The 144179-nt window shown below is 37.6% G+C and overlaps 8 protein-coding genes across 8 annotated transcripts; 3 read left to right on the top strand and 5 right to left on the bottom strand.

Moving 5' to 3' along the window:
• Positions 1–3138: 3138 nt before the first annotated feature.
• On the bottom strand, positions 3139–3678 carry LOC102803486 (uncharacterized). The gene has a single exon (XM_006814478.2). The coding sequence runs from the start codon at positions 3676–3678 to the stop codon at positions 3139–3141; it is 540 nt and encodes a 179-aa protein (XP_006814541.2).
• Positions 3679–7210: 3532 nt separating this feature from the next.
• Positions 7211–9002, bottom strand: LOC146730277 (uncharacterized). The gene is made up of 3 exons (XM_085493690.1): positions 8840–9002; positions 7846–8740; positions 7211–7361 (listed from the first exon to the last, which is right to left on the bottom strand). The coding sequence occupies exons 1-3, from the start codon at positions 9000–9002 to the stop codon at positions 7211–7213; spliced, it is 1209 nt and encodes a 402-aa protein (XP_085349816.1).
• A 38875-nt stretch (positions 9003–47877) lies between these two features.
• On the bottom strand, positions 47878–61945 carry LOC102803252 (uncharacterized). The gene is made up of 9 exons (XM_085493492.1): positions 61768–61945; positions 58672–59321; positions 57800–57884; positions 55459–55552; positions 51991–52073; positions 50206–50366; positions 49220–49351; positions 48903–48994; positions 47878–48465 (listed from the first exon to the last, which is right to left on the bottom strand). Exons 2-9 carry the CDS (start codon positions 59274–59276, stop codon positions 48002–48004), a joined length of 1716 nt encoding a protein of 571 aa, XP_085349618.1. The 5' UTR covers positions 59277–59321; positions 61768–61945; the 3' UTR covers positions 47878–48001.
• Positions 61946–62170: 225 nt separating this feature from the next.
• On the top strand, positions 62171–69747 carry LOC102803145 (mitochondrial import inner membrane translocase subunit Tim23-like). Its single transcript, XM_085493632.1, has 7 exons — positions 62171–62352; positions 63855–63916; positions 64326–64416; positions 67430–67511; positions 68084–68142; positions 68814–68924; positions 69497–69747. The coding sequence occupies exons 1-7, from the start codon at positions 62271–62273 to the stop codon at positions 69613–69615; spliced, it is 606 nt and encodes a 201-aa protein (XP_085349758.1). The 5' UTR covers positions 62171–62270; the 3' UTR covers positions 69616–69747.
• A 9014-nt stretch (positions 69748–78761) lies between these two features.
• Positions 78762–93846, top strand: LOC100367353 (uncharacterized). Its single transcript, XM_002733126.4, has 13 exons — positions 78762–78990; positions 83632–83690; positions 84104–84160; positions 84727–84846; positions 85763–85849; positions 87453–87516; positions 87958–88020; positions 89804–89844; positions 90559–90645; positions 91348–91433; positions 92597–92666; positions 92795–92834; positions 93571–93846. Exons 1-13 carry the CDS (start codon positions 78816–78818, stop codon positions 93597–93599), a joined length of 978 nt encoding a protein of 325 aa, XP_002733172.1. The 5' UTR covers positions 78762–78815; the 3' UTR covers positions 93600–93846.
• A 4086-nt stretch (positions 93847–97932) lies between these two features.
• Positions 97933–104741, bottom strand: LOC144349227 (uncharacterized). Its single transcript, XM_085493691.1, has 8 exons — positions 104721–104741; positions 103980–104560; positions 100637–100692; positions 100071–100166; positions 99594–99770; positions 99341–99477; positions 98929–99163; positions 97933–98089 (listed from the first exon to the last, which is right to left on the bottom strand). The coding sequence occupies exons 1-8, from the start codon at positions 104739–104741 to the stop codon at positions 98064–98066; spliced, it is 1329 nt and encodes a 442-aa protein (XP_085349817.1). The 3' UTR covers positions 97933–98063.
• Positions 104742–112860: 8119 nt separating this feature from the next.
• On the bottom strand, positions 112861–118601 carry LOC100367203 (uncharacterized). Its single transcript, XM_006814471.2, has 9 exons — positions 118541–118601; positions 116471–116520; positions 115745–116319; positions 115149–115204; positions 114650–114745; positions 114161–114337; positions 113916–114052; positions 113503–113737; positions 112861–113040 (listed from the first exon to the last, which is right to left on the bottom strand). The coding sequence occupies exons 1-9, from the start codon at positions 118584–118586 to the stop codon at positions 113015–113017; spliced, it is 1398 nt and encodes a 465-aa protein (XP_006814534.1). The 5' UTR covers positions 118587–118601; the 3' UTR covers positions 112861–113014.
• A 3639-nt stretch (positions 118602–122240) lies between these two features.
• Positions 122241–127472, top strand: LOC102802050 (uncharacterized). The gene is made up of 9 exons (XM_006814470.3): positions 122241–122297; positions 123115–123188; positions 123321–123787; positions 124254–124312; positions 124492–124587; positions 126146–126331; positions 126572–126717; positions 126875–127100; positions 127317–127472. The coding sequence occupies exons 1-9, from the start codon at positions 122255–122257 to the stop codon at positions 127334–127336; spliced, it is 1317 nt and encodes a 438-aa protein (XP_006814533.1). The 5' UTR covers positions 122241–122254; the 3' UTR covers positions 127337–127472.
• Positions 127473–144179: the final 16707 nt, after the last annotated feature.

Consider the following 144179-nt stretch of genomic DNA (forward strand, 5'->3'; position numbering starts at 1 on the left):
ACGAACTACGACAAGAACAAATGGCAGCCAGCTATGATTCTTTGGTTACCAATTTTAGCAAAGAAATGTTATCCTTCTCAGACTTTCCGTTTGCCAAGGAATGGCCGCCGTTCATACCACAGAAAAAAAGGTACATCAATATTTGCACAGCTACACTTCGGGTTGAAATTAGATTTAACCAAGATGTGCTTTCAATAGAAAAAATCGGGCGATGGTAGATTGAATGTTGTCTCAAGCAACAGCGATGGCAAGCTGGTAGAAACATTCGACCATTTGATGCTGTGTACTGGAATGTTCAACATTACAATACAATACAATACATTACCCATCCTACACTGGTTTGGATGAATTTGCAGGAATACAGATGCATTACGGAACACAACCGGATCAACCAATAAACAAAATGTACGTAGGTAACAGGAATTAGATACCGTCGGACGAGGTTCATGCGAGGAAAACGTCGAGTCGTATAGCATCGGACGATGCTCGTATGAAAATCATGTCGTTTATTTTTTGTTTTATTCTCATATAAAAAAGTAGTAAGATGTTGCCTCGAAATCGCAGTGTTGTGATGAATATGTGAGTGTCTCAACAGGTGCAGGTTTCACAGCTGGAGATAAATCATGTGAACTTGATAGGACTGGATCTACTCACTAATTCTTTCAAACCTATACACACAGTTAGGTTCATGTTGAAACAGATTGGTTCATGACGAAAAAAATGGCCAATGCGAAACAGATTGGATCATGTGAAACAAATAATTGGTTAATGTAAAACAGATCAGTTCATGTGAAACAGATTGGTTTTATATTATGTGGAAACGATTGGATTTAATATATGAAACAGATTGGTTTATGTGGAAATACTTAACATCTGGTAAAATTATGCTGCTCTCGCTAAACAAAATTGGATAAATTTAAAAGTACGTATTCATTTAAGTTCATTGCTATAGGGTATAATCTTTTAAACAAACAAACATACCTACAATGTCACTTACCTTTAAGGACAAACACAATCTCATAACTAGGTGCATATTGTTTACAAAGCATAATTTAACTTTAAATCCATATTACTCCGTTAATCATTCACAATCAATGATTAGTACATGTCTGTCAGTTGACGATGTCTCGCATTATAAATGCAACTTGTGTTGTGTAATTATTATTTTGGTGTTTATTAAATGTATTATCTTTGTAAGTTGTAATTGATCCTCTGATTGACACACGCCCAAAAATATTTGTAATTAACATGTCATATCAGTTTAGACTAAAGGAGACGAATACGCTTTGGAAATTGCTTGATTTTGTTGAATATATCGGCTCGAATTATTGGATATATTATTCCGCAGTGTATTCCTATCACTCGCTGGAAGTAAGAGTGCCAAGCACATAGAAATGGGATAACAATACATTATGAACCCCACTGCATAAACATAGTATAATCAAATAAATATTCACTTTAGCGGATGACAAAAGCAAACTGCTGCTGATGATAGGCACGTGATGACGCACGTGCTACCGAAAAAAGCTCCGTTGCGAGTTCACTGCCGAACGATTCACGTCTTATCCAGGCGAGACAGTACAGCAAGAATAATGCGATACTTCCATGATATTCATCATTTAGTAATACATGTAGTATGAATTAGAAGTGTTCGTTTGTCGATATGATGGTTTTACTAATATTCTCGAAACAGGGAACATATTACAAAACGAAATATTCAAACCCACTAGGAACAAATTCATGTCAGTTGAACAAGTATGCAACACTACGGCCATAGGTATATGTGTCTGTATTCACATTCTTACCCATACATGCAACGTCAATATTGTGACATGAAAGTGCAGCCTAAAACGTTATTTTTAACATATTTAATCTCGTCCAGGAGAAATAATATGTATACTAGATAATTTTATAAAATACATATTCATTATTGGTGGAGCATCCCACACTTTTCGACGTTAACGTCTTTGTTCTTGTTCAACGCGAAATGCAGGTTAGATAATTAAGTGGTACGGGGAGTAGCGTTTTTTAGGCCCCTCGTAGGTAACATAATTCCAGTCATGGATTGTGCTTTTGGCAATATATTTCCGGAAAAGGATAAGGTTTCATTTACGTTCTTTCAGGTGTATGAAATATCTTTGGTTGCTATGAAGAGGATTCATTGCAAAAAAATGTTGGTTCTATAAAATAAAAATATTTTCTTTTAATTTGATTTCAACACTGAAACGGATGCATTCCTTTGACCTGCGATAAAAGAAATGTGTAGACATGTATAGAAGAGATTCGGGTGGATAGAGATAACGGAGGCGAGATAACAGTGGCTTGAGGAAGTAACGAGGTTTATTACACTAACATAAAACAGCATCTGACAAGTACAAGGACAAATTCTCAATTTATAGGGGAATGGTGCATTCTTGAATTTAGGCGGGAAGAGGATATATTACATGTTTGTAATAGGTCGATAAGGAAGAGATCTGATTGGCTAAATTATATGCGTTGTGATAGGCTGAATCTTTTGTATGCAGAATCCAAAAGTTGCTTTAAGCTCGAGTGCTTATAATGATTCCCGATATGCTCCGGGCCACGAGATGAAACAATACAAGGCTAAAAATACGAATGTGTACGAATATAAAAGACAATAATTCGATGATTAGAAATTCGAAAATATACGAAATACGATAAAACAAAAAGAAAGATCAAAGTTCAGTAGTATACGAGTTATATAGAGCATTAAATACGAGCATGAAATCAACACACATTAAATAGTTCGGCATATTGTCATATAATAGTTCGATTCAGAAAACGAGTATAACAGTTCACATATCGTCCATGTCCTGAATGCGTAATCGGGCTATAGTCGCGGCTGTTCTGGGTGGACAGCGAGTAACAGTTTCATTAATTCCGGGTAGAACAGACTTCACAGCAGGAGATTTTTCGATAGATAGCGTGGGCGCGTTGTTCCCACATGCTTCTAAGGGATATAGTTTCGTAATCGGTCTGTTTGTAAATCCACTGGTAGTCTTGAGTTCAGCAGAACGTGCAAGTCCATCATTTACGACATTTAATCTTTGAACGGTGGCTAAACGCCAATTTACACGACGAGCGATATCACTATGCATTAACACAACATCACCGACCTTATGTATTGTCCGTTGCACCAACCGTATTGTTGTGTCGTTCTCGCAAAGACGTGAGGTATTCGCTAGTCCAACGTTTCCAAAATTGTTCTAGTAATTTACATATATGAGCGTGGCGTTTCTCGAGATCTAGTCGGTTTCCAAATGTCGGGTCAGATAATTCATCGTCGTCCACGACGAAATGCGGAAGTGGCGTAACCAAGCGACCAATTAATAAATGTGACGGAGTGAGCGGGGTTGCGTCGTCAATGTCCGTAGACACATACGTCAGGGGACGGTCGTTTAGAGTAGATTCGATTTCAGTTATGATAGTATTGAGTTCGTCGTATGTTACGAATGAACGACCCAAGACTTTCTTTATAGCAGTTTTGGCGAGGCCAATCAAACGCTCCCAAAAACCCCCGAACCACGGTGCTCGTTTGGGTATGAATGACCATTGCACGCGTCTGTTCGTAAGATAGGTTTGAATTTCAGGGGAATCCAATAATCGTTTAATTTCATTAGCAGCAGACAGATATGTAGACGCGTTATCTGATATCATTTTATTGGGGAGCGATCTTCACGGTGCTGTCATGAATTTGTTTTTGCGTATCTGTTAACCGACTTAATTAGTTGATTATTAGCGAATTGCTGTGTTATGTCTGTCATCGTTCAGGTCTATTTGAAATTTTGGACGGAACTTGGCTCAGTGATTTGGAACTAATTACGAGATAATCGTCGCCATTCTGACAGTTTATATTCATAGTTATTAATGTAGTGAACGATTAATCAAAAGATATGACGTATTCAGTACTTAGTGTGATTGGCTTTATGATTGAAGGTTACGCCCTAGAGTCTTTTTACTGTTTTGTAATTGGTTAGAGTTTTGAAAATGAATAAAGAGAGTTTGAGTTGGTCTTGGGGAGCACAGCACGATAGACGCAGTAGAGAGAGTGCAGTCGAGAGTCCAGTCCAGGGGCGAGCCTTGAGGCAGTCCAGTCTTGGGCGAGTCTTGGTTCAGCCTTGTGAGAGTCTTGGGGACTTTTCCCCAGGGCGCTGTGTCTTATAGAGTGCTCCAAAAGATCGACTAAGACGAGAGTTGAAACGTATTTCGTTGTGTGTGCCTTATTTGACTGTAAAGTTAAAGTGACTTTCCCGATCCCGTACCTCAAGGGGACGCGATAGAGAGACAAGACGAGACGAGATTCCCCCCTGACAAGTGTGGAGAACCCCGTGGAGAAGAATTACCCCCTGATACGTGGTGTGAGAACCCTGGGCATTGCGTCTTACGCACATTGACATCCTGTGAAGAAAAGTGAAATGGCGAAGATGTGTCTTGTGAACCGAACTCACAGCTCCATGGCAGAGACGACTCAGAAACCGCGCTTGACGACTAACGGCTTTACCAGTATGGCCACCGATGAATGACGCTGAAGAGATGAAGATTTCAGAACCCCTTACGAAGGACGAGTATCGTATAGGACTGTATAATTAAGAATTGAGCGACATTAAAGACAAGAAGATGAAAGAACGACCCGGACTAACGCGACGACAAGAGAAGAGAAGCTTATAGACTTTGACTTTAGCTATCTGTGTATTGCTTAGAGAACCGCTCGCTGGACACTGTAACTGACACTGTGTAACTCAGGACGTTGAACTCTTTTCCACAATCCCAACACTATTGCTTAGTAATGTAATGTATTGCTTGCTTTTTCTATCGTTTTTAGCGTTTTTTTTTTTGTGATGTTGAATTGTATGTATGTAGGCGCCCAGATCTTTGTTTTGAAATGATATTTGGTGACGTGCGAGGTCCTTTATAACGATTTAAGCGCGCCTCAGTGGACAAGTATTTGCAACACAGTGATTTGGAGTTTTGTGAAGTTTTATGGAGTTTTAATGAGTTTATGAGTACGGATTATGATGGGGAAAGTAATGCCCCAATGAGTTTTTCAGAATTTTGAGATTTGTCGATGTACAGAGATATCGACGTTTTAAGAGTTGTTTTTGTTTATGTGTTGTTTCCGGAATACTTCTGATGCTTTTTGAGTTGATAGCACCTTTGTAACGTTTTTTAATGTTTTTTTGAGGTGAGAGTTTGGTGCGCCTATATGCGTATTGTTTGATATCGCATGCTTTTGTTCATTATTGACAGGATTATATGTAACTCAGTAGTTTCTATCATTTCGCTTTTCCCCGTCTTTTTGCCAGAGGAGTAATGTGTTATGAAAGCGACATTGTCTTTGCATTCTGTTTCCACGCCGTATGACTTTTGTTTAGATTAACGACTTGTGAGTTCAGTTGAAGTTTATAAGCGTATATGACAGGAGTTTGATTAATAGCTTTTTACTCATTGTTTATTAGTTACCGCTTTGCAATGCTTTAACCGAGAGACGCATCCCTGGTAATCACGTGATCATGCTGTCGACTGCAGCGATTGGTTGATCGCTTGGTTACACCGCCACGCCTTAGTTTTTTTGACCTTTTGATATAGAGTTTGTAACCTTAGTAACGGAGACAGTGCAGCGAAGGGTTACCTCAGCGAACTGTTTGAGAAAAGTGAGTCGTTTGGTAGCCTTTCCCTTGTTTTTGATTTATAACCGTTGATATTTGTGACTTTATAACCATTGTATTTAGACTTTATAATCATTGCACTTAATTAGTGTGTTTTACTCTTTTTGATTTATACCTTTTCTTAGTATTGTATTTAACACATATGAATCTGAGAACAAGGGCGGATACGCGAAGTAATTTATGGAGGGAACTGAATTTATCGGCATCTATGATGTGTTCAATTCCTATCGGAACATCTGGTTGATAAGATCCACGGGGTTTCGGAATGTCACTAGTAGATTCATTGTCCATAATCGACACGATAGGATCACCTTCCGTTACTGACACATGGTTGATGGCACTGTCAAACAATTCGCAGACGGGCCAGTCACCGTTCTTTAACCAGGGTGGTCCATTCCACCAAATGTCGGAGTTTCTGAAGTTGCGAGCCAAGATTCCACGTGTTACCAAATCTGCGGGATTGTCCCGAGTTGGACAATACTTGACTAAGCATGGAAACGAATTAATTTCCTTGACGCGGTTGGCAACGAAGAGTGGAAGTTTTTCATCACTTTGTATCCAATGTATCACAATTTGACTATCAGACCAGAGCACACAGCGTGTAATGTTTATCTTGTCTTTCAACGCGTTAAATACGTATTTCATTAGTCGGATAGCGATCAAAGCAGCCATTAATTCCAAACGGGGAAGGGTTATATCGCGTTTCAGTGGCGCGACTCTGCTTTTGGTCATGACTAGCGTTGATTTATTATCGTGTCGTAGATAAACAGCTGATTCGTATGCCTTGTCACTGGCATCTCCAAAGACGTGAAGTTCACAATTTTGAATTTTAGTGTCCGAGTCTATGTATCGACGTTTAAACACGGTGTTCGAAGAAATATCCAAGTCGTTAGCGATATCGTTCCATTGATTGGTCATGTCATCATTAAGAGTGTCATCCCAGTCTGACTTTCTTTTGCACAATTGTTGTATGAATATCTTTGCCTTGATATGGACTGGAGATAAATAGCCGAGGGGGTCATATAGACTGGCTGTATCCTGCACGACTTCCCTTTTTGTTATTGGGTTGTCATGGTGACAGGTAGTCATTTTCTTCGTGTACGCTAATTCATCTGAATCAATTTGCCAACGGATTCCCAATACATTGACGTTTGTATTTGAGTTTTGAGTGTTCGTTTTCTTAGCGAGGGTGCGAACTTCGGCATTATTTGACGACCAGCAGGCACGAAGACGAAATCCACTCAACTTCATCAATTCATTGGACTCGTTAAAGTAACTGCTTCAGTGCTATTATCGACTCCGCTCACGACATTGTCCACGTAAATGTTTTCTTTCAGATCGGTTGATGTCGAAATAGATGAATTCGACTCCAAATGCGTTTTGAGTACACCATTGAGAATAAATGGCGAACATACAGCACCAAAGAGCACAACCTTGAACTTGTATACTTTGAACTTACTCTCGGGGTTGGACGGGTCCGACAACCAAAGAAATTTAGTGTATTTGCGGTCTTTTTCTTCAAGTCAAACGTGGAGAAACGCTTTTTCGATGTCGCTCGTTAAACCGACGTGATTGAGACGAAATCTGAGTAATATTGCAGGCAGATCATTCAATAGCGGGGAACCAGTTTGTAGACAGTCGTTTAAGCTTGGAGTTTCGGCCGTTTGTCGACAACTGCAATCATACACAATGCGTATTGGGGTTTTAGGCGAGTCTTTCTTTACTGGTCGGTGAGGTAAATAGTGTCCACGTTTGTTGTCGTCGTTAACAACCTCTTCAATAAAATCGCGTGATTCTTGGTCATTAATGATGTCATCCTATGTTTGTAGTAAGTCTCGAGGTAGATTACGGATCATAGAACGTGTCCATTTCTCAGTGATATGAAAGTTAGTGGGTAGAGAAGGGTGGTCTGGTTTCCATGGTAACGCTGCTGTGTATTGTTCATTTTCTTTCCTCAGATAATTATCGCGATAGTGTTCAAAATCGTTTTGCATAGTTACGGAGGCGTTCGCGGTGTCTTTTATGCCTATTGTCTCGAGTTCCCAGAAGTTTTCTAGTTGAGCGTTATCATCACGTGGGTTGGCAACTATGTGTAGAATAGTCGCGTTCGTAGTGAAGGCACTTTCTCGTGAATGTGATTGCATCTGACAATAAATACCCGAGTTTAGAGGAAACGGCGGTTGGACCAGGTCCGCGTACAATATGGTCACCAACGAAATCCCAGTAATAGTCAGCGCCAATGAGAATTGAAATTTCGAACGAATCAATTCCAGAAATGGGATGAACCAGATTCAAATTATGCAGATAAGGTAACTTCATGATTGACGGTGTGATTAGATTCTTAGTTGGAGTAGAAATCTTAGGAACAATGAGTGCAGAAATGTCTAATCTGTCTCCCATTATAGTATGCAAAGAGACAGTAGAAATGTCAAATCTCCTGGCGCGTGTGTCTTTATCCCCAAATGTTGCCAATTTGATAAATTCCGATTTGACAGGCGCAATGTCGAGTTTGCTAGCGAGGGGCATAGTTATGAATGAGCGCGTGGCACCCTCATCAAATAATATAGTAGCATCGATGGTTTGATGACCGGCGGATACTTGAGTTACAGCAGTCTTCAGTAAGACTGGTCCATTGTGTGTGGAAGTATCTGCCGTTTTCAGAAAGTTTACATGAGTTTGCGTAGAACTTTGTGCGACATTGGACTGAGTTGTCGTATATTTGGAGCTTGTAGTGCTACCAGTGTTTCCCTTGCACAATGATGTGTGATGTTTTCTTTTACAAATACGACAGCTATACTTAGAGTTACAGTCACTAACCTTATGTTTCCCGAAACAATTGAAACACAATCTATCACGTTTGATAATTTGGTGTCGTTTGTCAGCATCGGTGACAACCACGCAGTCGTTGGAGCGATGAGAACCTTTACAATAGGCGCACGTAGATGATTTACATTTCCTCGGTGCGGCCGTCGCGTTTCCCGCGTAAAACGCTGCAGTGACAAGAGGTTCCGGTTCGGCTTCTTCGCGGTCATGGCTGTCAACGGAGAAACCGGCTTAAATGGCTTCAATTTCACGACGAATGGATTTACATAGTTCGGGTAAAGTCCATTCATTGTCCCCATGGTCCCGCGCAATTTGTTTCCGCGTGTTACTTGGTAGTTTGTCCATCACTATGGGTATCAATAAACCGCCGTAGGAATCTTCATCTTTTCCTAGCGATCTGAGACCTCGAACGTAGCTTTCCAACGTGTCATAAAAAATCCTGAGGCTGTTAACATCTCCATTTGGTTTAGAAATACCCCACAGTGCTCGCATGTAGGCACTTACGATTTTGTGTGATTGTCCGTATCTTTGAGTCAGTAGATTGATCGCGTGTCCATAGTTAGCGCTTGTAAGAGTAAGTCCGTCGATTGTTCGTGCGGCTTCACCCGTTAGTTGCGATCGAAGGTAGTTGAATTTTTGTATGTCATCCAGATTAGTATTATCGTGTACCGCCGAGTAGTATGCATCCTTGAAACTCATCCATTTGAGAACATCGCCGTTGAAAGTGGGTAACGAAAGTTTTGGCAAACTGATTGTTTTGGTAGAATGCATGGTAGGAGTAGGTGCCGCACTGGTACTTGGAGTCGGGCTTGGAGTAGTTTGCGTGGGTTGCGGCTGTGTAGTTGTATAAAACGATTTAGCTTGTTTTTCCTGAGATATATCTCGTTGAGATGATCGTCTGACTCGACGATAACAGCTTCCGATTCGTCGTCTGGGGTTCTTTCCTGAATTTCTTTGTCGATATCGACAAGAATTGTGTATTTGGCTTCTACTAAATCATGGATGGACACGAGTGATTGTAGGTCGTCACCACGTTCATGGTGGAATGAAGCGATTACTTCATCGGATCTATTGAATAATTTCGTCATTTGTCCACGATGTCCACTTCGAGAAGCTTTTAACTTTGCCAGTGTTGGTTGAGATGCTTGTGGGGCCGTCATCTTGCTATCCTGGTCTTGGCACCAAAACAATGTGTAGAATTGTATAGAAGAGATTCGGGTGGATAGAGATAACGGAGGCGAGATAACAGTGGCTTGAGGAAGTAACGAGGTTTATTACACTAACATAAAACAGCATCTGACAAGTACAAGGACAATTTCTCAATTTATAGGGGAATGGTGCATTCTTGAATTTAGGCGGGAAGAGGATATATTACATGTTTGTAATAGGCCAATAAGGAAGAGATCTGATTGGCTAAATTATATGCGTTGTGATAGGCTGAATCTTTTGTATGTAGAATCCAAAAGTTGCATTAAGCTCGAGTGCTTATAATGATTCCCGATAAAAAACTTATTTATCTATACTTTATATATGAATGTTAATATAAGTCAGATCAAAGGTACATTACTTGGGGTTTGCAACTACGGTAACATGATACCAAGATTCCGTTACAATCTCGCTCTCGCATAAGCGTTCCAACTCAGAAAAATGCGAATGTGCATGCCCGAGGTAACTCGGATACTGGGATGTCCAGGTGGATCAACATAGCTACGATAACTATATTTTCTGTAAATTTTTGATGTATTACATTTGTTCACTATAAATGTGGTAATACACATTTTATTGTTTTATTACAAACCGCCTATGCCATGTCAGAAGGTCGTAGCATCAGTCTCGCTATCTACGAGATGAGACTTGAATGGGATCTTGACACTATGTCACCATACAGTACTATGCGTGTTGCAAACTCCAAGTAATGTACCTCTGGTCAGATATATTATTACAAAATATTATTCCAATATGTTAGTATCTGATTAATAGAAACGCATGTGGAAATATTATTTATTGTCCTATGATCTGTACGAAGCCATATGCGACACTGTGTTATCTCGTGCATTTAATATGGCGTCACGTGCGCCGTCCCATTTCCCAGGGCCTTGCAAGCGATACATGTAAGATAGTTGGGGCCCATACTGGACGGCCATGGCCAGTTTTGGATCAGAGAGCAGCAGTTTCCAGAATGAAGGTTTCACACCAATGCATTCGGCAATCTCGTCTTCGTATACATATGGGTTTATCTACGAATGAAAAATAATGACAGGAGTTAAAATCGCACGCACTGAAGTTCGCAACATATGAGTATGAGCGTCGTATTTATGCTCGCATCACACGAACGTGAAAATGAAACCCATTTACACACCATTCCTGTTCACATCAAACAAACACAAACATCACACACATTCACGTGTACGTCAGGTAAACACAAACATCACCTACATTCCCATTTACATGAGGCGAATAGCATAGGCATCCATATTCACATCAAATGGAGGGCACGGTTAACATGAAAGACATACATTCACGTACTTCTGATGAAGGTAAATACTATTCACGTTCACATCAGACTAAGGTGAATGTCACTGACGTTATATTCCCCCTCAAACGAAAGGCAAACAAGAAAACCACATTCACATTCGCTAAGACATTCACATTCACATATGACGAAGGTGCACATGAATATCATAGACATTCACGTTGACATCAGACGAACGTGGATAACATAATTATTCACACTCAAATTATTCACACATCAAAATCTTCATTTTCCCATCAGACGAAAGTCATGTTCACATTTTAATATCTCTGACAATCACGTTCATATCATATGAAGGTGAATATCTCTATCATTCCCGTCACATCAGACAAAAGATTAATGCCATTCACATCAGACGAATGTGAATATCATAGATAATCATGTTCACACTAGATAAAAGGTAAACATCAAATATATTTACGTTCACATCGGGATAAAAGGGGCATCACATACATTCTAGTGAACATCATATAAAGATGAACATTTGTTCATTCATTCATTTATTCCTTCCTTCGATCCTCCCTTCCTCTTCCCTCCTTCCTTTCGTGTGCCTTCTTTAAAGGCCATAGCTGTACCACCAATGTAACCAGGCATTGTGGGATCTGTTATTAAGGATTTTGGTTTGACACTCAGTGTTGCATCACATACTATCTGTATCAGTTATAATTTTTTGTTTAGCCACAATACATACCAAACAGTAGCGTCTGCTATATTTTGGCTTAGTTTCAATGTCCGCAAGCATCTCTTCTTTCTTCGGTAAATTCAGCTTCTTAGTAAACACTCTTGTGGCCCACCTGGCTTGGAGTTCCATACATGGCCACACAGTACTAAATGGAGCTATCATGCCAATTACAGCAAGTTTCTCTGGGTTTTCCATACGGACTAGAAATACGTATTTATACAGCTTCATGTCATCGCCGTCTAATAATGGTATGGAAAAATAAAATACATCTTGCGTTTCTCTATTGGTTGAGTCGCAGCGTTAAATTATTCCGTTCAGCAACGCACATGCTTCTAGACCAGACTTAAATGTCCCCAACCAATTTGCAAGGCAGCAATTCACTAAGATATTTTGATGCTGGCAAAACCGTGGTGATTTCATAAATTATCTCACGAAGTCCGACATTGTGAGAAACTCACATGTTTACACTTATTTCAAGATTGAAGTCAGCGCTTTGAATTTTTTAGTTGATTAACCTCGAATTTATTCCACGCATTATTATAATATTGATTATAATTTATTTGGATCTCCTGTAATTAAACAAACCTAGTCTACTTGGTCAATTAGATTTAGGCGAGGGTTCTTCGAACCCGCCTATTCACATAGTTCATACCCACCATAGACTCCGGTCAGTCAAAATGACTATTTTGAACTGTAGGCATTAATCAGCGATTCTGCCGGTGACAGAGAGATAGAATCTAGGTCAGGGGAAGCCCATGACCTCAAGATTCTTTTACCCCTTACGTCACGAACCCACGTGACCGAGGCCACATGGCAACGCCATAGGCAGCCGTCCATCACTCTGGTTCCTTTCTCTCCGCCTCGAGGACTTAGACCAATGCGACGGAAAGAGTGGGGAAGTTGGGGGGACCCGGAGTCTATGGTGAGTATGAACTATGTGAATAGGCGGGTTCGAAGAACCCTCGCCTAAATTCACTACGTTCAATTACCCACCATAGACTCCGGTCAGTCAAAATGACTATTTTGAACTGTAGGCAGAGTCAGACACCGATAGGTGGCGGGTTTTTCCGAGCAAACAGAAAAAAAAGGAATGATGAAAGTCTTTTCCCAGTCCGGGATGAAAACAAACTCAAAAACCTAAGTTAAGACCCAAGAAGGGTGGTGTCCTACCTTGCCTGTGCTGTCCCCGAAGCAAGAAGCCAATGCTGCTGTGGTGACAGGGTTTGGTGCGCCCGAGAAAGCTAGACCCAAGCCGAATTCGGGGGTGATAAGCTTGAAGTAGGACCGAAAAAGTTCGCATGAGGGCGTAGGTCGAAAGAAGCGAAAACCTGAGAGCTTCCAGGGAGTGCTAGTGGTACAGACAATCTGCCCGCAAGAATGCCGAGACTGACTTATCGCCTATGCGCAGGGGCCCCTGCAGTCATACGGGCTGGGTCAGCAAACAAGGCCTGACCCGTTACGACGGGGCCTAACCTGAAGAGACCCTGCTCAATAGATTGGGTGTCTCTTAGGTAGTAGTTGATGAAGACGTTCTGCGTCCTCCAGAAGCCTGCCCTCAAAATGTGTTTGAGGGGGGCGTCTGACGCTAGCGCTAGTGAGTTAGCAATCGCACGGACCTCATGTGCTCGTACTTGGTGTCTCTGCAAGGTCTGTGTTGAGGAGGATAGTGCTCTATAGACCTCCAGTACAGTCGCAGTAATCCACCTGGAGATGGAAGTCGGGGAAGCCGGCTTATCTTGTTTGCCAGGGCCTAACACAAAAACATGTGTTTGGTTCCCTGTCTGGAAAACCTGGTACAGTTCTCGTAGCAACTCAGCGCTCGGACCGGGCAGAGAAGCAATTCTTCCTGGTCCTCCGGACCGACAATATTTGACAGCCGGGGGATGACGATCGGCTGAGGATCGTGCCCTACGATTTGGTTCTTGGCGAGAAACCCGATACGTGTCTTTAGTACAACTTGATCGTCCATAAAGGTGGCACAACCATCCGCAAAGGACAATGCGCCTAGCTCTGACCGGTGCCTACCTGAGGCGAGGGCCAGTAGGAAGACTGTTTTCCACGTCAAAAACTTGAGTGGTGCTGAAAAGAGGGGCTCAAAGGGAGGTCTGCTTAGGGCTGATAAAACAACCGACAGGTTCCAATCGGGCGGTTCCTTTGAACGGGCCCTGGGCCTCTGATTATGAAAAGCAGTAAACAGTCTCCTAATAATGGGACAATCAGCTAAACTTGACCCCAAAGAGTCTTCTATGGCAGGAGACAAGGCTGACCTGTAGCCAACGATCGCTGCGTAGGACAGACCCACTTCGTCAAACAAGTGGACAAAGAAGTCTGCTACCTGGCCGATAGAGGGATGGCATGGATCAATCTCCCTTCCACTACACCAACCGGTGTATGCTCGCCACTTCGAGTTGTAGGCAGCGTTGGTGGAATCCCTGTTCGCCCTGGCCAGGACGTTGGCAGCCCGCTTAGATAGATCTTTCGTCTGCGCGAGTCTACTGAGAGCCACCATGCGTGTAAGTGGTACACTGCTGGGCTTGTTGGTAGTGTGCCGTCCGGCTGGGACAGTAAGTCTGGTATGTCCAGCAGTACTACCGGTGTTTCGACTATCATTTCCAGCAGTAGCGGACACCAGGCCTTGGTCGGCCAATTGGGCGCCACCAGAGTTAATATGCAGGTGGGCTCTTGTCGAAGTTTCTCCAGTACCCGGTGAATTAGCGGGAAGGGAGGAAAGGCGTACGCATCCATGTGGGACCAGGGGATCGATAAGGCGTCCACGGCCCATGCTCCTGGTGTCGGCAGGAGTGTTACGTACGTCGGGAGCTTGGCATTCCGGGGTGCTGCGAACAGGTCTATCTTTGGACCGTCCCATAGCCGAAACAGCCTGGAGGCTACCCACTGGGGGATCTGCCACTCCGTGTTCTGGAGACGGAGTCGCCTCGAAAGGGCGTCTGCCAGACCATTTCTCACCCCTGGAAGGTGGTGTGCAGTTATCTCCACATTGTATTCCAGGCACCAAAGGAGAATTTGCTCCGCTAGGACCGACAACGATGGGGAACGCGTCCCCCCCTCCTTGTTGATGTAGGAGACCACCGCGGGGGCCATATTCCTTGGGCTTGTTTGTCCAATAGATGCGCTCCCCAACCTTGGAGGGAGGCGTCTGTTACCAGAGTCATGGTTGTGACGAGTGTGTCCAAGGGGACCCCTGTCTGAGGTTGGTCAGTGACGACCACCAGGACAGGGTTTCCTTTACTTGGTCCGGAATCGATACCCGTCTGTTTAATTCCCGTAGGTGAGCTCGGTATTCCAATAACAAGCGTTGGACCGGGCGGCTGCATAGTGCGGCCTGGGGAACTACCCTTCGAACGGAGGTCATCATTCTGATGAGCCACATTAGTTCTCGGAGAGACACTGAAGGTACGCTGACTAGGCGTTCTGCTAGGTTGCTTAGCGCTAGGCAACGCGCTAGAGATGGGCGAACCAGGCCTACTTCGGTGTCGAACTCCATGCCCAGAAACACCAACTGTTGCGTCGGGTCGGGATGGGACTTTTTGTGATTTACTAACAAGCCCAACTGGTGAAGTAAATCCTGTGTAAGCCTTACATGTCTGGCTAATAACCCCTTGTCTGGGTTGTGTATCAACCAGTCGTCTAGGTACGGATTGATGTGTACCGACATTTGGTGAAGCAGCAGCACTACCTGATTCATCACTCTGGTGAATACGTAGGGCGCTGTGGATAACCCGAAGGGGAGCACCCGAAATTCGAATACTTGGCCCAGATGAGCGAATCGAAAGAGGGGCAACTCGCTGGGTGCATCGGTATGTGCAGGTAAGCATCGCATAAGTCTAAAGAGGCTAGTCAGTCGAGCCGGTGGATGGAGAGTAGGACACTGGATGGTGTCTCCATGCGGAACCGATCGAGAAGCACATACTGGTTTAGTCTGCTTAGGTCCAGAACCGGATGCCAGCCGCCTGTAGATTTTGGTACTACGAATACATTTGAGTAGAAGCCTGGACTTAGTGCCGGCCGAACTATTCTGTGTATGGCGCCCTTTCTTAGCAAACTGTCTACTTCCAGTCTGATTGCATCCGCCTTGCGGGGGTCCCCTGGCAGTGGGGGGACACTGACAGGGGCGGCGGAGATGTCAGTGGTATTCTGTAACCATGTGTGACCACCTGGAGTGTCCAGGGATCGGTTACCCACTGCCTCCAAGCCGGAATGCACCGGCACAATCTGTGTGCGACAGGGATCTGTGGCCATGGGTTCGGTGGTTGCAAGATGGGGGTTCTCCTCTACCGTGAGGTAAGCCTCCCCGTAGATCACTGGGGTTACTAAGCTGTTGCCTGATCTCTTGCCGAACGCAGGCCCATCCCCCCCCCCCCCATCGCAGAGGTAAGCGTCAAACATGCTTACCCCGCTGCCGGGGATGATGACCGCCCGAGGAGGAGGAGGAGGAGCCACCACCTGGTCCCCTCTTTCCTGGTGGCGCGCCGCTACACTTCCCTCCCGCGGATGGGTATGAGTGCTTGCCTCCTGGCCGACTCTGTTTAGTGGAGCTAGTCCTAGAGCGTTGTGCTTTCTGTGCCTGGGGCGCCCTCAGTTTACCCTTGGCAGCGGCCAACTGGCTAGCGGATTCGACTTGGACCATCTGGTTTGTCCAGTCTGCGTAACTGAGGTGGTGACGTACCCCCTGACTCAGTTCGCCGGCGAAAACACACGCGTCTAAAACCGCGTCTCGCTGCACAGTAGTAGCCCCGGCCAAGAGAGCCATATGACACTGGAGGATATCGCACATAGCCGTACGGTGGCCTACCATTAACTGTGTCACCTGCTCTAGGAGGCGAGTGCGTTCTGCATCTGAGGTCTCAGAGTCCTGGGCGCGCACAAGAATGCGCTCCAGTGTGGCGCCCACAAATTCAAGGACATTTATTGATCGCAACTTTGCTCTCAGAGCATGTTGGATAGTCTCAGAATGAGTCGATGAGAATGACCATGGAACGCGGCCATCCCCCTTCACCCGGCTGGCAAAACAGAAGTTTGTGGTACCGGGGTCCGGGGAAGGAGCCTTGGGGTCCGGTCGGGGACTTCTGGTTTCGTCCCACGAATTGGGGTCCGAATCCGAGATTGCCCCGATGGGGTAGCGTTTAGTCCAGCGAAAGGAGTTATGCAACAGATTACCCCAGCCTAAATATGTGGGCGAGAGCGTGTTCAAGAGTGCGTCTCATGACAGGGTCGGTTCCCTCTGGGAACGCCTGTGGGTCGGCGAGAAGGGAGTCGAAACCCACAGCGGAACTCGGACTTGAGGGTAAATTAACCAGTCCGGCACCGCGTGGTGAACCCTGGCTGGTTGAAAGCGGGGGGGGGGGAGGTGCAAAGTATGTCCTGACCCGAACGCCCTGCCCCGAAAACGGAGTCCTGGCTACCAGCGTCCCTGTTGGTGTTACGTGTCTGAGGTTCCCGTCGAGACCTGCTGCCACTAGCCTGCGCCTCGGCCTCCCCCGAATCAGCGGGGGGGTCACGGCTGGGAACGGGGGGTTCCCTGGAAGAGACGTGTTTAGAATGCGAACGGTGCTTTCTGTGTTTCTTCCTACTTGCCGGCTGAGAGGCCGCAGTGGAGACAGCTCGCTCCGCCTGCAGGTGATCTACTCTGCCTGCCAAGGATGCAATTTGCCCTGACAGTCCTTCGACCAATGCCCTCATTTCAGTGGCAAAACCGGCGCCGTGCGAGGATGGGTCCACAACGGGACCCAGTGGGGGCCCCATAGGAGGAAAGACCTCCAGGGGCACAGCCTCGCTGTTGCCGGTAAAGTTGGGAAACCCACTGCCTGAAAAAACAGACTGTGTAGATGCCCTCCGATCAGCGGGGGGGAGACCGAAAAAAATCTGCACCCCCACTATCGGGCCTTTGCTTGGTATCCCGGTATGAGAACCGGTAACCGAGCGCGAGGACTTGTCATTCATGCCAACGCACAACTCACTCATACCCATGCCGGTAGCACTTGCCACGCGACCTTTTCGCGAACGAGCGACGCAGTCAGTCTCGGCTATTTTGACATGCTGCTGGAACGATTCCCAGGCTTCCGAAACCCAGTGATTACACAAATTCTTTGGGCAAACACCCGAACCCCGAACGCACGTAAAGCAACGGTAACACTTTGAATGCGGGTTCCATTCCTGCAATGGCTGCGTACACTCAGTACAAACTCGCCTCAAAAACTGAGGAGACAAAACCGGCGGTGAGCCTCTGGCTTTGCCAGTGCATCTGTCCATTTCTAAACACATTAAAAATAAAAGACGACAGGCATGAGGGAAAAGAATTACAGTTGTAAAAGGTGCCGCCATGAAATCAACATGTGACTACGTAGTGGCGCCCGGGTTTGATCTCTTTGTTGTGGAAAAGCATAACACACAAAGGGGAAAACGACACGAGGGTAAAACGACAAGAAAAACTTATCCTACAAGCTAGAATGTCGGATGCCGCGGCTGCGGCGACGACCCACGCTAGAAACCCGGACAGGAAAAAGCAACAAAGCCAGGCAGAGCCGCTCAGAATCATTCCCCGACGAGGCGGAGAGAATCAAAGAGTGATGGACGGCTGCCTATGGCGTTGCCATGTGGCCTTGGTCACGTGGGTTCGTGACGTAAGGGGTAAAAGAATCTTGAGGTCATGGGGCTTCCCCTGACCTAGATTCTATCTCTCCGTCACCGGCAGAATCGCTGATTAATGCCTACAGTTCAAAATAGTCATTTTGACTGACCGGAGTCTATGGTGGGTAATTGAACGTAGTGAATTGATTAATTACAAAGACTTCATATGAAAACAAAAGAAAGATACGCTGGAAAAGCGAGACAAATTTTGAGTTATTTTGAACCGGATATTCGTCATTGGCTTTTAGGCTATTACTCATAATTATGCACATTTGCGTATAAGACGCACCTGCCTTTATTAGTATTACGAATTTTGCGCAAAATAGTTTGCAGACCTGGCTGAAAATATTGAAATTTCCAAGCCTATATTTTATGTTGCTGCAATAACATGTGTCATATTTCAACTCACAGTACATGTAATTGTGTTTGCAATCATGTTTTTACTACAACTTATGTCACATTTTCTAATTTGCATAATGAGATGTTATTACAATGAGTTGTTCAGCTCTTGTACCTGCACCCGATGAATTTCTGTCGCTGTTGATTTATATAAATATAATAGTTACAAAAGTGGTTTTGTTCGAATTACCATTGATTAATTAAGCATTCAAAAAAAATGCCTCTGCGTTCATAATCTATCATGATATATACTCACCAAAAACCCAGTCGTGTTTAAGAACTGGCAAAGATATTTCATAACCAGTAGCAAAGATTACAACATCTATGTTTCCTAGGGGTGTTACCATCTTCGAGTGTTACACTAGTCTTTCCAAACTTTTCAATTCCAACCACAGGTACAAGCTTGCCTTGCATTATGAGAACATGGATGTCATCGCTGATCATCATTGATTGTGTGGCTAATATCGGGTCACGATTCTTGAAATATAACAATATTTCGAAATGACGTATGTTTGACAAGTCGTGAACACGAGGCGAAAAGTATGTTGCAGTGAATAGTCTGAAATATTTACTTCGTTCATAGCACTATATTGTCGCCTTTCACGTAAATATTATGTATTCCAAACTTATTCCATGGTGTAATATATTGATTTAAATTAATTAAGGTAGCGAGACTATTATTTGTGTTGAAAAATACGATTTTCACATTTATTTATTAATTGATGAAATGCACTATAAACTTTCATATGATAAAGTCAACATAACATTTTCTGAAGGGAAGCAAAGCAGCCTTAGTAGTGTAGTAGTCTGGCGATTCCAAAAATATATACTTTCCTGGGTCTTTTTGTAGTCATTTAGTCACAATTAGAAGGTGAAAACAAGTATGCAAATAATAGTCTCGCTACCTTAAGCAATATCATTTACATAATGATCACGAATGTATGGTAATTGAACATCATACCAGAACGCCTCACATAATTTAATCTCGCGAAAGATAATAACTTATAATGTGAAATATTATTAACCCAAGTAACAGGGAATCATGTTTTTTTTTTCTGTAAATAAAATTATTAAAATTAGTCATAGTGCTCACCTGCAAACCTAGACGTTTGTAGTCTTGGATATTTTGTCTCACAAGTTTGTCTAATGTCGACGCTACGGTTTGTGTAGAGCCATTCATGGCGGACTTTGAAAACGTTCGCATATCATATGGATAACTATCCGGGCCGGTGCGGGGAATTACCCAAGTGTCATTGCGCATGCTCAGGTATACCTACGGAAGTACAAATAATATGTTGATATATGATAATTTTTATCAATATGACGTAGCAGTAGAGAAGGCTTTTAAAACTGATACATTTATTGATCATTAATTAATGTAAGTTGTGGTATAATTTCTATTCCATTGTAAGATTATGTACATAAAAGTTTATGGTGACCGATTGTACATGATTACCTGAGTAGATCCACTCCTGGCAAGTTCACATGCTATATCTCCAGCTGAGGAACCTGCACCTGTTGAAACATACATATTCATCACTACACTGCCATTGTGGGGCAACATTTTACTACTTTTACTTTATTTGAAAACGGACAAAATTGCGCAACTGTGACTCTCATACAACTTGAAGAAAATATACATGATATACATATGACATGATCGATGTCTGATGCTACGCGACTCGGCATGATTAACTTTCAACGTAACCTTCCTATAACATACGTACCTACAACAACAATTCGTTTGTTAGTTAACCCAGTTGTGTTTCGGTATTTATTTGCATGCATCTGTATTCCGGCAAATTCATTCAATCCAGGGTATGATGGGTAATGTATTTTGTTGAACACTCCAGTACACACCATCAAATGGTCGAATGTTTCTTGCAACTTGCCATCGCTGTTGGTTGAGACAACATTCCATCTACCATCGCCCGATTGTTCTATTGAAAGCACATCTTGGTTAAATCTGATGTATTTCTTCAAACCGTAGTGTTCTGCATAGCTGTGCAAATATTGATGTACCCTTTTATGTGGTATGAACGGCGGCCATTCCTTGGGAAACGGAAAGTCGGAGAAGGATAACATTTCTTTGCTAAAATTGGTAACCAGAGAATCATAGCTGGCTGCCATTTGTCCTTGTCGTAGTTCGTCACTGTAATACCAAATACCACCTATAAAAATACAAGTACATTAGACTAGCATAGAAAATAAACACATGATTATGGTCGGGTATTTTAACCTCTGCAATGGCCACACTGTTCGGACATGAATGTGGGAATAATGTGTATACATTTAAAGAAAGGTACAGGAGTTACGGTGATCTTGAAAAATCATTACATTGCAGCATAATGACTTGTATGGAAAAATCACAATCCAATTTATGGAATAAAACACAAATTAAACTAATCGGCTAAAATTGAAACATGCATATTTTATGAATATTTAGCGTTCACTCATTTAATTTGCCGTTACACTTTCTAGTGGTTGGTTTAAATCTTGACACATGGAGACAGTCACCGTTAGCACAAAACTAAGTTAAGAACAAATATGTTTTTAGTTTACATTTAGTTAAGTTTACATAGTTGTTGCCATCGCCTCACCTCAGAGTTTCTAATGGTCTACCCCTAAACAGTGTGGAGCCCGGAAGATAATCTCTATGTGTACCCCTAGACACGCAGCAAACACACTGACTCTGTAACTGGCCCAGACACGATGGCCTGACGCCCGCGGGAATTGTGCGAATTATAGTACGATGGCCTTGGATGTAGCTGCAGTTCTGTAGCTCGCTTGGTTTCGCTGTCGGTTATTTTGTTCGTCGTGGTGTTAACGCGAAAAACACCACGACGAACAAAATAACCGACAGCGAAACCAAGCGAGCTACAGAACTGCAGCTACCTTGGATGTGGTGTTAACAACATAGCTCTGTGATACAATAGCGCCCTCAATATATTATATGTATATGTACTATATGTTGGAATCTCATGTATCAGGGTCATAAGTCAGAAAAAGTAGTTCTACGCTGCTTTATCTATAACGTCTGATTGTATCATTTCATATTCTAATCTTACACTGGCAACGAGCGTGTAAACAAACTCAAGCGTGTTTCTAAGCAAACAAGACCTATTACTGTAATTTGGGAGAACCTTTCTGTGAAAAAAAAAAAGAAAAAACAACGGAAAAAGGACTTAAAACTTATGATATTCCCGCCACAGCAGAATTTGACAGCATTCCCACGTTTTTTTCTCCATGCATATATTGGATCAACTAGTCTGCGATGGGAAAATATGGGAAGATACTCGAAATTATGTTTTAAGCATTCACTTACACTGAGGATAAACAGAAGCGAGCCATATAACTCTGGGGAAGAAGAGATGGTTGTTTTTGACACAATGTCTGACACTGGCGCAAGCAAACAATTACAGGCAAACTTTTCTCTGAAACGTATTATTGAGTATGAACCATACCACACAAGAAAAAGGGGGAAACTGTTGACATGTTCCAAACAAGATTACAAAAACTTGCTGAACATTGTGAATTCCATGATAAAAATCTGGAAATTTAATCATAAATTATTCGTGGATGTTTGCTCATTTGAGGCGTGCTCATCGTCAACTCACAGAACAGGGACAAAACACCTTTGATTACTGCATGTGTGAACAGTGTACTACTTTCATGTTCATTAATACTGGAGCTACATCCAACATAATGAGTTATGCAACTTATGGGATATGTTACACTTTCACCTGTATCTTTATGGATACCCCAGACCATTCGTCCCGGTGTTATCGCTATCGCCACACGAGACTCCAGCTTGTCTCCTATACAATTTTCCTTCCGCCCACTTAATTTTAATATTCATATGACCTTTGCACTGACATCGATAGCCAATCGCATTCGACCGCGGACGTCACTCTAAATAAACAACTGAATAAATTAATATACCATATTTGGAAGATAGCGGGTAAATTCAACGTTGTTGGTGTGTTCCTTCGGGTTCCGAAGTCGCACGAAACGAGTTCATGTTCCGTTATCTTTCGCAAGTAAAACAGGTCGATATATATTAAACATGGCATTTGTTTTCTTTTTTTAACCCCCTTATTACGCAAGCTTCCGTTGAAGTGGTGTTTTTTTCGACGATTTGTGGCATGTTGCAAAACGAACGAAACATTGCGGCATTCTTAGCGGTGGATAAGGGATCGACTATGTCGTCACATTTATGTCTCGTTTGAAAGAGAATAAACAACCGCTCAGAAAAATATGTTGCTAATATTTAAGTGCGGTGCCTTGAAATCGCCTGCCCGACGTCCAAATTTCAAAAGGATGTTCGATTTGCAATGACGACCGTTCATATGTACTAGGCGACGTTACTAATTACTACTAGGGTCGGTGTTTGCATTAATAATTATAGAACAAAAGATCAGCAAAGCGGTGCTTTTGTCGGCGATTTTGTCAAAGGGAATATTGATAAAATGTTGCAAAACAGAATCGCGAGTTGGGTGAAAAATTGCGCCGGCGGCATTCTCAGCGATGGCGACACCCGAGAAACACCGTGTCACGGTGCATTCGTGCATCAGTACACCGAAGAAATACATACATATTGTTGCGGACGACTATTGTAAACTGTGTTCGTGTAGTCTTCGAGTTTGTGGACAGTTAAAGTCGTGTGTGAATTTATTCAAGCCAGGAAAAGCAGGAGGGATAACTTATGGAAATCGTCTTTCCAATTTGATCCAGTGCGACGTTGTGAAAGGAGCGACTCTGTCGTCTCATCTATGTCTAGTTTGTAAGAGAAAGATTGATAGCGCAGAAAAATCCGCCAATAATGTAAAACAGTGGCGTGAAATTGTCAGTCATTCTAATATCTCCCAACCTGTGAACGAAAGGGTTAAGCGTGCTGCCTTGAAATCGCCTGCCCGACCACGTTCAAGTTCAAAACGACGTTCCATAACTTTCTCACATTCAATTTGCAATGATGACCGCAGTTCAAATGTACTTAGCGACAATTTCCTTAGAAATCATTTTGATTTGATTTATGGATGGCGAGCACCGACACTCCGATCCGATGAACTAATCAAAACTAAAATGGCGCGTGTCACGTGACTTTGTTTACTAAAGATAGCGTGGGCGTTTGATTGACACTCAACTCATTAGTATTCCACCAATCACAGCTACATCTACTTTCTGGATGTGCGCAGTCAAATTGTATAGGAGACAAGCTGGAGTCTCGTGTGGCGATAGCGATAACACCGGGACGAATGGTCTGGGGTACTTTATGGAAGTCAATTTCGAGTAATGACTGGCCACAGGTACCATTATTCAACACGCCTACATCAAAAGCACAAACATGTCAATAGCAGCGCGCCCCCTTACCGAATTTCTGGAATCGCCAGTGAAGACTCCTAGAATACGGCCATAAGGTAGTTTATCTGCCTCGAAGCTGAATATATATGTCAGGTAATTCATTACCATAAAGGCAATCCAGTCCGGAGAAAAGATAGCTGATGAGCACATCAACAGTCATAATTCTACACACATTACCAAAGACAGTGCAGTGCATATTCGAGATGTACAACAAGCAACGGCAAAAGATAACGCCCAACAACTATGCTTCATAGCATTGCATGATGGAAAATTGAGGCAAAACGTGATAAACTCATCACTGACTCCAAAGATAAAGACAATTAGAATCTACATAACAATATACAGCGACAGCAAACCATTTAAACAGGAACACAGTCAGCTGGCACACACGTGATAATAAAATAAGTATGATATTTACTATATGGGGGCCCGCCATATTGAATGCAGCATAAAACTGAATAAGAGACAAGTTGTGAAACGCGTTTTTCAGATTCCTAAAAATCAGAACAAAAATGCCAATCTTTCACAGAAATACGATTCGTTGGGGGTAATATTAAGCCAACCGATAACAAAATTCGGACGAATTCGGCGTTTTTGTGTGGAAAAATCCCTTAAATACGAACACTTAATTACACGAAGAACATAGAACACTTTCCTGGGGTACGTATTTGAAACCAAAAATTGTCATTCCAGCTCAGCAGCCAATCAGCGACAGGCTTACAGTTAGATGACAATTTCGGCAACTGGGGGCGCACAATGCCGATTTCGGAAAATGCGCCGGCGCATTAAGGTGGCGCAAAACACCGATTTCAATCCTCACACATACCTCTCTTCACACACATTCTGTTCATGTGGTGCTGTAAAGACCTGTGTACGCTACGTCACGTTGTGTCACAGCTGCACTGCTATATAAAATGTCAAATAAAGGTTTGTTTTCACACGCTGAACCTTCCCACTGTCATTACAGACGATGATCATTTTCAACTAGGAATGTATCGACTTGTGGTAGTGTTATTAAGTAGTTTTTGAACTTTCTCGTGTGTTTTGTTTCTGTTTGAAAATGGTAGGGGGGTCGTAACCTTTTTGTAGTGAGAATGACCGACTCAACAATCAGGAAAGAAACCCCAGACAACCATGTTGTACTTGTGTTGAAATACATTTTGTATTTCACGTCAGAATATTGTTTAAAATAAAATATTCAGTCCAAGCCAAATCGAGGTCAAAGGGTCAGGTTGCGTGCATATAATTATATATAGTTAAAACAAAAAGTATTTGAACTTTTGTCAGCTGTTCAACATCTATAAAAAACCAGAAAGACAATTATAAGACAATGTGAACCTCGGAAATTATTCTGTTAGTCCGAATTTTAAATGCGCGCGAGCGAGCAGGTGGGCGGTTATATTTCGGGGTTTGCGCGGTCGAAAACAAAGCGGAAATTGTCCGGTCGAATTCAACAAGCGGTCGCAAAAGCGAGAGAAAAAGGTGATTGGAAAGCGGAAGCGGGCGGGAGGTCGTGCAAAAGGAGTACTGTAACTTTGCACAACTTTCTTTTAAATCGTTTTATTTTCCAAGTCAATATTCTATTTTACTAATACATTTTTTTTCTAACGCAATGGCGAAGAAAAGAAAGAAAGCGTTGACAGACGAGGCAAAGAAAAATCTGCCACTCAGTGTCGCACTCTGACACAGCAATTTTTTTTTCAAACATCGGCCATTTTGTTTCACCATGAAAACAGTTTTATTAGATGTCTTATCAGAGACACTTGAAGGATTAGCTTGTTTGTAAACTGTCAGCGTGTACAGTGGGACAGTAATGTTTGTCAGAGGATTATCCCTCGTTGTTCGTTTGCATAACAATGGAAAACCCGAACGTTCCTGGAGTACGGACTCAAATGCCAGCAGTTTTCTTCATTTTTCACGCTCAAGCTTGAAATTATTCATTATCTGACACTCTTTATGAGTTTTATGATATCAGTGGTTAATATGTTTGGCCATTTTTAGTGTATATTTATAATAATGCAGCAAATCTACAGTGTTTTATTAACCAAAACTGTTTTTCGCGTTTTTCTCGAGTTGAAGTTTTGATCGAGAACGACTCATTCGGACCGCCGCCAAATCAAGTGCGTTCGGACTAGGACATTCAAACTCGCAGTTATCGTTCAAAAGATAATGATGGTGCGAAATATGTCTGGGTTTTTAAAGAAAATGCTTTGTCACAGAATAATAGTCTGTTAAAGGTGCCAAGTATGAAATAATTTGGGGACAAAAAAACAAACCTGCATAGAAATCGAAATAATAGGTCTTTTGATTATCGGAGACGCATTTCAATGGACTTGATTACGGACAATGCATGACGTAAATTTCACCAAGAAATTCCGCAGTGTGCTCTCGCAATCGCGGACTTAGTCATTTTTACAAGGTTCGCCATTTTTGATGTCACGTGATAATTATGTAAACAATGTCTGTCCAATTTGTGCGAACTTGCACCTCTATACTTAGTCTTTTGATATATATATAACCTAAATTACTGTTCTGAACGAGACAACAGACAGAGAATGTTTTATTTAAAAACGTCACAAAACCTTCTCGCTACCTTAAAAGCCTCAGACATTTTTACGATCAAATGAAAATACACGTCCGAGGGCTCCAGTCGCTGGGAAAGGAAGAAAGTTCATATGGAGAATTACTCGTCCCTATGATAAGAAATAAGATTCCGCAGAACATTCGTTTACAAATAGCCCGCGGACACGGTAACCCGGCATGGACACTGAAACAGTTACGAACCGCGATTCTGCAGGAAATCAACGCTCTGAGTGCTGGCGACCGCTTACAAAAAGTGTCGTCACATACACTCGAACCGGTCATCACCGCCGCGTTTCACACTTCAACACAGTCGTCTAAACATCGACCGCCACGAACTCACAACGCTATGAGAGCTCAGAAGTTGTGCCCATTCTGTTCGGGAAACCACTTGACTTCGCTTCGACATGTACCATCATCCGAGATACCAATCGAAGACTAGACATTGTGAAACGTGACCGTTTATGCTTCAACTGTCTGGGTAAGCATCGTGTTTCTGATTGCAAATCGAAATCCTCATGTAGACTTTGTAACAAAAGACATCATACAGCGCTTCATTCTGAAACCCCGACAAAGACAATGATCCAACCACCACTGAGGACATTATCCGAGATGTCAACAAGAGACAGTAACACAAGTCAAGTTACTGTCACTCACGCAAAGATTAAGCCAACTCGAGAGAAAATTCAAAGCGGTCCAGTACTACTGAAGACCGCGCTAGTTCCCGTCGCATACGGTGATCGCGCACCTATTAACGCTGTCGTTCTGTTTGATGAAGGAGCGAACCAGTCATTCATTTCCGAAAAGTTCGCACAAGAAATCGCCGCGAAACCTACGAGAAAAGAACACGTCAAATTATCCACGTTCGGGGACACTACCTCTAATGTTCGCGCCATGACGTTCACCAATTTAACTGTTCATGAACTTTCCGGTCACACTTCATCTTTTGAAGCCATGATTATACCAGAGATATCCGCAGAATTGAATAATCATATTTCGCCAGAAGTTCACCAATTGGAACATTTACGCGGTTTGCAGTTCGCGCACCCAATATCGACACATAACTCGTGGCCGATCGACATACTTATCGGAGCCGACTTGTATTGGTCATACGTTGGTTCACAAGTAATTCAAGGCAAGACTGGTCCAACCGCGGTTTCATCAAAATTCGGTTACTTGTTATCAGGCCCGTCTGGTATGAGCCGTGCTGTGGACACTAATGTACGTATTCTACACGTCATGACCACAGAGAATCATATTTCAGAACCTCTAACGTGTTCTCCTATTCCTGATTTCAATCGCAAAACAGAGGACATCATAATTCCTGACATTCACCCCAATATTATTTCGGCCAAAGACGTCCTACATTCAACTGTTGAAACCGTCGAAAATGACCCATTACTACCCATGGAAGGCTTAAGTAGTCATTTCACCCCTGGATTATATTGGGCCAAAGACGCCCTACATTCCGCTGTCGAAACCACCGAAAATGACCCGTTACTACCCATGGAGGGATTAAGTAGTCATTATACCCCTGGATTATATTCAGCCAAAGACGTCCTGTATTCCACTGTTGAAATTGCCGAAAATGACCCGTTACTACCCATGGAGGGATTAAGTAGTCATTTTACCCCTGGATTATATTCAAAGACGTCCTGCATTCCGCTGTTGAAACCACCGAAAATGACCCGGTACTACCCACGGAGGGATTAAGTAGTCATTTTACCCCTGGATTATATTCGCCTTCCCGGAATATTGTTACGTGCGACAATAATACTGGTTCTGACCCAGTTTCGGACGATATTGGCGTACATAACATTGTGGATATAAACAACTATAACAAACTGGATAAATTACTACGAATAACCGCGCACGTACTTCGATTTGTAAACAAATTAAAGAGGTCATCAAACAATAACAACGCTCAACTGTCTCCCGAAGAAATCAATATGGCGGAGAAGAAATGGGTCACTGACCTACAACCCACTAATTATGGGGACGTCGTACATTCTCTCCGAATACGCGTTTGTGCGTGGTTTCGATATTACTTTCATCTGTATTTTGTGACAATATGATTATTACTACAATTTCTAATGGAAGCAGGTGTTTTTCCACGCGTGGGTGATAGATTGTTGGCTCACATACCTATTTGATAAAAATATACGACCCACTGTTTAGCTGTTCATAATACCCGTCAGGGGAAGAGTATATAAAGTGAGTTTCAAAAAGCTCTAAAACTATTATTTAGTTCTGTTTTATTTGTAAGCATTATTTTTGTATAAAATGTGTTATTATTCTTCATCTCTATTCCCACGTCCACTAAAAAAATGCAAATTATCACGATCCACTAACTTGTTTTTATCTTAGCAAGCAATTTAATTTACCACTGAATGTTTTGGTTTGCGCAAAATACGTATGTGCGAACACAACAAGTAACCCGAAAAGTCAACTAGTGGTCGAAATTTGTTCATTGCTATTGCTTGTAGGTAATAATCAGTCAATAAGCACTAACGGACTAAGATGTCATTTCAAACGTCACTGTTACGCGTAGAGAATCCGTGGAATTGTCAGTCTGGTAAAACCAGGCTACAACCAATTGACCGCCCGTGTCTGGCAAACCATTTAGTTGCTTACATCTCAACATAAAGCAATCCGATGTTGTTGTATATTGGGTATGGGATGAACACATGTGGTGACAATGACCATTCCAGTCCAAAATATTCACATTAGCCCAATACACTTTTTTAGCATTCACAATATAGAGTACGACTATTATTACATGATATAAGTACCAAGATTGGGGTGTGGTTAATGTCAAGCCAATTATTTTAGCAATTATTTCAAACTATGTTATCACGCAGAAGAAGTCCCTGTTTTGTTTTGTTTTAATTCCATTATAATGTAGCCTTGACTCCAGTCATTTAGATTGCCCTTCTCAGTGCATCCGAGAATGATCTGCTGAATTGCAACGTTAATACGTAGACGGCACAGAATTCTGTGTCATCACTGATTGGATGTCTCTATGACTTCAGTTCATTCTCATGGAAACTCTCATGCGCTGACCGAGTCGTAAATAAGGACCGCTCACGCCAAGAACGATTTACTAGTCTATTATATAATCAGTGATGTCAATGCCTAAAGAAAACCAAATGAAATGACTCCAGTTCATTTCCCCTTGAAACTTGATATTATATTAATCCGGAATTAAACCACATTTTCTATTTCTTCACGATTTTTATTGGAAATAATTAATGTTATTTGTTTAATAATTGGTAGTTTATATTTGCTATTCTTACAAGCAGGGTATAACTCGTCAAAATAATGACACCGACTGTGGCGTGTTAAAGTTTTGTATTTAATGTTCACCAAGTTACGATGTCGTTTGTTTTTGTTTTTATTTTGATTATCAAAATGTGCAATGATTGGGCATTTTGGCACATTTTTCTAACCATGCAGGCCGGGATGTATTGCCGTTGTTTAGGGGATAGTGGGCTCGCATCACATAAGTGAGATATATGAGTTCCATCCGATCCTTAACCATTCCTTCATGTTGAACATACATCGCTTCAATGCGTAATTACAGCCAGTCCCTGTGAAATTTAATTAAGTCAGGCATATTCGGTTAAACGGATTTCGAATAGATCAAACTTGTGCACTGTGTCAAATTACTAATAATTGTTGGATTATGTATTACCATATTATAGCACACGGGAAGATTACATACATAAACTAATTATTAATTGTTATTTATTTCAGTATCTCAAGAGCTGCATTTTACAGGAAACTCTTCGCTTTAGTGTAGGTTATCAACAGTTAAAATAGTTAAATAATCAATCCAATCATGTTAAATAATTGTGCAAATACTTTGGACCTATTGCATTCGTAGTGCATTATTTTATTTATTGTATACAAAATGAACTCAGTTAAGAATGTACCGTATATTAAATTCTGTTGGCATTGCTAATTAGAGTGACTCTAAATATCTGCACTCTGAAATAATGAGTGATATGAAAAAAAGGTAGAGTTAAATATATTATTAATAAATCCATATTTACTTTGTATAATTGTTAAAAGTTTATCAAAGACAAAACGGTTAATTCAACATATTCAATAATCGTCAATAGTACATACATTTAAACTGTCAAAGGTCAAGGAAACACTATATATTATCACTATTATTTCCATTTCTCTAAAGAAATATACCACATTAACCTGGAGGAACAGGTTACACTGCATATAAAAAATAAAGTTACAAGCGTGACTTTAATCGCCTCAATAAAATAAAATATTATAACTCATCTATTAGAGAACTCACACTAAGAAATTATATCTAATCTGAAAAGCTGTGTATACAAATCTTGCAAGAATTTGGATGATTTCATGGTTATCCTGAGAAAATATATATATAAGTTTACTGATAGGCGAAAGGAGCTCAAATTGTGGTTCAATGCAGTTAATTCAATCAAAAATTGGTTTTAGAATATGGTTATATGCTGGTCCAGAAAATGAGTCTCATCTTCAACAGCATCTGTACATATTTGGCAGGTTCTATTTTCCACTGGAGTTCCATAATATCTACCGATCTCAATGTTATATCTTATTTCTACTGTTTGGGGATTTACGAACATCGTCAAATAAAGCACTTTCCAACTTTTGAAATAACAATCTCTTCCTTTCTTTCCAATTAACAACGTTATTTCATCTCATCAATAAACCTATTCTCCCAAATAGTATGCATATTTTGTTTAATTAATAATTTCTTAATAGCTAAAGCAAAAGATGGCTTTCCTACTAGTGCCAATTTTTCGGACTCTCTATAGGCTTTGTAAACGAGTGGATTAGATGACATTTCTATAATACGTTTCCAAAATTTAATACGGATTATATTTCTGTGGAGATCGTACGAGTTCCCCCATAACTGCATTGCTGGTTGTATTTTGCCCCACACCTAATATATATTTACACCACTTTAACTGAACATCTTCAATTGGTTTACAATACCGATTTCCTATAACTGCCGCTCCATAGTTTAAAATTCGTTTAATTTTAGAGTTAAATATTTGTTGAAGTAATTTTGGAGAAATCTCGTTACCAATTCCTTTCCTGACCACATACGCTGCCTTTGAAGTTTTTCCGGCCAAAATTGCACATGCCAACTTAAATGAATCATTTTCGGCAAAGACAACACCTAGATATGTATAAATTACAACAATATCAATTTGATTTTCAAATAGTTTCAAATCCAAGTTATCGTCATCACAGTCACGAATATACTATTGGAGATAATAATTTCAGTTTTAGTGGTGTTTACAAACATTTTCCACGTATAACAATAAAATTGAAATCTGGCAAGTAACAACTGTAAACGCGAAGCACTATTAGATACAATAACGGTGTCGTCGGCATATATAAGACATGTTAGTGGATAATTCAACCCCATTAAATTGTGCTTTATTCAAAGCCTTTTCTAAATCGTTTAGAAAAAATGCAAATTGGGCTTAATATGCCCTTTGTTGTACCCCAATCTCAGATGTATACGTTTTTGTATAACCATGCGGTAATTTTACACAATATTTAACCACACTGTACATACTCTGCAAAAGATTGACTATTTTACAACTAAAGCTTACTCTAACAAGCTTTAAAAATACACTAGCTCGGTCAACATAGTCAAACGCTTTTTATAGTCTACAAAACAAACGTAAAATCTCTTTCTAGCAACTCTATATTTATCAATTAGCGTTGACAGGGTAAAATATTATCCTCAGTGCTGTGATTTGCCCGGACGCCTGCCTGATTATCACTGAGAATATTATTTGTATCAAGCCATTTGACTATTCTTTAGTTAATAATAATTGTAAAAATCTAACCAAAACAACTCAATAGGGAAATGTCACGGTAATTAGCGAGGTCGTGTATGCTACCTTTCTTTAAAATTGGACAAATCAGTAATCAAATCTTGATTACAATTTTGAATAACTAATTTCTAAAGCCATCAAATCCGGGTTATTTTTTTTTTTCATTTTTAATTTCTTTATTGCAGCTATCACTTCCTCGTACTAATCTCCATATCATATCATGAGTGGGAATTTCAGAGCCCACTGTCTCGGAAACTGGTGCTTTACTCAAACGCTCAACATAATTAAACTAATCTGTGTTCGAAATATATGTATGTATATAAAAATCAAATCCCAAATTATTCTTCCTTGTCATCGCTTCAAATAACGTGATACTGTTGTATTTTCATTTTGCTGGAAGTTTCCCGATGGATGTAGCAGTATCTGTACTGGTTTCAACTCTGAGTGTACTCTAACTAAGCGTGTTTTATAATAATATGTATTAGAAACGCCATGAGCAAGTGTAGGTTTTAGTGAAAATCTCGTAAATGGACAGAGTGTGCTAGCCAAAACTACGGCTGTATTATTTTAAACACAAGCAGTCAGCATCAGTGTATTTTGTATATGTGGTTTAAAGGAAATGTCAGTACATTTATTAATCTTGTTACGCGTTTAGTGTTATGTACTCGCCAGTGCCTCGGTCATTCGAATAGAGTCACGTGACAGTTTAGCATAGAAAAAAATAAATGATTAATTTGATAATTGTTGTATAATAATTTCTCTTTTTTTAGCTCCGCTTACGACTTTGTCGATCGGAGCTTATCATATAAGTGATTGTCCGTCATCGTTCGTGTCAACTTTTTTATTTTCAACTTATTCTTGAAAACTACAATTCTTATTGTTTTGATTCTTGGTGTCGTGTACATTGAGCAGACCTCTCTTAGATTTTTTCATTTCGTGTTGACATCCTTAATTCTCCAATTTTGATGAATATTTTTGTCATTTTTGGTAAAAGTGATATTTTTGACTTGTTGAAAACCGCAGGTCTGATTGCTTTGATATTATATATATAGGTACTACATGTATACCTCTCTCAGATTAATTCATTTCGTGACGATATTTTTAATTCTCAAATTTTGATAAATATTTTTGGTAAAAATTGATATTTTTTAATTCTTGTTGAAAACCAAAGTCCGATTACTTTGATATTATATATTGTTCATTTTCTAATGAAATATTCAGTTCTTTAATTGAAATGGGCATTGCTAACAGCTGAGCGGAGCCGACAATACGTGATATTGAATAGCATACATTAAAGTGATTGTTGTTATTTAAGTTTATTGAGTGAATCTACGTTATTTTGAACGTGGTCCTTCGCTCATATTTATACAATCAACGTAGTCCTTCGCTCATATTTATCACGTAATTGTGGTCCTCGCTCAGATTTATAATATCAACGTGGTCCTTCGCTCATATTTATCACGTAATCAAGGTCCTTCGCTCATATTTATAATATAAACTTGGTCCTTCGCAAATATTTATCACGTAATTGTGGTCCTCGCTCATATTTATAATATCAACGTGGTCCTTCGCTCATATTTATCACGTAATCAAGGTCTTTCGCTCATATTTATAATATAAACTTGGTCCTTCGCAAATATTTATCACGTAATTGTGGTCCTCGCTCATATTTATAATATCAACGTGGTCCTTCGCTCATATTTATAATATAAACGTGGTCCTCGCTCATATTTATAATATAAACGTGGTCCTTCGCTCATATTTATCACGTAATCAAGGTCCTTCGCTCATACTTATAATATAAACGTGGCCCTTCGCTAATATTTATAAGATAAACGTGATTCTTCGCTCGTATTTATCAGGTAATCATGGACCTTCGCTCATATTTATAATATAAACGTGGCCCTTCGCTAATATGTATAAGATTAACGTGATTGTTCGCTGGCCTCATATTTATCACGTAATCATGGTCCTTCGCTCATATTTATAATATAAACGTAGTCCTTCGCTAATATTTATCACGTAATCATGGTCTTTCGCTCATATCACGTAATCAAGGTCTTTCGCTCATATTTATAATATAAACGTGGTCCTTCGCTCATATTTATCACGTAATCAAGGTCTTTCGCTAATATTTATAATATAAACGTGGTCCTTCGCTCATATTTATAATATAAACGTGGTCCTTCGCTCATATTTATCACGTAATCAAGGTCTTTCGCTCATATTTATAATATAAATGTGGCCCTTCAATAATATTTATAATATAAACGTGGTCCTTCGCTCATATTTATAATATCAACGTGGTCCTTCGCTCATTATTATAATATAAACGTGGTCCTTCGCTCATATTTGTCACGTAATCACGGTCCTTCGCTCATATTTATCACGTAATCGTGGTCCTTCCCTCATATTTATAATATAATCGTGGTCCTTCGCTCATATTAGCCACGTAATAACGGTCATTCGCTCATATTTACAATAAAAACGTGGTCCTTCGCTCATTTTTATCACGTAATCATGGTCCTTCGCTCATATTTTTAATAAAAACATGGTCCTTCACTCATATTTATAATATAAACGTGGTCCTTCGCTCATATTTATCACATAATCGTGGTCCTTCGCTCTTATTTATAATATAAAACGTGGCCCTTCGCTCATATTTATCACGTGATCGTGGTCATTCGCTCTTAATTTTAATATAATCGTGGTCCATCGCTCATATTTTAATAAAAAGTGGTCCTTCGCTCATATTTATAATATAAACGTGGTCCTTCGCTCATATTTATCACGTGATCGTGGTCATTCGCTCTTATTTTTAATATAATCGTCGTCCTTCGCTCATATTTTTAATAAAAAGTGGTCCTTCGCTCATATTTATAATATAAACGTGGTCCTTCGCTCATATTTATCACGTAAACATGGTCCTTCGCTCATATTTATCACGTAATCGTGGTCCTTCGCTCATATTTATCACGTGATCGTGGTCATTCGCTCTTATTTTTAATATAATCGTGGTCCTTCGCTCATATTTTTAATAAAAAGTGGTCCTTCGCTCATATTTATAATATAATCGTGGCCCTTCGCTCTTATTTATAATATAATCGTGGTCCTTCGCTCATATTTATAATATAATCGTGATTCTTCGCTCATATTTATCACGTAATCGTGGTCATTCGCTCTTATTTTTAATATAATCGTGGTCCTTCGCTCATATTTTTAATAAAAAGTGGTCCTTCGCTCATATTTATAATATAAACGTGGTCCTTCGCTCATATTTATAATATAAACGTGGTCCTTCGCTCTTATTTATAATATAAACGTGGTCCTTCGCTCATATTTATAATATAAACGTGGTCCTTCGCTCTTATTTATAATATAAACGTGGTCCTTCGCTCATACTTATAATATAAACGTGGTCCTTCGCTCATATTTATCACGTAATCGTGGTCCTTCGCTCATATTTATAATATAAACGTGGTCCTTCGCTCTTATTTATAATATAAACGTGGTCCTTCGCTCATATTTATAATATAAACGTGGTCCTTCGCTCATATTTATCACGTAATCGTGGTCCTTCGCTCATATTTATAATATAATCGTGGTCCTTCGCTCATATTTATAATATAATCGTGGTCCTTCGCTCATATTTGTCCCGTAATCATGGTCCTTCGCTCATATTTATAATATAATCGTGGTCCTTCGCTCATTTTTATAATATAAACGTCGACCTTCGCTCATTTTTATTACGTAATCATGGTCCTTCGCTCATATTTAAAATATAATCGTGGTCCTTCGCTCATATTTATAATATAATCGTGGTCCTTCGCTCATATTTATAATATAATCGTGGTCCTTCGCTCATAGTTATAAAATAATCGTGGTCCTTCGCTCATTTTTATCACGTAATCATGGTCATTCGCTCATATTTACAATAAAAACGAGGTCCTTCGCTCATATTTATAATATAATTGTGGTCCTTCGCTTTTTTATTATTTTTGTAAATTTTATCGCTACTGCATAATTTGTGAACAAATGCAACGTATAACAACGTAATTCGTATCAGCGTTTTATAGTCATTACACCCGTTTAAGTCCTTCGGTCTTTCGGTTAGGTCCTTCGGTCCTTCGCGGTCCTTCGTTTTAGTGAGTACCGGGGAATTAATACACAGTTGATCGTGACACGGCTGACACGGTCAATAACCGGCCTTTCAGCGGACTTGGTAGTGCCATCACGGTTCTTTTTTTTTAGTAAAAGTTGAACCATGTATCATTCTGATTCTCACTCCCCGGCCTCTCTTATCTCATGTACTTATTGACAGACATATTCCTGTTATGGGCGTGATTTGTTTTACGTTCACTCCGTTATTGTCAAGATGCCGATATACTTGTACGGCTGATTTGTAGCGCGCCATCTATTTCATGGCGCTACGAAATCGGATGTCTTCGTTGGTAACAACTGCATTGGCAAATGAATGAATTTGTGGGTTTCATTGCCAATATCAATCACGTCAGTGTCACGACAGTTTTTTGCCAGCCATGCCTCGCATCTGCAGTAATCATAATTATGCTGTCTTCGAGGTTTTCGTAAATGTCGACTTCCGCTCGCAAAGCAGTTTCACAGTTTCAATTTTGTTTTGATTCGATTGCTGTGAATGTCTCCTCCGTCAAATTCCCCCATATATTACTGGCCAAAGTAGCTTATTCCGACGGTTGACAAAACCCAATTCTGTAGTTGACTAGTAATTTGCTATTTAGTAGACGGGGTGCTGAATTCCATCGAAATGCGTGTCCCGGTTGCAACGGGTTTTCATAAGTTGCGCCGTGAACTACTGTAAATAAACTGGGTTGCAGCTGTAACTGTGAAATTTCGCTTGCTGCACAAGGTTCTCGATAGATGACACTGTGGTTATAAACCTTTGCTGTTCAGTATCACCACACAATGTATTTACGTAATTTCCAGAAATATCAGTATGTGTGGGCGGGATTCATTCGTTTTATGGATCTTTATATATAACCTTTGACGGTTTATAGAATAATGTATGTTTGTGTTTATTCATATCACATTTATTGACAGTATACTTCTTAGCATCATCATTTCATAACCATATGTTTTCTCCGTATTTCATTTTATGCATGTAATCCTACAGGAAACTACTAGTAAGCACACCGAGCATTAATTTGGCCAATATTTAATCGAACATCGGAGTAAACACCGTATTTATATTAGGTCAATGAGAACGACTCCGCCCTAAAAATAGTTACTCGACGAGATCTATGGCAACGTTGTACGTTTTTGGCACATCTGTAATTCAGATGGGGCGGCACGAAATTTTACATCGGGGGCGAGATCTGCTCACAACCTCTAGGGGGTCCGGGGGCATGCAAAAATTTTAAATCTAGACAATCTAAAACGCTATTTCCTGCATTTATTGGAAATTTTGCTGACACAAAGGGTTTCCGCTTGATTTTGGAGAGGCGACGCCCCCAACATTTCCTTCGTGGGGCGACCGCTGCCGCTGCCACTGTGTTTGTATGCTATTGAAGAATAAATCGAGATTGAGTTGTAATTTTCACGTGCCCGTTTCAGTTTCACTGTTAAGAAGATCGACCCCCACCCTCCCACACACACATACGCGGGTCATAGATTCATATCGTTTAAATACATAATTTAATTATATTCACACAGAAGTAATAAACTGTCACACATACTCGCCACGACTGACAAATTACGTTGTATGGAGTATAAACAAGCACAAAATATTTCTGCGTGTTTTTTCCGTGTCCCTAAACCTTTTGAATGAAATAAAACAAAAAAAAAAAACTGATGCACGCATGTCAATGCGTCTATAGTAGTCTGAGATGTTATGACTTAAGGTTAGGAGTACTTTAGGGTCAACTACTAGTATCTTATTCCGGGATCGCAAAGGCTAATTCGTATACAGTAAAATACTATATTTTAGCTGGAAATAATTTTCGCTGTTATTTCCCCCAATCACTCACGCAAACGCACACACATATGCTATTTCCATATGTTGAATACGTTGGCAACGGAAAGGACAAGTTTAAATCATATTTGTATTAACACAACTTGAAAGCAACAGTCTCACAATGAATATATGTTCATCAATTATCAAACTAAACATTCAATGAAGCGGACTGTGACGGTTAAAACGAAAAGACAAGGCTAAGACGAACACATGTGACAGTACGATTATTCTCGTCTACTACACGCCCGGGGACTACACGTTCAAGTATCCAACTTCCCAGCTTGCAAAACATGATTAGTATGAGCAATAGTTTCTAGAACTGCCTGGATAATTGCGTATTATTAGTTGACATCAGACATAAACCTGTACAGGATCGTTTGAACAATGTCTCAAATTCCCGAAAGGATATATTCAAATAAGTTGGGATGAATATGAATTGAATATCCATAAGATCTTTTGAAAAATCAGCTAAACAGTTCACCCCACGATTATGGTGAATTGGCGAGTCTTCAACGAAGACGACTGGACGTCTCCGTTCATGAGCTGGCTGGTTCGAATTTATTTATCCACTTCTACAGTGATGAATATTGCATTCGAGTTGAGTTACTAGTAATTACAAGCCTGATTTACATTTTTCTTGTTGTGTTTTTGTCAAGGTATTAAGAGCAAATGTCTGTAAGGATCAAACAATGGTGGCAGGGGTCAAAAAATCGATTTGGCCCATATTTTACACAGTGGTAGTACTTGGTCCACAACCCCTCAACAAATCTTCTCTTAGATCAAAACTTCTTGTTGCCATGGTAACGGGCAAACAACGGTTTCTGGCCATTTTCCCCAATTTTTGCATCTCAAAAACACGGAAATCAGCATAATTCGCGGCATTGTCTCTGCCACACCTCTGAACTTATCATCAAAACAAAACAAGATCCTAATAGACCAACATCTTGGCTTTTTGAAAATTGTTGTGGAAGTTTGAAAGAGATAGACTTCAGTTCCTTGGTAGCCTGAAAACAATGCAATGTTTCGAGCTTCTAAAAAATGTAATTTTTTGCCCAACTTTGTAATGCTATAAGTGCCGCTCTGGTATTTTTTTTACTTGAAATTTGGACCATACATAGATAATTAAAATATCGTTCAAATAATATCTTCCAAGATTTGGTAACTCGTTTGGTTCATATGTGGTCGTCCCAAGAAGTAGGTCATTTTTTGCGTTTGACCAAAATTGTGGATGTAAGCCATCTTCAAAGGACTCTACATGACAAAGTAAAATAGAATTCTAACTCAACTTCTTTTCAAATGTAGATCTATGAATTACTTATCAAATAATTGCTTGTAGAGTGTCGGGTCATAATGTTTAGTCACGTGGTTTTCCCTGAAAGTAGGCCATTTTTTGCACTAGGCAGAATTTTGGAATTTTAGCCATGTTCAAAGTACTAGACTGGACAAAGTGAATTAGAACGTTAACTCAACTTCTGGTCAAATGTAGGTCTACGTATTGTCTATCAAATAAATGCTTGTGGAATTTTGGGTCTAATGTTTAGTCACGTGGCTGTCCATGAAAGTAGGCCATTTTTTTGCATTTGCCAAAAAAATGAAATTTTAGCCATCTTCAAAGTACTCTACGGAACAAAGTGTAATCAAAATGACGCATGGCATGTACTTCTGAATAACCTGGATAATACAAGTGTGCTTCTGGTAATGGACTGGGCCATGAAGTTCCTGCCAAGGAAGTACAGGGAAAGCCAAACAGACTGGTTTAGAAAGCGGGGCATACCATGGCACATCACGGTAGCATACCAGCAAGGGATCTATCCAAGTCCTTATACCTTCGAAGTGACTATGCTGGGTGTTATCACAACACACTCATACTTCAAGCAGCTAGGCATATCAACGAAACGGCAGGAGTCACCATCAGACGACTGGACTATTGCGACCCACAAAGGGGGAAAGGGTCATGTGACAGACAGGCCATAACAATGAAGTCCCACATAAGACCTGGATCAATGAGGGCCACAATGTTGAGACGGCCGAGGAGTTTAAGATTGCCATTGAGTCTTGTGGTAGAATCCCGGGAGTAAAGTCTTTCTGTGTGAAGTGGTTGCAGATGTTGCAGCGACATCCATGAAACTGGATGGAATCACCAAACTCTTTGAGTTTAGTGATGCAGGTCTACGTGTCTGGCGAGCATACAACATAGGGGAAGGGAATATTGTCTCTTGGCTGCGATTGCCTGCCATAGAACCACCGCTGCTGAAGATTGTCAGTCAGCCGTCAAATTCTGGTTCTGCATTTCGACCCATCAGGTCCAGGCAGATGAAGGTGCAAGCTCAACAAGAAATCAGATTCTGATGAAGATGCGGCAAGTCATGAGACTGTGCAACCCAGCCAGTGGTAGCCTTTTCCCTTGTCCAGAAGAGAGCTGCGTCAAGATTTATAAAACATGCAAAGGTCTGGAGGCTCATGTAGCTGTCGGAAAGCACAAACGTCGCCTTGAAAGAGAGACTTTGCTGGACAAGACAAAGTTGAAGTACACAGAAATGCTTGCACAGAGCCTGTCAGAAGTGCAACATGTAGAGCCTTCCTTAGAAATAAATAGAACAACACCTTTCCCACAGCAAGGATGGACAATGCGCAGTCCGAAGAAGACTGTCAGGTTTAGCCACAAGCAAAAAAAGGACCTTGATAAGCAGTTTCGGCTTGGACAAGCTACTGGACTGGCTATTCCAGGTGCAGGACATTTTGACTGGCCAGCAAATCTCTAGCTATTTCTCCCGACTGGCAGCTAAATGCCGTAAAGCTTCAGAAGACTCTGAGGAGGAGGAGGAGCAACAGGACCCTGCTGTAATCGAATCCTCCAACAGTCGCATACAGGAGGAAATCATCACCAACGTCGAACTATGTCACCCTGTCCTGTACGATACATTCAACCTTTGTGACTTGGCAAAGAGGGGAGGCCTGTATGAGATTCGCATAGTACTATTAAGGTCCATTTGCGAGCACTTTGATGTCGACGTATCCTCCATCACTGACCGTCGTCGCAAGTCGGCATTTGTTGCAAAACTTCGAGAGTACTTGAGTTTCTGCCTGGTTTGTGTAAAACTAGAGTGTACTAAGACGTAGAGGTTTGTGTGTTCTTATGTAGGCTTAGTTAGATAAATGCTGTTAGGATGTTCCGTTACTTTGGAGAAGATGCCTCTTGAACAGTTTGTTTCTTTTAACATTGTCAATGTTCAATGTATATTATGTTGGTACTACAATGACTGATAATGCACTTACAGTATTAACTTAAAGTTTAGTTAAGCGCCGTGTAAATATCAATTTGTAATAAAGAAACTAAGATATTGTTTTAAATTCAGCTATGTTCTATAATGCATATCATGATGATGTTCTATAATGCATATCAAAAAAACACTAACACAGGAACAAAAGTTCCTAACATTCAGGTGATACACAATTTCTAAATATGGCCTATGTTCAGAGACCTTCCGGGACTAAACGTCACTCCCTAAAACTCTACGAGCATTTACTTGATAGGCAACACATAGATGACTGGCTTAAGAAGAAGTTGAGTTAGTCCTGATTTGTCAGGTACAGTAGCATACTTTGAACATAGCTAAAATTCACAATTTTCGTTGAGCACAAAAAGTGACCTGCTTTCAGGGACAACCATGTGATTAAATGTCATGACCCGAAGCTCTACAAGCATTTATTCAGTAAAAAATACAAAAATGTACATTTAATCAGAAGTGAAATCAGAATTCTTCTTCATTTCTTCACGTAGCATACTTCTAAAATTCACAATGCAAAAAGTGGCCTACTTTCAGGGACAACCACGTGATTTAACGTCATGACCCAAAACTCTACAAGCATTTATTTGATAGACAATACATAGATGTACATTTGACCAGAAGTTGAATTAGAATTATTGTTCACTTCGTCACGGAGTGTACGCTAAACAAAGCTAAAATTCACAATTTGCATCAAATGCAAAACATGGCCTACTTTCAGGGACAACCACGTGACCGAACCTCATGACCCAAAACTCTGCAAGCATTTATTTGATAGACGATACATAGATGTACATTTGACCAGAAGTTGAATTAGAATTATTGTTCACTTCGTCACGGAGTGTAAGCTGAACAAAACTAAAATTCACAATTTGCATCAAATGCAAAAAATGGCCTACTTTCAGGGACAACCACGTGACTGAACGTCATGACCCGAAACTCTACAAGCATTTATGTGATAGACAATACATAGATGTACATTTGACCAGAAGTTGAATCAGAATTATTGTTCACTTCGTCACGGAGTGTACGCTGAACAAAGCTAAAATTCACAATTTGCGTCAAATGCAAAAAATTGCCTACTTTCAGGGACAACCACGTGACTGAACCTCATGACCCGAAACTCTGCAAGCATTCATTTGATAGGCAATACATAGATTCACCTTTGATAATAAGTTGAATTAGAAATATATTTTACTTCGTCATGTAGCGCACTTTGAACATGGCTAAAGTTCACAATTTTCGCAACACACAAAAAGTGGTCTAATTTAAGGGACAGTCACGTGACAACCAAACAAGGTACCAAATTTTGCAAAAATGCTTTTGACAGATGTTCCAATTATCTATATATGGTACAAGTTTAAAGCCAAAAAAATACCAGAGCGGCACTTATAGCGTTACAAATTTGGGCCAATTTTTTTTTTTGTTGAAACTTGAAACATCTAATTGTTTTCAGGCTGCCTAAGAACTAAAATGTTTGTCTTTGGACATTGCACAACAATTTTGAAAAAGCCAAAATGTTGGTCTATTCAGATCTTGTTTTGTTTTTATGGTAGGTTTGAAGTTGTTGCCGAGACAGTGCCGTAAAATATGCTGATTTCCGTGTTTTTGAGATGCGAAAATTGGGGAAAATGGCCAGAAAACTTTGTTTGCCCGTTACCATGGCAACAAGGAGTTTTGATCTAAAAGAAAACTATTTTGAGGGGTTGTGGACCAAGTACTATCACTGTGCAAAATATGAGCCAAATCTATTTTTTGACCCCTGCCACCATTGTTTGATCCTTACAGACATTTGCTCTTAAATATAAGTGCGTTGGGAAATGGCATAATTATATTGCCTGAGTGAAAGAGGCTGGTGAGACTGTGTCACAATGTGCAATATTTATTTCCAACGCGCGTGGTCGACGCCTCTGATTGAGTTTATTTTGTATTTTTATTTTCGAAATGTATCACTGGCTGCGTTTTTTTGTTATGTCTCGCAACTGAACGTCCAAGCTGACCTTGTTTTGGCTGTAAGTATCCTATCCACTAAAAAAAAGTTCCCCTGTCCATTTTTTTAAGAAATCTGCCCTGCCCACTGGGGGGGGGGGGTACTGATATTTCCCGCCCCCTACAAAAAATAGATAAAATCCTCTGCTCTCAACAAAAATCCCTTGGACCAGCTTTTCCGATGAACAGCTCCATTGGCTGCACCTGATTGTAACACAGTCTTGCATGATTGTGATACATTAGTAATGCCGGCGCCAGTTCCAACAAGCTGTCTCGTCACCAGAAACGAATTGTTAATTTCACTTTTCACAGCTTAGACCACAGGGAGCCCAGGAACTATAATAAACTGTACGCGGTACCTATGGGCGAGGGGAGGGGCGTTATCGGCTAGTATCTAGGGTATTAGAAATAGACAAGGGATAAAGGCTCCAGTCAGCTCACATTTTTAAACTGGAAAAATAGGCAAAAAAGAATGAAAAATAATATCTATAAAAAATACCAGCTTGAAGAATATTAGTTGCTCTTTCAAATTTTGCGAGTTCACGACACGATAACGAGTCTTGTGAACGGTTCTTAGCACATTCTGGTCATCATATAATGATAAAGTCGGACCATCTCTCGCGAATTTCACTAGGAGCGCGTCGTGTCAACAACAAGTTTTGCGGCATTTGATATTTCGTCACGACAGGCTCTGACGACCTCAGTCAGTTCCTTGGATGTTGATGAAACGGCCATCATTCAGAAATTCCCGCTAACTTTTACAAAGGCTACATTGCCATCATGAGCAACGCTTTATCGGAGGCGGCCCGGGACTATGGATTGAATATTACATGTATAGCAAGGGTCAGCTAATGTAGGTCAGGTAATCGAATGTTGAGGTAATCGCAAGTCAAGCGAACCGAATGTTGAGGTAATCGCAAGTCAAACGAACCGAATGTCAAGACATTTAGACGTGAAAATAACCGAATCTTATGACAATTGAATGTCAAGATAATGTCTAAATAACGACACAGTTGTAATAGAATGAAACAATGACAAAATAATATTGTAATAATTACACAATACTGAAATAATTAAGAAATAAAGTTGGAATAATGAAACAATGGCAATACGATGCTGCAGTAATAACACACTTAATGGAATAAGCACAAAATAATCTTTAAATAAAGACCAAATAACCGAATAATGACCAAATAATAACCAAACAAGTTTCCAAATAAAGATCAAACAACTAAACAATGTTCAAATAATGACACCAAGTTAATTTTGGCGGTATTCTCACCCCATAACTTTCTAGCGCCCTTTGTGTAAATGTGACACTAAATAGAAGTATGGAGTTTAGTAAACGTTTGGAGAAATCTCCATAACTGTACAGGACTTGAATTATAGCGTGTAAATAAAGAAAATATAAAATTTTGTCGGAATATAAAAATTGTAAATTAAATTTGCATTTGTAAGCAAAGACCTGCACCAATAGGATTTTGAATATAATATTTTGAGATGTTTCATTTTACTGAATCGATAGAAGGCCTTCCGGGTATTTGCACATTTTCAGACTCCGGCAAAAACAACAACAAACGACAACAGATCAAGTACTATAAGCACAAACTACAAGCTTTTGATTGATTCAGTTCTGTTTTTTGATAGGACTGTTTCCCGGGACCTTACAGTTCTAAAACAATTCATCATGGCGTTGCTAGTGGACAATGTTGACCTTGGGTATATCAGCGTTTCTGTCAAACAGGAAGACTTCTCACAGCGAGATCAACTGTTGGCCGCTCAAAACATGATCACTATCGGAATTTCTTAAATAAGATTATGATGATTGTGTAATCACCCCTAATAACTTTGAAGTGACATTGTAAATGTTTATGAACTTGTACCAAATTAAGGAACTAAAGCGGATACACGATTCAAGGCCAACAGCAAAATAAAATACTTCTCAATATATCCAAGCACTGAAGTGCGATTTTGAAAAGGGGATAACACTTTTGAATAATAATGACAGTGAACAAAGTTTTAATAAATATATGGCTGGAATATAGCCTCGTGGTGACCAAGCGACAGGTTGATTAATGACCGAATGATTCGTCGCGTGTGAACAGCGACATTGCTTTGTATTCCTTACTTGTATCTAATTATACAAACATTCAGTATGGTATTACAAATTATTTCCCATGTAATGCAGGCGTAAGACAAGGGTGTATTGTAGCACCTTTTTGTTCTCACTTTTTATAAATGAACTAAATAGTATGCTGGAAGATTCAGGGTATCGGGGAATACAAATTACACAAGAGTTGATTAATTTATTATTACTCTTGTATGCTAACGATATTTAGTGACAATATTAGACTCTTGTTGGCAGAAAGTTGAAACACTTTGGGCAAAAGCAGTAACAACGCTTACACAACAAGCGCGAAGGGTCATGTACACCATTTATCGTATGATAAGAAAAACTGGGAGATTGCCTTACCAAGATTATTTTAAATCATTTGATAGTATGGTTTTGCAGGTTTTAAGCTACGGGTCTGAAATATGGGGGCATAGTAAATACCAGATGATGAAAATTGTAAAGCATTTTTGGGGTGAAATCAACATCTGATGAAGTAGTTTTGGGAGAATGTGGCAGGTTTCCAATTTTCTTGCTAATTGTATACCTTTAAGAAATGTCTCAAATACTGGTTTAAAGTACTAAAAATGTCTCAAAATCGAGTCGCTAGACAAGCATATAATTTGGCTATTTCACTTGATAATAATAAGGAATCTTGGGCATCAAAAGTAAAATATTTATTATCTGTGCATGGGTTCGGGGAGGTATGGCTATGGCAGGGACCAAGTGACCTTGATGCATTTTTACATCTATTTGTGACCAGAGCATCTTATATATTTAAGCATGATTGGGGGTGTTGTCTCAAAGGGAAAGCTGTGGACATATCGAAATATAAAAACTTCATTTCACCCAGAAGTATATTTGTATTCGTTGATAAATTAAAAAGGGTTCTTGCTTCCATCAGGTGCTCTAGTCATAGGCTAGAAATAGAACAGGGTAGATTTGTGGGACTAGAGGTAGAACAAAAAGTAAAATATGTGAATCCCTTGAAATAGAGGATGAATTCCACTTCGTTTTAAAATACCTCATGTATGAAAGCATTAGAACAAAATGTTTAACAGTAATGAAACGGTTAAAAATTAGCTAATTGTCATGTAAATTAGGTAATTAATATGCATGGATTTTTACCAAAACCTAATCAAATCTGCGCATCAGCCCAAAGCATCTATGCACCAAGTTTCATCAAAAACTGATGTATGGTTCTTGAGATAGCAGTGGAACAGTCGAACACATAGACACACTAACTGCAAAGACTCCCATTATGTGCTTCGCACGGGAGTCAAAAATTCAACGAATTTAGTTTTTGTACGTTATTATAATCATTACTGAATAATAATCAACAATTGCAATACTTTGAAAACAAGTAAGTTATTCGCTTGCGAAACACAGAATGACCGGATTGTGTTACCATGATCAGCCTGCCGTGATCATTTTCCACCGGTACTAACCACTAAGAAATGTATTTGTGTTTGTATTTATTCGAAACACACACACAATTAAATATTTTTGACACAAGTGTCAAAGTTTAAATGCTCCAATCACTTAAGTGATTAAAAAGGAAATTATTGATATAACCATAGAACCTTAGATGCCTTCAGGCAAGGGGATATAGTCGCATTTTGTATATTTAAATTAATGTCCCAGCTAATGGAACAAATAAGCCAATTGTTTTTTCCCACTTAGGCAGTGTAATCTTTTACTGAATTGCAAAATAAAAGTTTAATGCAATTGTATTTTTTTAAACATCACAACAGGAAGAACATATTTTTTAATGTACATAATGCAAATAGTTATTTATGGAAGGGAAGGGACATTTAAGAAATTATGATATTCTGTGCAGAAGTTTTCAAGTATCAGTCATCATGCCGAACTGTGTTTAAATTGCATTAGCTATACAACACATGTTGTTTAAAATAAAATGCACAGGAGAATGACTGTATACATCATCTCATTTTAATATGAAAAGAAATCTACATATTTATACATAGTACTAAACTTTATTAGCACAAAAAGAAAATATAAACCATTTTATATATACCGGTACATGATACTGGTTCACTGGAATGGTGGGATTTGGTGCATTGTGAGGTTGCCAAAGTTTACCGGCGGAGCTGGTGGCAGTGGAGGAGGGGATGATGTTGGTGGGGGTGGAGGGGGTGGTGGCAATAACCCCACTTGAAATGGATTGATCAACAGATGTGGGTTGTTGAGCAAAGGACGTGGCATCAGGAAATGTTGAGGTGGAAAACTGTGCATTGGTACGCCAGACGGTGGAGGTGAAAGGGGCAGTCTTTGCTGAGTGGGTGGCGGGCATGGCAGAAAGTGAGGGTGCATTACTTGATTTTCGAACCGAGGTGGACCACAATTTGGGGGAAACATTGGCCTTCCTGGTGAGAAAGTTGATACAGACCCTTGGCATGGACCTTGAAATTGAGCTGGGCATGCAACTGGCCAGCAATTTTGAACTTGTGCTTGTGGAGGACGAACAAATCTATTCCATGCTTTTCTGGGTTGTGTATCTGAAATGAGAAATGATTGACATCATATCATATGTGCACTTGCAATGCTGACTCTCAATTTTATTGTTTTTTTCATGGTACAAGTCTGAAAGACTAGCTAATGCCCTCACGCAATATACACAACTCTGACCAAAACTGTGGGTTTATATCTGTAAACCAACACTATTTTGTGGTGTTTTTATTACATTTTATTACAAATTATTGTCAACTATAAACTTGCATTGGGCACCAAACTTTTAAATAGCCAATTTAGCAAACACCCAATTTAGCAAAGATTCAAGAAATTTCTGTATCAATACGTGTTAGCCATGGCCTATATTGTACCAAAAAAGAGACATTGCTCAAAATTTTGTACAACAATTATCAAATATTTAATATACATTATATTTATAGGTCCAAGCAGCTTTTATCTATTTACGAAAAGTACACACATGTACCTTGTTGGTGCTGTTGTGATTGAAAACTGCGATGAGTTGATTGTTGTGATTGGTGTGTTACATTTCCCTCAACAGCATTGTTTTGAAAAGATCTGGAAAAAAAATAATAATGAAAAACTGATTAGATTACAAATTCTTGTTTAATAATTATCAACTGGAGCCAGTGTGACCTTTAAGTATATATAACGTGTCGCTGACGCACAAAAATTTGCTGTGACACAACTAGTTGAGTTGATTGACTGGCACATCATTGACAACAAAATGCCTTTTCATCGCAAATTAATTCGAGCTAAAATTTCACAATACTAGTATATTACCGCTGAGATCTTTTTCGTCTATTGCCTTTGAGTTTGCCTTTAGCTTCAACTTCCTTCTCGTCATCGCTGTAATCAAGAAACTCAACTGGAGGCTCTTCATCATTCTTCCAAGAAGCATCAGATCCTTTCATTCTGCAGTGAGCCAAGTATTGTAAGACATTCCATGCATCGTTACTTTACAGATGTATAAGTATGACATGACAACATTTCTGTAGCTTTATTTTGATCTTGGGACAATGTGAATTGGTATGAAATATTTGTTTAAATTGTGAGAATTATTTGTTCAGCACAATTATAATATGATTTGGAAGAAAAAAATCAAAAATCAACCCTTTCGGCACCTAAGTCAACTTTTGTCACTATTCCAAAAATAATTTGAGTAAGACATGTAGCCAGTAGAAAATTAAGTCAATTTTCTCCAAAATACTCACAATTATACATAAATAGTGGTTAATTACTGAAATTAATAATATCAAAACAAGTTATACTGATCAAAACATGGCGCCTTGTATCATTTATCGACTATTAAAGTTATTTATTGTCATCACAATAAATCCCATCATGCATTGCTTTTCGAATTCTGTTCTGGCAGCATGCACACTAACCTAGGAAGTACATAAAATGGACATTCACTCAGACTATGTGGTAGAATAGGTACATAGATAAATAGGCATAATGGTTATTCAGGAAACGCCACAAAAAGTTACTGAAAACTCAATCAACAACCGAAGCAACGGGACAGCTTTGCGATGTTTGACTATTAAATAGGAAAGGCAAATTTGCAAATTCCATAGCTTTTGTATTTATTAAAGTATACATATTACTGAAAGTCAAAGGCTTAAAACTAAATTTTTTCTAACAATACAACTTTAACAGTCATACATGGACGTGCATGACCAGTATCGATCAGGTGTTGCAATGTATTGTGATCCAACAGGTGTCCCATACGTAACATAATATTTGTATTATAGTGACTAAATACTTACTTTCTTAATTGTTCCATTAATACAAAAGATGTGAATTCTGGAGAGTCCAGTGCATAGAACACTTTCATCTTCAAATCGACACCTGTACTTTTGATATGTTCAGTGGAATTGAATCTGATGGCGTAGAGAGGACAAATCACTGGTCCAAAAACTTCAAATATCTGTCAAGAAGAAAGTACATATGTTGACATGTTGCCACATGGATTTAAGGTAGCGAGATTATTATTTGTGTTGAAAATTACGATTTTCACATTTATTTATTAATTGATGAAATGCACCATAAACTTTCATATGATAAAGTCAATATAACATAGAATGTCATGTAAGTTGGTTAAAATATAGATTTTCTGAAGGGAAGCAAGGCAGCCTCAGTAGTGTTTTCCAAAATCAACAACACAGGTTTAATCTGTGTGCCTATAAGTTTCAAAGATAAACTCAAGACAAAGCAATGTTAGGATGTGTTATCAGTAGCTATCTGACACACAATGAGTGTTTCCAAACATTTGAGTGGTTTGTCTCTGCCCCTGTTTGTTTCACAGATTAGTCATTTGCATATGAATGTGTCAGACACAAGGTCACACAGCCACTGAAAAAAAATCATTGATTTTGGTGTTTTCATATGCCGAATTTATCCAATTATAGCTATCCCATTCCTTTATTTTTTTGGTTTCCAATAGCCTTACACATTTGGATGTCCCTACACATGGTAAAACAGACCTTGATGGGAAAACAAATTGATTGTGCCGATAAACAAGCTTGAAAATCTTTGCTGTTACTTCATGGACGTTTTCTAGGAGTTTATGTTTTTCAAAATACAAGGTCTTTAACAAAAAATAACGTATACTTATTGCCGTCGGATTAACACCAAATTTTCACAGCTTTAAGGTGACAATGAGAGGAACTTGAATGTGTCCAGACAAACTATTTCATCGATTATTTACCAACGAGTTGTGGTTTGAGTTGGGGGCAATGCGACTAAAACAGTAATTGAAATTCAGGACACTATTTTTTAAAACGCGTTGCTTGAATAAAACTAACCAGACACATTCAATTTACCAGACTATTGAACAACTAGGAAAAGTGAAAAAAATACTTCTTCAAGTTATCACCAGCATAAATGCGTAATTATTTTTTTTACAGAAAAAGTAATTTTTCACCTTTGATTGAGTAACGCATCGTAGATTGCAGATACGAGCATGCAAAATACACTTGTGAAAAGCTTGAAGTCTGGCGATTCTAAAATTATATACTTTCCCGGGTCTATTTGTAGTCATTTAGTCACAATTAGAAGATGAAAACAAGTATGCAAATAATAGTCCCGCTACCTTAAGGCAAAAGCAGACTGATAATTTATTGGAAAATTGGTTATAATTGGCATGAAAATATTCCGCTTTATTATGTATAACCATGAAGCTATAGTTTCATGGTGACATGAAAAGGATTTCTTCTAACCTTTATGGGCCGGATACAGCTTTTGTGGCCTCAGGTCATGTGGCAGGAGAACCCAAGCTTGCGAGGTGTAATTTAAAATGACACGTTTTGTTTTTATTGATGAAAGTGTGATACGAGAACATAGCATCACAAGGCCATGCTGTACCAGGTATATGATAATGTGTAATTTGATGACCCAAAGTGAATCAACATTAATTCCCCCCCCCCAACCTCCCTCTTTTGCATACACGGTAACTAAGAAACTAGGAAACCTGAAACTCATCTATTGTATTTGGTTCAATCACTGTGAATGTATTTTATATATATTTGCTGGTCATGAAATAATACTCTCACCTTTCCAACATATTGTCTATCTTCTTTGAACAGCAATGTATCCAGATTTAATGCCGGATTGTTTGGGTTAGACTGAATCACCACTGACATGTAGTAAAACACAAATTCAAAATTACGTACATGTACATGTAAATATAAAAAATAAATGGAAAGCCAATGAAGAAAATAATTACCACACCATATTAGCGCTATTAAAAGCACATCTCAAATAGAAGAACAAGGGAACACAAAAAATGTTGATTGTATTGAATTAGACTGAAATACTGTATTTTAGGCAATTTAGATAATGCATAATTAAAGATGTCGCTAATTTAAAACAAAGTATATTTTCACAATGTTTTTAGCAATTTAGCTAGATTAAAATTATATTAATTTGACTTGAAAAAAAGATTCTTTCTCAACTATTGATAACCCACAACATCAACCACAGCAGGTAGAACTTAAGACTGAGCTATGTTGATTCTGTATTATAGTTCCCAGCAAATACACACATTAGAATGATCATTTCCAATGTCATATGGTATGAATGAACAGCAGGGCATACAATAAACCTGTTGTATTTAAGGTAGAGATGCAGTTTATTTGTGAATTTCAATCAAAAATAGTTTTTTTCGTTTTTTATGTAGATTTTTATCTAAAGAACATTCTGTGAAAATTTGACCAATGAATTCTTATTGGAACACCGTTAAAATTGCTGTTTATTTTCTGGTTAAAAATAAAAAACACTCACACATGGCAATGTTTATGTCCAATTGCCTAATTTGCATGAGTAACCAAATAACAGGACCTTTGATTGACAATATGCAAATCGAGATTGTACGGGTCATAGTTCATTCAATTACGCGCATGTGCAATTATTCTCAAATCAGTTCTCGCTCGCTAGCCCCGGGTCGCTAGCAAACCAAACATTATATTTCCTCAGCGTTTTTTCCTAATTTTTATAATTACATTATGCCTGGTGTGAAAAGAAAGAGGTAGAAAGAAGATTCAGATGATTTCTATGTCGGAAGAGGCAAAAGCTACACTGAAGGCATCAGCCCACCGAACGAAAAACAAAATCGATGTGAGCGTCCAAACATGACTTTCCCTGAAGGCATGAATCCGAGTTTCTGATTGACTGAGAGATTTTATTTTTAAATAATTGTTCTCAAAAAATAAACTGAGCATGTGAAGAATAATTTAACATTGTTTACAGTGATAACTGCTCATTGTCGAAACGAAGCTTACCCATTCACGCTAGTCACAATAAACATCATACTCTTGAATAGGCGTCAATTACTACGGTAAAACTTAGAAAATGACGCCAAAATACACCTTAAAAGTCCCATTTTATTTTTTTTCTAAATCCCATCCCGAATTTACGGCAGAATCTGGTCCCTCAAATAAGGGGCACGTGAGCTTTGATTCTAACCGGATATATTGCACTGGGTCGGGGAGATACAAACTTTTGTGTATCTTTTGTCCAATGGGTACCTGTACTTCGATCATTCGCAAGTTTTGCTAGGTGGTGTGAGACAGCTTTGTTTGCAACCGGACGAACTCCGTTTAATTCAATGAAGCAAACAACTGACAATGCTAAAATAAATTGCAGAGGTACGCTAAAATTAATTGAAAACAACCAAATAATTTCAACTCTGCCACGACCTTTGCTTTTTCCGTGAAAAATGGGGAAGTTTACGTCAATTTGACGGACATTCCATTTTTTTTAAACTAACGAAGCACACTGTTTAGCACTCCTATTTTTTTCATTTGCCGATTTCTATTCAGAAAAATTCGACCGCCCAAAAATGCACCTTAATTTTGCACTCTTAAAACATGTCAGATTTCCAACACTAATTATTTAAAATCGGTCAAAATTTTAAAACTTTTACATTAGAAGCTGGAGCTCTCTTCTTGCAGGCGACCATCACCGGTAGTACAACAGCATGTTTTGTACGTACATCCATGCGCTGATTGTCTGCGACTGTCTTAGAAAATCCCTGAATAAGGTGTTGCCAAAATCGGAAAAAATATAAAAATGCCTCCTTAAAAAACGAACAGAATTCAAATATTTCTTTTAACAAATATGTTGCAGTGGGAAAAATGGGATTGGAAACGATGAACAAAACTTCTGTGCCTCGCGTTTCGATTCTAGGATTACGCGATTATTCATTATTGTGCGTTCGCTTCCTGGAGTTGGTTCTCAATACTACATAAAAATCATCAAGGATAAATAATTTAATATCCCACTTTGTACTCTTCACGGTAAACCATAGGCTCTGAAATACTCGTAAATTTTTTTATTGAAAATACATCGAAGAGAAGCCATGATGTTTTGATCGTGATAAAAGGTCACCTTCCTAGGACCACCCCCTGTTTAATAATTCATGAGATAACGTCATATTTACTGGGCATTGCCACGTGTTTTTACCGACCCCATCAAAACACTGGTATGAATGACGTGTTTCTGATTTATATATTCAAGAGTAGTTGTTCTGGTCCAACGATTTTACATAAAATGTCTATGTCTATACGTTAACTTTCAACTTCAATAGTCTAGAAAGTATGACAAAGCAGTAATTCCCGGTTTAACGCGCAAATATGCAAATTAGCCTTTTTCTAGTCTTCTATTTTTGGTGAATTCTTGGGTTTTAAATTAAAATAGCTGATAGACGCTTAGGCCATTTGCCTCGAAATTTTCACACATTATTGACAAGGTGTTCCCCCTTCAAAATGCGTCCGGACAGTTTATTACGGCGAGTGAAACAAAAATAACAAGTCCGCAATTAACATGGATATATAAATTATGCAAAAATAGAAAAGAGTGAACTTTGAGGTCATGCTGTGCGACTTTGAAAGCCGTTAGAGAGATGAGTGGACGCATTTGAATTAGTAGTATACCAAGGTATCCAGTGATGTAATTTTACCCACAAACGAACTTGAAGTTTTTAAGCTATTTTTTTTAAAACCACTTTTGTCCAAAAAAGCATATTTTTGACCCAAAATCAAAAACGCATTCTGGATATTTAAAATAAAGACAAGTTTTACAAAGTTTGTATAATAAGCTTTCAGAAAATATATAACATGTTGGATATATAATACCATCTTCATTGTCTAATTACTCAATTAAAAAGCAAGCCAAATAAACTGCATCTCTACCTTAATATGTAAATTAACTTAGATGCTCACTGTACAGTATGCTGGCCATGTACTAGTTTCGAGAATCGTTATCATAGAAACATGCTCGCTCTGGTTTTAAAACGTTCCAATTTCGTCTGCACAGAGGAGGGCTGATTTGGTCGCTTAATTGTTTGTTTGCTCATTAGAATGCAGGCAACGCAGGAAACCAGCAAACAGATTGCACACACGAGAAATCACCCCCCCTTCTCACACGGAAACCGACTGATAGACCTACAACTTACTTGCTTGCTGTCTATCTTATGATAAGTTCTCAAACTCACTCATTCATACTAAAAAGCATTTACTTACCTAACTGTCCTATAATGCTGGATACAAAACCAACCTCACTTATCTTTACATCATCAGGCAGTTTAGGAATTGGTTCTTCAACTTGAGGTAATTCCTGATACAAATAACAAATATTAACCTTTAAATGTAAGTTTATTAACATAATTTTTTGATTTTCGCATTGTCTGGAAACTTTGTCGGGGTCAGAAACTAAAAAGTTTAACATCATTTTTGTTCTTCCTAATTATTTACTATCTTTAATCATTTGCAGTTAGAAAATCCACACTAAAATAAAAGAAGCTACCCAATGATAATATCACAAAAAGAACTATTATCTGATGGAGCATACATAAGATGCACATACATGTACATGTATATCCAGTATCAAAGCAATTTGAGACAAAAATATTAGTTGAAAATAAAGAATTAAAGATATAATGGCAAAATGAACAAATCTGACAGAGGTGCACCCAAGCTATTGAGATGGCAGTTTTTAAGAAGAAGTTGAAAATAGAATTGTTGGTGGACAACGATGGACAATCACATATATGAACAGCTCTACTCTGTCATCTATGATAACAGTGAAGCTAAAAAAATGTTCACCAATTATCTTAGGGATCTATACAAGCATTTGCATCATATTTTATTTTTATATTCAAATATGATATCATAAATAACCAAATATGATGCAGATAAGATACAAATATCAAGTTTGACAACGAATATTATTAAACTTCTACATATATCTTGTCTGACAACACAATTATTGTATTAGTTTCATGTCCTTATCAGCAACAGTACTTAAAATATTACAGTTATGCATAATATTGAGGTAACATGACCATATAGTCATCTCATTAGTCGTATTTCATGCCCAATGCTTTCAATATAGCACCGAATGCACATCCCTAACTGCAACATTAGATATTAGTTATGAATATTAATGAGGTCACATGATATATTAGTCATATCTCTTGTCAAATGCCTCCATCTTAGTTGAATGTTCTTACTTCAACAGATCTTAGTATTACATTTGTGCATATTAATGAGGTCACATGATATATTAGTCATATCTCTTGTCAAATGCCTCCATCTTAGTTGAATGTTCTTACTTCAACAGAGCTTAGTATTACATTTGTGCATATTAATGAGGTCACATGATATATTAGTCATATCTCTTGTCAAATGCCTCCATCTTAGTTGAATGTTCTTACTTCAACAGAGCTTAGTATTACATTTGTGCATATTAATGAGGTCACATGATATATTAGTCGTATCTCTTGTCAAATGCCTCCATCTTAGTTGAATGTTCTTACTTCAACAGAGCTTAGTATTACATTTGTGCATATTAATGAGGTCACATGATATATTAGTCGTATCTCTTGTCAAATGCCTCCATCTTAGTTGAATGTTCTTACTTCAACAGAGCTTAGTATTACATTTGTGCATATTAATGAGGTCACATGATATATTAGTCGTATCTCTTGTCAAATGCCTCCATCTTAGTTGAATGTTCTTACTTCAACAGAGCTTAGTATTACATTTGTGCATATTAATGAGGTCACATGATATATTAGTCGTATCTCTTGTCAAATGCCTCCATCTTAGTTGAATGTTCTTACTTCAACAGAGCTTAGTCTTACATTTGTGCATATTAATGAGGTCACATGATATATTAGTCATATCTCTTGTCAAATGCCTCCATCTTAGTTGAATGTTCTTACTTCAACAGAGCTTAGTATTACATTTGTGCATATTAATGAGGTCACATGATATATTAGTCGTATCTCTTGTCAAATGCCTCCATCTTAGTTGAATGTTCTTACTTCAACAGAGCTTAGTATTACATTTGTGCATATTAATGAGATCATATGAACCTATTCACATTAATTAATGAGTTGACATGAAAATATTTATACAAATTAGGCAATAATAAACATGGATTTCAATCTTGAACTTATCAGATCTGTGGGTTATCCAAAAACACCAGTGACCTAAATACCAAGTTCTATCATTATCTAATTAAGCAATAACCCCCCGCAAAAGGCGGGTATACCACGAGATATTGCACAATTCACGACATATATGCACGCGCCGCAAGCCAATCAAGGTTCACAGAAACTTTAATAATTACATTTACATAATTGTACCTTGTGAGTAAATATTAACACAGAAAGCATATGATCATATTTTCTTATGTCCTATATCCCAGCTTTCTGAAATGTATGTTGTCATAGTTAAATGCTTAGTAACTGGTATGGAATGTCATGAATGATTTCAATCGCTACCTAAAGGACATTCAGGAACAATTTTTTTCTTATTAGTCAGCAGAACCAGCAAAGAGATACAAAACTAAACTTACCTCAAGTGTTTTTTCTGTAGCTGTTCTTGGTGGTGGTGGGATCTTTTCATCCTGGCATTTACTAACAGCTACAGGGTTTTTTTCCCTTGGAGGAAAACAACAATTGTTAAATGAGCACAACAGAACATATACAATAATAGAGAATCAATAGTGTTCTACATTTTTCCTTGGACAGGCTTGTGAAAATCAACCAGAATACAGGTTTTTTTTGGTTTTTTTGTTGTCTCCTCAAAAACCTTCATTTAATTATGCTAGACATTGTAACATTTATTCCCATGATTCAATTTATTAATCGAATACATGTACCCCGGTATGCATTACATATTCAAGGTGTAATGTGAATACAGGAATTAAAATAATTTCAGATAAGCAATTTCATCAATTATATGAATGGCTGACTTTCTTGTTTCGCATTATGTTAAAACGTCCAAGAATTCATGGAAAGTTCACTATACAATACCATACATGTAATACATTTATTAAATTGTTCAATTCTTGAATTTTTACAGTATTTAGTTCAACCTTAACAATGCAAACTTAATACAGTAAATTTCATGAGGCTGTGAATGCAAATGACTATTGAAAACAACTTGACCAATCAAAATGTTTAATGTTTTATAAATATTCTGTAAATTTTCATAAACAATCATGCCTTCATGAAGTTCACTGTATCTAACTAATTTCCATTAAGGCCAACAACAAAAATGAGATCTGTTTCTGGTTGCACATGCAGCAAGTGCATCAGTTCCTAAAGGTCATGCTTCGAGGTTATTTTTTTCATTTTAAACAAAGTAATAAAAAAAAAAGATGTTTCATTAAAAAAAAATGCACAACAATTATTCATAATAAAAAAAAGTTTTTAGTTAACTTACTTTTTAATATCAACCTCAACATCAGAAGATGAACATGACACTACGTCATCAGAGGAGCTGGACGAGTCGTCACTTGAATCAATTTCATATTTCACTAGCGCAACGCAGTTATCCACTTTACACACATCTTCGGCATTTCTATCGATATCTCCTTTAATCTCTAACTTGATTGGACTTATCTTTACATCCTCATCCATTTGCATCGACTGCTGTTCAATCTTCAAGTTAGGTGGTTTAATATTCAAATTTGTATCCATTTTGACCGACTCAGTTGGCCTAATATCAACATTTCCATCAAATTTATCCAACACTACTCCGATTGTAGATGTATTTGATTGGTTCAGTTCAACATTTGTGTCAGATTTCCCTGAAGTACCCAAAGTGTTTAGTGGAATAACATCACTCTCTACTGTTTCTACATTACCAGTCACTATTACAGCACTGGTGTGATTTTCTAGCAGAGCACCTGTGCTATTCAGTTTATTTACATCAAAACACTCATCTGTAATCTTCATTTGTGAGTCAGTTTCATCAATAGCGAGATTACAATCTTTTTCTTGGTGTTTCATAATGTTGATATCCTCCATGTCTTGTTCTGGGTCCATAATTTTTGTACACTATAGTCGACAGTGATTAATTCTCTTGAAAAACTGCAAAGAGACAAAACCTTATACAAATGTATAATATATAGTATTAGACTTTCCTATCCCAGTTTCAATATCATACATACCCGGTACATAGTTTATAACAACCCTGGTTAGTATACATTTGTGAGAAAAAATTTCAGCATTATTAATTGGTATATGTGAATTAATTATTCATTATTTTGTTCATGAAAGAAGAGAACTTTCATTTTGGTCTCCAGCACGAAATGTTCTACATGATATTATGTATAAAGGAAATCGCCAAAAAGTCATCCGCAATGTCATCTATTTTCTTAAATGTTTGTGTTTTGTGTGAAAATTAAGGAGCGTCGGCAAGGGGTATTTCGTAAGCTGTAATCAATTGTTTTTATTTTTGTAATAATGTAATTTAAATAAATAAAAAAGGTAAAATTTGTAAACATAGGCAAACTGTAAAATGTAATCAGCTATTTTATTTGTCCCCCATTTGTACAAGGATCTTATTTTTTGTAAGCGTATAAAGCATTTCCCACATTAAATGTTGTAATTTGTATCATGCAATTTCAAATTTTTATCCATAAACATAAATTATCAAATATATTATAAAAAAGTAATTTGGAATTTACTTTATCTGTAAAGTGTAGAAACCTATTTTTTACTGTAAATGGAACTTTCATTTTGTTTCCTGTAAAAACGTAAAATGCTTTTTTGTTTCCTGTAACCTGCTATCAACTCCCATGACCAAATATTACACATACATGTATCAATCATCCCATTTATTTTGCTACAAAACTAGAAAGTCCAGGCATTCCAATGAAGCAATTAATCATCTCAAGAATAAGTTGCACCAGACCAGAATATGTTGGGTCCTTTTTCTGTATCAACAAATAGATTACTTGAAACTGGTACATCTTAGTGTTATTTTATTTGGAACATACACAAAAACAATACTTGAATAAAGTCCAAGATAAGAAACATAAAGTAACAACTAATCTAAAATAATTTTAGAATCTGAAATACAAAATTAGCTAAAATACTACAAACATATTTGTCTCCATTTGAGAAAACATTGATTAACAATTCTCCATTTGGCAAGATTTGATAATCAAGTGAGTATATAAATAGTGCATAGAGGATTTTTCCCTGTGTTCTGAAAAACTGTTATGTTCACAATGAAAAAAGTAATGTTTTTCATCGCCCACATCATTAGAGTCACACTTGTTACAAACCCTGTCAATTTTATTTATTCCCCTGTGTCGGCCTGTTTCAATTGACAAGAAGTGGGCTGAAATACAGAATTTGGTTAATGCTACTTAATGTGTTTTTCATTTTTTATATCATCCAGATATTTTTCAAATTTATAATTATTTTTGAATGTTTTATATGTACTTAATTTATTATGACCAGTTTTGTTCAAATGACTTTCCACATTTGTTGAGTAAATTTGGTTTAACCTTTCTTTAAACAGATTTCAAAAATTTGCCTGATTAGTATCCGTGTTTGTCATATTTGTAGAAGTTTTTGGATAAATTTATACCAAGGATCGTATTTAAACCCACTACTTTCTTTGAATGCAGCTTTTATAATTATGTCGTTTGTTTTCTTACAAGACAACCATTGATAACATTTTATGACAGTAGTACAAACATCAATTACAAGTGGGAAACGACCAAGATCACCTCTACAAGCAATATTTGATGCATTCCTGTGTACTCCCAAAACTCTCTTACAAAACTTTATATGAAGTTTTTCTGGTGATATTTTGTCAGAGAATAGCTTTGATACAAAAACAGTATTATCAATCTCTGATTTGCTATTGCCAGTTCCGCTAAATACATGTAGATTAGTCAGAAAACTATCCCAAACCTCTGACCCATAAAGAATAACTGGTTTAATAACAGAATCAAACAGTTTACAGACGAGTCTCACTGTTTTGTGAATTTTTTCATACGACCTTGCAGTGGCTGCACTAAATTTCCCATATGATTGAAAAGTGATGCCAAGGTAGTTATAAAAATTCACACATTAAAGTTGTGTTCCATTAATGTAGAATTGAAATTTGTCTTCAAGGTTCAATTTTGGTGTATTTTTGTGTATTTTCTCGTTTCAACTTGCATCCCTTATAATAATAGTATAATAGTAATATTAAAATGGTATGATCCGACGCGTTGAAAACTGACACCAAATTTAATTTAAAATTCATACACTGACACAGCCAGCTATTAAAACAGTTACATGCAGTTGGTTTGCCAACTGTTTTGCAATGTAAGTTTACGAAGTGGCACCCAGTGTATTGTACACACTATACAGAATGGGGATGTACCTGGAACACACACGGACACTATAAACCAGCTCCAACATATGTTACTTCATATATTACGACGTACACTTGCGGTAAACCGAAGTTGTAAACTACAAATACAAAATGTATTACGTAAGACTCGAACGTACAACTTATATTGGGTTATCTTACCGTGTCCAGCGAGTCACGAGAAGCTTGTGTTTGCTTACTCAACTAGTTCTTGGATACATGTCACAGACTGTTATTCAACATGTATTCTAAATAACACAAATTCAGTGATAATTTTAGTGAAGTTTGTCAGTAGTTCCACTTTAGCTTTACACGTGCGTTTATTTAATTATTGGCATTTGACCTCGGGGTCAAAGTTGACGAACCTCATTCTGGATGTAATTTACCATAACTTGTTTAATTTAATATAAAAATTTAAAATGTGTTATATTATTCAAATTTGAACATAGATATTTCAATTATAAAAACGATGGGATAACATTATTTGTCAAAATTCACTTTAAAGAACAATATTTGTTTTCTACAATTGAGGACATTTGTGATCGAGACTGAAAATTCTGTTGCATTATGGGTTTCACGCATGCGTTTTGCAGAACTGTTTCGTATTTCTCTAGTGCCGGCGTAATTTGACTATTTTCGCGAAATACTGGCGTTTTTTTCGTGAGATGGACAACCAGTCATATTCGGCATATGGCTCCGGATTGCTTGGAAGTTATGGAGCGTCCGATCCATCGCTGAACGTTCCAGGTTAGTACAGTTGTCTCGAGTCATCTCATCCGATCTGGAAAACCATCGTGACCAAGACTGAACCAAATCTGCGTCACGTACACAGTGCTGCGGCATGACAATGCCACGGTCACTTGAAACTGTGTTTACAAGTTTTAAAATTCCCACTTGCTGTTGTTTGGTCCGATGTCATTGTCATTTTCGCAGCATATCCTTTGAAATATGTTACACCTTTTTCCGTCCTTTGCACCACAGGCTAGATATGACGAATTGAGGGACCGTGATTGCTCATTCACTTGAGAGCTAAATCGATCAGCACTACATATTATTAAATTTTTCATGATTTTTCATCGATACTCGGCATGAAAAATCAAGGCAAATTTAAAATTAAATATTACTGTAAGAGTATTAATTATTCACTGGGTTTCAATTTCTTCATTTTCGCTGATAAGTAAAATCTGCTAAATGAAACCTACATGTACATGTCATATAAGAATAAAACTCATTGTTTTCTTGACAAATTCGTGAAATTAAAACACAGTGAATATGCTCGGAATAGTGAAATTAAATGCCAGTGAAAATAAATAATTTAACAGTATAGTTTTATTTTGATTTTCAGCCCGCAGTGACTGTGTTTTTTTTACCAGTTGACCAGTCTCTTTTTAGCACATGATCCCGTCAGTCGGCATGTTACAACTTTCCAACATTACAAGAGTGAGCCATGCAATAATTTTTTGAATCCAATACAAATATCCCAGTACAACTTTGTCTGGACAATTGTGCATGTGTTGAAATAGATCATTGTATCCTTGTCTTCTACCTTGTTTTGGTCAACAAATGAGGGCGTGATTTTGGCATGAGCCAAGTGTGTCCGTAAATGCAACTGTTGTAATCCCTCTCCAAACATAAATGATTGAAAAATGTGGCATGTGCCAAGATCCTGTAATGTGAATGTAGTAATGCACTTTCTGACTGGTTGCAGCTACAGTTTACAGATGAATGGAGTCTTTGATTACAAGCTGAAATGAGACATTGTAATCAGGGCAAAAACACAAGTTTTTATTGTGATACCACAAATGCAAATGTACTGGTCTGGACTGTAATCGTCTGAAACTGCAAAAATTTATATAGCATATTTGCTCTGCTAAAAGCGCATCTGTAAATAGAAGCACAAATAAACCAACATGCACATGTTAAAGATGACTTATTTTGACCATAGACATAAGTGCATTTGCTGTGGATTGTGCAACTACAGTGTGTGTATTATTCAAATCAAGTCAACAATTTCATGGACATTAGAGCCACAAGACTTATTTTCTCACCTCCTATCACATCCACTGATCCTAAGACCTGCATAACTACGGTGATTGCAATGGTGGGTGTGATGACAAGAGAATGTAATCCTGTTTAAGGGACAACAACCAGATTTCTTGTCATTCAAATCCAAGGTTTTAGAATCTATCATCCAATCACAATCTAATTGTTACCACACCTCTCTAAGCATATTCTTTTTGCATTTCTAGTTACTGCTGGATCAAGTACTTTTTCACCCTACCTCAATATAGACCCAAGATTCATCAATCAGGTAAGAAGGCCTAAAATCTGATAAAAATCATATCTTATATAATTGGGCTTTTTTTTAAACATTTTCATGATTGTGAAAGCCCAAAGATCTGAACAGCTTCCAAACTCAGATAACCAATTACGGAAGGCAATATATATCCACAAACAACAGAATCACTGTATACAAGGCCTTCTCTGATTGGTTGACTAAGCTAGTTATTTTAGATCTGGCAAACAAAATCTTATTATGGGGGTTGTTTGATTTTTGGGCTTTCACAAGCAGAAAATAAAAAAAAAATTTTGGCTTAAATAAAATAAATTAATTGGAATAAAAGCCTCAAAAGATATGATTTTAATCAGATTAGATGACCAAATGTGATCCATGTCATTATACAATTTCACATATCAGACAATAACTTTTCATTTTGTAGGGATCTGAATTTATTTTACCTGAAGGACAAAAACAACAGAGAGGAAGATTCGAATTAGCTTTTTCACAAATAGGAAGTTCAGTAATGCTCGGTAAGTACTGTGTATTAGTCTATTTGTAAGTTCACGTACACAGGATTACTCATCATACACTTTCATTCAAATACTAGTATATGATTAATAATGAGAGCTCCACTCGTTCTATGACCATAATGCAGGTGCAAGCTTTCAAGTCAAATAGCAAATGCATATAACATAATAAGGGCATGTTGATTGAATAATGTTGAACATTAATTAGAACACGCCATTATATTATTTCTTGATTGATCAATTTGAATTTTGATTCATTAAAATTTATATTTATAAAACATTTATAACTTCCCCAGCTTTATGCCTTTTACTGTAAGATTACAATTGTAAAATCTTGTAAATCATCAAACAAACTTGGGGTTTTCTGAAAAAATTGCCAGCAATCAGTCACAAACAATACCGTACACTGTTTTGCTTCTCTTTCTCTCACACTCGCGCTGTTGAATCTCAAGATAAACTCTAGAGGGCATGTTTGCCTTGCTGACAATGTCTTTTAAAGTGGGGGAGTCATCACTTGCGCATGCGTCAGATGGCCATAGCGTGTCATTGTTTACAAACAAGCGTCTACCCATGAGCCTTTGCATTTTTAGCATGTGTTGTTATCGTCGCTTGGAACTCAATTCCCGCATGTGCGCAGGTGACACCCCTCTCGCACATGTCAAAATAGACGCATTCTATGTTTTATTCGCTTGTCCCGGACAAAAACTTTAAACTTGTACATCTTGTCACCACCATTCTGACATACATGTACATTTTCTGTCATAAAATAACTGAATTATGGAAATATAATCTACCAGGGCATAGTTTCAAAAAACAGAGCAAAGGTGATTGCGATATAACATCTCTTGGTTAAATAATTTGGGATAATGACACACATTTTTTTATTTTATGCATTAATGCATTCTGTGTGCATTTTTATAAGACAAAGCACCGTACATATTTTTCTGCTCATTTCAATACATAACTAGGGCTCTGAACATTACAATCTGCTCCTGTTTTTTTGTTTCCCTATATCAAAAAATAGGTTGTATGTAGCAATTCTGGAATTTGCATTTCTTCAATTTTGAAGTTGCTTCCTGACGTTATTCCTGTGCTTCTATGCTATTATATGTACCGGTATCTGAAATTTTTGATAATTGAATGTGTGCAAATTTGTGTCAAATATTTAAGAATTCACTTGGATTTCTTCTTCTTCAAAATTACTGCAACACTAATTTGTATTGGATGAGATCCTTTTAAATTCATGCATGAGTGAATTCTATACAAAAAACCCTTAACAAATAATTATAACAAACAACCATCTAAAAAAACGAAATGATCAATGAAATTTGAATGTGCTGAAAATGGTTAGTTACATACATGTATTTTCTGGAATGTGCAATACTGTAAAACACTTTATTTTTTGCTTGGAATTAATTTTTACTTTTTTCACTGTAGTAGGGTTGATTCAGTGAAAATAAAATCCAGCAAATATACCTTTTCTCCTGTATTTTACACTCGTCAAAAATCAGTGAAAAATTAATTCTATACAAAACACCCAAAAAGTCTTTTCAGCGAAAATTAATTCCAGCTAAAATAAAGTATTTTACAGTAATTCATACCATTAAAATATTTCATACAATACCGTTAAAATCCTATTATAAACCGCATACCTAATAGTAACCGCACCCCCGATTTCGGCTTCTGTGTTAAAGAGTTCTCAACAAAAATTGAAAACATGAAAAGTACCTATTACTAACCGCACCCCCAATTCAACAAGACCGTGACTGACTTTGTTTCAACCAGCTGGTACATTGTTCCTAATCCTATTCATTTGTTTCGACAACGTGCCTAAAAATATTCACACCTCTTTATTGTTCAATAGTGTTAGGATTTCAAACACGCAGTGAAACTGCTTTTGTTCTTGCAACAACTTTTGTCAATACTCCTTATGAATACGTCCGTGTGTCGTAAGTTTTCGACAATGAGCTGTTATCACCGAAAAACTGTTAAATTCTTTTTTAATGCTCAGTTTATCTTTCGAAAACAACTAATTTCTTGATTTAAAAAAAAGTCATGTCGTTTTCCCATGGAAATCAAAGCCAAAAGATCGCACTACATTATCGGTAAATCGCTTCCGCGTTTTGTTCACCATGAAGCCGGTGACCTTTCATTAACATATTTAAATGAGCTAAGGTAATTTGAACACGTGGGCACCATCCAGCATTTTGATTGGTTAATTAGCGACTTGACCTATCCGGTCAAGTAATGTTTCGTGTGCATTCAAACTACATGGCGGATGTCTTATCACATCGATCGTTTACATGTGACCGAAATAATTCGCTTACGGTTAAACTAAGTTGAATTTTCCTTGTATTTGATAACAATTCAACAAATTTATTTTTGTGCGTTATTATAATCACTACTGAGTAATAATCAACAATTTCCACACTTCGAAAACAAGTAAGTTATTCACTTGTGAGCCGAAGCATGGCCGGATTGCGTTACCGTACCAACGGTACCATACTTTTTTAGTGCCGTACTATGATCATTTTCTACTAAGCAATGCATTAATGTTTGTTTTCATTTGAAACTCCTGTCAGAATATACTTTTCGTTACGAAGAAAATTAAAAAAATAAATGCATATTACATTAAATATACTGAGTATATTTTTTTTCATGTGAACAGTTTTTTTTGTGGCGTGACGCTTATCACTCTTCCCTGACATCTAAATTGGAGTTAGCTTATATTCAAAAGATTGTACGGTGTATTGTTTGTTTTGTGCAAGTGATGTGCAAAAAAAATGACCACGCCCATTTAGTGATTGCAATATGTACATAATAGAAACCGCACCCCGAACTTGAGCTGTTGATCCCAATTTTTTATTTGATACATTGTAATATAAACCGCAGTTTATAATAGGATTTTAACGGTAGTCCCAAAACACCAGTAAAGCTTTAGGAATGATCTCAGAATGCATATTCTGACGAGAGCAAATTTCTCCATCATACTTATTGTTAACATTCATACATGTAGGTGCTCTTTATGGAGGTTTAAATGGTATTAGAGTTGGAAGGACGGCAACAGCAGAACTAACAGGAAAAGTTAAAATGTCACAGTAAGTATCCTACCTAGCATTAAAAAAGGCAGACACGCGTATGTGAAAAGATCACAAAATTGTCCTTAGGGTCATTTCAAAATGTATTTTATTTTCTGTTAGTCTGGTTATCTTCTGATGTCTCATTAAATGTAGGACATGGTTGAATTCATCGGTTGCTTACTTCACAGAAACTTATTGTAACTATTTAAAGTGTTTACATTTACGGAAATTGTGGGAAATATATCCTTAAAATATTCAAATTTTGATTATTTTCACCATGTTTGGATGTTTGCATTCAATTAGGCTTCCAATTTGCATCGCCTGTTCGAATGTCATTGGCAAATGGTTATTAAACGGTGTTCCAACATGCATGGATTTGCTAACCAGTAATTTAAAACAAGAACCAATCCTAAAATATTTCTTGTAACTTATTCATAGTTTCCTGAACGCATTTTGTTTGTTCCCAGCATTTATAGTTCAGTTAATATTCTCTTTAGCTATGATTAGGGACGATGTATTACCGTAGATGTCCTGTTTTAAAAATAAATCGGCTATCTGGCAGTTCTCATTTTCCTCTTATCTTGTTGCAGAATGTTGAATATTGTCACAAAACAAGGAGCTGCCTCAGCAAATGCCATCGGTGTAATAGGTAAGTTATTCAGGCGAGTGATTACATGTCACGATTGCATTATATCATTAACCAATTTGCAATGTTGTCCTTACCTGTGCTGCTAAATTTCACTCTGAATGAATTCTAAATGAATTACTTCTGATTGTTTTTTGAGGAGTTTCAGCCAAACACATTTTTGGAGTTATGGGTAATATTGCAGTGTTAACATAATGGTACATGTAGCTATAGCCTCAGGGTTAATTCTTGCATGTTTTCAATGTATTTGTCACAATCGTGTCAATACAACCAACAATGTTGGTACATTCACATTGGTTTATAAGTTTTTGTAAAACTAGAGAGGTCACAGTTCTGTAGTATTGTAGACAAACCATAGACCTGGGATTGCTCAGGCGACACAACGCCAACACATTTTTTTTTACACCCAGTTTTGCATTGTATAATAGTGGGGAAATATTAAAATAATGTCGAACACATGGCTAGACAAATAATCTAAGTCCACAAGTATAGCATGAGTGACTTGAACCACAGTTATGTGTTCAACACAAAATTGAATGTTTAATAACCAAACTGGCTTGCCAATCTGGCTGTACAAATGTGACAGTGCACCGCATGCAACAGTAAATTTTACCGAGAAATAATTGTAAACTTAGAAATAATAGATGTAATTTTTTTTTTATTTCTGTTCTTAGCACTTATGTATAGTATATTTGGATTCACATTTGAAAAAATTCGAGGTACAGAAGACGAAGCCAACACAGTAGGAGCCGGCACTTTGACAGGAATTTTGTATGGCTCAGCGGGTATGTAAACCATTTAATTTATTTTCAATTTTCATGATTTCATCTTATAGCATTCGTAAGAACAAAAATTCTCAAAAGTCAGTGCTACACTGGTTTCCTGACTTTTGAAAATATTTTTCTCACAAAATTTTAACGAGCATCGCAGCATTTCTATGTCTCATCATTGAAGTCCGAAAATGTCGGACCTTTTCCGTTTTCTGTGTATCTGAAAGTATTTCATTATTACACAAAGGCAATACAATTTGGGTATAATTTGCAAAATAAAAAATTATAAAATATGGCCCACTATCACCTATGAATACCGCTGCGAGTTGTACAATGATGATATACATTATTATACGTATATGGGTGGCCATTTGGCGGCCATTCATTTATTGTGGGTGAAGATACAAAAATAACCAAATCTTTAGAAAAATTATATATAATTTCATGGACAAGTTTCTCAAGGTTGATCAGAGTAAAAAAAAAAGTGTTTTAGAGGATTATTGTAATTGAACGACCGCTTATGCGGATTAGCCTGGGCTTTTACTCATCTTGTTATTCTTACACATGCAAATTAAATTGATTTTCAGGGGGTCTACAAAGGATGGCAAGAGGTGGTACGATTGGTTTAATATTATCAAGTTCCTGGTGTCTTTATCAAAACAAAGACAGACTCAGAAGTTATTTTGGTGGGCAGCCTATGTACTGAAGGAATCAAAATCTGCTTTCTTAACTTTGATGTTTATTTATTTTCATATCAGTAATTACATTTGTATAATTTAGGAGCTGTAAAATTGTTGTTGCTTGACAATAACAATTTAACATGATTGGTTTTGCACCAGTTTTGTTTTTTCCAAATTCTATTGTAATTTTGACGCTATTGTTTGATTTTGTGAACATCATCTTTTGCAGATAACCTTGTCACCACTGCTCTAGGTTCTCATAAATTAGATCCCATTGCACATCATTTTTTGCCACCCGATGATTTGAGGCTGTTCCTGTGAATGAAATCTTACATTATAAATACAATAGAATCATTTTTGGTTAAATGACCGCTGATGAATTTTGCCACTGAAACTGTATTTTATGTTTTGAACTGTGTGTGCTCTTTCCAATCATAATGGCAATTTATTCCTGCGTCTAGCAGGATTCTCCCACAGTTTCATTTATTACTGTATGAACCTGTGGGTTTGGTCTCTCCTCCATTGAGACTGTTTAACCTAAGGTAGGATGCTCTTGATCCACCAATCGTATATCAGAAACTAGGCTCCAAAGGTACTAGTAAAATAATTGTCTGATTTACCTCAATGTAAACCCGAAACTGAAAATATCATCCCAGTGTGAGGTTTGGATACAACGATAGAAAGTGTCATTTTTAAGGTCATTTGTTGGTATAAATACGAAAGAAAATTACCAAATTCTTTTGTTATAAATGTGTTTACATGTTGTTTCAGTTATATGTTATCAACCTTAGAGTTTTTTACACACAGTACGAAATATTTTGTTGAAAAAAAAAATGGCTGAAAACATGCATAAATGGATTATTTTTGAAAATGTTTTCTAAGGAATTCATGTTTAAAAAATATTAGCACATGTGCTTGTGTAAATTCACAGTATACACTGTACATGTACAACAAGTACCCTTTGTGGTTTATGTCTGCTTCTATAAAAGGATGAGCTTCTAATAGAACAAATACAGCAGCATTATTTGTTGGAATACTACTGGTACTACCGTAGTATTTAGGTATGTGTAACACATCTTTTAAGTATGTGCATATTTTTCACAATGTATACCAAACAAAAACCATTTTACCATAACCAATGCTAAATGGCTACAAAAATTACAATTTTCATGATAGTTTTTGGATGTGACATAAAATAAAGCGACATACTGTAGAATACTTTATTTACGCTTGGAATTTATTTTTGCTGAAAGGATGCTTAAGTGAAAATAAAATCCAGCAAATATACCTTTTTTTAATATTTCACATTCAACACATCAAAAATCAATGAAAATAAATTCCATACATAACACCCAAAAAGCTTTATCAGCGAAACTTAATTCCAACTAAAATTGAGTATTTTACAATAATCAAAGTCAAGGTAATCTTGCAGCAAGTTTCATTGCTTGCAGACTACCTTAATTATATATTGTCTGTAAGCAATATTTAGCGGACAGTTGAAACATTTAGTATTGTTTCTGAATACTATTGGATTGTAAAGAAGAAAAAAATAGCACAAATTGTTACTATCGATGCCAGATTTGTTAATCTAAAATATTATCAATGTAATGCAATGTTAATTTTTGAACAAGACAGAATCAGACAATGCATAATTTTTTGAAACTTTGAAGTCTTCAGAAATCTGTGGAACTACCCCTCCTGCATGTTACAAAAATTGACTTGGTAATGAAATGGTTCATTAAAATATTCCATCCATCATTTCCTTGTTTAGATAATCATGCAGGTCTGTTCAAAAGTACTGATGGATAATATTCTTGTTTAATGTCTTTCAAAAAATGGATCTTTTGTTGTATACAAATACTCTGAAGATGACCTTTACTAAGTTACTGTTCGAACAGTATGTTTTTTTGTTTTTTTTTCCAAATTATTTCAGTTACAAAAAGAAGGGGTTGATTATCAATCTTTATTTGTAATTTATTTTTTGTTCAAATTTTGTCTTGGTTTGTTTCATGGAGTTGTTAAAATTGCCTTGGGCTACTTTTAAGCCTGCATGCAACCTCAACAATTTATTCACTTATTATGTCTTAAGGTTTATTGTCACATTTTACAAGTGATTTAAAGATTCATTCTTGTACTACAACTTGAGACATGTTTTCATGATTTGCGTAATTAGTACATGATGAACACTGATCACTTGATTCCATAATGGTGTACCAGAACTATGTAAAGAAAATGTTAGAAGGAGCATCATACTTGTGCATTCTTCAGATATTTGCTGTAGATTACAAGTTACTGTAAAAGACTTTATTTTAGTTGGAATTAATTTTCAAAGAGTTTTTGGGTCTTTTGTATGGAATTTATTTTCACTGATTTTTGACTAGTTGAATGTAAAATATGGGAAAAAAAGGTATATTCGTTAGATTTTATTTTCACTGAATCATTTCTTTAGCAAAAATAGTGAAAATTAAATTAAAGCAAAAATGAAGTATTTTACAGTACTGCAATCGCATAATTTATTCAAAGCTACACAAGTGTGGGTAACGCATGTTTACTTTGGTCTCCTGGATTATGTTCAGCTCTTGTACATTTAGATATTTGCTGTATACGTAGATTACATTTATCTGTATATAAACTTAATATCTATTGATGGGAATTACTGTACTTTATATTAAGCATAGATAAATGCTTTCCAATTTTTACAGAATGTTTATTAATTTGTATTGCTTCTTTGGAATGTATGTGAAAAATCGAATGAAGCAGATATAGCTCATTTACAAACACAAAAAGTCATCCGATTGAAGGGCGGTGGTTGTCATGCCACGTATGCACGAGATATGGGTCTTGTATAAACAAAGATGGCGACTATTGTGCAGACGAGCGAGTACAAACTGAGACAACAGGGACTACTCCTACCCATGATTCATTGTGTTCATTGGGTTTGTCTCGTTTTTTATTGCACTTCCATTTTTTTTTTTGCTCTTAGCTGTCTGCTCCTTGCTTTCTTTGTGTCTGTAATTGCAGTTGTTAAACTAAACAGTCTTATTTGAAAGACTATCTATTTGGTTCAAAATTAAAGCTGAAAAAAAAGACTATTTTTATAACATTTGGGGGGAAACCTGCATCAGAGAGGTGTGATTGGGTGTGTGTGATTCTAAATAGCAGCCATTCTGGTGCTAAAAAATCATCAAAAATCTAGCATTTTTGGCATTCCCAAACTGGATCTTGATGTTTATGGATAGATTTTTCAGATCGGATTTAAAATGGCTGACTGGTGGTCATTTTGTTCTAATGAATGCTGTTCCAGAAGAATATTTCTCAATATAGACAAGTACTTGTTTGACGATTAGATACAAGATTTTCAAACATTTTAATGTTAAAAAAATCATCATAATCAACCATTATCTTCTGGATCCATACTTCTGGCATGTTTATGTTCCAACTATATTAGTTTACTATAAACAAATCTATATATCTCAAATTTGATAACTAACGGGAACTGTGCAATGCATGGCTTGTTTTCTATCGATTCCCAGATTCTGTTCTGAATCGTATAAATGTTATGGCCTTTACATCAATTCTCACATGTATTAGGACAGCCATTAAACTACAAACCATGTTGTTCAATGCGCCTGCAAACGGGCTCCCTAACTCGCTGATAACTTTGCTTTGTAATTGCCTATATAATACCATTAGTACCGGTACAGAGGAAAGCTAGTGTACGAGGGCTCTTTCGGTATATAAAGTGCGACCCCGTGATAAAAAAATCGAGGCCCAACAATCCATCTATAATATGTATATTGGGGTTTGTCTTCTATTGGTGTATGTACTAGCATGGATGTACTAGAGATTGGCGCTGCACGGTGTTTACTCGTTTTGATGTATGTGCGTTGCCGCCACCAGATTACTGTTAATCCAGATCGTGTCTGCATAATTTCCTGCGTCCTGTCTTGTGCGTCCATGGTCAAACTAAGTATATCACATGACCCATGTAAAAGCCCTATAGGGCGTTTATATAACAAAAGATATGGATAAAAACCCAAGGGCATTATCGAATTAACGGCCTGGAACTTAAAACTATTTCGCACGGCATTTCATGTAGTTATTGCCTTGAAATATAGCATTTTGATTGGTTGAGAATTTCTGGGCAGGTTTTAATATCAGTTACCAGCCAACCACAAGCGAGTGTAGTACAGGTGTAGTACGGGAGTACAGGTGATCCAGATTACACTAAAATATGTAATAAATGACATTAAATTATGTAAATAGTAAAAATGTAATACGTGACATAAAAACACGTATTATAGGTAGGAGCTTTTTTAGAATGTTGCGTAGTATGTCTCTACATGAGTCAGAAAACGGAATCAAATTTGGAAACATGTGACGAGGACCCTTGGAATCTATGGTGTCATCTTATATGGCTGAAATATGTAAATCCGCACCAGTGCTGTTTAATGTCAGCAACTTGAGGCATTCAAAATAAGCTACAAGTGAGCATTCACTAAACGTATTTCAAGCAGTCGTAATCGGGATAGTGTGCTTTCGTGTAACGGGAGCGCATCCGCTTACAGCGGGAGGGTCGTCACCTGCGCACGCGCGGGAATTCAGTCCCAAGCGACGATAACAAAACACGCTAAAAACGCAAAGGCTCATGGGTAGATGCTTGTTTGTAAACAATGACACGCTATGGCCACCTAACGCATGCGCAGGTGACGATTCCCCCGCTTTAAAGTGACGAGGGGAATTGCTGAATTGCGAGTTTGAATATAGTGCTTCACGTTTGTATGCTCGTATATGTGCCTGTAATTTCGACAACATATTCTAAACCTGCTACTGATTTGAATCAAATGAATAACGATATCAAGAAAGGAGAGGAGAGAATTTATTATTTTAGAAGTTATAACAATATTGGCAAGATATTTACATATATTTCTGTATGGATTTGTAACTTGGGCATATATTCATTCTATTGCAATGCGTATTTTGTAACTTGTATTTATAGGTTCTGGGGAATTTATCAGATTGCCCTTGTTAAATAATTATATTAAATTTGAAAAAAATCTAAGCCTAAGAAGCGCATAAATTTAAACAAATTGTGCGAGGTTTTGGTTAAAAGTATTTCAACAATTTAAATCCCTTGACCAATGATCATAGCAATCATGTATATTTTGTCAGACAGTTAGTTATTTTACAAAATGCTCATTCAAAAGTAAGAGATACTGCAGGTTTCCGGTTTGTGCGAACTTCCGTCCCAGTACGTCAAGAACTCGGAGACCCATTCAAAATTTGCTCTGGAGTGTATCGTTGCTTACGCATACGAAATACTGACTATATTAAAAGAGCATGAACACGTTGACGCTGTAGGTCGGCGTCCTTTTTTTACACTGTATTGGGATAGCGCTTTCTGTGACAACACAACGGCATGAACAAGGACGAATAAAAAACATGTGAACTTTCAGATGACGTCATTTGCTAATGTAATCGGATTTGTCCGTATTTTATAAAAGCTGATTATTTGGTTCATCCATTTGTAGTCCATAACAACACTATACATGTATTCTCGTTTGATAGTCGCTTTGTGACTATTCTATAAGAACACAGTGCTTAAGATTTACGGAAGCAATCCAGATTGAGTGTTTCGCCTGATTTCTTATTAGTTCCATGTCAATATAAGGTAAAATACAATAACCCCGAGAAAAGAAATGCGATCACTTTCACGTGGACACCATGATGAATGTGTGTCTATTAAATAATCACTCATTGTGTGAGACTCACAATAAAAATATGAAACATACCAGCTGCGTCAAAATTAAATCTATTATAACACAATAGTGCCACGCAATACAAAAGAGTGTAATACACTGCTCTACACAGTTTATAAATGGGCGGTTTTGTTTTTCTTGACTCGATTATTATTCTTGATAATAAATTGGTAGTAATAACCTGGGGAGCCAGATTCAACAGATGTTAAAAACTATCAATCCATGTTTTAGGAATATTATATTATATGTGTAATTTGCAACAGTGTATTCGATTCGTAAACAAAAATTCTGACCCTAGACGGATATGTTCTCGGTTGTAAACACATTCGTCGCGATTATTTCTATACATCGGCCTTTCTCCTTGAAAAAAAATGTTTGGTTACCAGCCTATTTATCGAGAAAAAAATGTTATATGCGTATTAAAATTGATGAATGTATGGCGGCCATGTTGTATATATTTAAACGTTTTTCTTTAACAGTGGTTCCTTCGCCCTGCAATCATCACAGGTGTCGCAAGAAGGCGTCGACAAGGGTCACACGTTCCTTGTTTGTTTGTTTTCGCGGTAACCCGATTTTCGATTGGTCTCAAAGAGGGTTTAACTGAGAGCTTTAAATCAACAGTTGGAGTCAGACAAGGGTGCAATCTTAGCCCTACTCTTTTTAACATTTTCTTAAATGATCTACCTGACTGTTTCAACTCTGAAAACTGTGACTCCCCGGTTCTTGATAATTTAAAAGTAAGTTGTCTCCTATATGCAGATGATGTTGTCATTTTATCTAAATCTGCTAGGGGGCTACAAAACTGTTTAGACAACTTAAAAATATATACGTCAAAATGGCGCCTGGCTGTTAATACAGAGAAAACAAAGGTTGTTGTATTCAATAAATCAAACAGAGCCCTGAGCAATAATATATTCTTCTTCGCTGAAAAAGAAATTGCCATAGTTAAGCAAATTAATTACCTGGGTATAACTATAAGTGCTAATGGCAAACATAAAGAGGGTATCAATAATTTAAAAAATAAAGGGATGAAAGCTCTCTTTGCTTTGAAATGCAAACTCGGTTATGACAACTCACTAAACATACCCCTCCAACTATCTTTATTTGACAAACTGATAAGACCAATTATTGTATATGGTAGTGATGTTTGGGGTGATGAAAGCACAACTAAGTCTGCAATTGAGGATGTCCATCTTTCATTTTGTCGGTTCATTCTTGGTCTCTCAAAATTCACACCAAAAATGGCTGTTTATGGTGAGCTAGGAAGGTACCCCATTGACTGTTTTATCAAGAAACAACAACTTAAATATTTCAACCGGGTAACAAACTCTGATAACACATTACTAAGAGAAGCCTACTTAGTAAATAAGAATGTAAAAAGTAAATGGTTTACAAGTGTAGAAACCCTCATGCAAGATATAGATGTTGTCACCATTGTAAACTCAAGTGAAAAAATAATTAAGAAAAATTTAGACTTTATTCATAAAAAAATAAACAAATCATTTGAGAACCAATGGATCTTAGACATGCATAATGATAATAGAAAACAAACCTTGGCTAAAAACAAACTAAGAACATACAGACTTTTCAAACAAGATTTAAAAATTGAAAATTACCTAATTAATATGCAGAACCATGGTCTTAGAAGGTTAATTGCAAAATTCAGGACAAGCAACCATGACCTTAAAATTAAGAAAGTCAGACATAATAATGTGCCGCTGGATAAAAGAACATGTGATATGTGCAGCCAAAATATAGTTGAGGATGAGCAACATTTTGTAATGAAATGTCCAGCTTACAGTCACCATAGGGACAAATTATTCCTGACTGCAAAAAAAAAAAATTCCAAATTTTTATAAAGAAAATAGTCAGAATAAATTCATTTTTATTATGGCAAACCATACTCTAGCACCAGCCTTAGCTGTCTTCTTAAAAAACAGCTATGGAACAAAACAGCAACAACTATCAGTGTATTAGGCCACATTTTGTGTTCATTCCATATTCTGTATTCACCATTGGCTGCAAATTGTCTTTATTGTTTTTGACTTGTTTAATTTTTTTTAGAAAAGTTTTTATTTTTTGTTTTATTTTTTAGATTGTAGTTTTTTTTTTAATTTCTTTCTGTAAGACCCTTTTTATCCTTTCCTAAGGATTTTATGCGTCTAATAAAAAAATATAATAAATAAAAAAAAAAAAATAAAAAAATATAAACAAAGATGGCGACTTTTACTGTTGGGCAGATCAACGAGTACAAACTGAGACGTTACCAAGCTTTAATTAGGTATTTTTTAGTGATTGTAAGGTACCGAATGAGTCGCCGGCGGTAATAATTAGTGCAAGTCGTGTCTAGGTCAAACCTCATACGTGTGTCCTCATAAGAGAGCATTGAATTGTGGGAAAATCAATGTTTATCAACACAATTTCGCACATGCGCAGCGCGACGACTACCGCCCTTTAAAGTAAAATGACGTTTTTTATAACTTATTTAAAAGAAAAATAATTCAGGATAATAAAATGTACCCCTGATATGCAATTTGTTCACACTATGAGAGACATGGTACAAACTGTACGTGTATATCATTCACCTCTTCCTCAATTCTGGTCCTCAATGACGTTCTTTTGTTTTTAATCCACCTATGGGCAATTTCCGTTTCTTCATTTGTTTTTTTAGTTTCATTTACCTGCCACTTAAACATAATAAGTTTACAGTATTGTTGTTGCATACTGCGCCTTTGCAAAATTCAGACTAAAAAAGTATTCAAATGCTTGTATTTAACCTTGGCGAGGTCGCTGCTACTAGTATTTAAATCTGCTGTTTAACTCAAAACCTTTTTCACAAGTTAAATTAGTTTTTATTAATATTACTTTCAACACATATCGCCTAAGAATCACGCCTCTAGGACCAACAGCACCCAAATTCAGCTGAACAGAAGAATAAAAAACGAGTATTAATTAAGTGTTATAACAATAATCGCTACTATTAACTCGTGCGTTGTACCACAGTCCTTCTATCTAGAGGCACTGTGTGCCAAGTCATGACAAAGGTCCATACTAGGACCCGCGAGCCGAGAGGACTGCGCACAACTGTGAACTCGCACACACGTCTGAACACACACGTTTGCAACATATGAGCATGCCGCTCCCGTGACACTTTGCGAGAACTGGAGTATCAGGCAATATTTGTCACGGATGTCGTGATTGGTCATTCGTTTTTTCTACATGTTTCCATTTATCACTATACTCATTTTTAAATCACAAATGAAATTTAAAAAAAAAATATTGCGTTAATTTGCCATGTTTACCTAAGCAGTATTTATAATGCGGGATACTGCTTTCGTGGTCTCTGCGAATGTTCCGTCGGCGCAAGGTCATTATATCGAAAGGTCGCAGTCGACCAATTACAATACGCGTTATTACTGAACAGATTTCGTATCAGCAGCCGGTGTTCATTCATAATCAGTGTCCGCATGTTGAGTGTCGCACAGCTGTCCCGTACAGTATTCAGTCAACTGGTTGTTAGAGCGCAGACATTTTCGTCGCTACGAGCCTTCGCAGTTTGCAGTCCGATTAAACAAGCCATAATGTCGTACACAATCGTTGAGAGGGGAGCGCCGAATTCACTCGATTACCGAATTTTCTTCAGTAAGTAATAATATTTATTGGTTTCACGACAGTGTCCGTGCCCGGTGCGTACGTGTCAATGCCCGTCATGACCATCGCTGTAATACATGACCTATAACAGAGAAATATAATATTATACTGTGCAAAGCTGTCGAGCTCATTTTGTCCACAATATAACAGGAATACACCGATCGCATATACGCGATCAAGGATCAGTGCAGGGGTGAACGAACTTGAAAATTGAAGGTTGGCGTGAGATATTTGGGGGGAGGGGGGGTAGGTGTATCAATATCTCCACAAGTCACCATGCATGACTTTTGAAAATCGCCTGGGAGCTTAACACTGATGTCCTGAACACAGTAATGCGAGTGATTAGAGAAACTGTGCTGTTAAAATCTGTTCAAAATGATATGGATTGGGAGGAATACTTAGCATTATCTGGATCATGCCTTGGGTGAGGGATAGGTTCAAGTAAAGTGACCGCTGTCCTTAGAAAGTAAGGTTTACACACAGTCCCTCTATCATATGATAAAGGGACTGTAGTTTGCAGGGTCTTCTACTTGCATGGTAAAATCACTGAGCCCAGAAACATCAAGGTACCCTCCTCCCTGCCCAATAATTTATTGGTGTGTGTGGGGGTGGGGGGTGGGGCTTATTACTTTGATTTATGGGGGTACCAATTCATTTTCAACCAATTAAATAATTCAATTAAACAAGCAACTTTGTTATACACATTAAGTAGATTCATAACTCCATGAAATTGTTTATTTTAATTCTGTGCCACATAGCTGTGCTCTGTCTATAAGCAGTTATATTGCTTGAGAAGTTTATATCTGTTCCATTCACACTTCAAAAGATTTGTCATTGTCTGCTTTTTAGGTCAACAAATGTTAAGCACACTATGACACGCGAGTAGACTATCGTAATTGGACGAGACTTAATTCTCCATTTCGTCTTTATGATTATTGAGAGGCCTGCTGCTTGATACAAAATGATTTTCAGAGAACTGATGACTAAGGCAGTTTCACTTTCACTTTTTTTTATTTTGTCTAAAAGCTGATCTGCATGCAAGTGTATGAAAGAAAGGTTAATGAACTGTTGACACAAATATAATTATACCCATGTGCATTCATTGTAGTACAGTAATATTACATCAGTGCCTTAAATACTACATTATTGTGATTGGACAGGACCCCGTTTTAATTGATGCAAGTCATAGTTGAGTATAGCATAAACTGTTTTATTATAAGACGGCAACAATTCTTAAACTAAGCCAGTAACACATTACTTGTATACAAATTATTATAATTTTTTTAGACGAATTGCATTATTTGCAACTGTAGTTTCAATATTTTTTTTTTTTTATTTTTTTTTTCAGTAATGTTTTTTTTTATGTAGTTGTTTTTCTAACACCTGATTTGTAACCCTTTTCATCCCCTCGAGGGACGTTATGTCTAAATAAATAAAAAAATAAATAAATGAATAAATAAATGAATAAATAAATAACTAAATAAATAATGCACTGTTTTCTTAAATTTGGTTCTATTAAAGCAAATATGGATACTAATAAATATACATAGGAAATTGGTTGAATTCAATGTTATAGCGTGAAATTAAAAATTCCTATCAAAAATGATATACTAGTTGCTGGTCTGTGGCAAGAGACTTGAGTCTATTTTTGGTAATTATTTATAGCTATTTTGTTAATCAATTTCTAGAAATTTAGCTTATCAAATAAATTTTTGTGCTTGTTTAAAATGTGAAGGTCCCGTCTAAAATGACCAACAGACAGACAGACAGGCAGGTGGCTGGCGAAAAGCCTGTTTTGAATTGATTTATACTGAGAAAGCAGACCTGGTATGAAATGGTCAACACCTAAAATGTGTGCTATTTATATGCTGCTCTGGGTTATTTTCTCCCAAGGGAGTTAGGTTGGTTTAAAGTTTGACCTGTATATGACCCAATTAACCAGGGTACTGTGACATGTGGGAATTCAGGTATTTTGTTATCATTGTACTTGTCCCCGTACCCCAGAGTCCCCGGCAATGGACAATTTTGGTAGTTTTATACCATGAACTCATTTCATCAGAGTATGATTTATTTGTAAAGTTTTTTTTTTTTTGAATCTTTGTGCTAATTGTACTTCTTGTTACTGGGCAACTGGTTCACTACCTGTTGGAATGTCAAATGGAAAACTGTGACATAATTTAATGGCGTTTTCCAAACACTTGAATCTGTGTTGTAACTTCTTTCTAAATCACCAAATTTCAAAATGTTGATACCAAAGCATTTTTCAGTCTGTGTAGCTGGATATCTGCTGTAGCATGGGTGTAGTTTTGAAACCATATACATTTTTTTCCTGCTCAAATTGGGGTAAATTTTTTTTCAGTTTCTATATGTAATTTTCACTGAATTGAATCTAAATTTTGAACCAAACCAACAAAATGTGATGCAAATGTGATTTGATCCAAAAGTTTGAAATTTTATGTGGAAAAGACTATCAGTACGTGTATAAACTTGGCTTTGGTGTGCAAAGGGTCAAATTTATCCATTTCTGATTTTTGAATTTGTCATGTTTTTCATATAAACATATAAACCAAAATTCACAATTCTTATATATGAAATCATTAAATACAACTTATTTCGACCATAAACACGTACACCTCTTGTATTTATGTAAGTGTATGCACTACTAATAGAGCAATTACAATAATTTTAATAAAAATCCAACATTTTTTTTAAATACTTAAAGTCAATACATTGTTTCGTGTTCAAAATGGCTAGTGTGTGTACAGTGTGTAAAGAATGGTCATTATGCTTAGCTGCACTTTTGCTAACCCTTAGCCAGTCACCCAATGCAAAATATATTAAGATTTGTCTGCAGCAAAACATATTGCTAATTATACAATGTATGTTTACAGTATCATAATTCAATTTACTACATAATAAACAAAACTTAAATAAGTAACACATTCCAGACATGATAAAATTTTGATTTCAACGAAAAAACAATTCTGTTTAATATTGACTATTCTGTTGGAAGCAGAAGTGAAACCTAAATGAGCTAGTCATGCTATAGGAGTTATGTAATTTGAAACTTGCATCACATTCATCATGTCTGTGTGTCCTTACATAACCACCAGCACCAAACATTAGACAGATGTCCCCACTAAGGGGCCTTCAGTGGTTAATTCTCATCATACTAAGCAGTCACATTTTTCAGTTTAATGTCATGTTATGGTTTTAGTACTGCACTTGTAGCAGTGTTTATGTAGCACTGGGAAATTTTCTTTTTTTTAATTATACTAAAAAAAAAAAGCAAACATTTTTGTGAAAATTTGACAGTTGACAATGTTCTACAACTACCGTAGATGCAAGAATTGAAATTCAGAGTTTAGAGGGCAGCCATTTTCAAAGCATAAAATTGTCTTGTCATTATAGGACTAACATAGAAGTATTAAAAGGACAAAAAGGCAAATTCACTGGTCATCAAGGCAATTTTATTTGATGTCTCCTTGAAGTTTTAGTCTATCTCAGGGCACCAAAAGACTCACACTCCACCCCACCCATACTCAATTTATTATTTTGCATATTTATAACACAAATTTTGTAATTTTTTGTTTGCCTGATCCAATTCCATAGTACGTACATACAGTTGTATCACAGATAGTACACTGTACATAAATAAGTGAGGACTATCTAGGTTTTGGTACATCAGTGTCATCAAAACCATATAGTCATGTGACCATAGTTTTTATGAGTCATTGTTCCGATATCATGAGAAATCTCGCAAAAGATAAAAAAAAAATTCAATGATGTGTGTACCCAAGTCTAGTGAGTTCAAAGTACTTTGAAATTTTATAAAATGGGTAAAAAAATGGTAATATGTACTTCGCTTAGCAAATGTCGAGATCCAATCGTTAGGCTTTAAAGTAATGCTCCATGGAGTAAGGTACAGGCCTCTTTGTCAAGCTCTCTGTGTAGAGACAACAAAAAACTGATTACGGTAACATCAGTATTTTAGTAAAGGGGAAAATAAACAAATGCTGGAAGATCTGAGTAATATAAAACTGGCTTGATGAATATGCTGAAAAAACCACACTGGTATAAATATCAGCAATACTGGCCTCACAACATGTGCTGGTACCAAGAGAAATGTACATAAAATAAAAGCTGTTTTGACAGTAAACCTTTCAGTATTTGTCCGATGTAAAAGCTTGTTCATTTGCACTTGATTTTGTAAAAAATAAATGCGCATGTCTATTTACTGCTATCACTGCATTTCTATTTTACAATAAATCCTACAATCTGTTACGATATCCAACAAAATTATTAACATTTTCAAAGATAATCTTATCAATGCTCAGTCTTTGTCCAATGATAATTATATATTTTTTTGTCCTGCAGATATTTTGATGCAATAATTTGCACATTTTTGTATGTTTTTGTAATTCATTTGTTTATTTTGAACCACATGAACATAATTTCTTATTGGTATTCGTCAAAATTGTTAAAAAAAATATGAAAAAAAAAAAACATGAAAAAAAACCTACGTGGCAAATAGTGTTCAATGCTCCAAAATTGGCACCAAGATAATCCTTCTGTTCTGTGTACATTTTCCTGATGCTAGCTTCTTTTAATTCACTATGCATCTACTTTCAGAGGGTCCTAACGGCATTGTGTCTCCTTTCCATGATATTCCATTGCATGCTGACGCTGAGGTGAGTAATCCTCCATTTATAAGAAAATAAATGAAAAATTCTGTATTCCTGCAATAACAGGGTGTAAATAATTGCATTCACTTTGCATTTTCGCCATTGTGGCTAATATTTGTTGAGCTTTTTAGCCACATGGCTAATTACAAGAAGATAACAGTCAAGACATTTTCAGATTTACGTAACCAATTAAAATGTGTTAATGATAATATAAATTTATTATTAAGTATTTTATCCTGATTTTTAATTTACCTTTTTGTGGATGATGTATTCAAATGATGACGATTCTTTCAAAATAATTTATATTTTGAAATTTGTTGTAGCCAAGGTGTTGAATGTTACATTATTAGTCTATTGTGGGTGCGTATGCTAAAAAGTAACATTTTCATGCACTTTAATTTGTTTTGTATTCTTTTCAGAAAACCACTTTCAATATGGTTGTAGAAGTGCCACGTTGGAGCAATGCCAAAATGGAGGTGAGAGTATTTTAGTTTTTTTTACACAAGACAACAGTCAGCCAGACTTGCATGAGCCCAAAGTCTTTGATTCAATGCCATATCAGAGCCTGCATGCATGCTACCACTTCAGTGACTTGGATATCTATTAACCCACTGGCTTGATGCACTCATATAACTAGCCATGCAGTCAATCAGAAAAAAAACACACCACAATCTTGTGTACAAATGACTATGCACACATACATAGTCAAAGCATATATAAAACACAGAATTTGATAAATCAAAAAAAACTCTGTTGACAAACATGCTCCTCTTTGATTTATCTGACTGTTATCTGTCAGAGAGCACTCATGACTTGTTTTCTGGATTTTTCAATGGTAGTATAGAAGGACGAAACACAAAATGTTTTTTGATAATGAAACAGTTTGTGTCGCCTTATTAGGAGGTGAAATTTTCAAAAGGTATACTTAAGATGCATGCTTTGCATTTATAGTGTCATTATAGAAATACAACTATAGATGAAAAAATTTATATTGCTGGAGATGAAATTTCTGAAAGGTTATTATGTTCATTTGTAATTCTAGATTGCTACCACAGCAAAGATGAACCCGATTAAACAAGATATCAAAAAAGGAAAACTACGCTATGTAAAGAATTGTTTCCCACATCACGGCTATATATGGAATTATGGTGCTTTTCCTCAGGTAAGTCATTTGTTTACAGAATTGAACTTTGACATTGAGGGAAAAACTGGCCTATAGGACAATATCATCAATTCTGTAATTTTAGCAAATATTTTTGTAATTTTTGGTCAAAATGCTATTTGTCTTCTCGATGACTGTCAGTTTGATTGATTGATATTTGGTACATACATGTACCTTGAGTGGACACCTTTTAGATTAGATCATTTCGTGGCGTAACACTCTCAATTCCCTCTGCATGTCTTAAACTTCAGTGTTTTGAGGGTATCCAACTTCAAGCCAAAATTTCTAAAAATGCCTTAATATTGTTAAAAAATCAAGATATTCAATGTGAGGCATCGACATGTAAGGCACTCATTTTCATGGTCTCCATAATTGGCAAGTCTATGATTGTAGTGCAAACTTATTATTGTATATTTCCCCTCCTTGTAAAAATAATTTAGGAAAAAATGTTGATTTGCGTCTGTGCGAACTTTTTGCGTTTAATAACTTTGCATCACATGCTATAGCCTTGGTGCGTAAATGTAAATGAACATGTTTGAATCTGGCATAAATAATCTGGAACTTAACCATTTTACACCAATCCCCTCTTTTCATCACAAATTCACAAAATAATCTGCACTTCTCTTCAGAAGATTGAGAGAAAAAGAGCCAAAAATTTTGAGTAAAAACTGAAAATTGACTCAAATTTTGTCTGTTGGCTCCAAAAATTTCGATTCTTTTCCATAAATATAAGAATATGAGAAAAAAGTACAGACAAATTTAAGTGAGAAAATCTGGTGATGAAAAGGTTAAGGCGATGTTGGGGGCGAGTACAAATACATTATGAGTCAAAGCAAACATACCATTTTATGGAATGTTAATGTAGAAGCTGATTGTGTTTGATGTATAATAATAATTTTTATTTTTGTTATTGTAGACATGGGAGGACCCGAACCATGTCGACGCCCATACATCATGTAAGGGAGATAATGACCCACTTGATGTTTGTGAAATTGGACATAGGGTAAGGATATTGTAATCTCTTGTATTCTAGTATGCCATGCTTATTGGAAGAGAACCAAGGGATTTACTCACATTATAACCTCTGTTTACAGTGACAATCCATTCTAATTTTGCAATATTTCTAATATTATGAAAGTCCAAGAAATACCGACATATTTCGCAAACCATATCACAATGACAATCAGAAAAAAATCACAATATTTGACTGTAATCGCTTGTAACACACTAAAAATGAAGCATGCAATTTAAATATGTAAACCACCATGCAACTAGGTCAACAGCAGGGTCAGTACATGTTACATGACATTCAAAATGAAAAAGGATAAATATCTCCTATTATCATAAAATCTGTATTAGAAACCGCATCCCTATTAGAAGTCACACCCAGTCTTTTAGAATAATTGAGAACCAAAAATTCGTCATTTCTCATATGTGTAGGTGCTCTAACAGAAGCCGCATCCCTTCTAATGCATTGTACCATTTTAATAAAAGCCGCATTTTTTAATACAGATTTTACAGTACTGTACTATCGTCTTTGGACTATTGAATCAGGCTGCATCACACTGCGCTGCAGTATAGATTGCCACCAAGATCACGAACATTAAAATCACTTAAACAATTTTTAACTGTAAGCTTCGTGGTATATAAAGATTTGTTTTCACAATTATTCACCTACGTCAAAGTATATATCCCTTATGGAAATGAAATACTGAAATAATGAAATACAAGTGCAGTGCTACCTATTGACACATGTGCTATCATAAATGTAATGCACAATTCTTTGGTTCACATGAATCTATAGTGACTGCTTTCTGACTAACTGTTGGATTATAATCCAAAGCTTACAGTTCATATTTTATTACTGTAAGATGACTAATTTTTACTGGGTTTAAATTTCACTGATTTACCATTTCAGGCATATTCAGTGGGATTTAAATTCAGTTTTGTCATTTAGATAATGTGTTCTATGCTAAATTTTAATATTCACTGGGTTTTAATTTAGCGCATTTTCCAGTCAGCGAAATAAGCAAAATTAAAACCCAGTGAATAAATGATCCTTTTACAGTTTTACATTATGATATGTTTAACATCATTACTCTACAAAATCAGACCGTTCCATTGGTCGAGAACATTGTAGTTTTCATTATATACATGCATGTATAATACTTGCACGCCTAAGATGTATTACTGGTATATCACAATGCTGTATCCAGTACTGCAAACCACATTGGTTATAGGTAAATGCCATTTTAGAAAATTTGACTCATGCTAAAAATAATCAGAATTTTAATTAGCTAAAATAATGTTGGTTTGTTCCAAAATAATCCAAAATGTACAAAATACCTAAAAATAGGCAAACTGATGCACCAAAATTTTAATAAAAAGTGTGCTCTAATTGTTAAAATTCAGATATTTGCTACACTCACAATGTTTAATAGGCAATTCTCAAATTAAAAGAAAATTTGATCCAAATATCTGATTTCGTCTATCATGAAATCTATTAAAAAATGAACACAAATTTAAAGGGTTTGTGATCTTTGAGGGAAAGAAGTGCATCATTTAGAAAAGTTTGGTTTCACTCGGAATGTATGATTTTTATGTAGGTTGCCAATCGTGGTGATGTTGTACAAGTCAAACTACTCGGAACCATGGCGATGATTGATGAAGGTTAGTGTTCAAATGTGATTTTCTAATCCATTACTATGGTGACTGTATTTCATCATAATTTAGAAAATTGTCTCAGTAACATAAACAAACAATTTCAGTGTCTGTGTAAGAATAAAAAATGTCCATGTTTTACAAACATTTGTAAATTTTGTCACTGCTATGTGCAACATGCAGGAGTACCATTCTGCCTGAAATGTACATCTTGAATATATTGTTTTTAAGGGAATAAGCACCAAATTTGCACTGATTTATTGATGTCAGCATTTTCTGGAGTTCATTTACGCATACACATGCGCTTCTATAACAAAGCAGTGCACATAAAATCGTATATTTCATTAATATCACCTCGTCAGTGTACTGGAAAACTGGACACATTTCTAGTGAAATTCTTTGCAAACATCTTTTTATAAATCCAAGATTCATTTACTGTGTTATTAATAGGCGAGACAGACTGGAAGATGCTTGCCATTGATGTAAATGATCCACTTGCCTCCCAGCTCAATGGTAAGTGTGGAACAACTCTATTTCTCTATCTTTAAAGGCCATCACAAAACTGAGATTCGCAATCTGTGATTCAATTCAAATTTTGTGTTAGGGTTATAGAAAGGGGTATGGTATTACAAAACATTATGAGGGATATTATGTGATAATTCCTAAAAATGAGTAAAATGTTGCGCCAAAATTGTGGCATTCAAAAAAGTGTTTCTGAACCACAAAATAACATTGCTTACTGATGCACATCTTTTTAGTCCCCGTTCGGACGCAGTCCGAAAACGGGGACTTATGTTTTGCCCTGTGTGCGTCCGTCCGTCCGTCCGTCCGTGCGTCCGTGCGTCCGTGCGTCCGTGATCACCTGTATCTTGAACATGCATGGACCGATTAAGTTCAAACTTCACTCATACATCACACCTTATATGGGACATATGCACATGCATTTTTTTCATGATCCGATTAACGATAGCCGAATAGCGGCCATTTTAAGGCCGAAAATGCATCAAAATCGCACATTTTCACCATTCCGGACCCGGATCTCAGTTATGCATGGACGGATTTTGTTCAAATTTGGTACATACATTAAACATAATAGGACCTTGATGCACGTCATTTTTTTTTTTGGATCGGGTTCGAAATGGCCGACTGGCGGCCATTTTGTTTTAAAGAATTCAGTTCTGGATCCGTATCCGAGACATGTCTGGATTGATCAAGTTCAAACTTCACACACACAAGGTACATCATATCACAAATATGTATGTGCATTTGTTTCATGATCTCATTAACGATAGCCAAATAGCGGCCATTTTAAGGCCGAAAATGCATCAAAATCGCACATTTTCACCATTCCGGACCCGGATCTCAGTTATGCATGGACGGATTTTGTTCAAATTTGGTACATACATTAAACATAATAGGACCTTGATGCACGTCATTTTTTTTTTTGGATCGGGTTCGAAATGGCCGACTGGCGGCCATTTTGTTTTAAAGAATTCAGTTCTGGATCCGTATCTGAGACATGCTTGGATTGATCGAGTTCAAACTTCACACACACAAGGTACATCATGTCACAAATATGTATGTGCATTTGTTTCATGATCTCATTAACGATAGCCAAATGGCGGTCGCTTTAAGGCCGAAAATGCATTGAAATCGCACATTTTCACCATTCCGGACCCGGATCTCAGTTATGCATGGACGGATTTCATTCAAATTTGGTACATACATTAAACATAATAGGACCTTGATGCACGTCATTTTTTTTTCGGATCAAGTTCGAAATAGCCGACTGGCGGCCATTTTGTTTTAAAGAATTCAGTTCTGGATCCGTATCCGAGACATGTCTGGATTGATCAAGTTCAAACTTCACACACACATGGTACATCATGTCACAAATAGATATGTGCATTTGTTTCATGATCTGCTTAACAATAGCGGAATGATGGCCATTTTAAGGCCGAAAATGCATCAAAATCACATATTTTCACAATTCCAGAACCGGATCTCAGTCATGCATGGATGGATTTTGTTCAGATTTAGCACAATGTGTTGTACATATGCAGGTGCATTTCGGTCATGATCTGCTTTGAGTGTATATGTCACTCAAATATGAACGGAACGGGGACGTGTCATTGACAATGACTTGTTGTTTCATGATTTGATCTAAAATGGCCAACAGGTGGCCATTTTTTTTCACGTGTTTCTCCTATAGTCTCAGAGTTTGCTTTAATTTGCTTCAAAAGCCAGATATATTGTGTTTTGTTACTATGACGCTGACTTGTATACTCTTTTACAGATATTGATGATATTAAAAAATACATGCCTGGATTTATTGAGGTAAGATGGAGTTATGATTGTATGATTAAATAATCCAAACTAAAAAAATGTTAATGTGGTTACTATCAAATACTTTATTGTTAGATTAATACTATTTTTTCATTGCTTTACATGAACAAAATCAGTCACAAAAAAATCCAAGTAAAATCAAACAATCCAGTCTGAGAGAAGCCATTATAAAAATAGAGTTTAAATATTTGCTGGGTTTTCTTTCATCTTATTTTGCTAGCAGATAATTGTGTTAATTTATAAAACACTGGGAGTATTAATTAATTAATTAACAATAAAATGTATTGTTTTTCTTCATAATTCAGTGAATTTAAAACCTAGTGAATACAAAAGCAAACAACAGCAGTAACATCAAATCCACTAAGCCCAGTTAATGCATCCTCTTCTACAGTAATATTCCTTAGTCTTTCTCTACTTTGTTTTGCAACTTTCCTCCACTTGTACAAACGCTAGGACCATATAGGTTGAATTTGACGATATTTACATTTTTTAAACTTCGTATTTTAAAATCTTGTTTATGCATTTTTATCATTGTTACATCATGGATCTAGTTTTATTGACACATTGATCGTCACCCCCCTCCCATAATTTAAATCTAGCATTTTGAGCATTTTTAGGTATTTTTTCTATATTTTCATTACTTGCACCAAGATTGCATAATTTCTTATGGCTCTAGGTCTTGATCAATTTCTTCATTTATTTCAGGCTACTCGTGAATGGTTTAAAATATACAAGATACCCGATGGTAAACCAGAAAATCAATTTGCTTTTGATGGCGAGGCGAAAGATAAGGTATATTGCAGTGAAATTATTACCACTCAATGCCATTACCACTCAATGCCATTACCACTCAACATCATTACCATCACCAGCCATTAGCATACTACTCAATACTATTACCATTCAATTCCATTACCACTCAATGCCATTACCACTCAACATCATCATTACCATCACCAGCCATTAGCATACCACTCAATACTATTACCAGTCAATGCCATTACCACTCAATGCCATTACCAGTCAATGCCATTACCAGTCAATGCCATTACCACTCAATGCCATTACCACTCAATGCCATTACCACTCAACATCATCATTACCATCACCAGCCATTAGCATACTACTCAATACTATTACCACTCAATGCCATTACCACTCAATGCCATTACCAGTCAATGCCATTACCACTCAATGCCATTACCACTCAATGCCATTACCACTCAACATCATTACCATAACCAGCCATTAGCATACTACTCAATACTATTACTACTCAATGCCATTACCACTCAACATCATTACCATTTAATATTATTACTTTACCATGCATTACTATTACCACCCAATAACATTATCACGCCAATACCATTAGCACCACTGTACATTGCTTATAGTGTGCCTCTTTTGATCTGTGAAGTTTGAGAAAGCAAATTAAGAAACACCATATTTTTTCCGCAGTCATTTACTAACTCGTAATTTTTTTCTCATCAGGAATTTGCTTTACAGATCGTGAATCAAACCCACGAACAGTGGAAAAATCTTGTATCAAAAAAAACAGAGAAAGGAGGGCTGGCTTGGTAAGATTCTTTCAGTCAAGTTCATGTGTGGGATTTATGTATATATGTTTCATCAGCTAACGAGAGCCTCAGAGGGTGCATTCTACATTCTGAAGTACTAGTACATGTATCACAGAGTGATAATCTACTTAGAAATAATGAGGTTATTGTTTTTATTATTAGAGGACGCTCACACATATTTGAAATTCGCATTTCCTAATATGATAGGATGAAAATACTCTGTAAAATGACGCTGTAACTTATGGTACTGCGATGACAGATGTATAATAATGAGTTTTAAACAGTAAGATTGACTGTAAAGTTATGGTTACAAAATGGGGTTTCCAAAGAAAAAAGCCTAAAACTTATTTTTTAAGAATTTATTTACATTATAATTTAAACAAAGTTGATTCTGAATGAAACATCAATTTTAGATCAACTGTAGTTAAAATATTCTTCTTGCTGTAAATTTATTTAAAACCAGTTACTTCCAAAATTTAGTAAAAAAAAGCTGTTTGCAACGTGATTAAGAAATTTCTAAACTCTCTGTACTAAAGATCTTATCAAAATCTGGAAATTCTGTATTGAAGTTTGATGCTCTACAGTATGGTGAGTGTGCAGTGTGTTCAGACACTTAAAATTGGGGACATACTGATCCAGGCTGGATTTTTTCTGGCATGTCTCAGTTCAGCAGATATTTTGGCATGTCAATTAAATGCTTGTAATATGTGAAAAGTTATGCAACGGCAATGACATTTCTGTATCCATTTTTAAAATAACTAATTTACAAAAAAAAATATTTGCATGCTGGCTTCATAACATTCAGTGCATTATTCAATTTGACATATTATATTAATTGGATGCACGCTCATCTAAGGAAATAGAAAATCTGCGATGCGAAATTGTGATTATGATACTCGTTTTACTGCATTTCTGTGAGTGTATGTGTATGTTCTACTGATATATTAAAAGCCAATGAAACTTGGTACATGTATTATGTGTGGTTAGCATATGTTATGAGCTAAAATTTATGCATAATTACCAAGTATTAGCATATCTATACATTTGAAGAACTACCTAATGTATTTAATAAAATTTGGTACTTCAGGAACTCACTAGAGTGCATGAGCATGATTATCAACAAATAGTTAGAGATTTGTCTCTATTTTTTCTTTTATCAACAGTGAAAACATTTCAGTGGCAGGAAGTCCATTTATTACCAGTGGTGAAGATGCACAGTCAGCGGTTGATCAGGTAACGCATTCTACTGCAAAGTTCTAAATTGCTCATCTGTTTTATTTTTGGAATGGCTACCGTACTCTTTCCCTCAAACTGTAAGACACTATTAAATATTTTTGAATTTTGTTTGTTTCTTGTGATAGAGTGCTCCACCAGCTGAAGCTGAGCCAATAAGTTCAGAAGGTATGTAACTGTATTCTTTGGAGCAGGTTTACAATTACCGTAAAACCTCACTATAGTGGGTATAACCTCGTAAATGTCATGAGGCAGAAAGTATACTATTATAAATTTATGTCTTGAGAAACCGGATAAAACGAGAAATTCTATCCATACTGCAATTATAAAAAACAAACAAACAAAAAACAGTGCAGTTTTACAATTCATATATGTAACCTAATAGAGAATGCTTGATTCTAAGTGTTGGCAAAAAGAGGAGTGTCTATTTGTGAAAATAAACATATGGCCAGCACAATCAGTCACATGTCAATGGGGATATACTGTGGAATACTTTATTTTCGCTGGAATTAATTTTTGCTGAAAAGGCTTTTTGGGCGTTTTGTATGGAATTTATTTTCACTGATTTTTGATGAGTTTAATGTGAAATATAGAAAAAAAAGTATATTTGCTGGATTTTATTTTCACAGAATCATCCCTTTAGCGAAAATAGCGAAAATAAATTCCAAGCGAAAATAAAGTATTCTACAGTAGTTGATGTTGTACTAGCATGTGGTGTGCACCACTATTACCTTATCCTTAATCTTTACTTTCCTGTATTGTCGCTTACAACTTCCTATATATTGGTTTTCTATTACCTGTTTCCGATTCTCCACTTCCTGCATCTTCAATCATTACTTCCTGTATCAATCTTTCTCTTGTATCTATAAAAATATTCGTTTTACCCTTATTTGTTTTTTTCCAGTTGACAAGTGGCACTACGTAAAGCTCTAAGAAGTCGTCCTCGCCACCGTACACATATCAAAATCAACAAGAAGTCATTATTGTAAACTTAACACGTGTAGGGGCGACCTCTAGTGGTGGACAATATTGCAAACTGGGTATAAATTATGTATTTGGGGATTAATGGTCTGCTTAAGTGAATCACCTTTTGTAATTTCTCATCCACACTTACCCATCACCGAATATTAGTTAATTTTAGACTAAATACAAGAATAAAAATATCAGTTTCTCTGAAAAACTGATGCAGTGATTTTTTTAAATGAAACATTACAAATGTCTGTCAAGTCCATCTGCAAAGTTTATGTGTGAACAAAATATTGCGGCACTAACAGGAGACATATTCCTAACCATATTTTCTTTGTTTCAAATGACACAAAAACACTTTTCAGCTCTTCCTTTAAAACTAACAGGCACGCCGACCAGAATCTGATCAAACTATGCTAGAGATAAGTACTCAGAAGCGAGGTAGCTGGAAGTTAAAATATTAGAATAATTGGTTTTCCATGCTTTGTTCTCATGGATAAAGTATTATTTCAAAGATGTATTTCATTTATTGGAAGGATAGACACTTTAATGTAAAGGCAAGTTTAAAAAAAAACAACGGCATTAACATCACAGTAAGTTGATACACTTAAAATCTCATCAAACGAATCACGGTTTCAATGTGGTTAAATGCGTTGTTTTGTTTGAGACTTGTAGAGTTAAACTCAAACTTTAGGATACAGGAGAAGATTTAGGTTTGTTTGTTTGCTTGGTCTCTACATTGTTTTTAGGTCACACTGACAAGTTGTAAATTATGAATACAAATTGAGTAATAAATATTTGAAAAAAACAACAACTTTTTTTCTAGCTTGTATGTAGTGATGAATGTGGATTGTCAGTTTGTTGAACTAACTTGAGTGGTTAAAGTGATAATACCACTGAAATCGATTTAGATTTCAATCACTCAAATCGGTTCTTTTCTTGCCCACAAAAGATGACCATAGTGTCACAATCTGTATATAATCATTACTGTGGACGCGTGAATGAAAGGAACATCTAATTACCAACGAATCGCCTGTGTTGATGTCTGGAGATCACTATTGTTTAAAACACTTTGGACCACCTCATTCTCAAAAGGAGGCAATGGTATTTACTGAGAGGGGCGCACTCTCAAGTCGTGAGTTTATGCTCAATTTTTGTATTTTTTCTTGTTTTGCACTATGTTAAATGTAATAAATTATAAAATGCAATTAAAACAACGATAAAAATTATTATGGAAAAGCAGTATACCGATCATGCCCCTCTCTAAAAGTACCTTGGTCTCCTTTTGAAAGTGGGATGGTCTGATAATGATCTTCAGACGCTAATTTGAATTGGCACAGGCGATTGGTTAGCAAGTTTTGCTGATGATGTTCCTTTCATTCACTCGTACACAGTAACAAGACCCCAAATGAAATTGGATTATTTGTAATGGAACAGAACTAGATATGTTTGGGATGAGTGTGCTGGGATATAAAAATAAGCCATACTTTCCTGACACCCGATTGATAGGAAGATATCAACTGACACTCATGAGCCTGAATTTGGAAATGTAACCTTTGATTCGCTGAATTGTCATGTAAAACTGATTGATTGGCCAAGGATTCTTTTGAAAGCAAAATATTAAAACTTGAGGGAGTTGTAATTGACCAAGACCAACTGAATCAGTTGTACCTATTGTAGATTATTACCGATCAAATACTCCAGCTCAGGTGCACTGATACGTACACTTGGGGAATTGCATTGCTGGATGATCAAAATGCATATCTACACAATACAGACTCGCCTAGAAAATCAGTGAAAAACGTTATTTAGGTTAGGTTACCAGGCGGTGTTCGCAATGTTACAAAGTACCAGTTCATACCAGACTCTAATGAGTTTTGGAGAAATGACATTTTACAGCGAATTGTTCAATTGGGTTACTGAGTGCACACTATTCAGGTGCTAGAATTACTAAAGTCACTGTTTTGCTGATGTATAACATGGATCCATTTTTATACTAAACAATGCCAGCATTGGCCAAGGATTAGATCCATAGATAATGTCTTTGTTCATGCTTTATACTAAACTGAGCCAGCATTGACCAAGGATTAGATTCATAGATAGTGTCTTTGTTCATGTTTTATACTAAACAGTACCAGCATTGACCAAGGATTAGATTCATAGATAGTGTCTGTGTTCATGTTTTATACTAAACAGTACCAGCATTGACCAAGGATTAGATTCATAGATAGTGTCTTTGTTCATGTTTTATACTAAACAGTACCAGCATTGACCAAGGATTAGATTCATAGATAGTGTCTTTGTTCCTGTTTTATACTAAACAGTACCAGCATTGACCAAGGATTAGATTAATAGATAGTGTCTTTGTTCCTGTTTTATACTAAACAGTACCAGCATTGGCCAAGGATTAGGTTCATAGATAGTGTCTGTGTTCATGTTTTATACTAAACAGTACCAGCATTGACCAAGGATTAGATTCATAGATAGTGTCTTTGTTCATGCTTTATACTAAACAATACCAGCATTGACCAAGGATTAGATTCATAGATAGTGTCTTTGTTCATGTTTTATACTAAACAGTACCAGCATTGACCAAGGATTAGATTCATAGATAGTGTCTTTGTTCATGTTTTATACTAAACAGTACCAGCATTGACCAAGGATTAGATTCATAGATAGTGTCTTTGTTCATGTTTTATACTAAACAGTACCAGCATTGACCAAGGATTAGATTCATAGATAGTGTCTTTGTTCCTGTTTTATACTAAACAGTACCAGCATTGACCAAGGATTAGATTCATAGATAGTGTCTTTGCTTTACGATTTAATTCAAATTTTTTCTCATCCAACATAACACAGGAATTTTTTGTTTGTTTACACTCAATCCTATCATGGGCAACGTCATTAAACCATACATATCACTGCGATAATGACTATTCATTTTCGACATTGAGAAATTCTGGAGGTCTTAACAATAGCAATAACATTCAGAGATAAATTAGGAAATATTCATAACGGAATCTTTATGAAATTAGATTAAACAAGAATATTACAGAAACAAAATTATTATCTTCTTTGTATTTGTCTTGAAATTGTAACTGAAAGAAGCTGAATGAAATTGTGCAACTGTGTAGTGTGTTCAGAAACTGGTACCAATAACTTTAATAAATATGATTTTTTTGAAATGATTTATTTTTCTGCATAGAAACGAAACAATTTTACAATGTCGAAAACGGAGTCATTATCTAGTTTTAAATGTCAAAGACTATGTTTGTAGAGTACTTAATATGATTACATCTATTAATTTAATGTGTCTGGAACTAAGATGAAATGAACGATGAAATGAAAATTCATAGTGTATGATGTTGATAATTACTGATCTGAAATGCATCCCCCCCCGGCCATGTATTAGATTTCTTGTTTTCCAGTTGTCACTTTGTTCAGTACACTTATAATTGAGTATTTTTATTATGTAATTGTCATTTACGATAACTTGTACATTAAAGCAGATATTACAAATTCCATTACTTTTCAATCACCATGCCAAATTTTGGCATTGAAACATATCTTGGGGAATTTTAAAACATTGTGTTATTTAAATGCGTGGATGATATCAATGCTTTCCAGGCATGCTTACTAAGTTCGTCTGAGTGACTACTCTTTAAAAGAAAGTTTCTCTCCGTGTACTTAAGTGGGTGAGTGAACAAAACGTGTCTACCTTAAAGTTGCACCCTAAGATTTTTCTTAAAGCTTTATTGCGGGATCTTGGAACTGCTGAATGAATTGCGAGACATAATTAAGAATTTTCCGGTATCTTCGTTTCCCTCATTTAACGTGGGTCACTGTGATTCCAGGCGAATTCCTAAACATTGGGAGTCGATCCAAAAGTGTTGACAAAGGAAATCTGAACAAACAATATGAATGGGAAGCCGAAAAGGTCGAACGTTTTGTATATATCGTCCGCAGTTTGCGCAAATACTGATTATAAGGTACTTGACCTAATATTCATTGGAGCGATTCTTGTCAATAGCTAAACATCGTTGACTATTATAGTGTAGATTATATATAATTTAGTAACATTATCTCTACAAATAATTAAAACTGAACAGGCACAATTTACCGCCGTAATTTCGCCGAGAGCGACTGCGTAACAAAAGTATTCCGGTATTTCGTCCACAGTCCCAAATATTGAGATTGCATAAATCAGGATCAGGGGGACAGTGAACGTGAGTGAGTGGGGCGTGGGACACCGAACACACAGACACACATACGTACGTACACAAAGATCAATTTGAGGCAATTATATGATTACAATCTTTTATTTAATATTGGAATTGCACACAAGCTTAATTATGATTTAAGAATTTAATGAACCTGGACTGCTGTGTTAAAGATGCGCATTTGTAATAATGTTTAATACAATATCGGCGTCTAATCGATGCAGCTTAATGTCCGATCTGGAAATAAAAAACAGAAGCTTCAAGTTCATCAATTGATGAATGGTGGTACTAAAATAAGAATGGCCGCCGAGGTGTTGCTAAAAGTGAGACAGTACGAAATTTACTTTTGCCCCTAAAATATTGTTTCATTTTCTTTCGTCATCGTGTCCACTGTTCAACTGACCCATATAACCATGTTATTTGGAACAGAGAACGCAGTGACAAGAAAGAACAGAACAATGTTTGAAGGACAAAAAATCATGTGACTCTTTCGTTCACAACGAGGTCTTGGCGGCCATTTGCCTTCAAAGTCAATTAGCAGTTTCCATGTACGCTGGTTTTGAAATTAGTACAGACGTCATTATACGACATTCATTTTATGAAATGTGAAAACCATGGTAACATACTGACAACAGGTTAATAGTTTCTTTGTACCGACCTATCATTTATGTATTGTACGTAAAATATGTATGTTTTGATTCTACATGTAAATGAATACATCTGATTCTGATTTATCATGAACTTAATGCATTGTCCTTGTGGCACATAACTAAATATTCGTTCGACGAAATATTTGTCTAACACTTATGTGCATTGATTTGTTTGTGGTATCTACAACAATCACTGCATATGTGTAGTAATGTTTCTCATTGTTCATAAAACTAACATTGTTGTATGTGCTTAAAAAGAAACATTTTCAGTTTATGATAAATCATAATCCAATGAAAAAAAATTATGAAATAAAGTATACTACAATATTGTTGCATGATGTTTGTTGTGACAAATCAAAGTCCTGCACAGCTGCGCATGCATATCAATAACGTGGTATGTTGTAACATTAATGAGAGAAGTCTTACCAGTTGTTTGTTGAAGATCACGGCACAATTTGTAATATTTGCCACTTTCTTTGATAGTATGGAATGCTTTGTTCCACCATTCCGGTACGTCACTTCCTTTACGAGTCATAACATGCATATGGGTTTCTCCAGTAAGTGGGTGTGTTGCACACGCCAATGGATCTCCTACCTTCTCAAGCCCACCGGCCTCGTTGATTCTGTCCATTATAAACTCATTGGCGAAACCAGCATCGACCTGAAAACAAATAACAAAATCGTTCTAAGAATTCAACAAGTTGTTAACTTACTAGTATATTCAAATATTTGATAACCGTGTCCAATGGATGGGTTCACTAAGATGAAAATTTAAGAAATCTACATAGAACGAACACAAGCGTGATATCTCTAATATATAAAATGCAACATCTCTCACCTCACCAGCAACTATCATGCGACGCAGTTCCATTTTTGTGCTCGCCATCTTGATTTTATCTCTCGTCATATCGTGGAATTGGTCTGGATTGCTACTTCGCAGGCAGACGAAATTATGAGCCCATGCAGTGAGGATGCCTAATAATAATTATAATGATTGTAAATAAACAATGATTATAATAATGATGTAAAATACCATATTACTTAGAATTATTACTTTATTACTGTCTGTACGCATGTGGTTTTTTACTTACCCAGGGTAGCATCTTGAATATTCACTGGATCAAAGCCATTTGGGTTACCTTCAGCAACATAAAACCGTGCTTCAGACGCTCTGACATCCAAATATGGTTCGGTGAAGTCTACTGTTAAGAGACGGAAAGGTGAGTCTGCCCATGCCAAGCAGCCGTCGAACCAGCCATTAAGCAACCCTAGTTTACGAGAAGAAGGGGTAGTTAAAGTAAAAGATGATTCCACTCTGTAGGAACATAGATTGAATATGATGTTTATTTCTACTTAAAAAAGGGCCAATAAGTTCAATATAACAACACCTCTTTCAATTGACCATAGATGCAAATCGGAGCAAGGATGTCCATGAGAGTGATTGTATATATTCCTGAGTACTTCGTACACAACTCATGACATTTTCAGCTCAGAATTTCAAAAAATGTATTCTTCTACTGCTCAGTGGGAGTTTATGGAGTTTTTAGTTGAATAAATAATGAACTCACCTGGTCCTGGATGCGGTCCGGCCTCTGTACCATGTGAGAAGCAGTTTTCAGCTGCATCGTAAAATCCAACACATTTCTTATTCGCCGCTTTACATACTGTTAATATTAAAATGAGACCAACATGTTGTGCAATACAATGATGAAAAAAGTGGCAAACTAATCTATGGAAGTACTTATTTTACTAATTATAAATCTGATTTTAAGAGACGAGAATAATTACCGTTTTTATAAATGACGCCCGCTAGGGACAATGCTTACGTGATGAAAGAAAGGCCGTTTACATCGTCGACATTGTTGCAATCGTCACCCGTCCATTATACAAAATATTTGACTATAGGTCAAAATACTACAGAATCAAATACATTAAATTTCACTGTATTTCTATTGTATGGAATAAAAGATAGTTAAACCAAAAAAAAAAGAAAAAAATTCACTGTATTCGTTCATTAATGTCAATTTGACGTCACAGATTTATGTCGTCGCTAGAGGGCGGTAGTCGTGGAAATGGAAATATGTACTGGAACTGTTTTTTTTTTATTATCTATAGTGTTTTAAGAACATTTTACCTTCTTGGACCAAATCCTTGTGGAATCCCATAACAATTTTACCTTCATTCGGGTCACTGATGAAAAACAATAACTGAATATCAACATCAACTCTATAGAAAATATTTGCTATAAGTTAAATTGTCTGGAAAAATGTTGTCTGAAACCTTTGGCATGTTAAGTTTTATTTGTAACTTGATAAATACAACTGCTATGGTGTTCGCAAGATACCCGCCTTGCCAATTACCAAGCTTCGCCGAGCAGTTCCGTAGCTTCATTGAGATTGGGTTTTCAGCATCTTTCGATATGATCAAGTCACTAAATCGCTGGCGGGATTCCCTGTTCTACGAAGAAATCCATATTAGATGTGTAGTATTTTTCACTGAGACTGAGATACACACCACACCATTAAGCGAATTTATATGACGACTATTTTACTAATGTAACCATTCGAGCAAACTTTCAGTAGTACGAACTTCCCAGGTGTGTTTAGCCCGCTGCGGAAGTAGAATTTCTAAAACAAAATGTATGACTGGATGTATTGTACTACAGACAAATAAGTCTTTAATAGACTCACCACATCCGATAATACTTATATACAACACACTTACATAAGGTAAGGTCAGGTCATGCCAGGTGTGGCCACGTATGTGCAGTCAGTCCGGCGAAACCGTTTATTTAAACCAATACTCTGATAAGCCGACTAAAAAAACGGCTGCTGTTACATGGTTTTGTAGCGCTCAAGTGAAGTGATTGAAAATACAAAAACAAACAATTCTATTCAATTCAAAAAACTAATTGGAAAAAAAATATAACTTAAATTAGCATTCGAAAAACTTAAGGTCGACATTGGCTGCTTAACACCATCGAATGTTGTGCTTGGTAAATGCCACTTACATTGAACAGATCAAAGAACACATTAAACATAACTGAACAAATCGCACCCCGTTACTGGCACGCCGACCGCCCAGGAAAAACCAGGAATAAAAAACCCTTTCCTATAGGAAATTGGATAAAAAATCCCTGGAAACCTGTACCCGCCGCACTGTCGAGCGTGCCCAGGGGAAAGTGGCGGGCGTCACCCAGTGTGATACAAAAATCAATAAACAAATGAAAAAAATGAATAACTTAATAAATAAATCAATTTAAAAAAAACAAAACTGAAGAAACTGCACAGTGGCGTGACTGGCCTAGAGTGGCATTCCACAGCCTGTCTTGCCTTTACATACCCCTAGTCATGTGACCCCACATACCATACCCGTCTGTTTGTCATCCCAAACAGACAATAGTTACCCGCTATACTACGAAATGCGTTTAACAATATGTCTTTACTAGACTCACCACATCCGATAATACTAATATACAACACACTTACATAAGGTAAGGTCATGCCAGGTGTGGCCACTTAGATAACAAAAAAAAGCACGGGCGCGCGCAGCTACAGACCTAAGTTTTGAGAAACTGACAAGATAATCTGAAGACGTGAGTGTGATAGATGCAGCTTCGATATATCTACCTAACCTGTCTACCGGGCATGCGACTGAATCGAGGCTAGAAATAAGGACAGTGTTACCCTGTCTGTACTGATCAGTTTTACTATGCGAAATGAAGAGTGACATGTGGTTGTCGTGAATAGTAACATCGCGACAGGCTAGAGAACTGACTTCAGCAAACTTCAGAAAACCTGAAAAACTTAACAAAATCATAGCTAAATCTTTTAAAATTAACAAATCTGTACATGAATAGTATTTAACACAAAGCGATTTCAACATTTCGGCGGATATAGGATCCTTCCTAGATTTAATACGATTGTGATGAGAATGCTTAGCGGTCTCCGAAAGACTAACAAAGAATGAATGGTGGGATCCGCGTACCCCGCTGTAACATGTGCCCACTTGATAGCATAAACGTGACTGGAGAAGACTCATGAAGACACTTTACATTCTAACAAATGAGTGAGAAAAAGAGCCACGTGAACTGAGTTGGCTGGCAAAGCCGACTCCCCTTTGCTGAGAATAAAGTGTTCCCATTTCTTGAATTACGTGAAGTAATTGTTGATCGTATTTTCGCTACGCCACCCAACGAGATAATAAGGCAGCTTAGTGGAAAGTCTTTGCAGCTCTGGGTTGGCCGAACTACTGCCTGCCGCCTCTTTAATGGCTTTCGCTAAACTTAAACCTGAAAACCCCCAAAAATGTTCCATTAATAACTCTAACAATTTGCAATTCTGGTCCCGGACATTCAAAAACGAATGCGTAACGCTACCAGATAGAAACTGAGCTCGTCATTAAACACGCCGTTCCGGCTTTTTTGTACCAGGTACTGTATTTACATGCGATAGTTTTCTGCTTTCTAGAACCCATTCTGCATATTTCCCCTGAGTTAGGCATACCACCGGCTAAAATGGGGCCGACCGCCACTTAGGAATGATTAATGTACCTCTAGCTCGGTCACATCTCATCTTGGAGATAACTTTGTTAACTAGTTTTGGCGGGAGGAACTAACCAATTATTTTACCCATCCCAGCTTTGGGAGAAGGCATCAATTGCCTCAGTATTGGGACAATTCCATCTAGAATTGAACGCTGCACATTTATTGTTGCTGTCAGAGGCAAACCTGTCCACAGAATGCGGACCCCACAGGGCATCAATCTCCTGGAAAGTATCAAACGCGATACTCCAATCGTCGCAATCGACATATTTACTCAGCCTATCGGCTATAACATTCTGCCTATGAGGCACCCATCTTGGGTATATTGAGGTATCTATACTCTCGCATGATTCAATTATGTGTCACGCCACGTCTTGTAACTCGGGTGTTCTACTACCCACATTCAAAATCCTCACCACATTCTGGTTATCTGTGCACCACTGCACGTTCAAGCCTTAAAAGCTTTTGCTGTTGCATAGTAACATACGATGAACTACCACTAGTTCCCTCCAGGTTGAGCTCTTAACTTGTTCAGATTTGGACCACTTACCCACACACGTACACTCATTACCTTCTTGGTTAACAATATAGCCACCATAGCCAATTGAAGATGCGTCGGTATAAACGCACACGGTGCAAGATCCATCATGTACTAAATGAATCCCATTCAAACGTGTCAATTCACTTAATGTACAAGCATCTATTTCTACAATGGAATTCCAACTAGCACGCTTGATCAAACAAGCATACATACAACTGTGTCGCTAAACGGCGGAGTTGCATCCACCTGCGCTGATCTGAATAACCCGCGAGCGCTGTGACTTTCAAATTCAATTTGGCCAAGTTACTTAAAATAGAAAAAGCCCCTTAAAGTTCTTTATTTGACCTACGATACATGCTGCTTAGAGTGAATAGTAAAATAAATGGTACGTACAAAGTCTCAACGCTGGCACCGTGTATTACAAAAGTGTATGTAGAGGATCTCTCTTGTGACGCTCTTCTGATTTCGCTAGCATCTTGATTGTGAACAATAATCTGTGAGCGCCCACCACAGTCACTCCCAGGAGCACAAACAACAGGTGGTCCTCGTCTTGCTCTAAGAACTTTGGCTTCACCAAGTTCTCTTTCCCATATACCGCCCATGGGTTTGGGGTTCAGGTACACATGGTAATTAACATGAACACCGCAATTTTCTGAACCTGGATGACAAAAGATGGGAGCTTTGTCAATCATGTTTCGCATTGGTCCACCTTGAAACTGTGGGCGTCCATCTCCACCGACGAAGACTTGTTCAGTCATGCTTCTACCGCATTCGTATGTTCCATCCTCACATTCCATTGATGGCAGTTCTATTCCACCAGCAGCTCCACCAGCAAATGAGCCATATCCAGACTGGCCAGAGAGTCTACTAGCGACAGCAGCCTTGATAATTGGGGGCAGATCAGTAAGACCCCCACTAGGACCACCAAACAAACCGTCTCCATGTCCATGTCCATCATGTGAGCTATGCTGAGCCTGTTAAAACACAATTCAGTATTATAGCGTAAACACTTTGACACAGTATATATTTTCGTGTTGGAATTGAACTGTCACCTTTCGTTCTAAATTCACGATGAAACTATATAAATGGCAAAAACACTTTCAATTGACCCAAATGAATGAAAATAATACTTACACCTTGACCAAACAAGGCCATAGCCAATGGATTGGGCATGCATCGTACACCTAGAATGGGATAACCAAAAACAGAGATTTCTTTTGAAATAGCAATATACTGAAGTCAGGAAAAGTATGTTTATATTTATAATTATATTATATAAACACAAAATAAATAATTTTTTAATTTGTGTTATTGAAATCGAAAGGTGGTCGAATACAGTAGGCATTCGGCGAAACAGTAAGTTAAGTGGGCACACATCCATGCAATGAGTAAATCCGTTTACAAATATTTAGGGTTATAAATTATTCATAATACATATATGCTGATTTCGGTGTTACTCGTCACATATCGCACAGTGTGATTATCGTTTGTTTTCAGTTAACCACTCATATTGAGCGTACAATTATTTCGATGCATATATACAAAGCATATATACAAACCTCCTCTCTGATTGGCCTGAATGTTAGATGTAAAGGTAAAGATGATAAGTGGCTTCAAAAATTTGATAGACAAAAGTTATTGATTTGCATACAGCTTGTTCTGTCATCGAACTACCATACAAACGCACGGTTTGCAGATGATACATTTACCACAGAAACGTACATATCTAGTTCTGTGTCGCATAGTTCACGATGCTGTCTGAGATTTATCGTTACAGTTATTGACTTATCATGGCAACCTTTGTATGATAGTTGCAGATTAGCATTTCACCAACATGAGTTGATACATCGCTAAAAATAGATTCAAGGGTATTGACGTGGCCGACCCCATATAAAAGTACATGGCAGCCGATATATTTAAAATAATGTCGTCGGCAATACATGGAAATTCTTTCAATTAAAATTATGAATTTGTTCATCGAACCAGATGTTGTAAGTTATGTTTATTTTCATTAGACTATCAGAAACAATTTTATTTTTACAATTTTACTGGAAGAAATATATTCGCATACCGCGTATTCGGACGCACCTTAAAGCTTCGGATATCCGATGGACATGCACTCATATACACACTACATATATAACATGAGTAGAACGCTTTTAGCGATGCGGGGTTGAGCGAGATGAACATTTTGAAAGAAAAATTGACAGGTACCGTTACAAACAATATGTTTATAAACAAAATCAACACATATTTGATTTGGAAAAGCAAATCATTTCATCTCCTAAAAAAAACAGTACAATTGTTCACTTCCGAATATGCAACCTTTACACATCTATATTCAGGATTTGGAGGTTGTGTATACCATTTTGTATTTCAGGTCTGCTATTGTTCAACTTAAAATTCTGGTTTTATGAAATATTTGTATCATAATAACGAAATATCATCCCGACACTCATACATATATGCTAATTATGTAACATAGTATAGATCTTGAAAAACACACATATATTATAGGAACTCACCACAAAGGGAGACAGCAAGGAGCAAAATAGTAAGACGACCTTTCATCTTCAGGTGTAGAGTGACTGTGAATTAGTCAATTGTTAATTGTGACAATCACCTTACTTTTTTATCTTGCGTAATTGATAGCTACGAGTATGCGCACAGATATAATAACGTGCTGTCCAATCATGTTATGGTGGGATAATTCAGGTGATGTCGTTTTTGACCAACCACAACCATCGCCTCGATAACAAATGCTCTATTATGTTTTGGAACATCATAGCTTTGAACTGCACTTTTCTGATGAACAAAAATTGCCACTATATAAGGTTGATAAGGGCACAATCTATAGATATGTAATACGTGTCCTGTCAATAAAACAACATCCACACAAACTTGACACTGTTTGGCGTGACATCCTTAGTCTGCCTGAAAATGCTAAACCCAACTACAAGGATTGCTATAAAACACCAGTCATTGACAAACATGGGGATTTTCTATGATTGTCCATCAAATAGCGCCTTACTCCATTATTTTAATAACATCACGTCGCGACTACTTCAACCAGACTTTCGCATTCCGATTTGGTGGTTCACTATTTTACCACCCCATCGCTCAAAACACTTTATGTCTAGCAAGGCACAAGGTATATTCTGTTTCTTAGCGTGCATGGCTAAGGTTGCAATTCATGTCAGCCGTCGTAAAAAAATGCAAAACAAAGGCTCGAGTTAGCCTCTGGAATTTCGTATTCAAAGTTATTATTAAGTCGAGGCTTGAAACAGAATATGAATGTTCCCGGATCATGAACCAACTGCCTGAATTTGAGATTATGTGGACGGTAGAGAGTGCACTAAGTAAAATCGAGGATAACACACTTCGCATTCTACAGTAATTGTGGCAGGTATGATCTATTTTCAAACAAGAAGTTGTCTTGTCTTGTAAAACATCGATACAAACGAACACCATTGCTTTAGCAAACTTAGCACAAGCACAGAAACCAAGAGTTTTGTCTTCTTGGTGGGCTATCTTTGCATACACTTGCACAAGCGCGTATATGTTTTATGTTACTTGTTCTGTGTTTTAAATGTTTTAATTTTCCCTTGGAATTTGGCAGGGGGGTTTATACCCCCTTAAGTGCGAACCGGTGTCACCGGCCTGCCTACGGGGTTCCAAGGTATTTTTGTACAGTTAAGTGATCGTCTTTTATTTTATTTTACCCGTGAACCAAAAAGCATAATATAATATAATATAATATAATATAATATAATATAATATAATATAAGCTCGTTTATAGTATCGAATAACGAGTTGCGTTGTCGGGACATCCGACCTATTGTTCAATTAACCTGTCGGCAAGATAACGTTTTATGATCACATTCTTTCTCTTCATGTATCAACTTGTTAAATTATCGATCATTATCTTCATTTGTCCAAATTTGTCTAGACATGTCATGCATTTTATGTGTAACACTACCAATACACTATATATACATGATGAAAAAGGCTATTTTTTTAAGTTTTTAAAATAAAATAGTGAACAGTATCAATGTCAACATTTTGGTGCAACATTTTTAAAAACAATTTTTTTAATTTTTTGTTAATTTGTTTATTTAAATATGCACAATATAGGCACAATATTAGATAAATTTTCATAACAGTTTATTTTGTCGAAGGTGTATTAACCATACCATAATAGAAAAGTTATCGAGCTAAAATATCCATTTAGATTCATTGTTTATCACCAAAACACACGCGAAACGTCGGGAAATCACATGCAGTCCGGGATCCAGCAACCCAAAACTCATTTCTGATTACACTGCAACTGGCAAAGGTTTGATGGTGCGAAGTCGTAGTTTGGACCCAGTACATTAATATACAGGTGGCAGTATATAACTGTTCAAGTGGGCATTTTAAACCTACCAAGGACAGACTGTAGAGGTATATATACCGATTGAAATAAACATAATATTGTCGTTACCATGGTAACAAACTACGCCTATGGTGTAAAAACAAATTTTAATAACTGCAATTCCATTTTGTATATATCAGTAATTGTTCCTAGCATAATCACGCAAAATACTCATAAAGCCCTGTCACATACACACAATTTTATTCCATTTATGATTATGCTTTTCAGGAATAACATTTTTTCTTCAGATTAGGTCAAAATTAAACGCCTCGTGCATAGAATATGGTAATTTGTTTGCCAACACTTGAAGATACATGTAACGTTACTTTCCTCTCCATAGTCTGAAAATGTGTGATGATAGCAAGATTATGCTATAAAAAATACGAAACATTTACCATTTATAACTAATGTCATTGTTTTTATCCTATCAACTAATGTACACAAGTGACTGATAACCAAATACTGTATCACTGCTATGTTACTGTGCTAGTTTTTATTAACAGCTTAAGTGGTAGTAATTTGCATATAATGCTAAATTAAACACGGCTAGGGGTTTTATTGAGTAAATACGGTGTAAAATAATCATTCATGCTTTCCACTAAATGAATACATACCGTAGTCAAAACAATCACATTTTGCAAGTTGTTGATTGCAGCGGTCAGACGCATAAATTTTGAATGATTTCATTGATCATCATTGGGAATGTTTTTGTTTTTAGACGACACAATTTCCTTGATTGGTCCATTGTAATCATCGAACAAAACCGCTATATTGCGAAATTTTGTAATGGAAGTAATGGAAACATTTAGCAGCTATTCAGGTGAATTTACGTTAGTTAACATGCAATTTTTATGTTATAATTGATTGTTTTCAGGTGAACATGATTTCTCTATTTGCTGTCTGGTGCAATTATCGAAAAAAGCTAAATATTCATAAAGCTAAATAAGTTTTTTTGAATGGTAAAACCTAGCAGACAAACACATTGTTGTGATTACAAATTCTTTATAAGATTACTTGTATTAATGTTTTTGCAGATTGAGTAGGTTCAAGTAAGTTATAAGTAGGTGTATAGTCAGCTTTAGAGCGGAACAAGAGTAGGTAAGATGGATCTGGATATTACAACAATTCCAGGAATAAAACTAAAGGCATAACGAAGTTGATTAGGAATGATGAAATATTTCAACATATTGAACCAGAGAGTTTCAATAAATTATTCTCAGCTTGCTATGCTAGTTATATAAGCAGTAGAAATGTCTCTCATTTACGTGTAGCTATTTCAGAAGTCCAGACTGAACCTTGTGAATGTGTAGGGTTGTAAACTAGAAGTTCATATACTGTGACAAATTGGTCATTGCGTCCAATTTGTCAACATGTTCCATCGAGGATGCTATCAAAGATGTACAGTGCATGCTTGGAATATGATGCTACGTTTTAAGGTTTAATTGACGAGGTCGAACCAAAGCTCATCCATAAAAGCAGAGCTTTTATGATAAACCCCTTTCTATAAATGTTTAAAAAGCACCTGAGGAGTGAACAAAAAGAAACAGCCCAGCAATACATGACGCAGAATCCTCAATCCTCGAGTCCAGAAAAATAGGAGTGAACTTGTTTGTAGCTCCTCTTCAGAAATTTCAGAACGTGTTAACATTCTTGCATAATTGAAGAAAATGTCATCTGAAGTGTCATCCACTGACAGGGAGAGTGTTAGAATGGATACTGTTACACAAGTCTTGTACCATACAGCTGCCATTTTACAAGATGAAATGAGATACACATCTGGAAATGAAATACAGTCTCTGAATAACTTTGTCTCATCAAAATGATGACACAGGCCAGGATTTGCTTTGAACCACTACTCATGTAAAGCAATGCAAGGCAAAGAACTCAAAAACCACAAAGTTGTATGACTACAGGTTGTAGAAAATAATTCCCGAATTGAATAGTAGCCTTGAAATATTACGCTAGAGTTGAGCTTTTGGGTGCCATTGACCAAATCGAGTGTCGAAATATTTGCAAGCTTGAAAAAACCCATTAAACACGCCAACGAGAAACAAGCACCAAAACGTTGTGTCTGAGCAGAAGAATATTGATCTGCAAGAGATTCACTCCTATAAACTGGCTCCAGTTCCACTCTCATTGGCCAATTTGAATGTCAAATTGTGGAAGACTACCCTTATGAAAGAACCCCAAATTGAATGTGATACACAGATGACATTTAGTATATAGCTATAGATATGCAAATGAAGTCCATGTCGATATAACGCACTACATAAAAGCTGATGAGAAGAACAGACGAAGTTAATCTAAAACTGTAATATGCCAGCAATTCCGAAAGAGTTTTTTTTTCTAGTACCAAGAATCAAATAAACTTCCTGAACTTCCTAGTAAAATATTGTGATGATGGAAAATCAATAAACAATACCGGATATGAGATGATCTCATCACTGAATTCTTACCATGAAAACGGTGACTGTAGAATCTTTGTACACGTTTTTGATTGAAGAAAAACGTGCGATAAACCTTTGTCAAGATGTTGCAGTGATATGTTGCCATCATGTTGTTCATGGTAAATAAATTGTGGTTCCAAACAGATGTTGGTAGGCAGGCGGTTTATCCACATCCACATCGCTGCAGCTAGTCTTGGTCCCAGATTATGTGATATACTGCCAGTGATACATGCATTATCCGAATGTGACCCCACGAGTAGCATAGTGGGCATATGAAAGAAAAAGATTAGTGTTTAGATGCAGCCAAACAGTTGGTTATTTCATGGCGAGAAATCTTCAAATTTGAAGTAAGTGCCACATTTGGAAATTTGCTACGAGGGTAGTTTAGTACCAAAGCTGATGTGCCATCAACAACCAGTACCAGAGTCTATTGTGATACCTGTTATTTTAAGTTGTGTCAAAGGTCGTGAAGGATACTGTAGTTGTAGACATTGCCATGCACAACACCATGCAAATCTTGAGAGGTTTTCAGGTTGTTTCCAAATTAAGTACGTAAATTTACATTTGAAAACTAAAGTTAAAAAATTTTCATTGACGTTTTGTTGGAAGCTACCTGCATTATTTTATTTGAATGTGCATAGGATTTCTTAATGTAAGAATAGCTGTTGTTATTTTATTTTGCATTATATTTGGGATCCAGTATAAACTACAAATATTGTGCAAATTCTGGAATAACTAAGAATACAACATGATCACATGATAAAACAAAGCACGCATACATGAAACCACCTGATGCCACAGACTAAACAAGTATCGGCTCCTTCGTATTTTGTATAATATATTGTCGTTTCTCTTGCCCACAGAATACTATTATGACTAGTGTCAAAAAATGTGCTTAATTTTGACTGATATGAAAACTTCGGTATCGTTCACGATGCTATCCAGATAACAAGGCTTGTCTAGATTGATTGAATGTTTCCATGGCAATGGTATTTTAAATGCATTTTCTAACTGCACTCATAATAACGCAGGAAGTTAGTGGATTGTTCTGAATTTTTGGAACATTACATCACCTGATATAAATAGCGTCTTCCCGAAGTTAATAGCGACCCAGTTTTCACAAAATGCGGTTTTGGGGGAAACACTATGGCGCGGGGCGAAAATACTGTTACTATATTTCTGAGAAGCCTTGACATCCCAGTCCACTGTGTGTCATCTAGTCACCTGGGTCCAGTAAGTACACTGTTTTTTTTCAATCAACGGGTATCAGTAGTTTATTGTATTCCATCCAGTCGATAGGATCTACTATACCCCTACCCCTGAGTTTACCCAAAAGTCCAATACATACACTGTGTTTGTTACCTGTAGCCACAAAGGTCCAGAATGTTTACTGTGTTACTTGTAGCCACCGGGGTAAAATATGTTCACTATGTTTCCCACAACAACCGTTGCCCAATATATCCACTGCGATTCCTCTCATCATTAGGTCCATGTATTCCATTGTGTTACCTGTAACCACCACGGTTCAGTAGATCCACTTTCACATAGACAGAATGGGAACCTAAGCGATTCAGGAAGCTTTGCTTTAGAGATCAGTATCCAGTGTGATATATGGAGACACAAGTACACTCTATTTATCAGTGCCAGGTAACAGTAAGTCTACTGTATATCACAACGTAGACGCTTGTTCAGCTGCTGCGATGTAGTGTGTACACTGTAATCAGCTTCTAGGATCCAGCAGTCTTAGTCCCAGTGTGTTGAGGAACCTTTTCTATACGAGAGGAGGGTTTCATTGCTGAAGATATCGTGATTTTAAAATTTGCATTTAAAATGATTTAATTAGACGGGTGAAAGATTAATTAGGTGAAATCTTTATACCTTAATGAACGAACGTGTTATGGCGACGTGTTCCCTTAAAAAAACATTTGACAGTATATATGTAATAAAAAGTCGAACTAGGCAGTTAATTTCTTCTTTGTATGTATATTTCACGTATTTTTAGTTATATTTTAATGACTATTATATTGTTGATTATATTTAATTCGGTAACGTCGTCAAATAATTAAAACTGATTTGGCACAATTCAATTGGTCGTCGTCATCTCGCCAAGAGCCGGTTCGTTACAAAATGTGTTTTTGTTCCGCCATCCATACTGAGTATTCCGGTATTGCGTCCACAGTCCCACATACTAGGATTACATGAATCACGGGGTCAGTGGACGCGAGCGAGTGGGACGTTATTAGATAGGTGCAAACAAGTCTTGTGGCCCTGTTTGTCTCAACGAGATTTCGATGACCACTTGCATCTAAGGTCTATAACATACATACGCTATTATTTTAAATGTACTTGAGAAGCAGATAGAATACTCCTAACACACTTACATACGCACGTACACAACATAAATTTGAGGCAATTATAAGATAACAATCTTTTATTAAATAATAGAATTACACACAAACTTAATTATGATGTAAGCATTTAATGAACGCTGTAAAAAAAATCGCAAACTGTACTGTTGTGTTTTAAAAGATGTACATTTGTACTAAAGTTAAAAACAATACCGGAGTCTAATCGACGCAGCCTGGTATCCGGCCTGAAAAAAAAAAACACAAGAACATCATTAGCCATTTCTGCTGCAAATTCATCAATTTTGACGAATGGTGATACTACAATAAGAATGGCCGCCGAGATTTCGATGAGAGTGAAGAGTTGCGAGACTTGCTTGTGCCCCTAAAAATTTGTTAAACTTTGTTCCGTCATCGTGTCATTCAACTGATCATATAACCATATCATTTTGGAACAGTGAACACAATGACAAGAAAGAATTGAACAATGATTGAAGGGCCAAAACAAATCGAACTTTCGACTCACTCGATCTCAACGAGATCTCGGCGTCCATTTGCTTTTATGGTCAATTAGCAGTTTCAATTTACGGATGCTTTGAAATTAGTACAGACGTCATATTAGAGACAACAGGCTAATTACTCTGTATTGACTTTTGTTATTTTTTCTGCATTGAATGTTGAAGAGAACGTGTGAATGTTTTGATTCTTACCAGTTCTTTGTTGAATATCACGGCACAATTTGTAATATTTTCCATTTTCTTTGATAGTATGGAATGCTTTGTTCCACCATTCTGGTACGTCACTTCCTTTACGAGTCATAACATGCATAGTGGTTTTTCCGGTAAGTGGATTTGATGCACACGCGAATGGATCTCCAACCTTCTCAAGCCCACCTGCCTCGTTGATTCTGTCCATTATAACCTCATTGGCAAAACCAGCATCGACCTGAAAACAAATAACAAAATCGTTCTAAGAATTCAACAAATTGTTAACATACTAGTATATTCAAATATTTGATAACCGTGTCAAATGGATGAGTTTACTAAGATGGAAATTTAAGAAATCTACATAATACGAACACAAGCGTGATATTTGTAATATATAAAATGCAACATCGCCTCACCTCACCAGCAACTATCATGCGACGCAGTTCCATTTTTGTGCTCGCCATCTTGATGTGCTCTCTCGTCATATCGTGGAAGATTCCTGGATGGCTAGTTCGCAAGCAGCGATATTCATGAGCCCATGCAGTGAGAATACCTAATAATAATTATAATGATTTTAAATAAACAATGATTATAATAATAATGTAAAATAACATATTACTGAGAATTATTACTGTCTGCACGCATATGTATTTGTACTTACCCAGGCTAGCATCTTTAAAATTTGTGGGATCAAAGCTTTTTGGATTACCTTCGGCGACATAAAACCGTGCTTCAGTCGCTCTGACATCGAAATATGGTTCGGTGAAGTCTACTGTTAAGTTACGGAAAGGTGTGTCGGCCCATGCCAAGCAGCCGTCGAACCAGCCATTAAGCAACCCTAGTTTAGGAGAAGAGGAGATAATTAGGTAAGGATTATTATATGTAAGAACGTAGATTGAGTATGATGTTTATTTCTCTTTCAAAGAGAACCAATCAGATTAATATAGCACCACTTCTTTCAATTGACCTTAGATGCAAATGGCCGCAAAGATTTCGATGAGAATGACTTGAAATATTCCCGAGTGCTTGTATGGAATTATGTACTTTGTACACAAATCATGACATTTTTAGCTTAGCATTTTAAAAATTATATTCTTCTTCTGCTTAGTGTTTGTTATGGAGTTATTAGATGAATAATTAATGAACTCACCTGGTCCTGGATGCGGTCCGGCCTCTGTACCATGTGAGAAGCAGTTTTCAGCTGCATCGTAAAATCCAACACATTTCTTATTCGCGGCTTTACAGACTGTTAATATTAAAATGAGACCAACATGTTGTGCAATACATTGAAAAAAATGGCAAACTTATTTCACTCATTATAAATCTGATTCTGTGAGAGACCAACATAATAGACCGTTTCTATAAATGACGCCTTCCAGCGATAAAGCGTTTCAGTTACGTGATTGAAAGAAAGGCCGTTCACATCGTCGATATTATTCCAATCTTTTCCCGTCCGTTATACAAAATATTTGAGATTTACTATAGGTCAAAATACTACAGAATCAAATACATTAAATTTCACTGTATTCGCTCATTAATGTCAATTTTACGTCACACATGTATGCCGTCGCTAGAGGGCGTTAGGCGTGGAAAAGGAAATATGTACTGGGACCGGTTTTTATTATCTATAATATTTTAAGAGATATTACCTTCATCGACCAAATCTTTGTGAAATCCCATATCAATTTTACCTTCAATCGGGTCACTGATGAAAAACAATACCTGAATATCAACATAAACTCCATAGAAATTGATGTACGCTGTAAATTAAAATTTATTGTCGGGAAAAATTTTGTCTGAAAACTTTGGCATGTTAAGATTAATGTGTAACTTAATAAATACAAGATACCGGCATTGCCAATAGCCAAACTTCGCCGCTCAGTTACGTAGCTTCATTGAGAATGAATTTTTTTAGAATCTTAGGATGTCATCAAGTTACCAAATCGCAGGCGGGATCCCTGTTCTAAGATCAAATCAATATTTGATGTGAAGTATTTTTCACTGAGACTGGTATACACACCACACCCATTTGGCCTAATAGAAAAGACCCCTCAAATATTCTTCCACTCTCTATCCTCACATTTTTTGTTGCACATACCATAGATACATAGGCGAAATTAATGATGGACAATATTTGAGGGGTAAAGAACAGTTTCGTGGCTCTCTCACTCTCATCCATACATGGCGGATATTAGACCTACGGTACATTCTGCTTAGAGTGAATAGTAAAATAAATGGTACATACAAAGTCTCAACGCTGGCACCGTGTATTACAAAAGTGTATGTAGAGGATCTCTCTTGTGACGCTCTTCTGATTTCGCTAGCATCTTGATTGTGAACAATAATCTGTGAGCGCCCGCCACAGTCACTACCAGGAGCACAAACAACAGGTGGTCCTCGTCTTGCTCTAAGAACTTTGGCTTCACCAAGCTCTCTTTCCCAGATACCGCCCATGGGTTTTGGGTTCAGGTACACATGGTAATTAACGTGAACACCGCAATTTTCTGAACCCGGATGACAAAAGATGGGAGCTTTGTCAATCATGTTTCGCATTGGTCCACCTTGAAACTGTGGGCGTCCATCTCCACCGACGAAGACTTGTTCAGTCATGCTTCTACCGCATTCGTATGTTCCATCCTCACACTCCATTGATGGCAGTTCTATTCCACCAGCAGCTCCACCAGCAAATGAGCCATATCCAGACTGACCAGAGAGTCTACTAGCGACAGCAGCCTTGATAATTGGGGGCAGATTAGCAAGACCCCCACTAGGACCACCAAACAAACCGTCTCCATGTCCATCAGGTGAGCTTTGCTGAGCCTGTTAAAACACAATTCAGTTTTATAGTGTAAGCACTTTGACACAGTATATATTTTCGTGTTGGAATTGAACTGTCACCTTTCGTTCTAAATTCAAATTGTATAAAAGGTAAAACACTATTAACTGACCGAGATGAATGAAAAGTACTTACACCTTGGCCAAACAAGGCCATAGCCAATGGATTGGGCATGCATTGTACACCTAGATAGAGATAAACAGAGATAAAATAGTGATTTCATTTAAAAATAGCAATATACTGAAGTCAGCAAAAGTATGTTTATTTTTAAAATTATACTCATAAACACTTACAAACTAAACTATTTTTTAATTCGTCTTATCAAATCTAAACAAAGTGGTTGGATTAGCCTCTATTCTGCGAAACATCTGCTGATCAATTAAACAGTGGTAAACCAGCTTACAGTGGACACACATCCATGCAATGAGTAAATTCCTTTACAAATATTTAGGGTTATGCATTATTTGTAAAACGTATTTGCTGATTTCGGTGTTACTCGTCACATATCGCACAATGCAATTATCGTTTGCTTCAAGTGAACCACTTATATTGAGCGTACAATTAATTCGAAGCATCTATACAAAAAAGCTCCTCTGTGATTGGTCTGAATGTTAGATGTAAGAATTAGGCAGCCAATCAGCCACAATCATGTAAGCAGCTTCTACAGCGGGTGCAAACAAATTCGATAGACAAAAGGTTAGTGATTCACACACAGCTAATTTGCATACACCTGATTTGCATACAGCCTGTCGTGTCGTCGAACTATCATATAAACGCGCAGGTTTTGCAGAAGGGTACACTCGCCACTGAAATCTACATACCTGTATCGCTTAGTTCACGATGCGGTCTGAGAATTATCGTTAAAGTTATTGACTTATCGTGGCGAACTACAAAGTACAACCATTGGCACGTATAATAGTTGTAAATTGGCATTCACCAACATGCTACAACAAAATACCCTGGCAGCGTTGATACATCGCTAAAAATAAATACAAGGGTATTGACGTTGCTGACCCCATGGCAGCTGATATATTTAGAATAAAGTCACCGGCAGAACATAGATATACAAACTTCTGAACTGCTTCAAATAAAAATGATAAATTCGTTCATCGAGCTGGATGTTGTATCTGTAAAGATTTTTTTTCATTAGACTATCAAAAACAATTTTAATATCACAATTTTACTCGAACAAATGCTTCCGCAAATCCCGTATTCTTGCTAAACACATCCAGTCATTAACTAGAATGTCACCTCCGCTAAACTCGCGTGATTGGTGTTATGTATATTCCGTCTACCTTGAATTAAATATTTGTTTTAACAGTTGAAAATATTGTTTAACAGCGCAGGCCTGATATTCAGACGGGGGAACGGATTAAGTGGAGGACGGTCGACGAAAAGATGATGAGTTACGTCGAGTGGTGTTCGATGACACGGCCATACGTATGAAAGCGGATTATTAAAATAACCATTTCACCTTAGTTGTATATTAATTAAATATTTTCTCTGGATCAAATAACGTGGATTCATGTATCAGTTTTTAAACAGACACAAGCGTTTTCTTTCCAAGCAGCACTCATATACACACTACATATACAACACGAGCAGACAGTTTTCATCGACGTGGGGTTGAGCGAGATGGTAAATTTTGAAAGAACATTCTACAGGGAACGTAACCAAAAGTATGTTTATAAACAAAATCCACACATATTGAAAAAGAAAACAAATCTTTACATCTTCAAAAAAACTAGAACAATTTTTCTACCGTCTTCACTCCCGAAGATGCAACCCCTTACACATTTTTAACTGAGAATATGAAGTTTCGTATATCCTTACCACTCTGTATTTTAGGTCTGGTACTGTTCACCTTTCCGGTTTTATGGTATATTTGTATTGTAATAACGAAATATCATCTCCACAATCATACAATATTTATATGCTATTTCTCGTAACATAAAATAAAGCTTGAAAAACACGCATATACTGTAAAGGGCTTAATTATTCACTGGGTTTTAATTTGGCTTATTTCGCTGACTGGAAAATGCGCTAAATTAAAACCCAGTGAATATGTAAAATTTAGCATAGAACACATTATCTAAATGATAAAACCGTGAATTTAAAACCCACTGAATATGCCTGAAATGGCAAATCAGTGAAATTTAAACCCAGTGAAAATTAGTCATTTTACAGTATATTATAAGTACTCACCACATAGGGTGACAGCGATGAGCAAAATAGAAAGACAACCTTCCATCTTCAGCGTCAGAGTGACTGTGAAATGGTCATTGAGAGGACGCTTATTTCAATTGTTAACAATCACTTTATCTCTTGTTTTGATCTTGTGACGGGAAATGGACTGTCTTCGTGTAACTGACAGCTATGAGTACGCCTACCGATATACTTAATGCTAACGTGCTGTCCAATCATGTTTTCGTGAGATAATTCAGGTGAGATCGTTCTCGACCAACCACAAGCATCTCGTCGTTAACAAATGCGTTATCGTGTTTTTTTTTGGGGGGGGGGGGTGTAGAAGGTACAATGTGTATTGTTGTTTTACCCCAGGCAGCATATAATTAAATATGGTACTTTAATACACAGGATAACCAGAACTATAGCTCCACATTGTACATAACATATGACTACCTTTTTTTGTCATTAAGAGTAGGTTTCTAATTGATTTTATCAATTTCCAGCATTAACTGTCCTACGGGTGTATGCTGACTATGCACGTTTTAAATGTTTATATGCCAAAGTCTGTGACCTTTCTCCTATCATAGCTGATACAGCAATCACGCCATGTACTTGTTCCAGACAAAACAAGCCATGCATGGCACAGTCCCCGTTATTTATCAAATTTAAGATATATATTTTTGTTTATAGTAATATAGTTGCAACATAAACATGTCAGCGATATGGACCCATAAGCTGATGCTTGATTATGATGATTTTTTTAACATTAAAATGATTGACATTCAGTCAACTTGTATCTAATCATCAAACGAGTACTTGTCCATAATGAATCAGATCGTGAAACAAATTGATGTGTATATTTATAATATTATGTATGATGTATATGTGAAGTTTGAATGTAATTGATCAAGGCATGTCTAAGATCGTTTACAATATCGGAGAATGAGTCGCGTTGTCGAGACACTCGACCTATTGTTCAATTAACCTGTTTCGGTCGATAAGATAACGCTTTATGATCACATCCTTCCTCTTCATGTATCAACTTGTTAAATTATCGATCACTATCCTCATAGGTTATCGATGCATGACTAGTAAAAGCTCCAAATTTGTCTAGACATGATTTTAGTTGTAAAAACACTACCAAATCAAATAGTAAAGATAATCAACGCCAACATTTTGGTGCAATATATTTTTTTTTATTTTCTGTTAATTTGTTTAATTAATTATGCACCATATAGGCATAATCTCTTATTGGCATAATCTTTTATCTTTTAGGGGTAAACAGACTTTGACGATCGAATACTTAACTTGCCTTTCAATTGTAACTAGGTCAAGCACACCATAATAGAACAGTTGTCAAGTAAAAACATCGCTGTAGATTTGCTGTTTATCACCAAAACACTCGCAAAATGTCGGGGAATCACACAGGTGTGTGTCTAAAGAACCTTACGCTTTGTTGCAATTGTAATAGTGGTGTGAGACCTAAACAACCTTACCCTGATGAAGGATAGTAATAAATTAGACAATTGAACGTACATATTTTCCATGACATCATCACGTGATAAACTTGCATATTTCCATATACTTATTTTATTACTTACTCGGGACCTAATTTAGCTAAATTACTCAGGCTGTGTCAACTATAAATCAACAGTCAATATAATCTGGGTCATTACAGTTGAGTTCGAAATAATGCACACTGGACAAACTTTGGACTAGTCACCAGACTAATATTATCAAGTTCTTGTGCGGTCAAGGACAGAGATATAATGTAATAAACAAAGTACTTGAAATGAATATGATCGCTGTCAAAAGTAACGGTGAGTCATGCGACATCAAAAAATAACGTGAATGCCCTGTTTTTTGCTGAAAATCTGTTTAATTCATCCGGCTGGTAAGAATGCGTAAAAGTTGTTTGGCGTAGGTATTTTGGAAATGACATCAAATCAGTTTTTGAGATTAGTTCATAGTGCCTTTTTTCATTGAATTTAAATAGTTTTTGTGATTCAATATGATCTTGTTCGGGTAAAATTGCACATATTATGTACAACAACTACTGTTTTTCAATCTTGTGCGATTCATTAAAGCTCGGCAGTCGTCGCGCTGCGCATGTGTGACATTTGTGTTGATAAACATTGATTTTCCTATAATCCAATGCGCTCCTCTAATGGAAATCACGAGTTTGAGGTTTGACCTGGGGGTGACATGCACTAATTACCGCCGGTGACTCCTTCGATACCTTCCAATCACCTAAAAAATACCTAAATAAAGCTTCGTAACGTCTCAGTTTGTCCTCGTTTATCTGCGCAATAGTCAAAGTCGCCATCTTTGTTTATATGAGACCCACATATCTCACGCATGTCTGGCGCGATGACTACCGCCCTTTAAGTTGAATTGCATAAGTGATTGCCAACCATAATTCGTTTTAACGTGTTAGTTTGCGTGTTATTTGTTTATGTTTAGTATTCCGCGTTCCACAATTTTTACTCAGGCATTTTAAATGACCAATGACAACATTATCTAATGTAATACAAATATGATAGAAATACAACACAATCATACTATAAAACGGAGAACGCATGCGTGGAACCACACGACGCCGCGGTGATCACGCGACCAAACAAGTATTGGTTCCTTCGCGTTTTGTATAACATATATTGTAGTTTTTTTTGTCCATAACATACCATCATATCCAGCGTCAAAACATGTGCTTCATTTTGACTAATATGAAAACATTGGTATCGTTCACAGTACTATCCAGATAGCAAGGCTTGTCTAGATTGGTTGATTGTTGCCATGACAATGGTTTTAAATGTATGTCCTAATTGCACTCGGATGGTTCTGAATTACATTGCATGATCTTATATATAAATAGTGTCTCTCCAAAATTAATAGCGCCCCAGTTTTCACAAAATGCGGTTTTAGGAAAATAACTCTGTGGCCCGGGCGAAATTCCTGAGTAGCCTTCCTATCTAAAACCCACATATTATATCATATGACTTAACACTATTTTAAATGTATAGAACGATGTTTGTAGCTGAATCACATGGATACAGTTGGAATTTCTGACAAAATTCCCATATGAGAGTCGAAGAAACCACACGGGCTCATTTAGTCACAACGAACGATGCGTGATTCAGTGACGTCACGCACAACTTAGCAACAGCAGTTCGTCTTCAATAATAATAAATAATAATAATAACAATCTACCACATGAACAAGTTAACACCAGAAGTTCATTTTATCCAAGGCGACATGGATCAAAACTAGGGAATATATGAAAAAGAGCAAAAAATTTGTTCAATTACATTCTCCGTGAGTTGATTCAGTTCTTGCATTTGCTGCATTACTACGCGCGGAATTACAGATATTAGGTGTCTACTTATACACCACCTCTAGCCCACATTCTGAGGAAATATCGGTCAGTGGACTGATTGCTGAGTACCGGACAAGGTTCATGAGATTGATGGTATCCGGCGATGGGAGAAGTGGATAAGATAAACATAGTATATTTTAAGATACGTGATGACTCGGCTGGCCCCAAGATGGAAAAATGATAACAGGGCATGCATCCTCTTAGTATGGGCGTGGTATTCCGGCTATTAACGATATGTTAATTTAATAACGGGCTCAATTTGCATACAATATCTGAATTTATGTGTAACACGCCCACATTTTTTTCTATAACAGTGGAGATTCTCAGTACCAACTCACTCATCGTTTCAAACAATCATGGATGCACGTCTGATTCTTGCCTTTGTGGCATGTATAGTCGGTAAGTACGTCTCAACGCAATTCATCCTTCAGTTTAAAGAATTTTCAAGAAGACAATGTTGCAAACAAACCCTATTCAGGATTCCTAGCTGAATAATACCAATTCACTCTCTAACTTTTTGACATAGTTGCTATTTAGTTTGAATACTATTATTTCCGCTTTATTTACTGACTTCATGTTCATCCCATGCCATTTTAAGTGTAGTATTTCTAATTAGAAAAGTTAATGAGCACGTATTTAATTGTATCGATGTCATCTAGTCAGGTAAGTCACAGAGCAGAGATCATCAGTTTCAGTCTGGTATATTTATCATAGATAATCTATAAACAATGTTCAGACAGGCACTTTACAAATAGCACATCAAGGTGATAACGTTCGATCGACTGACCCAGTTTGAACCATTAAAGGTTAGATTTGTGATGACAAACATCGTCCACTCTGTGCGGATTATTATCATTATGCCAGGTTTACGCGATATATCCCCACATTGCCAATACGTTGAAGTACGAGGAAACGACGATGCTTACACAGATAGATAGATAGATAGATAGATACAAAACGAAACTTTTCTTGAATTTTCAAGATATAGTATTCGAAGCTTACTGTCTACACATAATGAAGAGAAGGAATGACGGACGCAAACAAGCGGGCGGTGACCGAAATGCAAATTGTGTCCTACTAATTACGATTAAAACATGTGAAATAAGCTCCCGATGAGTCAAAAGATAAGCATCATTTTGCTGCTATGTCAATAGGGGGCGTCATTATTATACTAATACTGTTAAATTTATTAACGTGTCAATTATTGTTATTTCAGGAGCAAATGCTCAGGAGATGACTGGGCAATTTGGAAGCCCTGTTTTAGAAAAACTTCGACAAAACCTGGAAAAGGTAAATTTATTAAAATATTTTGTAATTTTACGAATATTCACATTTCGCAGAAATATAACAACCATTTAAACGTGCCCTGTTTCTTAAGCAATGAGAAAAATAAAATGTTGTATTTATCATTATATTCTATAGGGTGCTGGCGATTTCCCAATACTGCAGAATCTGTACAGAGAACTTGGGGCCGATAGTGACACACCAATTCTTGACAAGATTCGAGAGACAGGCCCGTCTAGAGGATTCCCCGTCCTCCGCCGTATCGCACAGCATTTTCCCGGTCTGATCCCAACGCTTATGGGCGCTGGTATTCATTGCCGCGCAGGTTCTGTCAAGTGTGGTAAGTCGATCACCCGCCATGTGTATCTTGGACCTGGAGCATTTGGCCTGCTTCCCACCCTCGAGGACAAAGCCATGCAGATTCGCGACAGACAGTTCGGACCAGTTGTATGTGCACCTGGAGCCGATGCTTGTGGCGTGAGCCTTACATATAACGTGCACCCAGGCAAGATCACTAGGTCCAATGTAGGTGTTGGTAACGACGACCGTACATATGTCTTCGCCATGCATCTTAGTGCTTTGGACACTAAAGGTATGGACTCAATGTAAGTACATCCCATAATATTTATCTAGAGAGGCAGTTTGGGTAAAAAGTCGTTTTGCTGTAAGCACGGCAGTACTCGCGTGCCCATTTACTTTATACTTCATTTCATCGCGTGATTTGTTAATTTCAACTGAACTAAGCAATAAGGTATATTTTTTTACGTTTTGAGCGTCTTCCCTGTCATTTAATTTATCATTTAATTATCCAATTTACCTCATATGTCAGATAATTGCTAATTACTCGTTATATTATGGATTAGCATACTCAAATCTCATGTTTCATCACATCGAATCAATCATGTATCTGACAAGTCGTGGCGTCATGGATAAATAATTTAAGAACTAATTTAGTTAATTAGAATAAATAAAATGGCGAGTTGGTTGACGCACTCAGCCAACGTATCACGTGACACATACATGGTCTACGCGATGATATCTAAGTCATTGTTGTATTGTTTCCATTTTCAGCGATGATCTATACGATCATTATCAGGAAGGACATTTCCACAAGGAATTCATCCTAGCAGGTGAGTTACGTGATAACATTTTCTAACTGCATTCAAGTTCTCAAAAGAGTATTAGGACAACCATAACCTTTTATGAATATCACTCACGGTGTAAGCTGAAGTCAAACAACGATCAATTATCGCAGCTTTCTATACAGATGTGTAAATTGATGTTAATGCTATTTGATTTGATTTTTCAGTTTGTGCGGAGGCCGGCAAGAAGTGCAAAGGCATCTATGACGACTCGTTCAATTGCTTCAAATCTGGTGAAGGAAGTGGCCCAGTTGCCGGCGTCGGTAAGTGCTTTCGCCATCGGCTTTAGGCCATTAGATTATAATCACTTTTTTTAGCTCCGCTGTCGACTTTGTCGAGCGAAGCTTATCATATGAGTGATTGTCCGTCGTCGTCCGTCGTCCGTGCCAATGTTTTACTTTTTCGACTTCTTCTTGAAAACTACAAGCCTGAATGCTTTGATACTTGGTGTATATGTACCTTGGGTAGACCTCTCTCAGATTTGTTCATTTCATGATGATATCTTTAATTCTCTAATTTTGGTGAATATTTTTGTAATTTTTGGTAAAAAGTGATATTTTCGACTTCTTGTTGAAAACCGCAAGTCCAATTGCTTTGATATTACATATATAGGTACTACATGTGGACCTCTCTCAGATTTGTTCATTTTGTAATGATATCTTTAATTCTCTAATTTTGGTGAATATTTTTGTCATTTTTAATAAAAAGTGATATTTTCGACTTCTTGTTGAAAACCGCAAGTCCAATTGCTTTGATATTACATATATAGGTACTACATGTGGACCTCTCTCAGATTTGTTCATTTTGTAATGATATCTTTAATTCTCTAATTTTGGTGAATATTTTTGTAATTTTTGGTAAAAATTGATATTTTCGACTTCTTGTTGAAAAACGCAAGTCCAATTGCTTTGATATTACATATATAGGTACTACATGTGGACCTCTCTCAGATTTGTTCATTTCATGATGATATCTTTAATTCTCTAATTTTGATGAATATTTTTGTAATTTTTGGTAAAAAGTGATATTTTCGACTTCTTGTTGAAAACCGCAAGTCCAATTGCTTTGATATATTATACATATAGGTACTACATGTGGACCTCTCTCAGATTTGTTCATTTTCTAATGATATCTTCTGTTCTTTAATTGCCATGCGCATTGCTAACAGCGGAGCTATCTCAGCCGACAGGCTGCTTGTTTCATTATATGAAACTAACCGCTTAAAACGGGAGAGTCGTCACCCGCGCATGCGTCAGATGGCCATAGCGTGTCATTGTTTACAAACAAGCGTCTGCCCATGAGCCTTTACGTTTTTAGCGTGCGTTGTTATCGTCGCTTGGGACTCGATTCCCACGCGTACACAAGTGACGACCCTCCCGCTTTAATACTAAACAGATTTCGATGGATATTGCGACTCCACCTGACAGGTGCTGTGTGGGTCTGCCAGGTGTGTGGCTCAGCCAGGCAACGGTACGACAACGTTGTTAGTATCCCCACCTGAGCTACATAACATTGAATCGTCAACCCACGCTCTTTAGTAAGGGGTAGCTACGACTGTGACATAGACATGGTGCAGAAGAACGAACACAATATCGTACACAAGGCAGTTTTCGATGTGAAGTCTTTCTTTTATTTTGGCTATAGCAAATGTCTCAAAAAGCAATAGTTTTAATGTATGGTCTTTACAGATAGAGACCAAAGCAAATCCGTGAACCGCGCTTCGTCCGGTAAAGGCGCGACCAACAGGAAAGCTTTGTTAATTAATTTGTTAATTAACATAGCGTATAGATAAATAACAAATATTTATTTTTTATTGTTTAGGTTTATTGGCACGTAACTATGACGCCTGCGTCTCTTGGGCTAAAACGCCACATCGCGAATCGATAGTAGGATTCACAGAACCCCACTTCAGACTGAAGGCCCCCAATACAGAAGGCAAATTCTACGTAAAGGAAGGCAACCCAAGTGCGTTTGATCCCACTGATATGGCCACTGCCACCAAGATAGGTGAGTGTACAACTGACTTCCGTAGTGTGCACATAATACTGAATAATGAGTGTGTTATAGCTGCCTCTGAATTTAGAAGATTTACCTCAGGTGCCTCGAAAGTTCACACATTGCGTCATATATCTAAAACTCAATATTATCTTACACCACGAAACGCTAAAAATATTGTTAAAGTGCAATGTGATGTAGTGTAGAGCAGTTCAGTTTCTCATCTATAACACGTGTATCTTTGTTGTTTAGGTGTAATCAACACATTCTTTCACGGTGCATATAAAGGAATTAAGCAAAACCCAAATATAAAGGGAACTTTACTTGCATTGAGGCGAGACCACGTCAAAGTTGTTTCAACTAAAAGAGAACTTTGGAGGGTTATTTTAAGAGGAGAGGTAAGCAATGTCACGATATTTATGGCATACAAAAATTGTCCATCTGCAAAGTGCCACCGAAGTTGTGAAATCCCGGGACCGTGAAATAATAGTCTATTCAAAACAATATCTCTTTTTTGCGGTAATGTGAAAACAGTGTTTTATATTCTCCATTTAGGTTACCGCGGGATTTGCACCCTATAAATTAATGGATCTTATGGATCATCCTGGAGTTGTAAGCATTGGTGATTCGATTGACTGTGCCATGAACGACGATGGAACAACTGAGGTGGCCATGATGGTACGTAAGGATAGCACCTTGCCCGATTGGTGGAATTCGGCTTTCGAACGTATCAAGCATAATGGGCAATTCTATTCACTTTGTTCAAAATACGAACATGTAGGTGAGTATGTTTTTTATATTAACTCCTTTCCAAAGGTTGACCTGAATAATACCACGTTTTATACAATAGAAATGCAATTATATAAATACCATATTGATCTCAGAATGATGTGGAAATGAAATTTATCTCAAAGATACTCAACATAATGAACAAAATATTAATCCCCGTCAGAACAAATTACAAATGAATAACGTTGACGTTTGTTTCTTTTTTCAGCGGGAATATGTGCTCTATAAGCAGTATCGTCGATCCAGCGGTGTTCCTTGGACACATAATGTGACGTCACGTCGTTTTGATTTGCGTACTGGTATTGTGAATGTAATAACTGAATTAATAAACATGGGAATAAACTGTATGTGTGTTTTCGCTTTACTGGCTCTTTGTTCTCACATTATTTTTTTACAAATCGCACATGTTCAGCGTAAATTCATTCTTTTTTTATTCTCGACACAACCAAGGAAAGTACATAGATGCACTACGAAACACGCCGATAGAGGGCGTCATATTTTACGGATACACAAATAGAGTAATTGTATCGGTGATGTTTTTAATTGACTGAAATGGAAAAGTGCTTAGTCGATCGAGATCACATATCCTCGGGGGCGGAGCTACGTCACAAGACGTTCTACGTTGCTAAGACGCGCACCACTGTACAACGTATTTCTATGGGCTTTGTGCACGCTGCTGTGGAACGCCGGTGCCTCCGGTGAAAATCACAGGCGCTCGGAACGTTTCTTGGCTAATAAAAAACGACCTGAAGTGGGATCGGCATAGTTAGTCAGTCGCCGGTAAATTCCCCTACTACTCACATAATAACACAAGGTAGGAAAGCGTTGACACCATGACATCGAAACTTCCCGAAAATAACACGATTTTCCAAATTATATTTCGATCCGCTTCACACAACTCAAGCATGATATCGGTATAAACTATCGATCGACTTACATTTCCTTTATTCGAACTAAAATGGGTTAAATCCTGTGAAAATCGAAACACCAGAGCAATATGAATCAACCCGTCTACGCGGATATTTTGAAGCAGAGGCTCGTGCATGCGTAAATGTTTGGAACTGCGCATGGGTGGAGCTGCGCATGCACGAGCCTCTGCTTCAAATATACAGCGTAGACGTATCAGAGGCTCGTGCATGCGCAGCTCCACCCATGCGCAGTTCCAAACATTTACGCATGCACGAGCCTCTGCTTCAAAATATCCGCGTAGACGGGTTGATTCATATTGCTCTGGTGTTTCGATTTTCACAGGATTTAACCCATTTTAGTTCGAATAAAGGAAATGTAAGTCGATCGATAGTTTCTACCGATATCATGCTTGAGTTGTGTGAAGCGGATCGAAATATAATTTGGAAAATCGTGTTATTTTCGGGAAGTTTCGATGTCATGGTGTCAACGCTTTCCTACCTTGTGTTATTATATGAGTAGTAGGGAAATTTACCGGCGACTGACTAACTATGCCGATCCCACTTTAGGTCATTTTATATTATCCAGGAAACGTTCCGAGCGCCTGTGGTGAAAATTCGAGAAAACAACACAAAGTCAACTTTGAAGTAATCCCGAACAACCAAATTTATATATGTTACACACGTAGGGCTAATCTTGTTACACTGTTCAGAAGAGTCTCAACAATCATCCCAAAGTACCGTTTTCTGTGAGTTTTTGGCCTTTGGTTTCACCGCCGCGGGTTGCCAGGAGGTGAAAATGCCCGGATGTCCGCCCCCGAGGATAGACACTTATTTGAACTGTCCGAGGATGGGGCGACTACGTAGTTGATTAAGAAGCATTGATGCTCAGATCGACAACTGATGATTGATTAAACGATCATTAATTAGTAAAATGTAATGCCACATTGTTTATTTATAATTAACATGATCTCATAACAATATAGACAATAATATTGACAACAAATAATCAGATCACTACAGCTAGAGTCACTGAACTAATCATGACCGATTTCTTCAGAAACACGATGTACGGGCCATTTGGAAAAATATTAGAAATCATTAAAAACATTTTTTTATTACTTGGTCTTCTTAAATCTGTAATCGTGCGCAAATTTAATGCAAATTGGCTTCATTCAAATTAAATCAAAATATTAATCCGTCGAAATTGAATTCAACATGTCTTATCATGAGTAGAATCATACTGAAAATTCGAATCTAGTAAAACAATCTCGAATGGAAAAAGGGAATCTACTTGTGAAATTGTATTCAGTCAGTGTTTGCAAATGTTGAGGTCCACCTTATTCACGTAGACTACAATCTGAACAATACAATAGTCAAATTTCGTTTATATGTTTCGACGAAAAACATCATTGAACTGTTTTAAAATCCGAAATATTTTTCAGCACTACACTACAATGCCAGCAGTTTCCATCCTCTATCTTAGGGTCACTGCTAGAATATAGAAAAAAATGACCCTATCTCGAAATGTCAAGATACAGTGAGCGAGAAAATTGCCTTCACATAAGAGTAATTTCTGGAAGAATAAGTCAAGGAACACCGAGAGAAGTCTGTGTCTCGCATGATTTGAATTCGAAACACGTTATTACTGTGGTGTCCTGAAACACATATTTACTATAAATTGCGCCCTCTAGTATAAATACGCTTCTGTGACGTCAAAATAACATGGAGGGGTTGCTGAATAGTAGTTTTTTTCTCGGCAGATGAAAATAAGATCAAAACAATTTCGTCATTGTACGTGACCGGCGTCCATTACATCATTACGCCACGGAAACCCTTAGTCGCTAGATGGCACTGCACAAGAAATACAACTACATTTTAAAGGACGGTGGTCGTCGCTATGAGTCCCATATCGAACAGGACGCGGCGCGACGACCACATCCTTTAAAATCAAATTTGATTTTTCGAAAATGACACCAAAAGTGTATACTTGAGTGGTCTTGAGCGACAAGTGAACGAAACACTGTACCAACAATTCCAGACGTGCTTTTGTATATAGACAATACAAAATAGTGTGGAAGTTTTACTGAAATTATAGCAACATTCTAGAGACTATTTTACTTCGAACTTCAATGACAAACTACAGAACTCAAGTTGGGAAAATGTTAATCATTCGTTCAGTGCAAATTTTACTGACATTTACAATAAAACGATAACTTATGAACAGACCGTTTACTATTTTGTGAAAGTTTTAAATAGTCTAACATCACTTTTCACAGCCAAATTATACTTTTCATTGTTCATGTACAGATTTGCAAATTAAGCAATGCATTTGAAAAAAAAATGATTTGTTCGCAATTATCGTGGTAATTTGAGCATTTTGGTTTTGTATGTTCAAAGACAGCAAACATTTTAGCAGTACAAAGCCAGGTCCATCTAGTATATACAAACAAAATGCATTCATATTTGTTCGGGCTGCAAGTGCCCATGAACCTGCGTCTGTACTTTAATATGCGGTGTCTATGTAGACGATTGAATTCATGATTTAATAAGAATAATAGCATGCAGGCACCCTCGCCGTCCGAACGGCATCGGACATGGTTTGGAGCACCGCGGAGGGCGCAACTCACGCGACCTTGTCAAGCTATACGACTGAGAGTAAGTTCTAATTGAGTACTAAAAGTATGCAATGCGAGTCAAACCCTTGCAGAGTCTCAGTTTACGATAGATAGCGCATGTGCATATCAGTGTACGTATACCAGCTGGTACTTGTGTTTACTGATACTCGAGAACTCACTACCAGTTGGTGAGAGTGACAGTAAATTAGTGCAATGGCTGGTGTGTGTGTGTGAACTTCTGTTAAAACTACAGGGAAAGTAAGAAGTAGGTCAAACCCAATTATGTGGCTATGAGTATGGTTAGCCCAGATTTGATGTTGGGAAATTAACCTAATATATCTAGAATAATGTGTGATTATTATTAGTAGCCATTGAGCATCGGTTCATTATTTTTTGAAATTTTGAAGCGAGTTTTGTTTACAGACCACTATTACAACTTATAATTGCCTTGATCTCCTAACAATATAGACAATAGTATTGACAACATGTAAAATCACTACAACTACAGTCAATAAACTAATCATTACTGATTTCTTCGGAAGCACGGAGAAAAAATATACACTAAAAAATAAACAAGAGACGGTAAGCAAGAGGAACTTAGATTTGTCGAACAGCGCCCTCAACGCTGTATATGGGTAACCTGTGGACACATTGGGAGAAAAGACATCCAGGCTGAGCAGCGTCCTCAACGAGAAGCATGTGTCAAGTGTCGACACACCCAAATTGCCCAAACCACGCCCGATTTCGCTGAGCAGCGCCCTCGACGATGGATTGTATAAAATCTCTGGAACCTTCAAGTTGCACATAAGTGAGCTGTGGTCTGATGCAAACATTGATACTGAATTGTCATTGTCCGCCTTCACGGTGTTGTTCTGTTCAGATATTCCTTCCACTACAACACCGTGCGGTAATTCTATTCATAACCGTGTATGTCACGTGGTTGCGCAATAGAAAGTTTACCGACCAATAGAACGCTTTGTTAGCGCTTGGAGCTTTGCATTTCTGATGTCTTCGTCTTCATTTCTGCCGATATATGTTGCAGTGACACCATGGGCTTTGAGGTATAACACCTACTCTTCTATAATACTCAACAGTGGTGACAACACTATTACCACGCTCGATGGTCGCAAGACCGGTAAAGCATAATAACATAAGGATTTACTATTTCTAGACTGGGCACTATGTACAGTTTGAATAGCTTTGGTCTGAATATCAGTTGCATAATGTAAGAATGTCGTCGCTGTATTGCCTCGACATCCAAGCCAGCACAGCTTCCACTGTGTGCAGCGACATTTATTCTCTGGTCAGGCATTTTCACCGCCTGGCAACCATCATGGTGAAAACAAAGACCAATAAATTCTCAGAAAACGGTATTTTGGGATGGTTGTTGACACCCCTGAACAGTGTAACAAGATTACCCCTACATATGCAACATATTAAAAGATGGTTGTTTAAGATTACTTCAAAGTTAAGTTTGTGCTGTTTTATCGATTTTAGCTATTTTTCACCGGCTTTTCGACTGGTGTTTCACAGCAGCTCGCGCAGAGCCCATAGAAATACATGGTAGAGTGGTACGCGTCTTGTGGAGCGTTTTGTGACGTAGCTCCGCCTCAAAGATTTTGATAGCTTGGCCAAGCTCGTTGGCTAGGTGATCAGGCCAAAACAGCCAAGTGACAGGTTTCGCTGGTTCCCGGCGTCCTTTGCGAATGGAAAGTAGTACGCAGGTAACTAGTAATCTCAATATTGTTCCAGTAAGCCGGGATTCCGGGCCAAAGACACGTGCCTGAGTGACGTAGTGTGAAAACATTCCATTTTTTGAAATAAGGTGATTGACAGGTCGTACTTGTTTACAACTCCGGAAGGACAATTGGAATCTACCAGTTGTGCTTGTTATTTACATAACAAAGGATGTTTACAATTCCGGAAGGACAATTGGAATCTACCAGGTGTGTTTGTGATTTACATAACAAAGGATGTTTACGATTCGCTGACTTGCCTATGTGAGACAGCTGCTAGCAAGTCCACATTCTGATTGGCTCATGTGGACCCATAGGTGGTGTACCAATAATTGGCTAGACTGAGGACAGTTGGGGTTCATCATTTCAAATAAGGACCTTGTGTGTAGCTGCTGTGGTATTGTGAGACAAGCGATACAGGCTTCAACCATCATTATGTGAGACTTGTATGAACTGTCTGCGATTTCCTGCTTTCAGTGGTGCCCTCCAGAATAACAGCGCTCCTATGTAAATTCCTATATTTCGTAGTCGATTTGTTGCAGGAGCCATTGACTGCCATCAATTTATGCTTTGTTTCTTGTAATTATTTTGAAAAGTATTAAAGCCAGAAGCTTTAACTTGATATTTTGGTGTATGTGTATTTCATTTCCAGTACTATTGTCTTGTCTACCTTATTCTAGCAGTGATATAACTCCCTGTCCAGTGTGAGTTCTGTTGGTGCCGCTCTCAATAGCAATAAGCAGGCCTTACCCTGTGGTAACAGTCAAGTGACTGTTGGGTCGGGTGGTCAGATCAAAACAACCAAGTCACAGGTGGGTTAGGTGGCTAGGTCAGAACAGCCATTAGACTAGTGAGTTAGATGGCTAGGTCAAAACAGCCAAGTGACTAGTGGGTTGGGTGGTCAGGTCAATACAGCCATGTTACTAGTAAGTTGGGTGGTCAGATCAAAACAACCAAGTGACAGGTGGGTTGGGTGGTCAGATCAAAACAACCAAGTGACAGGTGGGTTGGATGGTCGGTCAATACAGCCAAGTGACTAGTGAGTTAGATGGCTAGGTCAAAACAACCAAGTGACTTGTGAAGTAAGCAAATAACACCGAATAAACGGCAAGGTAAAGACTATGTCTAATTATAGTAAATACGTACTGCGTGCGTGACTCGAACCGGCGCTCGCGTACGGCACCTAATCGCCTAGCTACACGCCACTACACGTCTTCCCCTCGGCCACCGGGCATCCCCATAAAAGGATGCTTAATAACCGAGCTTATTACGTGCAGAGAACGTGAAACCCGTCCACGCGATACGCGCCACACAGCATGGCCAGAATGCGGCAAAGGCCTTCAGATCTGGCTGTAGTAGGATGGTGAAAGTAACGGTACAGCATTTTAACAGTGAATAAGTACTGAGAAATAATTTTTAAACTCATAGTTGCTGTCGACATAGGAAGTAAAGTAAGCAAATAACACCGAATAAACGGCAAGGTAAAGACTATGTCTAATTATAGTAAATACGTACTGCGTGCGTGACTCGAACCGGCGCTCGCGTACGGCACCTAATCGCCTAGCTACACGCCACTACACGTCTTCCCCTCGGCCACCGGGCATCCCCATAAAAGGATGCTTAATAACCGAGCTTATTACGTGCAGAGAACGTGAAACCCGTCCACGCGATACGCGCCACACAGCATGGCCAGAATGCGGCAAAGGCCTTCAGATCTGGCTGTAGTAGGATGGTGAAAGTAACGGTACAGCATTTTAACAGTGAATAAGTACTGAGAAATAATTTTTAAACTCATAGTTGCTGTCGACATAGGAAGTAAAGTAAGCAAATAACACCGAATAAACGGCAAGGTAAAGACTATGTCTAATTATAGTAAATACGTACTGCGTGCGTGACTCGAACCGGCGCTCGCGTACGGCACCTAATCGCCTAGCTACACGCCACTACACGTCTTCCCCTCGGCCACCGGGCATCCCCATAAAAGGATGCTTAATAACCGAGCTTATTACGTGCAGAGAACGTGAAACCCGTCCACGCGATACGCGCCACACAGCATGGCCAGAATGCGGCAAAGGCCTTCAGATCTGGCTGTAGTAGGATGGTGAAAGTAACGGTACAGCATTTTAACAGTGAATAAGTACTGAGAAATAATTTTTAAACTCATAGTTGCTGTCGACATAGGAAGTAAAGTAAGCAAATAACACCGAATAAACGGCAAGGTAAAGACTATGTCTAATTATAGTAAATACGTACTGCGTGCGTGACTCGAACCGGCGCTCGCGTACGGCACCTAATCGCCTAGCTACACGCCACTACACGTCTTCCCCTCGGCCACCGGGCATCCCCATAAAAGGATGCTTAATAACCGAGCTTATTACGTGCAGAGAACGTGAAACCCGTCCACGCGATACGCGCCACACAGCATGGCCAGAATGCGGCAAAGGCCTTCAGATCTGGCTGTAGTAGGATGGTGAAAGTAACGGTACAGCATTTTAACAGTGAATAAGTACTGAGAAATAATTTTTAAACTCATAGTTGCTGTCGACATAGGAAGTAAAGTAAGCAAATAACACCGAATAAACGGCAAGGTAAAGACTATGTCTAATTATAGTAAATACGTACTGCGTGCGTGACTCGAACCGGCGCTCGCGTACGGCACCTAATCGCCTAGCTACACGCCACTACACGTCTTCCCCTCGGCCACCGGGCATCCCCATAAAAGGATGCTTAATAACCGAGCTTATTACGTGCAGAGAACGTGAAACCCGTCCACGCGATACGCGCCACACAGCATGGCCAGAATGCGGCAAAGGCCTTCAGATCTGGCTGTAGTAGGATGGTGAAAGTAACGGTACAGCATTTTAACAGTGAATAAGTACTGAGAAATAATTTTTAAACTCATAGTTGCTGTCGACATAGGAAGTAAAGTAAGCAAATAACACCGAATAAACGGCAAGGTAAAGACTATGTCTAATTATAGTAAATACGTACTGCGTGCGTGACTCGAACCGGCGCTCGCGTACGGCACCTAATCGCCTAGCTACACGCCACTACACGTCTTCCCCTCGGCCACCGGGCATCCCCATAAAAGGATGCTTAATAACCGAGCTTATTACGTGCAGAGAACGTGAAACCCGTCCACGCGATACGCGCCACACAGCATGGCCAGAATGCGGCAAAGGCCTTCAGATCTGGCTGTAGTAGGATGGTGAAAGTAACGGTACAGCATTTTAACAGTGAATAAGTACTGAGAAATAATTTTTAAACTCATAGTTGCTGTCGACATAGGAAGTAAAGTAAGCAAATAACACCGAATAAACGGCAAGGTAAAGACTATGTCTAATTATAGTAAATACGTACTGCGTGCGTGACTCGAACCGGCGCTCGCGTACGGCACCTAATCGCCTAGCTACACGCCACTACACGTCTTCCCCTCGGCCACCGGGCATCCCCATAAAAGGATGCTTAATAACCGAGCTTATTACGTGCAGAGAACGTGAAACCCGTCCACGCGATACGCGCCACACAGCATGGCCAGAATGCGGCAAAGGCCTTCAGATCTGGCTGTAGTAGGATGGTGAAAGTAACGGTACAGCATTTTAACAGTGAATAAGTACTGAGAAATAATTTTTAAACTCATAGTTGCTGTCGACATAGGAAGTAAAGTAAGCAAATAACACCGAATAAACGGCAAGGTAAAGACTATGTCTAATTATAGTAAATACGTACTGCGTGCGTGACTCGAACCGGCGCTCGCGTACGGCACCTAATCGCCTAGCTACACGCCACTACACGTCTTCCCCTCGGCCACCGGGCATCCCCATAAAAGGATGCTTAATAACCGAGCTTATTACGTGCAGAGAACGTGAAACCCGTCCACGCGATACGCGCCACACAGCATGGCCAGAATGCGGCAAAGGCCTTCAGATCTGGCTGTAGTAGGATGGTGAAAGTAACGGTACAGCATTTTAACAGTGAATAAGTACTGAGAAATAATTTTTAAACTCATAGTTGCTGTCGACATAGGAAGTAAAGTAAGCAAATAACACCGAATAAACGGCAAGGTAAAGACTATGTCTAATTATAGTAAATACGTACTGCGTGCGTGACTCGAACCGGCGCTCGCGTACGGCACCTAATCGCCTAGCTACACGCCACTACACGTCTTCCCCTCGGCCACCGGGCATCCCCATAAAAGGATGCTTAATAACCGAGCTTATTACGTGCAGAGAACGTGAAACCCGTCCACGCGATACGCGCCACACAGCATGGCCAGAATGCGGCAAAGGCCTTCAGATCTGGCTGTAGTAGGATGGTGAAAGTAACGGTACAGCATTTTAACAGTGAATAAGTACTGAGAAATAATTTTTAAACTCATAGTTGCTGTCGACATAGGAAGTAAAGTAAGCAAATAACACCGAATAAACGGCAAGGTAAAGACTATGTCTAATTATAGTAAATACGTACTGCGTGCGTTGGGTGGTCGGTCAAAACAACCAAGTGACAACCAAGTGACTGGTAGGTTGGGTGGTCGGTCAATACAGCCAAGTGACTAGTGGGTTAGGGGGCTAGGTCAAATCAACTAAGTGACTGGTGGCTTGGGTAGTCAGGTCAATACAGCCAAGTTACTAATATGTTGGGTGGTTAGATCAAAACAACCAAGTGACTGGTGGTTTAGGTGGCTAAGTCAAAACAACCAAGTGACTGGTGGGTTAGGTGGCTATGTCAAAGCTACTAAGTGACTGGTGGGTTAGGTGGTCAGGTCAATACAGCCAAGTGACTAGTGGGTTAGGGGGTAGGTCAAAACAACCAAGTGACTGGTGGGTAGGTTGGTCAGGTCAATACAGCCATAATACTAGTAAGTTAGGTGGTCAGATCAAAACAACCAAGTGACTGGTAGGTTGGGTGGTCGGTCAAAACAACCAAGTGACTTGTGGGTTGGGTGGTCGGGTCAATACAACCAAGTCACTGGTGGCTTGGGTAGTCAGGTCAATACAGCCAAGTTACTAATAAGTTGGGTGGTTAGATCAAAACAACCAAGTCACTGGTGGTTTAGGTGGCTAAGTCAAAACAACCAAGTGACTGGTGGGTTAGGTGGCTATGTCAAAGCTACTAAGTGACTGGTGGGTTAGGTGGTCAGGTCAATACAGCCATGTTACTAGTAAGTTGGGTGGTCAGATCAAAACAACTAAGTGACTGGTGGTTTAGGTGGCTAAGTTAAAACAACCAAGTGACTGGTGGGTTAGGTGGCTAAGTCAAAACAACCAAGTGACTGGTGGGTTAGGGGTTAGGTCAAAAACAACCAAGTGACTGGTGGGTAGGGTGGTCAGGTCAATACAGCCAAGTGATTAGTGGGTTAGGGGGCTAGGTCAAATCAACCAAGTGACTGGTGGCTTGGGTAGTCAGGTCAATACAGCCAAGTTACTAATAAGTTGGGTGGTTAGATCAAAACAACCAAGTGACTGGTGGTTTAGGTGGCTAAGTCAAAACAACCAAGTGACTGGTGTTTTAGGTGGCTATGTCAAAGCTACCAAGTGACTGGTGGGTTGGGTGGTCAGGTCAATACAGCCAAGTGACTAGTGGGTTAGGGGGTAGGTCAAAATAACCAAGTGACTGGTGGGTAGGTTGGTCAGGTCAATACAGCCATATTACTAGTAAGTTGGGTGGTCAGATCAAAACAACCAAGTGACTGGTAGGTTGGGTGGTCAGGTTAAAACAGCCATATTACTAGTAATTTGGGTGGTCAGATCAAAACACCCAAGTGACTGGTAGGTTGGGTGGTCAGGTTAAAACAGCCATATTACTAGTAAGTTGGGTGGTCAGATCAAAACAGCCAAGTGACTGGTGGTTTAGGTGGCTAAGTCAAAACAACCGAGTGACTGGTGGGTTAGGTGGCTAAGTCAAAAACAACCAAGTGACTGGTGGGTTAGGTGGTCAGGTCAATACAGCCAAGTGACTGGTGGGTAGGGTGGTCAGGTCATTACAGCCATGTGACTTGTGGGTTAGGGGGCTAGGTCAAATCAACCAAGTGACTGGTGGCTTGGGTATTCAGGTCAATACAGCCAAGTTACTAGTAAGTTGGGTGGTCAGATCAAAACAACCAAGTGACTGGTGAGTTGTGTGGTCAGGTCAATGCAGCCAACTGACTAGTGGGTTAGGTAGCTAAGTCAAAACAACCAAGTGACTGGTTGGTGGGTTGGGTGGTCAGGTTAAAACAACGAAGTTACTGGTGTATTGGGTGGATAGGTCAAAACAACCAAGTGACTGGTAGGTTGGGTGGTCAGGTTAAAACAGTCAAGTGTCTGGTAGATTAGGTAGCTATGTCAAAGCTACCAAGTGACTGGTGGGTTGGGTGGTCAGGTCAAAACAGCCAAGTGACTAGTGGGTTAGGGGGCTAAGTCAAAACAACCAAGTGACTGGTGGGTTGGGTGGTGAGGTCAAAACAGCCTAGTGACGGGTAGATTAGGTGGGTATGTCAAAGCTACCAAGTGACTGGTGGGTTGGGTGGTCAGGTTAAAACAGTCAAGTGTCTGGTAGATTAGGTGGCTATGTCAAAGCTACCAAGTGGCTGGTGGGTTGGGTGTTGAGATCATAACGAAATCAAGTGACTAGTGGGTTATGTAATCAGGTCAAAACAGCCAAGTGACTAGTAGGTTGGGTGGTCAGGACAGAACAACCAAGTATATGTTGAGTTGGGTGGTCAGGTCAATACAGCCATGTGACTAGTGGGTTAGGTGTCCAGGTCAAAACAACCAAGTGAATAGTGTACATGTTACATGTAGTAACACAGCAAATGACAACTCAGAAACAGGGCCATTCATTGAGAAATTGGATAATATTTCCTTCCTTTTCCTCTCACATATTCCCTTGCTTGTGTAAACATTTGAAGCATTACACTTGTAGCATTTATGATGTGATATATTGATATTACTTTTATAAATACTGATTAACAATAACAAATATTATGAAGATGAGGTGTCCCAAAGCATTCGATCTGGCTAAGCGAGCTCGTGTAGTCAGTGTGTTTTTGTAAGAGTTTCTAATCGTTGTCACGGTAACATATGACCAAGCTACATATATTGTAATGTAAGCATCGTAAGCATAAATACATTTTAAATAGTGTTAGAAATGTACATTTACGCGATAAAATAGGAATCGATTCATTAAAAAAAATAAGTGTGTCCATGCTGTGTGAAAATAACAGACTTATTGTTTTATTCATGGAATAAACAGCACTATATTTTCTAGATTATTTATATTTTTAAAGCATAGATACCCATATGACGTAAGCATATTGCAATTGGGTATGCAATTGTGATCTTGGAATATTGACCAGCGTTGTGTATAGCCAAGACTTGTTATAGTTAACCGCTGATCTGTAGGTCAGTATGACAATACAATTGTTCTAAAATTTAAACTTAATAAAAACAGGAGGTGTGAACTTGATGAGATCACGGCAGAGAAACAAAAGGAAGTCCTTACATTTTCCATATGCTGGGACAGACTTATTATTTGTTTATTGGAAACATACAATGAAACTGCTAGGTTTTTATGGATAAAAACACGGGTCTACATAGTTCTGGTAGTTAAAGGAAATCTAAGTGGCTCAATTTTATCCATGCATCTGAAGACACAGTTGGTCGGATTCTTGTCTAGAGAAGAAACCACTGAATCCTAATAATCCTAACGGGAAAACACAGTGTCCTGACTAAACTGGATCTCGATAGAGAAAAACAGTACAATGAATTTCTGGAACATGATGAGTCTGCTGGCTACTAGAAGTTGATAGAAATTACGATATGCCCACTACGTCGCAGCAGGTGAAAATGGTGTCTAATGGAGATTGTGACTGCAAGAAATTATAGCAGACATATATTGGGCAATGGTAAACTTAGTTGACATATTTGACCCCTCACCCTCCGACTAAAAATAACGCAGTAAATATACTGGTTCCTTGTGGCTACAGGTAACAAACACAGTGTATGGACTGGACCTTTAAGAAAAATCCGGGGTAGGGGTATAGTGGATCATATCGACTGGATGGAATACAATAAACAAAAAAAAACATTGGTGTTCTTACTGAACCTTATAACTAGGTGAAACATAGTGGACTGGGATAGCAAGGCTACCCAGAAACATAGTAACAGTAATTTAGCCCCGGGCCGTAGTGCCTCCCCCCCAAAAAAACGCATTTTGTTGGTTGCTATGGAGAACACTATTTATATAAGAAGATGTAATGTAGCACAAATTCAGAACCACCCACTAATTTCCTGCGTTATTATGAGTGAAGTTAGAAAATGCATTTAAAATACCATTGCCATGGAAACATTCAATCAATCCAAACAAACCTTGTTACCTGGATAGCACCGTGACTATTGCGGCGTCGTGTGGTTCCACGCATGCGTTCTCCGTTTTATAGTATGACTGTGTTGTATTTGTGTCATATGTATACTACATTTGTTGTTATTATTGGTCATTTAAGAATACCCGAGTACAAAATTGTGAAACGTTGAATACTATATATTGACATGCTAAAACGACATGCTAAAACGAATAAGGGCTATCGTGTCAGATTAAAAAACAATAGTTGGTGTAATTATTAATTTTACCCGAACAAGATCATATTAAAGTCACAAAAACTATTCAAATTCAATGAAAAAAAGATAAGCAGTATGAACTAATCCCAAAGACCGATTTGAGATAATTTCTAAAATACCTGCGTCGTATGAATTAAACAGGTTTCCAGCCAAAAAACAGGACATTCACGTTATTTTAAGATGTCACAGAGATCATTTTCTTTTCGAGTACTTTATTTATTACATTATATCTCTATCCTCTATCACAAGAACTTGGTATTATTAGTCTGGTGACTAGTCCAAAGTTTGCCCAGTGTACATTATTTCGAACTCAACTGTAGTGACCCAGATTATATTGACTGTTGAATTATTTATGACGAAGCCTAACGTAGATATATTCGGTCGCAAATAAGTCATTGAATAGATACATGGAAATATTCCATTTTGTTACATGACGAAGACATAGAAAATATCTACGTTCAATTGTCTAATTTATTACTATCCTTCATCAGGGTAAGGTTGTTTAGGTCTCACACCACTATTACAATTGCAACAAAGCGTAAGGTCCTTTGGACACACACCTGTGTGATTCCCTGACATTTCGCGAGTGTTTTGGTGATAAACAGCAAATCTATAGCGATGATTTGGCTACGACAACTTTTCTATTATGGTGTGGTTGATCTAGTTACAATTGAAAGAGAAGTTAACCCTTTGATCGCCAAAGTCTGTTTATACTTTGATGCTGTTTACTATTCAACTTTTTAAAAACGGGTCCTTTTCATCGTCTATACACATGAAAAGAAAGATATATCTATATCGATTTACGGTATCCATTTAACAAGTTGATACATGACGAGGAAGGATGTTATCATACGTATAACTGTGCGCGTACTCATAGATGTCTAGATATTCCATTTCCTGTCACAGGATTAAAACAAGTGATGAAGCGATTGTTAACAATAGGTGATTTTCCGTACAATTGCGAGATCTCGCGAGATGCATGAAAGACGCGCGTCGAACGTCTGCCGCAAAAATCGAACGATTTGATTTTGAACTAGAATTTCTTTATTTCGTAGCTTACATTGACCGGCCGATCTTCGACAGAGGAATATTGCTTCCGAATACCCTTACTTAATCGAAATTGCCTATCCTCAAATGTGGACAGCACATTATTAAGCATGGAAATGTCCCCGAAATACTTTCGCGTTTGTCGAATCCCACGCGATGTTTGAGCCACTACGACGCTATGACCTTTGTTTGTCCTGTTTTTGCGTTCGATTTCACGCATAACGCGTGATTCTCGCAGTTAACGGAAAATGGTCTATTGAAATAGGCGTCGACTCAATGACCATTTCGTGGTCACTCTGAACCTTAAAGCGGGGTGTCGCCACCTGCGCATGCGTCAGATGGCCATAGCGTGTCATAGTTTACAAACAAGCGTCCGTCTACGAGCCTATGCGTTTTTAGCGTGTGTTGTTATCATCGCTTGGGACTCAATTCCCGCGCGTGCGCAGGTGACGACCCTTCCGCTTTATGATGAAAGGTCGTCTTTCTATTTTTATCATTGCTGTCGCCCTATGTGGTGATTACTTATAATATATGTAGTATATTGTCGGAATAATATTTCGTCTGATATCATGATACAAATTTATCATAAAACCAGAAAACTAAGTTTAACAATACGAAATACAGAATGGTAGGGGTATATGCACCCTCCATATCTTCAGTGGAAATGTGTAAGGGTTGCATCTTTGGGAGAAAAATTAAATTAGTTTTTTTTAGAAGACGTAAATATTTGTTTGCTTCTTCATATCAACTATGTGTGGGTTTTGTTTATAATCCTATTATAACAGTTAAAGCGGGAGGGTCCTGCGCACGCGCGGGAATTGAGTTCCAAGCGACGATAACAACACACGGTAAAAACGCAAAGGGTCATGGGTAGACGCTTGTTTTGTAAACAATGACACACTATGGCCATGTGACGCATGCGCAGGTGACGACTCTCCCGCTTTAAAGCATGCATTTAATTCAACGTAGATGAAATAACGCGGGTTTAGTGGAGATGACATATATTCTAGTTAATAGTTACAGTAAAACCTGTCAAAACCGACCATGACTGGGACTGGGATCTATGGTCGGTTTTCAGAGGGAGTCGGTTTATTCAGGGTGGGCGTGACTTTGATTGAAACAACAATTACATGTGCTGTAAACACGGGACAAATGAAAGACATCGGAGTTTGCCTCCGGTGATTCTACATGTATTTACAATGTGCATTTATTGTATTGTTGCAATAAAATAATTTACCAAACAAGACAAAAATATTATGGTATGTACATGACATCAATTAACATTAAAATAACTATTCGAACAGACCGGGTAAGTATTGCGTATCGTAACTGAAGGCGTCCATTTTGGATGACATCACTACGTAAGTTCACGTGAGCTACATGTAATTATCATAATTTATGCAGACAGTCGATTTTGCTGTTAAGTCAATCACAGTCCCTCAACTGTAAGTCAATGAATCAAATTATGATGTAAAAAATCATCAAGTTTTGACTACTTTAAAGAACATCTTTTTTTTCAACGATTTCGTTTTCCGTTCGAATTATGAAATTTTGGATATCTGTCAAGTAACTGGAGTCTTTGTTCTGTAATCTTGTCAACATGTCTAGCACATCGCCATGCGTCAAGTCACTGTCGTTGTGGGGGTCAATAATTTGACTGTCGTTGCAATTTATGTCATTGTTGTCTATAGATTCATGGTTTTCTTTGTCTGCAATAAAATTCTCAACAATCTGTTGCTCCCACTCGCCATCATACATTGCTTCAGTCAGTATACGTTCATCAAAGTGGAGGTATTCTACAACGCTACACTGTGTTTGCGGGTCTGCAACTTGCTAAATAAGGTTTCCGAATTCTTTGTTGTCGTCTGCTTCTTCGTCATCATAAATTTCAATCTTGAAGCCCCCTTTACGGAAACATTCGAAAGCACAAAATTGTCGATCAGAATCGTTATGGAAAGAAGAAAACTTAATGTCTTTTGAGCGTTGAAAAAGTGATAATGCAGTGTGCTTCACCGCAATTGAAGGTGATGACCCCGATCATTTGTTTATATCCGGGGTCATTATACTGTCCAGACACCACGCGATGCGTGGGCGTGTGGTGTGAAAAATGTAATCAGTTGCCATTGTTTTACACGGGACGTTACTTGTAGTGTGAGATTTGGTATTGT

Source organism: Saccoglossus kowalevskii, chromosome 19 (genome assembly GCF_978046115.1).
Source record: "Saccoglossus kowalevskii chromosome 19, keSacKowa6.1, whole genome shotgun sequence".
Taxonomy (NCBI): Eukaryota; Metazoa; Hemichordata; class Enteropneusta; family Harrimaniidae; genus Saccoglossus; species Saccoglossus kowalevskii.

Bases quoted from the DNA above. Each gene is read 5' to 3' on its own strand.
- LOC100367203 (XM_006814471.2), bottom strand. From the start codon at position 118,586: ATGGAAGGTTGTCTTTCTATTTTGCTCATCGCTGTCACCCTATGTG. The intron at 114,746-115,148 runs GTAATATCTCTT...TAATATTAACAG, and splicing joins CAAAGATTTGGTCGATGAAG to TCTGTAAAGCCGCGAATAAG. The intron at 114,053-114,160 runs GTAAGTACAAAT...AATTATTATTAG, and splicing joins TTTTAAAGATGCTAGCCTGG to GTATTCTCACTGCATGGGCT.
- LOC144349227 (XM_085493691.1), bottom strand. From the start codon at position 104,741: ATGGCCTTGTTTGGTCAAGGT. The intron at 104,561-104,720 runs GTAAGTATTATT...GTGTTTTAACAG, and splicing joins TGGCCTTGTTTGGTCAAGGT to GCTCAGCATAGCTCACATGA. The intron at 98,090-98,928 runs GTAAGACTTCTC...TTTTATTTCCAG, and splicing joins TGATCTTCAACAAACAACTG to ATCGGACATTAAGCTGCATC.
- LOC102803252 (XM_085493492.1), bottom strand. From the start codon at position 59,276: ATGGACCCAGAACAAGACATGGAGGATATCAACATTATGAAACACCAA. The intron at 50,367-51,990 runs GTGAGAGTATTA...TCTTCTTGACAG, and splicing joins ATAGACAATATGTTGGAAAG to ATATTTGAAGTTTTTGGACC. The intron at 48,995-49,219 runs GTAATATACTAG...TTTTTTTTCCAG, and splicing joins AGACGAAAAAGATCTCAGCG to ATCTTTTCAAAACAATGCTG.
- LOC100367353 (XM_002733126.4), top strand. From the start codon at position 78,816: ATGTTGAGTGTCGCACAGCTGTCCCGTACAGTATTCAGTCAACTGGTT. The intron at 88,021-89,803 runs GTAAGTGTGGAA...ACTCTTTTACAG, and splicing joins ACTTGCCTCCCAGCTCAATG to ATATTGATGATATTAAAAAA. The intron at 91,434-92,596 runs GTAAGATTCTTT...TTTTATCAACAG, and splicing joins GAGAAAGGAGGGCTGGCTTG to TGAAAACATTTCAGTGGCAG.
- LOC146730277 (XM_085493690.1), bottom strand. From the start codon at position 9,002: ATGCGAGCACTGTGGGGTATTTCTAAACCAAATGGAGATGTTAACAGC. The intron at 8,741-8,839 runs GTAACACGCGGA...AAGCCATTTAAG, and splicing joins AGTGATGGACAAACTACCAA to CCGGTTTCTCCGTTGACAGC. The intron at 7,362-7,845 runs GTATTTATTGTC...GTATGATTGCAG, and splicing joins GCCGTTTCCTCTAAACTCGG to TTGTCGACAAACGGCCGAAA.
- LOC102802050 (XM_006814470.3), top strand. From the start codon at position 122,255: ATGGATGCACGTCTGATTCTTGCCTTTGTGGCATGTATAGTCG. The intron at 124,588-126,145 runs GTAAGTGCTTTC...TTTATTGTTTAG, and splicing joins TGGCCCAGTTGCCGGCGTCG to GTTTATTGGCACGTAACTAT. The intron at 127,101-127,316 runs GTGAGTATGTTT...TTCTTTTTTCAG, and splicing joins TTCAAAATACGAACATGTAG to CGGGAATATGTGCTCTATAA.
- LOC102803145 (XM_085493632.1), top strand. From the start codon at position 62,271: ATGGACAACCAGTCATATTCGGCATATGGCTCCGGATTGCTTGGAAGT. The intron at 62,353-63,854 runs GTTAGTACAGTT...TTGCATTTCTAG, and splicing joins TCCATCGCTGAACGTTCCAG to TTACTGCTGGATCAAGTACT. The intron at 63,917-64,325 runs GTAAGAAGGCCT...TTCATTTTGTAG, and splicing joins ACCCAAGATTCATCAATCAG to GGATCTGAATTTATTTTACC.
- LOC102803486 (XM_006814478.2), bottom strand. From the start codon at position 3,678: ATGATATCAGATAACGCGTCTACATATCTGTCTGCTGCTAATGAAATT.